Source organism: Heterodontus francisci, chromosome 10 (assembly GCF_036365525.1).
Source record: "Heterodontus francisci isolate sHetFra1 chromosome 10, sHetFra1.hap1, whole genome shotgun sequence".
In the NCBI taxonomy this organism is placed as follows: Eukaryota; Metazoa; Chordata; class Chondrichthyes; order Heterodontiformes; family Heterodontidae; genus Heterodontus; species Heterodontus francisci.
Window position 1 is genome coordinate 86,000,600 of NC_090380.1, and position 144,179 is coordinate 86,144,778.

At 42.8% G+C, this 144,179-nt stretch overlaps 1 long non-coding RNA gene across 1 annotated transcript; it reads right to left on the bottom strand.

Annotated features, from left to right (window-relative positions):
• Nucleotides 1–25,090: 25,090 nt before the first annotated feature.
• On the bottom strand, nt 25,091–97,481 carry LOC137374589 (uncharacterized). The gene is made up of 4 exons (XR_010975851.1): nt 97,054–97,481; nt 93,100–94,040; nt 28,705–28,871; nt 25,091–25,955 (listed from the first exon to the last, which is right to left on the bottom strand). It is a non-coding gene; the product is annotated as an uncharacterized lncRNA (long non-coding RNA).
• Nucleotides 97,482–144,179: the final 46,698 nt, after the last annotated feature.

Below are 144,179 nucleotides of genomic sequence, written 5' to 3' on the forward strand. Positions count from 1 at the left end.
TAAATGTTCTTGCTGTTTTCAGACTGTGTCTTTTTAATGTTCTTGCTGTGTTCAGACTGTGTCTTCTAAATGTTCTTGCTGTTTTCAGACTGTGTCTTTTTAATGTTCTAGCTGTGTTCAGACTGTGTCTTCTAAATGTTCTTGCTTTTTTCACACTGTGTCTTTTTAATGTTCTTGCAGTGTTCAGACTGTGTCTTTTTAATGTTCTTGCTGTTTTCAGACTGTGTCTTCTTAATGTTCTTGCTGTGTTCAGACTGTGTCTTCTAAATGTTCTTGCTTTTTTCAGACTGTGTCTTTTTAATGTTCTTGCTATTTTCAGACTGTGTCTTTTTCATGTTCTTGCTGTTTTCAGACTGTGTCTTCTAAATGTTCTTGCTGTTTTCAGACTGTGTCTTTTTAATGTTCTTGCTGTTTTCAGACTGTCTTCTAAATGTTCTTGCTGTGTTCAGACTGTGTCTTTTTAATGTTCTTGCTGTTTTCAAACTGTGTATTTTTAATGTTCTTGCTGTTTTCAGACTGTGTCTTCTAAATGTTCTTGCTGTGTTCAGACTGTGTCTTTTTAATGTTCTTGCTGTTTTCAGACTGTGTCTTCTAAATGTTCTTGCTGTTTTCAGACTGTGTCTTTTTAATGTTCATGCTGTTTTCAGACTGTGTCTTCTAAATGTTCTTGCTGTTTTCAGACTGTGTCTTTTTAATAATCTTGCTGTTTTCAGACTGTGTCTTTTTAATAATCTTGCTGTTTTCAGACTGTGTCTTATAAATGTTCTTGCTGCTTTCAGACTGAGTCTTCTAAATGTTCTTGCTGTTTTCAGACTGTGTCCTTTTAATGTTCTCGCTGTTTTCAGACTGTGTCTTCTAAATGTTCTTGCTGTTTTCAGACTGTGTCTTCCAAATGTTCTTGCTGCTTTCAGACTGTGTCTTCTAAATGTTCTTGCTGTTTTCAGACTGTGTCCTTTTCATGTTCTTGCTGTTTTCAGACTGTGTCTTCTAAATGTTCTTGCTGTTTTCAGACTGTGTCTTTTTAATGTTCTTGCTGTTTTCAGACTGTGTCTTTTTAATGTTCTTGCTGTTTTCAGACTGTCTTTTTAATAATCTTGCTGTTTTCAGACTGTGTCTTTTTAATAATCTTGCTGTTTTCAGACTGTGTCTTTTTAATGTTCTTCCTGTTTTCAGACTGTATCTTTTTAATGTTCTTGCTGTTTTCAGACTGTGTCTTTTTAATAATCTTGCTATTTTCAGACTTTGTCTTCTAAATGTTCTTGATGTTTTCAGACTGTGTCTCTTTAATGTTCTCGCTGTTTTCAGACTGTGTCTTCTAAATGTTCTTGCTGTTTTCAGACTGTGTCTTCTAAATGTTCTTGCTGTTTTCAGACTGTGCCTTTTTAATGTTATGCTGTTTTCAGACTGTGTCTTTTTAATGTTCTTGCTGTGTTCAGACTGTGTCTTCTAAATGTTCTTGCTTTTTTCAGACTGTGTCTTTTTAATGTTCTTGCTGTTTTCAGACTGTCTTTTTAATAATCTTGCTGTTTTCAGACTGTGTCTTTTTAATGTTCTTGCTGTTTTCAGACTGTGTCTTTATAATGTTCTAGCTGTGTTCAGACTGTGTCTTCTAAATGTTCTTGCTTTTTTCAGACTGTGTCTTTTTAAGGTTCTTGCAGTGTTCAGACTGTGTCTTTTTAATGTTCTTGCTGTTTTCAGACTGTGTCTTTTTAATGTTCTTGCTGTGATCAGACTGTGTCTTTTTAATGTTCTTGCTGTTTTCAGACTGTGTATTTTTAATGTTCTTGCTGTTTTCAGACTGTGTCTTTTTAATGTTCTTGCTGTGTTCAGACTGTGTCTTCTAAATGTTTTTGCTGTGTTCAGACTGTGTCTTCTAAATGTTCTTGCTGTGTTCAGACTGTGTCTTCTAAATGTTCTCGCTTTTTTCAGACTGTGTCTTTTTAATGTTCTTGCAGTGTTCAGACTGTGTCTTTTTAATATTCTTGCTGTTTTCAGACTGTGTCTTTTTAATGTTCTTGCTGTTTTCAGACTGTGTCTTTTTAATGTTCTTGCTGTGTTCAGACTATGTCTTCTAAATGTTCTTGCTGTTTTCAGACTGTGTCTTTTTAATGTTCTTGCTGTGTTCAGACTGTGTCTTCTAAATGTTCTTGCTGTTTTCAGACTGTGTCTTTTTAATGTTCTAGCTGTGTTCAGACTGTGTCTTCTAAATGTTCTTGCTTTTTTCACACTGTGTCTTTTTAATGTTCTTGCTATTTTCAGACTGTGTCTTTTTCATGTTCTTGCTGTTTTCAGACTGTGTCTTCTAAATGTTCTTGCTGTTTTCAGACTGTGTCTTTTTAATGTTCTTGCTGTTTTCAGACTGTCTTCTAAATGTTCTTGCTTTTTTCAGACTGTGTCTTTTTAATGTTCTTGCTGTTTTCAGACTGTGCCTTTTTAATGTTCTTGCTGTTTTCAGACTGTGTCTTTTTAATGTTCTTGCTGTTTTCAGACTGTGTCTTTTTAATGTTCTTGCTGTGATCAGACTGTGTCTTTTTAATGTTCTTGCTGTTTTCAGACTGTGTATTTTTAATGTTCTTGCTGTTTTCAGACCGTGTCTTTTTAATGTTCTTGCTGTGTTCAGACTGTGCCTTCTAAATGTTTTTGCTGTGTTCAGACTGTGTCTTCTAAATGTTCTTGCTGTGTTCAGACTGTGTCTTCTAAATATTCTCGCTTTTTTCAGACTGTGTCTTTTTAATGTTCTTGCAGTGTTCACACTGTGTCTTTTAAATGTTCTTGCTGTTTTCAGACTGTGTCTTTTTAATGTTCTTGCTGTTTTCAGACTGTGTCTTTTTAATGTTCTTGCTGTGTTCAGACTGTGTCTTCTAAATGTTCTTGCTGTTTTCAGACTGTGTCTTTTTAATGTTCTTGCTGTGTTCAGACTGTGTCTTCTAAATGTTCTTGCTGTTTTCAGACTGTTTCTTTTTAATGTTCTAGCTGTGTTCAGACTGTGTCTTCTAAATGTTCTTGCTTTTTTCACACTGTGTCTTTTTAATGTTCTTGCAGTGTTCAGACTGTGTCTTTTTAATGTTCTTGCTGTTTTCAGACTGTGTCTTTTTAATGTTCTTGCTGTGTTCAGACTGTGTCTTCTAAATGTTCTTGCTTTTTTCAGACTGTGTCTTTTTAATGTTCTTGCTATTTTCAGACTGTGTCTTTTTCATGTTCTTGCTGTTTTCAGACTGTGTCTTCTAAATGTTCTTGCTGTTTTCAGACTGTGTCTTTTTAATGTTCTTGCTGTTTTCAGACTGTCTTCTAAATGTTCTTGCTTTTTTCAGACTGTGTCTTTTTAATCTTCTTGCTGTTTTCAGACTGTGCCTTCTAAATGTTCTTGCTGCTTTCAGACTGTGTCTTCTAAATATTCTTGCTGTTTTCAGACTGTGTCCTTTTAATGTTCTTGCTGTTTTCAGACTGTGTCTTTTTAATAATCTTGCTGTTTTCAGACTGTGTCTTTTTAATAATCTTTCTGTTTTCAGACTGTGTCTTCTAAATGTTCTTGCTGTTTTCAGACTGTGCCTTCTAAATGTTCTTGCTGTTTTCAGACTGTGTCTTTTTAATGTTCTTGCTGTGATCAGACTGTGTCTTTTTAATGTTCTTGCTGTTTTCAGACTGTGTATTTTTAATGTTCTTGCTGTTTTCAGACTGTGTCTTTTTAATGTTCTTGCTGTGTTCAGACTGTGTCTTCTAAATGTTCTTGCTGTGTTCAGACTGTGTCTTCTAAATGTTCTCGCTTTTTTCAGACTGTGTCTTTTTAATGTTCTTGCAGTGTTCAGACTGTGTCTTTTAAATGTTCTTGCTGTTTTCAGACTGTGTCTTTTTCATGTTCTTGCTGTTTTCAGACTGTGTCTTTTTAATGTTCTTGCTGTGTTCAGACTGTGTCTTCTAAATGTTCTTGCTGTTTTCAGATTGTGTCTTTTTAATGTTCTTGCTGTGTTCAGACTGTGTCTTCTAAATGTTCTTGCTGTTTTCAGACTGTGTCTTTTTAATGTTCTAGCTGTGTTCAGACTGTGTCTTCTAAATGTTCTTGCTTTTTTCACACTGTGTCTTTTTAATGTTCTTGCAGTGTTCAGACTGTGTCTTTTTAATGTTCTTGCTGTTTTCAGACTGTGTCTTCTTAATGTTCTTGCTGTGTTCAGACTGTGTCTTCTAAATGTTCTTGCTTTTTTCAGACTGTGTCTTTTTAATGTTCTTGCTATTTTCAGACTGTATCTTTTTCATGTTCTTGCTGTTTTCAGACTGTGTCTTCGAAATGTTCTTGCTGTTTTCAGACTGTGTCTTTTTAATGTTCTTGCTGTTTTCAGACTGTCTTCTAAATGTTCTTGCTTTTTTCAGACTGTGTCTTTTTAATGTTCTTGCTGTTTTCAGACTGTGCCTTTTTAATGTTCTTGCTATTTTCAGACTGTGTCTTTTTAATGTTCTTGCTGTTTTCAGACTGTGTCTTTTTAATGTTCTTGCTGTGATCAGACTGTGTCTTCTAAATGTTCTTGATGTTTTCAGACTGTGTCTTTTTAATGTTCTTGCTGTTTTCAGACTGTGTCTTTTTAATGTTCTTGCTGTTTTCTGACTGTGTCTTTTTAATGTTCTGGCTGTTTGCAGACTGTGTCTTTTTAATGTTCTTGCTGTTTTCAGACTGCGTCCTTTTAATGTTCTTGCTGTTTTCAGACTGTGTCTTCTAAATTTTCTTGATGTTTTCAGACTGTGTCTTCTAACTGTTCTTGCTGTTTTCAGACTGTGTCTTTTTAATGTTCTTGCTGTTTTCAGACTGTGTCTTTTTAATAATCTTGCTGTTTTCAGACTGTGTCTTTTTAATAATCTTTCTGTTTTCAGACTGTGTCTTCTAAATGTTCTTGATGTTTTCACACTGTGTCTTTTTAATGTTCTTGCTGTTTTCAGACTGTGTCTTTTGAATCTTCTTGTTGTTTTCAGACTGTGTCTTTTGAATGTTCTTGTTGTTTTCAGACTGTGTCTTTTTAATGTTCTTGCTGTTTTCAGACTGTCTTCTAAATGTTCTTGCTATTTTCAGACTGTGTCTTTTTAATGTTCTCGCTGTTTTGAGACTGTGTCTTTTTAATGTTCTTGCTGTTTTCAGACTGTGTCTTTTTAATGTTCTTGCTGTGTTCAGACTGTGTCTTTTTAATGTTCTCATTGTTTTCAGACTGTGTCTTCTAAATGTTCTTGATGTTTTCAGACTGTGTCTTTTTCATGTTCTTGCTGTTTTCGGACTGTGTCTTCTAAATGTTCTTGCTGTTTTCAGACTGTGTCTTTTTAATGTTCTTGCTGTTTTCAGACTGTGTCTTTTTAATGTTCTTGCTGTGTTCAGACTGTGTCTTTTTAATGTTCTTGCTGTTTTCAAACTGTGTATTTTTAATGTTCTTGCTGTTTTCAGACTGTGTCTTCTAAATGTTCTTGCTGTGTTCAGACTGTGTCTTTTTAATGTTCTTGCTGTTTTCAGACTGTGTCTTCTAAATGTTCTTGCTGTTTTCAGACTGTGTCTTTTTAATGTTCATGCTGTTTTCAGACTGTGTCTTCTAAATGTTCTTGCTGTTTTCAGACTGTGTCTTTTTAATAATCTTGCTGTTTTCAGACTGTGTCTTTTTAATAATCTTGCTGTTTTCAGACTGTGTCTTCTAAATGTTCTTGCTGCTTTCAGACTGAGTCTTCTAAATGTTCTTGCTGTTTTCAGACTGTGTCCTTTTAATGTTCTCGCTGTTTTCAGACTGTGTCTTCTAAATGTTCTTGCTGTTTTCAGACTGTGTCTTCCAAATGTTCTTGCTGCTTTCAGACTGTGTCTTCTAAATGTTCTTGCTGTTTTCAGACTGTGTCCTTTTCATGTTCTTGCTGTTTTCAGACTGTGTCTTCTAAATGTTCTTGCTGTTTTCAGACTGTGTCTTTTTAATGTTCTTGCTGTTTTCAGACTGTGTCTTTTTAATGTTCTTGCTGTTTTCAGACTGTCTTTTTAATAATCTTGCTGTTTTCAGACTGTGTCTTTTTAATAATCTTGCTGTTTTCAGACTGTGTCTTTTGAATGTTCTTGCTGTTTTCAGACTGTATCTTTTTAATGTTCTTGCTGTTTTCAGACTGTGTCTTTTTAATAATCTTGCTATTTTCAGACTTTGTCTTCTAAATGTTCTTGATGTTTTCAGACTGTGTCTCTTTAATGTTCTCGCTGTTTTCAGACTGTGTCTTCTAAATGTTCTTGCTGTTTTCAGACTGTGTCTTCTAAATGTTCTTGCTGTTTTCAGACTGTGTCTTCTAAATGTTCTTGCTGTTTTCAGACTGTGCCTTTTTAATGTTATGCTGTTTTCAGACTGTGTCTTTTTAATGTTCTTGCTGTGTTCAGACTGTGTCTTCTAAATGTTCTTGCTTTTTTCAGACTGTCTTTTTAATAATCTTGCTGTTTTCAGACTGTGTCTTTTTAATGTTCTTGCTGTTTTCAGACTGTGTCTTTATAATGTTCTAGCTGTGTTCAGACTGTGTCTTCTAAATGTTCTTGCTGTTTTCAGACTGTGTCTTTTTAATGTTCTTGCTGTGTTCAGATTGTGTCTTCTAAATGTTCTTGCTTTTTTCAGACTGTGTCTTTTTAAGGTTCTTGCAGTGTTCAGACTGTGTCTTTTTAATGTTCTTGCTGTTTTCAGACTGTGTCTTTTTAATGTTCTTGCTGTGATCAGACTGTGTCTTTTTAATGTTCTTGCTGTTTTCAGACTGTGTATTTTTAATGTTCTTGCTGTTTTCAGACTGTGTCTTTTTAATGTTCTTGCTGTGTTCAGACTGTGTCTTCTAAATGTTTTTGCTGTGTTCAGACTGTGTCTTCTAAATGTTCTTGCTGTGTTCAGACTGTGTCTTCTAAATGTTCTCGCTTTTTTCAGACTGTGTCTTTTTAATGTTCTTGCAGTGTTCAGACTGTGTCTTTTTAATATTCTTGCTGTTTTCAGACTGTGTCTTTTTAATGTTCTTGCTGTTTTCAGACTGTGTCTTTTTAATGTTCTTGCTGTGTTCAGACTGTGTCTTCTAAATGTTCTTGCTTTTTTCACACTGTGTCTTTTTAATGTTCTTGCTATTTTCAGACTGTGTCTTTTTCATGTTCTTGCTGTTTTCAGACTGTGTCTTCTAAATGTTCTTGCTGTTTTCAGACTGTGTCTTTTTAATGTTCTTGCTGTTTTCAGACTGTCTTCTAAATGTTCTTGCTTTTTTCAGACTGTGTCTTTTTAATGTTCTTGCTGTTTTCAGACTGTGCCTTTTTAATGTTCTTGCTGTTTTCAGACTGTGTCTTTTTAATGTTCTTGCTGTTTTCAGACTGTGTCTTTTTAATGTTCTTGCTGTGATCAGACTGTGTCTTTTTAATGTTCTTGCTGTTTTCAGACTGTGTATTTTTAATGTTCTTGCTGTTTTCAGACCGTGTCTTTTTAATGTTCTTGCTGTGTTCAGACTGTGCCTTCTAAATGTTTTTGCTGTGTTCAGACTGTGTCTTCTAAATGTTCTTGCTGTGTTCAGACTGTGTCTTCTAAATGTTCTCGCTTTTTTCAGACTGTGTCTTTTTAATGTTCTTGCAGTGTTCAGACTGTGTCTTTTAAATGTTCTTGCTGTTTTCAGACTGTGTCTTTTTAATGTTCTTGCTGTTTTCAGACTGTGTCTTTTTAATGTTCTTGCTGTGTTCAGACTGTGTCTTCTAAATGTTCTTGCTGTTTTCAGACTGTGTCTTTTTAATGTTCTTGCTGTGTTCAGACTGTGTCTTCTAAATGTTCTTGCTGTTTTCAGACTGTTTCTTTTTAATGTTCTAGCTGTGTTCAGACTGTGTCTTCTAAATGTTCTTGCTTTTTTCACACTGTGTCTTTTTAATGTTCTTGCAGTGTTCAGACTGTGTCTTTTTAATGTTCTTGCTGTTTTCAGACTGTGTCTTTTTAATGCTCTTGCTGTGTTCAGACTGTGTCTTCTAAATGTTCTTGCTTTTTTCACACTGTGTCTTTTTAATGTTCTTGCTATTTTCAGACTGTGTCTTTTTCTTGTTCTTGCTGTTTTCAGACTGTGTCTTCTAAATGTTCTTGCTGTTTTCAGACTGTGTCTTTTTAATGTTCTTGCTGTTTTCAGACTGTCTTCTAAATGTTCTTGCTTTTTTCAGACTGTGTCTTTTTAATGTTCTTGCTGTTTTCAGACTGTGCCTTCTAAATGTTCTTGCTGCTTTCAGACTGTGTCTTCTAAATATTCTTGCTGTTTTCAGACTGTCCTTTTAATGTTCTTGCTGTTTTCAGACTGTGTCTTTTTAATAATCTTGCTGTTTTCAGACTGTGTCTTTTTAATGTTCTTGCTGTGATCAGACTGTGTCTTTTTAATGTTCTTGCTGTTTTCAGACTGTGTATTTTTAATGTTCTTGCTGTTTTCAGACCGTGTCTTTTTAATGTTCTTGCTGTGTTCAGACTGTGCCTTCTAAATGTTTTTGCTGTGTTCAGACTGTGTCTTCTAAATGTTCTTGCTGTGTTCAGACTGTGTCTTCTAAATGTTCTCGCTTTTTTCAGACTGTGTCTTTTTAATGTTCTTGCAGTGTTCAGACTGTGTCTTTTAAATGTTCTTGCTGTTTTCAGACTGTGTCTTTTTAATGTTCTTGCTGTTTTCAGACTGTGTCTTTTTAATGTTCTTGCTGTGTTCAGACTGTGTCTTCTAAATGTTCTTGCTGTTTTCAGACTGTGTCTTTTTAATGTTCATGCTGTTTTCAGACTGTGTCTTCTAAATGTTCTTGCTGTTTTCAGACTGTGTCTTTTTAATAATCTTGCTGTTTTCAGACTGTGTCTTTTTAATAATCTTGCTGTTTTCAGACTGTGTCTTATAAATGTTCTTGCTGCTTTCAGACTGAGTCTTCTAAATGTTCTTGCTGTTTTCAGACTGTGTCCTTTTAATGTTCTCGCTGTTTTCAGACTGTGTCTTCTAAATGTTCTTGCTGTTTTCAGACTGTGTCTTCCAAATGTTCTTGCTGCTTTCAGACTGTGTCTTCTAAATGTTCTTGCTGTTTTCAGACTGTGTCCTTTTCATGTTCTTGCTGTTTTCAGACTGTGTCTTCTAAATGTTCTTGCTGTTTTCAGACTGTGTCTTTTTAATGTTCTTGCTGTTTTCAGACTGTGTCTTTTTAATGTTCTTGCTGTTTTCAGACTGTCTTTTTAATAATCTTGCTGTTTTCAGACTGTGTCTTTTTAATAATCTTGCTGTTTTCAGACTGTGTCTTTTGAATGTTCTTGCTGTTTTCAGACTGTATCTTTTTAATGTTCTTGCTGTTTTCAGACTGTGTCTTTTTAATAATCTTGCTATTTTCAGACTTTGTCTTCTAAATGTTCTTGATGTTTTCAGACTGTGTCTCTTTAATGTTCTCGCTGTTTTCAGACTGTGTCTTCTAAATGTTCTTGCTGTTTTCAGACTGTGTCTTCTAAATGTTCTTGCTGTTTTCAGACTGTGTCTTCTAAATGTTCTTGCTGTTTTCAGACTGTGTCTTCTAAATGTTCTTGCTGTTTTCAGACTGTGCCTTTTTAATGTTATGCTGTTTTCAGACTGTGTCTTTTTAATGTTCTTGCTGTGTTCAGACTGTGTCTTCTAAATGTTCTTGCTTTTTTCAGACTGTGTCTTTTTAATGTTCTTGCTGTTTTCAGACTGTCTTTTTAATAATCTTGCTGTTTTCAGACTGTGTCTTTTTAATGTTCTTGCTGTTTTCAGACTGTGTCTTTATAATGTTCTAGCTGTGTTCAGACTGTGTCTTCTAAATGTTCTTGCTGTTTTCAGACTGTGTCTTTTTAATGTTCTTGCTGTGTTCAGATTGTGTCTTCTAAATGTTCTTGCTTTTTTCAGACTGTGTCTTTTTAAGGTTCTTGCAGTGTTCAGACTGTGTCTTTTTAATGTTCTTGCTGTTTTCAGACTGTGTCTTTTTAATGTTCTTGCTGTGATCAGACTGTGTCTTTTTAATGTTCTTGCTGTTTTCAGACGGTGTATTTTTAATGTTCTTGCTGTTTTCAGACTGTGTCTTTTTAATGTTCTTGCTGTGTTCAGACTGTGTCTTCTAAATGTTTTTGCTGTGTTCAGACTGTGTCTTCTAAATGTTCTTGCTGTGTTCAGACTGTGTCTTCTAAATGTTCTCGCTTTTTTCAGACTGTGTCTTTTTAATGTTCTTGCAGTGTTCAGACTGTGTCTTTTTAATATTCTTGCTGTTTTCAGACTGTGTCTTTTTAATGTTCTTGCTGTTTTCAGACTGTGTCTTTTTAATGTTCTTGCTGTGTTCAGACTGTGTCTTCTAAATGTTCTTGCTTTTTTCACACTGTGTCTTTTTAATGTTCTTGCTATTTTCAGACTGTGTCTTTTTCATGTTCTTGCTGTTTTCAGACTGTGTCTTCTAAATGTTCTTGCTGTTTTCAGACTGTGTCTTTTTAATGTTCTTGCTGTTTTCAGACTGTCTTCTAAATGTTCTTGCTTTTTTCAGACTGTGTCTTTTTAATGTTCTTGCTGTTTTCAGACTGTGCCTTTTTAATGTTCTTGCTGTTTTCAGACTGTGTCTTTTTAATGTTCTTGCTGTTTTCAGACTGTGTCTTTTTAATGTTCTTGCTGTGATCAGACTGTGTCTTTTTAATGTTCTTGCTGTTTTCAGACTGTGTATTTTTAATGTTCTTGCTGTTTTCAGACCGTGTCTTTTTAATGTTCTTGCTGTGTTCAGACTGTGCCTTCTAAATGTTTTTGCTGTGTTCAGACTGTGTCTTCTAAATGTTCTTGCTGTGTTCAGACTGTGTCTTCTAAATGTTCTCGCTTTTTTCAGACTGTGTCTTTTTAATGTTCTTGCAGTGTTCAGACTGTGTCTTTTAAATGTTCTTGCTGTTTTCAGACTGTGTCTTTTTAATGTTCTTGCTGTTTTCAGACTGTGTCTTTTTAATGTTCTTGCTGTGTTCAGACTGTGTCTTCTAAATGTTCTTGCTGTTTTCAGACTGTGTCTTTTTAATGTTCTTGCTGTGTTCAGACTGTGTCTTCTAAATGTTCTTGCTGTTTTCAGACTGTTTCTTTTTAATGTTCTAGCTGTGTTCAGACTGTGTCTTCTAAATGTTCTTGCTTTTTTCACACTGTGTCTTTTTAATGTTCTTGCAGTGTTCAGACTGTGTCTTTTTAATGTTCTTGCTGTTTTCAGACTGTGTCTTTTTAATGTTCTTGCTGTGTTCAGACTGTGTCTTCTAAATGTTCTTGCTTTTTTCAGACTGTGTCTTTTTAATGTTCTTGCTATTTTCAGACTGTGTCTTTTTCTTGTTCTTGCTGTTTTCAGACTGTGTCTTCTAAATGTTCTTGCTGTTTTCAGATTGTGTCTTTTTAATGTTCTTGCTGTTTTCAGACTGTCTTCTAAATGTTCTTGCTTTTTTCAGACTGTGTCTTTTTAATGTTCTTGCTGTTTTCAGACTGTGCCTTATAAATGTTCTTGCTGCTTTCAGACTGTGTCTTCTAAATATTCTTGCTGTTTTCAGACTGTGTCCTTTTAATGTTCTTGCTGTTTTCAGACTGTGTCTTTTTAATAATCTTGCTGTTTTCAGACTGTGTCTTTTTAATGTTCTTGCTGTGATCAGACTGTGTCTTTTTAATGTTCTTGCTGTTTTCAGACTGTGTATTTTTAATGTTCTTGCTGTTTTCAGACCGTGTCTTTTTAATGTTCTTGCTGTGTTCAGACTGTGCCTTCTAAATGTTTTTGCTGTGTTCAGACTGTGTCTTCTAAATGTTCTTGCTGTGTTCAGACTGTGTCTTCTAAATGTTGTCGCTTTTTTCAGACTGTGTCTTTTTAATGTTCTTGCAGTGTTCAGACTGTGTCTTTTAAATGTTCTTGCTGTTTTCAGACTGTGTCTTTTTAATGTTCTTGCTGTTTTCAGACTGTGTCTTTTTAATGTTCTTGCTGTGTTCAGACTGTGTCTTCTAAATGTTCTTGCTGTTTTCAGACTGTGTCTTTTTAATGTTCTTGCTGTGTTCAGACTGTGTCTTCTAAATGTTCTTGCTGTTTTCAGACTGTTTCTTTTTAATGTTCTAGCTGTGTTCAGACTGTGTCTTCTAAATGTTCTTGCTTTTTTCACACTGTGTCTTTTTAATGTTCTTGCAGTGTTCAGACTGTGTCTTTTTAATGTTCTTGCTGTTTTCAGACTGTGTCTTTTTAATGTTCTTGCTATTTTCAGACTGTGTCTTTTTCTTGTTCTTGCTGTTTTCAGACTGTGTCTTCTAAATGTTCTTGCTGTTTTCAGACTGTGTCTTTTTAATGTTCTTGCTGTTTTCAGACTGTCTTCTAAATGTTCTTGCTTTTTTCAGACTGTGTCTTTTTAATGTTCTTGCTGTTTTCAGACTGTGCCTTCTAAATGTTCTTGCTGCTTTCAGACTGTGTCTTCTAAATATTCTTGCTGTTTTCAGACTGTGTCCTTTTAATGTTCTTGCTGTTTTCAGACTGTGTCTTTTTAATAATCTTGCTGTTTTCAGACTGTGTCTTTTTAATAATCTTTCTGTTTTCAGACTGTGTCTTCTAAATGTTCTTGCTGTTTTCAGACTGTGCCTTCTAAATGTTCTTGCTGTTTTCAGACTGTGTCTTTTTAATGTTCTTGCTGTGATCAGACTGTGTCTTTTTAATGTTCTTGCTGTTTTCAGACTGTGTATTTTTAATGTTCTTGCTGTTTTCAGACTGTGTCTTTTTAATGTTCTTGCTGTGTTCAGACTGTGTTTTCTAAATGTTCTTGCTGTGTTCAGACTGTGTCTTCTAAATGTTCTCGCTTTTTTCAGACTGTGTCTTTTTAATGTTCTTGCAGTGTTCAGACTGTGTCTTTTAAATGTTCTTGCTGTTTTCAGACTGTGTCTTTTTCATGTTCTTGCTGTGTTCAGACTGTGTCTTCTAAATGTTCTTGCTGTTTTCAGACTGTGTCTTTTTAATGTTCTTGCTGTGTTCAGACTGTGTCTTCTAAATGTTCTTGCTGTTTTCAGACTGTGTCTTTTTAATGTTCTAGCTGTGTTCAGACTGTGTCTTCTAAATGTTCTTGCTTTTTTCACACTGTGTCTTTTTAATGTTCTTGCAGTGTTCAGACTGTGTCTTTTTAATGTTCTTGCTGTTTTCAGACTGTGTCTTTTTAATGTTCTTGCTGTGTTCAGACTGTGTCTTCTAAATGTTCTTGCTTTTTTCAGACTGTGTCTTTTTAATGTTCTTGCTATTTTCAGACTGTATCTTTTTCATGTTCTTGCTGTTTTCAGACTGTGTCTTCTAAATGTTCTTGCTGTTTTCAGACTGTGTCTTTTTAATGTTCTTGCTGTTTTCAGACTGTCTTCTAAATGTTCTTGCTTATTTCAGACTGTGTCTTTTTAATGTTCTTGCTGTTTTCAGACTGTGCCTTTTTAATGTTCTTGCTGTTTTCAGACTGTGTCTTTTTAATGTTCTTGCTGTTTTCAGACTGTGTCTTTTTAATGTTCTTGCTGTGATCAGACTGTGTCTTTTTAATGTTCTTGCTGTTTTCAGACTGTGTATTTTTAATGTTCTTGCTGTTTTCAGACTGTGTCTTTTTAATGTTCTTGCTGTTTTCTGACTGTGTCTTCTAAATGTTCTTGCTGTGTTCAGACTGTGTCTTCTAAATGTTCTCGCTTTTTTCAGACTGTGTCTTTTTAATGTTCTTGCAGTGTTCAGACTGTGTCTTTTAAATGTTCTTGCTGTTTTCAGACTGTGTCTTTTTAATGTTCTTGCTGTTTTCAGACTGTGTCTTTTTAATGTTCTTGCTGTGTTCAGACTGTGTCTTTTTAATGTTCTTGCTATTTTCAGACTGTGTCTTTTTCATGTTCTTGCTGTTTTCAGACTGTGTCTTCTAAATGTTCTTGCTGTTTTCAGACTGTGTCTTTTTAATGTTCTTGCTGTTTTCAGACTGTCTTCTAAATGTTCTTGCTTTTTTCAGACTGTGTCTTTTTAATGTTCTTGCTGTTTTCAGACTGTGCCTTCTAAATGTTCTTGCTGCTTTCAGAATGTGTCTTCTAAATATTCTTGCTGTTTTCAGACTGTGTCCTTTTAATGTTCTTGCTGTTTTCAGACTGTGTCTTTTTAATAATCTTGCTGTTTTCAGACTGTGTCTTTTTAATAATCATTCTGTTTTCAGACTGTGTCTTCTAAATGTTCTTGCTGTTTTCAGACTGTGCCTTCTAAATGTTCTTGCTGTTTTCAGACTGTGTCTTCTAAATGTTCTTGATGTTTTCAGACTGTGTATTTTTAATGTTCTTGCTGTTTTCAGACTGTGTCTTTTTAATGTTCTTGCTGTGTTCAGACTGTGTCTTCTAAATGTTTTTGCTGTGTTCAGACTGTGTCTTCTAAATGTTCTTGCTGTGTTCAGACTGTGTCTTCTAAATGTTCTCGCTTTTTTCAGACTGTGTCTTTTTAATGTTCTTGCAGTGTTCAGACTGTGTCTTTTAAATGTTCTTGCTGTTTTCAGACTGTGTCTTTTTAATGTTCTTGCTGTTTTCAGACTGTGTCTTTTTAATGTTCTTGCTGTGTTCAGACTGTGTCTTCTAAATGTTCTTGCTGTTTTCAGACTGTGTCTTTTTAATGTTCTAGCTGTGTTCAGACTGTGTCTTCTAAATGTTCTTGCTTTTTTCACACTGTGTCTTTTTAATGTTCTTGCAGTGTTCAGACTCTGTCTTTTTAATGTTCTTGCTGTTTTCAGACTGTGTCTTTTTAATGTTCTTGCTGTGTTCAGACTGTGTCTTCTAAATGTTCTTGCTTTTTTCAGACTGTGTCTTTTTAATGTTCTTGCTATTTTCAGACTGTGTCTTTTTCATGTTCTTGCTGTTTTCAGACTGTGTCTTCTAAATGTTCTTGCTGTTTTCAGACTGTGTCTTTTTAATGTTCTTGCTGTTTTCAGACTGTCTTCTAAATGTTCTTGCTTTTTTCACACTGTGTCTTTTTAATGTTCTTGCTGTTTTCAGACTGTGCCTTCTAAATGTTCTTGCTGCTTTCAGACTGTGTCTTCTAAATATTCTTGCTGTTTTCAGACTGTGTCCTTTTAATGTTCTTGCTGTTTTCAGACTGTGTCTTTTTAATAATCTTGCTGTTTTCAGACTGTGTCTTTTTAATAATCTTTCTGTTTTCAGACTGTGTCTTCTAAATGTTCTTGCTGTTTTCAGACTGTGCCTTCTAAATGTTCTTGCTGTTTTCAGACTGTGTCTTCTAAATGTTCTTGATGTTTTCAGACTGTGTATTTTTAATGTTCTTGCTGTTTTCAGACTGTGTCTTTTTAATGTTCTTGCTGTGTTCAGACTGTGTCTTCTAAATGTTTTTGCTGTGTTCAGACTGTGTCTTCTAAATGTTCTTGCTGTGTTCAGACTGTGTCTTCTAAATGTTCTCGCTTTTTTCAGACTGTGTCTTTTTAATGTTCTTGCAGTGTTCAGACTGTGTCTTTTAAATGTTCTTGCTGTTTTCAGACTTTGTTTTTTTAATGTTCTTGCTGTTTTCAGACTGTGTCTTTTTAATGTTCTTGCTGTGTTCAGACTGTGTCTTCTAAATGTTCTTGCTGTTTTCAGACTGTGTCTTTTTAATGTTCTTGCTGTGTTCAGACTGTGTCTTCTAAATGTTCTTGCTGTTTTCAGACTGTGTCTTTTTAATGTTCTTGCAGTGTTCAGACTGTGTCTTCTAAATGATCTTGCTTTTTTCACACTGTGTCTTTTTAATGTTCTTGCAGTGTTCAGACTGTGTCTTTTTAATGTTCTTGCTGTTTTCAGACTGTGTCTTTTTAATGTTCTTGCTGTGTTCAGACTGTGTCTTTTTAATGTTCTTGCTGTTTTCAGACTGTCTTCTAAATGTTCTTGCTTTTTTCAGACTGTGTCTTTTTAATGTTCTTGCTGTTTTCAGACTGTGCCTTTTTAATGTTCTTGCTGTTTTCAGACTGTGTCTTTTTAATGTTCTTGCTGTTTTCAGACTGTGTCTTTTTAATGTTCTTGCTGTAATCAGACTGTGTCTTTTTAATGTTCTTGCTGTTTTCAGACTGTGTATTTTTAATGTTCTTGCTGTTTTCAGACTGTGTCTTTTTAATGTTCTTGGTGTGTTCAGACTGTGTCTTCTAAATGTTTTTGCTGTGTTCAGACTGTGTCTTCTAAATGTTCTTGCTGTGTTCAGACTGTGTCTTCTAAATGTTCTCGCTTTTTTCAGACTGTGTCTTTTTAATGTTCTTGCAGTGTTCAGACTGTGTCTTTTAAATGTTCTTGCTGTTTTCAGACTGTGTCTTTTTAATGTTCTTGCTGTTTTCAGACTGTGTCTTTTTAATGTTCTTGCTGTGTTCAGACTGTGTCTTCTAAATGTTCTTGCTGTGTTCAGACTGTGTCTTCTAAATGTTCTCGCTTTTTTCAGACTGTGTCTTTTTAATGTTCTTGCAGTGTTCAGACTGTGTCTTTTTAATGTTCTTGCTGTTTTCAGACTGTGTCTTTTTAATGTTCTTGCTGTGTTCAGACTGTGTCTTCTAAATGTTCTTGCTTTTTTCAGACTGTGTCTTTTTAATGTTCTTGCTATTTTCAGACTGTGTCTTTTTCATGTTCTTGCTGTTTTCAGACTGTGTCTTCTAAATGTTCTTGCTGTTTTCAGACTGTGTCTTTTTAATGTTCTTGCTGTTTTCAGACTGTCTTCTAAATGTTCTTGCTTTTTTCAGACTGTGTCTTTTTAATGTTCTTGCTGTTTTCAGACTGTGCCTTCTAAATGTTCTTGCTGCTTTCAGAATGTGTCTTCTAAATATTCTTGCTGTTTTCAGACTGTGTCCTTTTAATGTTCTTGCTGTTTTCAGACTGTGTCTTTTTAATAATCTTGCTGTTTTCAGACTGTGTCTTTTTAATAATCTTTCTGTTTTCAGACTGTGTCTTCTAAATGTTCTTGCTGTTTTCAGACTGTGCCTTCTAAATATTCTTGCTGTTTTCAGACTGTGTCTTCTAAATGTTCTTGATGTTTTCAGACTGTGTATTTTTAATGTTCTTCCTGTTTTCAGACTGTGTCTTTTTAATGTTCTTGCTGTGTTCAGACTGTGTCTTCTAAATGTTTTTGCTGTGTTCAGACTGTGTCTTCTAAATGTTCTTGCTGTGTTCAGACTGTGTCTTCTAAATGTTCTCGCTTTTTTCAGACTGTGTCTTTTTAATGTTCTTGCAGTGTTCAGACTGTGTCTTTTAAATGTTCTTGCTGTTTTCAGACTGTGTCTTTTTAATGTTCTTGCTGTTTTCAGACTGTGTCTTTTTAATGTTCTTGCTGTGTTCAGACTGTGTCTTCTAAATGTTCTTGCTGTTTTCAGACTGTGTCTTTTTAATGTTCTAGCTGTGTTCAGACTGTGTCTTCTAAATGTTCTTGCTTTTTTCACACTGTGTCTTTTTAATGTTCTTGCAGTGTTCAGACTCTGTCTTTTTAATGTTCTTGCTGTTTTCAGACTGTGTCTTTTTAATGTTCTTGCTGTGTTCAGACTGTGTCTTCTAAATGTTCTTGCTTTTTTCAGACTGTGTCTTTTTAATGTTCTTGCTATTTTCAGACTGTGTCTTTTTCATGTTCTTGCTGTTTTCAGACTGTGTCTTCTAAATGTTCTTGCTGTTTTCAGACTGTGTCTTTTTAATGTTCTTGCTGTTTTCAGACTGTGTCTTCTAAATATTCTTGCTGTTTTCAGACTGTGTCCTTTTAATGTTCTTGCTGCTTTCAGACTGTGTCTTCTAAATATTCTTGCTGTTTTCAGACTGTGTCCTTTTAATGTTCTTGCTGTTTTCAGACTGTGTCTTTTTAATAATCTTGCTGTTTTCAGACTGTGTCTTTTTAATAATCTTTCTGTTTTCAGACTGTGTCTTCTAAATGTTCTTGCTGTTTTCAGACTGTGCCTTCTAAATGTTCTTGCTGTTTTCAGACTGTGTCTTCTAAATGTTCTTGATGTTTTCAGACTGTGTATTTTTAATGTTCTTGCTGTTTTCAGACTGTGTCTTTTTAATGTTCTTGCTGTGTTCAGACTGTGTCTTCTAAATGTTTTTGCTGTGTTCAGACTGTGTCTTCTAAATGTTCTTGCTGTGTTCAGACTGTGTCTTCTAAATGTTCTCGCTTTTTTCAGACTGTGTCTTTTTAATGTTCTTGCAGTGTTCAGACTGTGTCTTTTAAATGTTCTTGCTGTTTTCAGACTTTGTTTTTTTAATGTTCTTGCTGTTTTCAGACTGTGTCTTTTTAATGTTCTTGCTGTGTTCAGACTGTGTCTTCTAAATGTTCTTGCTGTTTTCAGACTGTGTCTTTTTAATGTTCTTGCTGTGTTCAGACTGTGTCTTCTAAATGTTCTTGCTGTTTTCAGACTGTGTCTTTTTAATGTTCTAGCTGTGTTCAGACTGTGTCTTCTAAATGATCTTGCTTTTTTCACACTGTGTCTTTTTAATGTTCTTGCAGTGTTCAGACTGTGTCTTTTTAATGTTCTTGCTGTTTTCAGACTGTGTCTTTTTAATGTTCTTGCTGTGTTCAGACTGTGTCTTTTTAATGTTCTTGCTGTTTTCAGACTGTCTTCTAAATGTTCTTGCTTTTTTCAGACTGTGTCTTTTTAATGTTCTTGCTGTTTTCAGACTGTGCCTTTTTAATGTTCTTGCTGTTTTCAGACTGTGTATTTTTAATGTTCTTGCTGTTTTCAGACTGTGTCTTTTTAATGTTCTTGGTGTGTTCAGACTGTGTCTTCTAAATGTTTTTGCTGTGTTCAGACTGTGTCTTCTAAATGTTCTTGCTGTGTTCAGACTGTGTCTTCTAAATGTTCTCGCTTTTTTCAGACTGTGTCTTTTTAATGTTCTTGCAGTGTTCAGACTGTGTCTTTTAAATGTTCTTGCTGTTTTCAGACTGTGTCTTTTTAATGTTCTTGCTGTTTTCAGACTGTGTCTTTTTAATGTTCTTGCTGTGTTCAGACTGTGTCTTCTAAATGTTCTTGCTGTGTTCAGACTGTGTCTTCTAAATGTTCTCGCTTTTTTCAGACTGTGTCTTTTTAATGTTCTTGCAGTGTTCAGACTGTGTCTTCTAAATTTTCTTGCTGTTTTCAGACTGTGTCTTTTTAATGTTCTTGCAGTGTTCAGACTGTGTCTTTTTAATGTTCTTGCTGTTTTCAGACTGTGTCTTTTTAATGTTCTTGCTGTGTTCAGACTGTGTCTTCTAAATGTTCTTGCTTTTTTCAGACTGTGTCTTTTTAATGTTCTTGCTATTTTCAGACTGTGTCTTTTTCATGTTCTTGCTGTTTTCAGACTGTGTCTTCTAAATGTTCTTGCTGTTTTCAGACTGTGTCTTTTTAATGTTCTTGCTGTTTTCAGACTGTCTTCTAAATGTTCTTGCTTTTTTCACACTGTGTCTTTTTAATGTTCTTGCTGTTTTCAGACTGTGCCTTCTAAATGTTCTTGCTGCTTTCAGACTGTGTCTTCTAAATATTCTTGCTGTTTTCAGACTGTGTCTTTTTAATGTTCTTGCTGTTTTCAGACTGTGTCTTTTTAATAATCTTGCTGTTTTCAGACTGTGTCTTTTTAATAATCTTTCTGTTTTCAGACTGTGTCTTCTAAATGTTCTTGCTGTTTTCAGACTGTGCCTTCTAAATGTTCTTGCTGTTTTCAGACTGTGTCTTCTAAATGTTCTTGATGTTTTCAGACTGTGTATTTTTAATGTTCTTGCTGTTTTCAGACTGTGTCTTTTTAATGTTCTTGCTGTGTTCAGACTGTGTCTTCTGAATGTTTTTGCTGTGTTCAGACTGTGTCTTCTAAATGTTCTCGCTTTTTTCAGACTGTGTCTTTTTAATGTTCTTGCAGTGTTCAGACTGTGTCTTTTAAATGTTCTTGCTATTTTCAGACTGTGTTTTTTTAATGTTCTTGCTGTTTTCAGACTGTGTCTTTTTAATGTTCTTGCTGTGTTCAGACTGTGTCTTCTAAATGTTCTTGCTGTTTTCAGACTGTGTCTTTTTAATGTTCTTGCTGTGTTCAGACAGTGTCTTCTAAATGTTCTTGCTGTTTTCAGACTGTGTCTTTTTAATGTTCTAGCTGTGTTCAGACTGTGTCTTCTAAATGTTCTTGCTTTTTTCACACTGTGTCTTTTTAATGTTCTTGCAGTGTTCAGACTGTGTCTTTTTAATGTTCTTGCTGTTTTCAGACTGTGTCTTTTTAATGTTCTTGCTATTTTCAGACTGTGTCTTTTTCATGTTCTTGCTGTTTTCAGACTGTGTCCTTTTAATGTTCTTGCTGTTTTCAGATTGTGTCTTTTTAATAATCTTGCTGTTTTCTGACTGTGTCTTTTTAATAATCTTTCTGTTTTCAGACTGTGTCTTCTAAATGTTCTTGCTGTGTTCAGACTGTGTCTTCTAAATGTTCTCGCTTTTTTCAGACTGTGTCTTTTTAATGTTCTTGCAGTGTTCAGACTGTGTCTTTTAAATGTTCTTGCTGTTTTCAGACTGTGTTTTTTTAATGTTCTTGCTGTTTTCAGACTGTGTCTTTTTAATGTGCTTGCTGTGTTCAGACTGTGTCTTCTAAATGTTCTTGCTGTTTTCAGACTGTGTCTTTTTAATGTTCTTGCTGTGTTCAGACTGTGTCTTCTAAATGTTCTTGCTGTTTTCAGACTGTGTCTTTTTAATGTTCTAGCTGTGTTCAGACTGTGTCTTCTAAATGTTCTTGCTTTTTTCACACTGTGTCTTTTTAATGTTCTTGCAGTGTTCAGACTGTGTCTTTTTAATGTTCTTGCTGTTTTCAGACTGTGTCTTTTTAATGTTCTTGCTATGTTCAGACTGTGTCTTCTAAATGTTCTTGCTTTTTTCAGACTGTGTCTTTTTAATGTTCTTGCTATTTTCAGACTGTGTCTTTTTCATGTTCTTGCTGTTTTCAGACTGTGTCTTCTAAATGTTCTTGCTGTTTTCAGACTGTGTCTTTTTAATGTTCTTGCTGTTTTCAGACTGTCTTCTAAATGTTCTTGCTTTTTTCAGACTGTGTCTTTTTAATGTTCTTGCTGTTTTCAGACTGTGTCTTTTGAATCTTCTTGTTGTTTTCAGACTGTGTCTTTTTAATGTTCTGGCTGTTTGCAGACTGTGTCTTTTTAATGTTCTTGCTGTTTTCAGACTGTGTCCTTTTAATGTTCTTGCTGTTTTCAGACTGTGTCTTCTAAATTTTCTTGATGTTTTCAGACTGTGTCTTCTAACTGTTCTTGCTGTTTTCAGACTGTGTCTTTTTAATGTTCTTGCTGTTTTCAGACTGTGTCTTTTTAATAATCTTGCTGTTTTCAGACTGTGTCTTCTAAATGTTCTTGATGTTTTCACACTGTGTCTTTTTAATGTTCTGGCTGTTTGCAGACTGTGTCTTTTTAATGTTCTTGCTGTTTTCAGACTGTGTCCTTTTAATGTTCTTGCTGTTTTCAGACTGTGTCTTCTAAATTTTCTTGATGTTTTCAGACTGTGTCTTCTAACTGTTCTTGCTGTTTTCAGACTGTGTCTTTTTAATGTTCTTGCTGTTTTCAGACTGTGTCTTTTTAATAATCTTGCTGTTTTCAGACTGTGTCTTTTTAATAATCTTTCTGTTTTCAGACTGTGTCTTCTAAATGTTCTTGATGTTTTCACACTGTGTCTTTTTAATGTTCTTGCTGTTTTCAGACTGTGTCTTTTGAATCTTCTTGTTGTTTTCAGACTGTGTATTTTTAATGTTCTTGCTGTTTTCAGACTGTGTCTTAAATGTTCTTGATGTTTGCTGACTGTGTCTTTTTAATGTTCTTGACTTTTTCAGACTGTGTCTTCTAAATGTTCTTGCTTCTTGCTGGAATGTCTCAGAGAGAATACATGCAGTTTGAAGCGAGCTGTGGTTCTGCCCGTGGCAGCTCTGGTTTGCATGAGATGTAGGGGTGGTGCGGTGGTTAGCACCACAACTTCACAGCTTCAGCAACCCGGGTTCAGTTCTGGGTACTGCCTTTGTGGAGTTTGCAAGTTCTCCTTGTGACCGCCGGGTTTCCACCGGGTGCTCTGGTTTTCTCCCTCAGCCAAAGACTTGCAGGTTGATAGGTAAATTGGCCGTTGTAAATTGCCCCTAGTGTAGTAGATGGCATGAGAATTGTGGGAATGTGGGTTTGATGTAGGATTAGTATAAATGGGTCGTTTTTGGTCAGCACAGACTTGAAGGGCCTGTTTCAATTTTAAATTCAGGCTGGCTGAAAAAGGTGGCTTCTGGGTCCTGTGACTGCACCCTTCTCCATTTTAACATGTGGAACGCAGAAGTGGGAAACAATGCGTCAATGGCACCATCATCTAATGATTTAAAAAGCTACCTGTCCTGCATTCACAAAAGCCCGGCTTAAAGGACTCCCTACCTGAGTGCCCTCTGCTGGCCCAGAACCCCTTCTGCTGCCTTTGCTCCCTGATAAGTAAGGAGCTGCACACGAGCCTGCAGTGACCATGGTTGAAGGAGGATACAAGGTGGCCCCACAGCTTAGCGATGCCTCCCTGCAGGTTTTACTTCAAGCTGCAAGGGAAAGGCAAGTGGTCGTTTTGCCTGGGAACATGATGAGTTGACCTGCCTCCCTAACCAAGCAAGCCTGGATGGATATTGCTGAAATCAGCAACTATGGGGTCACCTGCAGGACATGGATCCAGTGCAGGAAGCAGGCTTGATCTGAGCTGCTAAGGTGAGAACTGCAAACATTTTTGACCCATTGGGCATTGCAGAGGGAGAGGGAGTGTTTAGTTGAAAGGGATTGACCACCCGGTGGAGTAGAGTGCCTTATCTCCATGTCTTGAGCCCAGTGGAGAAGGTGGCCATCGAACTGGCAGGGCAGCAAGGTAGCTACTCCATAGCTGATGGTGAGACAGGAGCACCTACCCAAGAGAGTGAGTGAGCGTCTCCTGAGGCAGAACGGTCCATCTGCTGCAAACGAGCCATGTTGCTCATCTGTTCAGCACTAATCAATGGAGCTGCACAGTATGGGTGGTTGGAATGTTGCGATGGATTGACCTTAACCCTTCAATGTATCTATTCTCTCATGCACATCAAGGTGAACAGCAAATAGCTGGAGAGCTGGGGAACAGCTGGTCACCTCTGAGGAGGAGGAGGAGGGGGCGGGAGCGTCAGAGGGTGCACTGTCACATCATTCCCTGGACCTTCCACCAGCGCAGATACTCTCACGTTGCTGGATGTCTATTTGCAGTTACATTCGGGCACATAACCTGGTGAGCACAATACAGACGCACCCTGATGGAGGCTGTGACAGCGGAGGACACTGGCAGTCGGAGGACTGTGGGAGCTTAGACCCATGCTGGGTCCTAGGCTGATGGCGTGCCTCTGGTGTCACCATAAACACGGGAAATGCTGAGATAAGGCAACATCGGGCAGAGATGCTAGATGTTTTGCACACCCAAGCGTGAACAATGGAGGAGTCTATCCAGGCCTAGGAGCTGCCATACCTCTGACGGGTGTACGTCTGGCTTCCTCCATTGAGAGATTAGCAACTCTCATGGAGAGCCAGATCCAGCAGACTAGTCAGTGGCTGCCAGAGATGTGGGCAGTCCTGCAAACCATCGCACTGTCTACGAGCTCTATGCAGCAGTGGCAAGGCAAAAGGAGGGTGGGCGGGTGGGTGTGGGAGGGGTGTGTGGGGATGAGGCACCTGGAGATTCCACCATGTCCACATCCCTTCCAGGTCAGCTGGGAGGTACAAGTTTGCCTTGTAAAGGCGGGGGGTGTGGAAGAGCAGCTGACTGCCACATCTGGAGGCTCTTCTCAGCGTGCTCCTGGTGTGGACAGTAGCTCCAAAGTCCCTCTGCCAGTGACACCAGCCCCTCTTTGATCCCCGACTATAGAAGTTGTGCAGAAGGCCCTCAGTGTGCCGAAGCCCTCAGGCCACAGGATGCCAGAGGACAGCTGCCAAGATTATCCCACGAGAGGGCACAGCTAGGTCAGCAGCCTGCCTCCAACTCAGCTGACAGTGCAAGGGGAGCAGCATGTAGGAGCACCTGAAAAAGATTGAAAAAGAGCACCTCGATGCACTTTGGAGTTCATGCGTGAATGTACATTCCAGTGCTAAGGGCCGAGGCAGCTGAAGGCACGGCCACAATTGGTGGAGCGATTAACACTCATTTGTTCCACATTTCTGACAAGGCCACTTTTGGCCCAACTGGCAACTTCTGTATCCTCCTTAAATGTGAAAATTGTTTTACATTGCTAGCAAATTTTATAAACTATCATATGGAGTGGGGGGAGAGTGGGGAGAAGGAGAGGGGGAGAGCGGGGGGAAGGAGGGGGGGAGAGCGGGGGGAAGGAGGGGGGAGAGCGGGGAGAGGGGGGTGTGACAGCGGGTGGAAGGAGGGGAGGGAGAGCGGGGCGAGGGGGGGGAGAGCGGGGGGAAGGAGGGGGGGAGAGAGCGGGGGGTGGGGGGGAGAGCGGGGGGAAGGAAGGGGGGAGAGCGGGGGGAAGGAGGGGGGAGAGCGGGGAGAGGGGGGTGTGACAGCGGGTGGAAGGAGGGGAGGGAGAGCGGGGCGAGGGGGGGGGAGAGCGGGGCGAGCGGGGAGAGAGGAGGAGGGAGGAGGGAGGGGGAGAGAGGAGGGGGAGGGAGGGGAGGGAGGAGGGGGAGGGAAGGAGGGAGGAGGGGAGGGAGAGAGCGGGGAGTGGGGGGGAGCAGCGGAGCGTTTTTCTGTGCATGCGCCATAAACACAACAGCAAAAGACTTACCCGCCGGTCCCCGCACCCGGCAACACCAAGGTCTTCGGCCGCTCACTCCCCGCGGCTCTCTCCGGCCTCTCGCTTCCGGCCCTCTCCATCCAGCCGTTCTCTCCAGCTGCGGATCCCCAATACAGTTGCTTTCTCCCTAACTTCTCAACAGTACTTCAGGCATTGCCACTGTCTGGTCCCTGCCTTTTGCATGCTCCCTCTCCCCACTCCTCCCCGCTCTCCTTCTTCACCCACCCCTCCCTCCCCCTCTTCACCCACCCCTCCCTCTACCCCCCTACCTCCACCCCTACCTCTACCCCCCTACCTCCACCCCTCTACCTCCACCCCTCCAGCACAGTTGAATATCTGAAGTGCAGTTGCAAGGTCAGGGAAATAGCATCCAAAACAAAACCTCAACAATTCTGGGTTTAATTATTGAGAAGTTTTATTAAGTTCATTAAGCATCCGAGGAACTGCTGTGCATGGATACATGAGTGTTGTGTTGCCAGCATTCCCGTGAGACAGACAGGCCGAGTCTCTGCTATGCACAGCTAAAGAGATTGTTCCTGGAGAGCCTTGTGGTGAATGAACGCTTGGCTCTCTATTCCACTACTGTATTGTCCATGTGAAGAAGGCAAAGTCACAAGAGTCTGAGCTCAGTCTATTCTTGGTGAATGTTCCCCAAGCGCATCCCAATGTGCACTCCCAATTCATCCATAAATGCAATGTTCCTTTCCACATCGTGACAAGCTCTGCAGCATGATCCAGTTGCCTTCGTTGCTTGAATGCTGTCCTTTAGTCTCAAGGATTGTTTTCTCGACGGCATGTTTTACATGAAAAGAAATAAAGCAAATCAGAGTCAGAGCTTGCCTCCCTCCATCCACTGAAATTACTGTTGTGCACACCTTTTTAAGTTCTGCAGTGAAGGCACCAATTGATAACGTCGCCAATGAAGCACTTATTACCCATGGTAGATGCAGGAATCAGCACATCCTTGCGTCCTCTCCCGCACTGCCTCCTTTGCTTGAATGCCGTCCTTAAGTCTCAAGGATTGTTTTCTCAAGGGCACGTTTTACATGAAAAGAAATAAGGAAAGAACATCAGTGTCAGAGCTTTCCCCCTCCAATGAAATTACTGTTGAGCATGCTTTATGTTCTGCAGTAAAGGCATGTACTGATAACACTGCCAATGAATCACTTCGTACCCACCTCAGCTGTAGGAGTCAGGATGATGTAACTGCCCCTATCTCGTGATGGTTCAATGCTGCTCTCAGGGAAAACATGAATGATGTGAGGGTGCTGGAAAAAGAAGCACATTTCTTTTGGACTATGAACATAAAGCAGGCCATTTAGCCCAGCTGTTCCCTGCTAGTGATTATGCTACTCCTGCGCCTTCCCATCCGCTCCCATTTAATCCTGCCTACTACTATCAGCATCACCTTCCATTTCTTTCACTCTTACCTACCTTTGCCTTAAAGCAACACTGAGGATGGAGAACGGTGTGGCTGCACTCCCACCTCACCAGTTGTGTACACAGCAAGAGCATTCACATTCGTGCTACCACTGGACACGGCATGCTTGTTTCTTTCAGTGCTCAGTCTCTTCTTGCTGAATGTTCCTCAAGTGCTTGACCGCTTTGGATGCCCTCTCTGCTTGACAGGCAGCAGTTGGCAATTGCGGAGTCTCACAAGGCTCTGCATGGTTGTTTCAAGGGCGGATAGGGAAACAGGTGATAGTGTGTCCATGTGCACGGCTCTGATGGGTGCAGGAACAGGTGGCTGTGTGTCCATGTGCACTGCTCTGATGGTTGTAGGAACAGGTGACTGTGTAACTGAACAGCAAGGAGAGGGTACTGTAGGTGGGGGAAGTGGAGCTTTGAACAGGCAGGCGAATGTATGGTCCATCAGATCATTAGGCCAGGGGGTGAAACGCTCAGGATCCATGGATTGTGGCACGCGACTGATGTCCAGCGCGTGGCCACCTCCATCCGAAGGTGCTTCCGGGCAATTGTTGGGCATAGTAAATGACTCCATCTCATCAGCCAGTCCTTGCTGCCAGCGGACAGTCTGTTGCCGCAGCCAGTCCAGTTTCCGCATGAATGATGCCGTTCCACTCTGCAGAACGGCCTGTTGTAGCTGGGACCATTGATCTGAAAGCAAGTGGTATTTTTCATTGTAGCTGAGGGGCCTTGGCTGTTCCTCTGTAATCACAATGGCAGCAGCCATGCCTGTCGTCGTCGGTGTCTGAGATGCACGCCAGCGGCAGTCGGGGCAAGCCTGTCTAAAGACAGACCCAGATGCCTCTGCACAACAATAGCATGTTTGCAGGGCAATAAAGTCTGAATGGAGCAGATGCAGCTGCAGGTAGCCTGGCCATCATGTATCTGCAGTGTGTACTGTTTGGCACCAGAAATCACAGTCACTGTGCCTTCATCCTGCTCCTTGACATGTACTCGCTGAATGTGGCTATGATCCTGATGCATCAGCTTCACAGCATGACCGGTGAATCCCGTGCAAAATGATTGTAGATCTGCTGGTGCCTCAGCGATGCGCTTGAAAGAGGCTCCCTGCAGGAATGTGTAATAGGAGCGCTCCCGATCCAGGACAATATTGTGGAAGATCAGCGCTGAGATGCATTCCTTCATGGATGAGGAGGAGTGGAGCAGGTGCTTTATCTTGCCATTCTCTGACTCAATGCGATTGTTGGTGTTGTTCCCAAACGTTAGGACTTTACCGCGTGAACATGCTGCCCACATCTCCTTCTGTGGAATCCAGTTTGTAAGCAGGTAGTCCTGCAGGGGTGGGTAGAGATGTCCAATCCTTTCTACACAACTTGTGATCTTCTCCTCCAAAGGTGCATGAACCATTTCCTTGCAGATCATAAACAACTGATCCCTCTGTTCACCATTCAGTGGGTAGCTGCTGATCTTCCTCCTCATGCTGTGCATCACATAGAACTGACAGAGGAGAACCGTTGCAGCTGGGAGATGCTTCCTGATCGCATTGATCTCATTGATGTCTTTATCCACAATGGCTGATCTCACGCGGCAGGCGCTGGATCCCATGAAATCGACAAAAACACCCACAATCTCGTCCAGCATCTGAGCCGTCTCATTCCTCACCATGGCATAGAACACAGCCCTGCCCCTAGCAACATTGTCCTGCACCATCACCTGGTACAGAGGGTAGCCGCATTTGTTCACTTTGTACGTTCCATCCATGAACAGCAGTTCAGGAAAGGCCTGCAGGTGGGACTTCATAGCTGGTGTCATGAAGGCAATATAGAGGATGTTGCTTCCCTGCAGGCCAACCCGTACTGCCGCCCCGTCCTGCTGAATCTTCTCCACCGTATCACACAGCGCATCCATGCTGTCATCCCCTGTTTTGAGCCGGGATTTTACATTTCTAATGTCACTAAGGGTCACGGTCTTATTGAATGAACGCTCGATATAATCCTTCAGCTGTTTGTTCCCAGCCTGCAGCTTGACCAACTCTTCTACCTTCTGCCTTTCATCGTGGTTCAGTCGTCGTCTCCTTGCATAGAAGCGTAAACATTCTGGATGCAAAACATGACCAGTATGTACAAGATGGTAGGAGCTGACACACAGTTTGTTCTTGCTCGTATTGAATTTCACACTGATGAAGACCTGACAGCCCAGGGCGAGATACCTGAAAAGTTACACAGACATTCAATGAGCACGCCCCAAGTTCCTCGTGCCCTCACCAAAACGTCAGCCATCCTCAGGTGTGTTGTTGGCAGCAGTTTACATGTGCACCATGACAAAGTCCCAAAATCTGGTGCGCACCTGTTTTGCAGTGCAGAGGAGGTTGCGCAGAGGTGATCGACCAGCCATTGCTCCATCCAGGAAATCACAACAAAGGCAGTCCGTAGACACGGGGGTGGTATGCGCGTGGCTTTGTGGGCACAGGATCTCACTGACGAGATGTATTGATACTGCAAATCTAACCTTGGTTCAATGCACATCAAGGAACATCTTTACAGGACTGACAAGCTACACAAGTGGAAATGTAGTGACCGCAGCACCTACCTCTGATTCGGTCTCACTCCAGTGGAACGGATGCGTGGCTGCCCATAGTGTACACAGCACAGCCTCACCGAGGCATACTTAAAGCGGATGGGAATTTCGACTCGCCGTCTCTTGTTTTCCCTCTCAAGCGTATGGGTGCTCACTTTTTTAAATAGACTCCCTGTTGCCTGTAAGCACAACAGCAAAGCACATTTAAATAGCATTGTTAACATAGTGAAACATAACAAGGCACATCACAGGATGTGCCTGCAGACCATGCTACCTGTTGAAACATCTCAAGTTTACTGCTGAAGTCGTCATAACTCTCGAACTCCTGGGTTGTGAAGGTGGAAAGGAACTGCTCTGTGGAATCTACTGAAGTTGCCATCATCGACGTTTGCAGTTCAGGAAGGCTATTAAGGGACCACACGGGAAACATGAGATGAGATAAGAAATACAGAATGCACTCCATTGAAACGTTACAAAAACGAAAGTGACCGTTTAGATGGAAAGTTGTTCGCTGGACTGCAGCACATGTACTGCCTGCACATAGCCCCAGACAATGGAAATGTTTTCAGAGCAACTTACAACAGGGACTGGAGCATGTGCAGTGCCCCAGACAATGGAAATGTTTTCAGAGCAGCTTGCAACAGGGACTGGAGCACGTGCAGTGCCCCAGACAATGGAAATGTTTTCAGAGCAACTTACAACAGGGACTGGAGCACGTGCAGTGCCCCAGACAATGGAAATGTTTTCAGAGCAGCTTGCAACAGCTTGCAACAACTTTTCCCAGAAGAAAACACACCGACTAGGTTTCTTTAATAAGCAACAAAGTTAACAGTTTATTAGAAAACACGTCTGAACCAGTAATGAAGTAAAGCATACACTCACAGATTGAAATATTACAGTTCTCCTTTACCTTCGCTCCTCACACACATGCATACACACATACAGTTAACAGTAAAAATAAAAAGGATTTTTGTTTAGAGCTCTCTTACAAAAAAAAACACTTGAGCTGAATACTTACACATTCTTGAATAAACAGCAGATGGGATATGTTGTGTTCCAAAACTGGCATACCATCTGGCCTCAGTGGGATCAGATGAGTCACTGGAATCTTTTAGAACAGTTCTTTTTAGGTAGCATTGAGAATTAATTTAGCAGGCTTTTGTTCAAAGACAGGAGACAACATGAGTTGACACAGTGGACTTCTCAGGATCTTTTCGAGAGGTGCTGGAAAGCTGAGCTGGGTTGTGGTCTTCTCTCTTTCCTTGGGAATTTTCTTCTCTTCTTGGAAGTTCTCTTCTTCTTCTGCAAGCTTTTTAAAGAGATGGAATAGGCTGGGCTGAGCTGGGGGTCTGTCCTTCAGTTTTATTTTTTAAAATGCCAACCCCTTTCAAAGAGTTCATTCCCAACTCCAAACAATTCAAAAATGAAGCTGGAAAAAGAAAGTCCACCTTCTGCCTTGTCACTTCTCTACATACACCTTCCCCAATGACCAGGGTTTCTGTTCTATTTTTATCTCGAGTCATGCAACAACCAGTAAATGGTGTTGGGGAAATTGATGGGATTGAAGGCTGATAAATCCCCAGGGCCTGATGGTATGTATCCCAGAGGACTTAAGGAAGTAGCCCTAGAAATGGTGGATGCATTGGCGGTCATCTTCCAAGATTCTATAGACTCTGGAACAGTTCCTACAGATTGGAGGGTAGTTAATGTAACCTCACTATCTAAAAAGGGAGGTAGAGAGAAAGCAGAGAATTATAGACCAGGCAGCACAACGTCGGTCATGGGGAAAATTTTAGAGTCCATTATCAAAGATTTTATATCAGAGCACTTAGAGAACAGTGATAGAATCAGGCAGAGTCAGCATGGATTTACAAAAGGGAAATCATGCTTGACAAATCTACTGGAATTCATCGAGGATGTAACTAGTAGAGTTGATGAGGAGGAGCCAGTGGATATGGTTTATTTGGACTTTCAGAAGGCTTTCGACAAAGTCCCACATAAGAGATTAGCGTGCGAAATTAAAGCCCATGGGATTGGGGGTAGTGTATTGCAATGGATAGAAAATTGGTTGGCGGACAGGAAACAAAGAGTAAGGATAAAAGGGTCTTTTTCCGAATGGCAGGCAGTGACTAGTGGGGTACCGCAGGGATTGGTGCTAGGACCCCAGCTATTCACAATGTACATTAATGATTTAGATGAGGGAACTAAATGTAATATCTCCAAATTTGCAGATGACACAAAACTGGGTGGGAGGGTGAGTTGTGAGGAGGATGCAGAGAGGTTTCAGAGTGATTTGGACAAGTTGAGCAAGTGGGCTAATGCATGGCAGCTGCAGTATAATATGAATAAATGTGAGGTTATCCACTTTGGTAGCAAAAACAGGAAGGCAGATTATTATCTGAATGGCTATAAACTGAGCGAGGGGAATATGCAGCGAGACCTGGGTGTTCTCATACGCCAGTCACTGAAGGTAAGCATGCAGGTGCAACAGGTGGTAAAAAAGGCAAATGGTATGTTGGCCTTCATAGCGAGAAGATTTGAGTACAGAAGCAGGGATATCTTGCTGCAATTATACAGGGCCTTGGTGAGGCTACACCTGGAATATTGTGTGCAGTTTTGGTCTCCTTATCTAAGGATGGATATTCTTGCTATAGAGGGAGTACAGCGAAGGTTTACCAGACTGATTCCTGGGATGGTGGGACTGACGTATGAGGAGAGATTGAGTCAGTTAGGATTATATTCGCTGGAGTTCAGAAGAGTGAGGGGGGATCTTATAGAAACCTATAAATCTAACAGGACTTGACAGGGTAGATGCAGGAAATATGTTCCCGATGGTGGGGCAGTCCAGAAGCAGGGTTCATAGTCTCAGGATACGAGGTAAACCTTTCAGGACTGGGATGAGGAGAAATTTCTCCACCCAGGGAGTGGTGAGCCTGTGGAATTCGCTACCACAGAAAGCAGTTGAGGCCAAAACATTGTATGTTTCCAAAAAGGAGTTAGATATAGCTCTTGGGTCTAAAGGGATCAAAGGATATGCGGCGAAAGTCGGAACAGGCTACTGAGTTGGATGATCAGCCATGATCATAGTGAATGGCAGAGCAGGCTCGAAGGGCCAAATGGCCTACTCCTGCTCCTATTTTCTATATTTCTGTGTTTCTATGTTGTTGTCAAACAAGTCCTTTCAGTGTCCTCTTGATGATCGTCATGAAAAACTGGTCCAAAATTTCTTCAGTTTGACTATGAATTGCTCAACAAATATATTTAACATAAACAGAAGCACTTTAATAACACCTCCACCCTTGGAAGAATGAAATACCATTTTTAACTGTGTTTCATTACAAACTGTAAAATAACAGATGAAAACATTTTAAAACACATTTTCACTCTCATCCCCATTCACTCTTTACCTGTAGTAAATACCCTCTTTTGATTCAGATAGCTCAAAACTAAATCAAGAGAATTGGTGAAGAAAATTATTTGATTGACACCCAAGATTGTCAGAAAAAGAATCGATTATGTCGTATCAATATTTTGGAATAATATCATCTGCAGGAGCAGGATAAGCAAGCAGAGGTATGTCAGATAGTACGGACAGCGAAGGATGAAAGGGATAGTGAGGATGAGGCAGAAGGAGGTCTAGACAATTCTCAAATTGAACCTCCTACTATTCAGTTAGCTAATACTGAATTGTTAGGGAGGTTGGACACTATTCTCTCATATTTAGATGCAGACCAATGAGAAGAATTAGTAAAAAATAGTGCTAGGGAAATTACTGGGGTTGAAGGCTGACAAATACCCAGGGCCTGATAATCTACATCCCAGAGTACTAAAGGAAGTGGCCCTGGAAATAGTGGATGCATTGGTGGTCATCTTCCAAAATTCTATAGACTCTGGAGCAATTCCTACAGATTGGAGGATGGCAAATGTAACCCCACTATTTAAAAAAAGGAGGGAGAGAAAAAACAGGGAACTGCAGACCAGTTAGCCTTTCATCAGTCGTGGGGAAAATGCTAGAGTCTATTATAAAGGATGTGATAGCAGAACACTTGGAAAGCATAAACGGGATTGGACAAAGTCAGCATAGGTTTACGAAAGGGAAATCATGCTTAACAAATCTACTGGAGTTTTTTGAGGATATAACCAGTAGAATAGATAAGGAAGAACCAATGGACGTGGTGTATTTGGATTTTCAGAAGGCTTTTGATTAGGTCCCACATAAGAGGTTCGTGTGCAAAATTAAAGCATATGGGACTGGGGGTAATATACTGGCATGGATTGAAAATTTGTTGACAGACAGGAAACAGAGAGTAGGAATAAATGGGTCTTTTTCCGGGTGGTAGGCAGTGACTAGTGGGGTACCGCAGGGATCAGTGCTTGGGCCCCCCTATTCACAATATATATTAATGACTTGGGTGAGGGAACTAAATGTAACATTTCCAAGTTTGCAGACAACACAAAGCTGGGGGGGAATGTGAGCTGTGGGGAGGCTCCAATGTGGACAAGTTGGGTGAGTGGGCAAATGCATGGCAGACGCAGTATAAAGTGGATAAATGTGAGGTTATCCACTTTGGTTGTAAAAACAGTAAGGCAGATTATTATCTGAATGGTGACAGATTGGGAAAGGGGGAGGTGCAACGAGACCTGGGTGTCCTTGTGTACCAGTCGCTGAAAGTAAGCATGCAGGTGCAGCAAGCAGTTAGGAAGGCGAATGGTATGTTGGCCTTCATTGCAGGAGGATTTGAGTACAGGAGCAAGGATGTCTTTCTGCAGTTATACAGAGCCTTGGTGAGACCACATCTGGAGTATTGTGTGCAGTTTTGGTCTCCTTATCTGAGGAATGATGTTCTTGCCATGGAGGGAGTGCAAATAAGATTTACTAGGCTGATTCCTGGGATGGCAGGATTGATGCATGAGGAGAGATTGAATCGACCAGTCCTATATTCAGCAAACAATTAAGAAGGCTAATGGTGTGTTCGCCTTTGTCGCAAGAGGATTTGAGTACGGGAGTAGTGAAGACATGCTTCAATTGTCTGGAACCTTGGTTAGACTGCACCTGGACTACTGTGTGCAGTTTTGATCCCCTAACCTTCGGAAGAATATTATTGCCATAAAGAGAGTGCAACAAAGGTGCACCAGATTTGTTTCCGGGATAGCAGGACTGTCCTTGGAAGAGATTGGGAAAACTGGGCCTGTATTCTCTAGAGTTTCGAAGAATGAGAGATTATCTCATTGAAACCTACAAAATACTTAAAGGGATAGACAGGGTAGATGCAGGTAAGATGTTTCCCCTGGTTGGGGAGTCTAGAACCAGGGGACACAATTTCAACCTAAGGGGGAAGCCACTTAGGACAGAGATGGGGAGAAATTTCTTTACTCAGAGGGCTGTGGAAGCTCAATCATTGTGTATGTTTAAAGCAGAGATTGACAGATTTCTAAATACCAATAACATAATGGGATATAGGGACAGTTCGAGAAAAAGGCATTGAAGTGGATGATCAGCCATGATCATATTGAATGGTGGAGCAGGCTCGATGGGCTGAATGGCCTACTTCTGCTCCTATGTTCCTCTGTTCCTAAGATTTATTAAACATTTTCATTGGATTATCCAAATCCCCAAAGAAAGTTTCAGATATTCGATTATCTTACGGATTGCCAATTTTACTTCTGACAATGGAACTTGTTTAGCCATTGCTCGGGTTACTAGACATGAAGGAAAAATTCCTGTAACCTTTTCCTGCAGCTGTTCTGTCTCCTTAACTTCACTTGTTTTTTCCGTGACTACTGGAGAAGCTACTACCTTTGCTCTGGCCAAATCATTCCCCAGGAGTAGGGCAACTCCTTCTCATGGCAAACTATGGACAACTCCTACAATTACCGTTCCAGACATTAGGTCACACTCTAGGTGCACTCAATTCAAAGGTACAGGTATATACCCGTATAATACCATTTACTAAAGCCTTGGCATTTAGTGTGCTGTCTTGTGGAAACGTTATTCCTTTCCCCAGCAAAAGAGTTTGGATGGCTCCTGTATCCTTAAGTATAACTATAAGTTTGCCTGCCTCACTTGGGGGATAAGAGTTACTTTCCTTTCGACAAGAATTCCCTGTAACTCTCAGGTATCTCTTTCACAACCCCTACACTCACAGTGGTTTTTGTATTTAGCCTTACAGCTACAGTCAGAGCTACAGCCTGATCTGCTGTACTCTCTATCAGGGCCCCTTTCACTGCAGTGGCTTTTTGCACCCTAATAAGTCTCATGGGTTTACTGCACAGCTTCCAGAATTCTGCACACAGATATTCCACCTTGTGACAATTACAATACTTAGGCTGTCAGTTCTCACTTCCACCCTCAGCATCTTCCTTTCTGGCCTGGCGAGGAGATCCTGGGTCATTTGTTTGTTTTCCCCTCAGTCACAAGACTGTGTGATGGTCTAACCTAGGTTTGACCTCCCAGAATCTGGAATCACCCAGCCTCAAATCAGGGAATGTCTCAAAGCACAAACACAAGCTGTACAGAACCCAGTTTATACATGAATAATAACTATAGTGAATTACTAAGTGCTAGAAGACTGAGACTCAAGGATGATGAATATGTACTGAAATTGACAGGAAGTGACTCGTGGTGTCCTCAGGAACCTGTACCGAATCTGAAGTTTTTCACTATAATTTTAAGTTATTTGAATGAAGGAATACAGAGCCGTACATCTAGGTTTGCTGATGACACAAAGTTTGGTGACACAGTAAATTGTGAAGATGGAGTAGAAAGTTGCAAACAGACTTGGACAGATTTAGTGGACTGGATTTTAAGGAGCTCTTGACATCGGGATCCATGGCAGGGGGGTGCCTGAAGATGGCCCCGGATGAGGCCCGCCACAGACCTCAATATTACCAACGGCGGTGAGGCCTCGTGGTGGCCCCCCCCCCTCACCCCGCCGCTTGGTGGTGGGACGGCAATTTAACTATTTAAATAAATTAAAATAATTGTTTTAGTGAATCTCACATCTTCTCCTGATGTCCCACCACGATCTTTAGCTCGGTGGCCGGCACTGCCGTGACTTTGAATCCCCGTTCGGGGAAACGAGGCAAAACACCTGTGGGGGGCTGATGTAAGTTTATCAGTGCAGGGGGGAGTGAGGTCAATTTAGTGTCGTGAGTGAAGGGATGGTGAGAAGGGTTGAAGTTGAAAGTGCAGTGCGTTTTGGAGGGGGGGGGGGAGGTCAGATGGTAAAGATAAGTGTTTTGGGGGGAAAGGGCACATAATTAATTTAATTGTTTTGAGGGGTGTGGGAGAGGGGAAAAAGAGATGTTTTTACTTATTTCAATTCCATTTCCCTTAACATATTTAAATTTCCCGGTAGGGCTGACAGTCCTTTGAAAATGGCACTAGTGCCTGCGCACAGACAGCTGACGCCATTGCCGGGGACAGACAGCCCGCCTCCTCCACGCATGGCCTGCTCCTACTCCTATTTCTTATGTTCTTATTTCAGAGTGAGTCTAACTAGAGCTCTGTACATCTGTGGCATAACTTTCACCTATATATGGGTGGCACAGTGGCTAACACAGCTCGACAGGACAGTAGATCAGAGCATGCTGCTCTCTCTACAACCAGGACCAAAGGAAGTCGCATGCCCTAAAGAATGGGTACGGCCCCCAAGGACTTTGATCGTAGAAGACACGACCCGGCAGCCAAAGTCAGCGGGGTGAGCATTTCATCTACAGCCTGCAGAATACTCAACTCGCAGGCGTGTGGAGATTTACCTCCGCATGTCCTGACCAAACCTTAGAAAAGAGGGTTAGCATAGTGTTGGGAATTAACCGACTATGAGTAAGGGAACACGAAGGGGATTAGCTTAAGAAGTCCAAGGGGAAGTAATCTCTTTGTTGTTAGTCATATAAGAACGTCAGCCTCGGTTTTGCCATATTGAGATTTTGCCTCAGGGTGGACACACTCAGCCAGCTTCTGGAGCCTGTTTAAAGCGTCTCGAGCAAAGACTTTCTCCAAGATGCTGAGCAGGGAGATTCCACGGTCGTTGCTGCAGTCATCGTGGTCACCCTTGTTCTTATAGAGGGTGATGATATTGGCATCGCGCAAGTCCTGTGGTACTGCTCCCTCGTCCCAGCACAGGCAAAGCAGATCGTAGAGTGCTGAAAGTATAGCAGGCTTGGCACTCTTGATTATTTCAGGGGTAATGCCGTCCTTCCCAGGGGCTTTTCCACTGGCTAGAGAATCAATGGCATCACTGAGTTCCGATTTTGTTGGCTGTATGTCCAGCTCATCCATGACTGGCAGAGACTGGGCTGCATTGAGGGCGGTCTCAGTGACAACATTTTCCCGGGAGTACAGTTCTCGGTAGTGCTCCACCCAGCGGTCCATTTGCTTGCGTTGGTCAGTGATTGTGTCCCCTGATTTAGATTTAAGGGGAGCGATCTTCTTGATGGTTGGCCCAAAAGCTCTCTGAATGCCATCATACTTTCCTCTGACGTTTCCGGTGTCAGAGGCGAGCTGAATATGACTGCTAGGTGTTGCCAGTAGTCATTTGTGCAGCGCCTGACTGTTCTTTGTGCCGCACTTCTGGCTGCTTTAAGGGCTACGGATGTTAACTCACTGGGGGCTTTCTTCTAGTTCAACAGTGCAATGTGCTTAGCGGCTATGACAGGTTCCAGCTCTTCAAAGTGAGATTGAAACCAGTCTGCATTCTGCTTCACACGTTTGCCATAGGCGGTCACGACTGAATCATAGATGACGTCTCTGATTTAGGCCCACATGGTCTCTGCATCCCCTGTAGGAGTGTTTTGAAGGGCTTTTTAAAGTAAATTTAGAAACTTATGTAACAGCTGTGGATAAGAAATTCTGTAAGTGTTGATGCGCGGGCGGCCCTTCTGCTTGGAGTGATGCAGCTTCTTTGGTTTGAGTCTAACTTTGCTGCACACCAGGGAGTGGTCGCTGTCGCAGTCCGCACAGTGGAAAGTGCGTGTGACTTGAAAGCTGTTTAAAGAGGCTCGCCTTGTGACAATGAGGTCTAGCTGGTGACAACGACGTGATCTTGGGTGCCTCCAAGAAACCTGGTGACAGAGTTTAGTATGAAAGAGCGAGTTGGTGATGTAGAGGTTATGATAGGTACACAACTCAAGCAGTCTTTTTTTTTAGAACATTACAGCGCAGTACAGGCCCTTCGGCCCTCGATGTTGCGCCGACCTGTGAAACCATCTGACCTACACTATTCCATTTTCATCCATATATCTATCCAATGACCACTTAAATGCCCTTAAAGTTGGTGAGTCTACTACTGTTGCAGGCAGGGCGTTCCACGCCCCTACTACTCTCTGAGTAAAGAAACTACCTCGAACATCTGTCCTATATCTATCACCCCTCAGCTCAAAGCTATGTCCCCTCGTGTTTGCCATCACCATCCGAGGAAAAAGTCTCTCACTATCCACCCTATCTAACCCTCTGATTATCTTATATGTCTCGATTAAGTCTCCTTTCCTCCTCCTTCTCTCCAACGAAAACAACCTCAAGTCCCTCAGCCTTTCCTCGTAAGACCTTCCCTCCATACCAGGCAACATCCTAGTAAATCTCCTCTGCACCCTTTCCAAAGCTTCCACATCCTTCCTATAATGCGGTGACCAGAACTGCACGCAATACTCCAGGTGCGGTCTCACCAGAGTTTTGTACAGCTGCAGCATGACCTCGTGGCTCCGAAACTCGATCCCCCTACTAATAAAAGCTAACACACCATATGCCTTCTTAACAGCCCTATTAACCTGGGTGGCAACTTTCAGGGATTTATGTACCTGGACACCAAGATCGCTCTGCTCATCTGCACTACCAAGAATCTTCCCATTAGCCCAGTACTCTGCATTCATGTTACTCCTTCCAAAGTGAATCACCTCACACTTTTCCGCATTAAACTCCATTTGCCATCTCTCAGCCCAGCTCTGCAGCCTATCTATGTCCCTCTGTACCCTACAACATCCTTCGGCACTATCCACAACTCCACCGACCTTCGTGTCATCCGCAAATTTACTAACCCACCCTTCTACAGCCTCTTCCAGGTCATTTATAAAAATGACAAACAGCAGTGGCCCCAAAACAGATCCTTGCGGTACACCACTAGTAACTAAACTCCAGGATGAACATTTGCCATCAACCACCACCCTCTGTCTTCTTTCAGCTAGCCAATTTCTGATCCAAAGCTCTAAATCACCTTCAACCCCATACTTCCGTATTTTCTGCAATAGCCTACCGTGGGGAACCTTATCAAATGCCTTACTGAAATCCATATACACCACATCCACTGCTTTACCCTCATCCACCTGTTTGGTCACCTTCTCGAAAAACTCAATAAGGTTTGTGAGGCACGACCTACCCTTCACAAAACCGTGCTGACTATCGCTAATGAACTTATTCTTTTCAAGATGATTATAAATCCTGTCTCTTATAACCTTTTCCAACATTTTACCCACAACCGAAGTAAGGCTCACAGGTCTATAATTACCAGGGCTGTCTCTACTCCCCTTCTTGAACAAGGGGACAACATTTGCTATCCTCCAGTCTTCCGGCACTATTCCTGTCGACAATGATGACATAAAGATCAAGGACAAAGGCTCTGCAATCTCCTCCCTGGCTTCCCAGAGAATCCTAGGATAAATCCCATCTGGCCCAGGGGACTTATCTATTTTCACACTTTCCAAAATTGCTAACACCTCCTCCTTGTGAACCTCAATCCCATCTAGCCTAGTAGTCTGAATCTCAGTATTCTCCTCGACAACATTTGCTTTCTCTACTGTAAATACTGACGGAAAATATTCATTTAACGCTTTCCCTATCTCCTCTGATTCCACACACAACTTCCCGCTACTATCCTTGATTGGCCCTAATCTAACTCTCGTCATTCTTTTATTCCTGCTATACCTATAGAAAGCCTTGGGGTTTTCCCTGATCCTATCCGCCAATGACTTCTCGTGTCCTCTCCTTGCTCTTCTTAGCTCTCCCTTTAGATCCTTCCTGGCTAGCTTGTAACTCTCAAGCGCCCTAACTGAGCCTTCACGTCTCATCCTAACATAAGCCTTCTTCTTCCTCTTGACAAGCGCTTCAACTTCTTTAGTAAACCACGGCTCCCTCGCTCGACAACTTCGTCCCTGCCTGACAGGTACATACTTATCAAGGACACGCAGTAGCTGCTCCTTGAATAAGCTCCACATTTCGATTATTCCCATCCCCTGCAGTTTCCTTCCCCATCCTACGCATCCTAAATCTTGCCTAATCGCATCATAATTTCCTTTCCCCCAGTCTCTGTCCATTCTCATTCATCCTTCCAATGCCATAGCGCCCAAGGCAGGAGGGCCATGAGTCATGGTCGGCCCCAACCCTGGCATTAAAGACCCCCAGCAGGAACAGATGTTCGGTATTGGGGATGCGACTAATGATATTAAGGAGTTCCTTGTAGAACTGGTCTTTAGCTTCAGGTGAGGAGCAGAGTGTTGGAGCATAGATGCTGAGTAGGTGTACTGGACCAGAGGCGGTGAGCAGTCGGATGGACAGTATGCGTTCCGAGCCATTTGAGGGTGGCTCTATCATGCTGAGCAAAGAGTTTCTGATGGCGAAGCCCACTCCATGCTGTCTTGGTTCTTCAGGATCCCTACCCTGCCAGACGAAGGTGTAGTCTTTCTCTCTTAGAGATCCGCTCGCAGTGAGGCGTATCTCCTGAAGTGCTGCAATGTCCACATTGAGTCTACTGAGCTTGTTGTTAATGATGGCGGTCTTCCGAGAATCGTTGATTTGTGTCAGGTCATCCGACAGTCCAGGACACATAGTTCTGACATTCCAGCTTGCAAAATGAAGGGCTGGTAACTTCTTTCCATTTTTTGTCGTGCTGTTTGGTGCGGTGTTGCAGTCCACTTTTCAGGCAATGACCCTGAGCTCCAAGCACCCATTGAAGCAGATGGACTGTGGCGGGACAGAACCTTACTGACCTGGGGCTGCCCGGTTTGAGGCGGGCGGTAGCTGTCCAGTGAGATGCGATGACCTCTCCCACCGACAAAGGCAACCCGTGGCGCCCAATCTCTACGCCAATTGAGCTGAGTTTATAACCCATAACTGCCGCCTTCCGTGTTGTTTTGGTCGCTGTGAGGCGACTATGGAGTGACCTCTCCATGGCGCATGCCTGGGCGGATGTATGGAGGTTATGAGTTGCCCAAGCGTCAAAGCCCCCTCTCGGCCTCCCTGGTGGGGTCCAAAGGAGTGCAGAGCATGACGTTTGGCACTGGTGTGGCTGCAGGAACTGCCGGAAATATGCCAAAGGTGACACATGACCGCCTTCGGGGTACTGCTCTGGATTTTCTGTTTGGGTTTACTCCCTTAGCCTTGGTCTCTCCCGAGACGCCCACAAGGCAGTGGGGTTGTTAGGGCCCTTGCTCAGGGATAGGTGGATGCCAGTGGGAGGAGGTAGGGGGAAGGGGGAAGGGGGGAGGGGGTGCGAGGGGGACGGGTGCAGTGGGAAGGGGTGGAGGGAAGGGGGTGCGAAGGGGAGCTGGGAAGCGGGTTGCAGTGTGGTAGGGGAAGGGGTGCAGGGGAAGATGGTGCGAGGGGGGAGCTGGGAAGGGGGTGCGAGGGGGTGGGGACAAGGGGCTGCGAAAGGGGTGAGGTGGGAGGGGGGCGCGGGCGGGGAACTTGGATGGGGGGGGCGCGAAGGGGGAGGGGGTGTAGGAAGGGGGTGCAGGTAATAAAACATTTCATCAGCTTCCACCATTGTCCTCTAGTGATCTGAATGCTGGTGGGGTACCTTCATTCATTGGTTAGTAGTAATGCACTTAAGAAAGGACCTCATCAGGTAAATCGGGCTCTCGGTGAACCTATTTGCTTCCATCTGCATCGTCTTCGTCAACAAGTGGATCGCGACCCTGGTGAGCAGGCCAGCCCATAGCCTGCATGGCCTCCTCAATATCAGCAAGCCCCAGTATACAGCATTGTAGGAGACCTTGCCTTTGTTGTACCTCACTTCGTTCAGGTACTCTGATGCGGCTCAAAGCGCATCTGCAGTCTGGAGCTTCATCCTCTACATCCTGGGCCGGCAGATCCGGACCAATTATTTGCCTCCGCCACCAACGAGCAAGCTTCCTGCGTCCTCCGGGAGGTGGGCAACAGCTTCGAGCGCCAGTCCCAGCAAGAATTCCCAATCAATTTATATAATCTATAATCACTATGATTGGTCCGTATCCAGCCGGGATGGGCTGAGTAACTGTTTGAAACTGTATAAGTATTGATGATTTTCCTTTGTTTGGTGGAGAGGAATCTGGATTGCCCGGTGACCTACTCTCTGCCGGCATAACCCAATAAACTATTTGACGTTTGGAGCAGACGCGAGTGTCGAATGATTCTTTCAGAATCATTCCCACTAATAATTGGCGTAGTCAGCAGGATTCGGCGGTCGTTTGATACCATCGGAAATACCGGGTGAGTATATTTACTCATAATGCCGGGCCCGGGTGGTGTTCAGTCACCAACGAATTTCAAACCTGTGAGCAGGGTCTGACCAATAGTCAAACGGTGGTAGGTAGTTCGTTAAGATACGTAGAGCGCTGTCGGGAATTGCTTAAAGTGTTTAAGAATTATATCATAAGCTTGCTGTACGAAATACTGACAGACTTGTGACCCGACAGTTAGCCAGGAGACGGTCGACTACAAGTTGCGCTAGATTGAAAGCGGACCTCTGAGAGTAGATTTCTAACAGTTTTAATCCTATCCAAAAATGGCCAGTGAAAAGATAGAAATGATAGAGCTCGAATGGGGGCCAGAAGGGTCCCTTACCCGCCATTTGGCAGAGAAACATAAAAAATTAATAGAGAAAAAGATTAAATCAGGTTGGAAACCCCACGACCCTGCCGCAAAACAAAGGGAGTGGTGACAAAAAGAAGAAAAGCATTCACTAGGTTTATGGCAGAGTGACATAAAAGACTATGTTTAGAGTAAAAACAAGTCTTTGATTCGAATGTGTGAATGTTGGAAGCGTCCACAAATGAATTGAATGTCCCTGGGATGTACAGCTTGTGTTCTGTAGCACTTGTGTTCTGTAGAACTGACTGTCGTTAACTCTTTGTTGTCTGGCTTGAATGTTGAAAGCATGAGTCTATTAAGTTGTTTGGAATTGAATGAGTGTGAAAAGTGATTGTTGAGTGTGTTCTTTTCAATTTAAGATTGTGCACCCTGGAATGGGATATAAACTTGAATTATAGTTTGAGTTAAAGTTTTATTTTTATTTTAAAAGTTGGTTTTGCAACTGTAAAAAGGCAATGAACAATTTTCTAAGAGATAAGCTTCAGCCTCGAAGGTCTGAAGATGTCTGGCAGAAATCCAATTTGAAGTTTAAAACACTGCTTTAATTGGAAACTCTGCTATTGCTTTATTTTGCAGTCCAAACTTGACATATTTTACTCACTGTTTTTAAGTAGCAAATATCAAAAACATTGGATGTTGTTTTAAGGGAGAGAAGGATAAGCAAAGGAGATATGGGGAAGATTAAAGTTTGTGTAAGGAGCTGGTGTTAAGTCTTTTGTTGTAAGAATGTTAAATAACTTTTTCTTTAGCTTTTGGTTTTATTACAGTCATTTGAAAAGGCGCCTGAAGAAAGAAGAAAAATGACGTAATTTACCTATCTTTTTTTAAAAAAGCACGTGCTATTCTGTTCTGTGTGTAGTTAATAAGTATTATAATTTAATAAGTCTGAATTAAATTAATACTATTAAGGTTAACTAACCTGTTAAGTTGAGGAAAACTTTTAAATGCTTATTGACGTGAACCGGAATTTGGAATCATCTTGGTCATATAAAATCCTTGGACTAGAAATCTCTTACAAAAGATGCTAAAAGTTTGGGAACAACTGGAGTTTAATCTAAAATGCTGTCTTTCCTGATGGAGATGGTTTCCTTTGAAGTAATGTTACTAAAAATTTTGTTGTTTTAGAATCCTAAGGATACTAAAAAAACGTTTAAATTGAAGTTTAGTTCTTTTCAATAAGGGAAAAAAGGGTTACGTAAAGCGACGCAGCTGAGAATGCTTTGCTCTGCCCCCTTGAAGACAAGCAAAGAAATTAACCTTGCTGCAGCTATCTTTATCAATGAGACAAAGTGTTTGAGAAGGAGGGATAGTTGTAAGCACTTCTGGCTTTATTGCAAAAAAATGCAATATCACCAAGTCTGGGCATAAGAAATTGGAATTGATAAACAAAATTAAATTGATATGAGTGGTTATTTAAAGCATTCAAAGGGAAATTTACTGTTATTTGAATTTGGAATAATCTGAGATGTCGAAAATCCAGTTTAATTTGGCAAGTTATTTAAGGAATTAAAATGTCATCGAAGATTTAAAAAAACAATATATAGTAATGCCTGGAATCAAATGGAAATGTTTGATTTCTGTTTTAAGGAATTATGAATATTAATTGTAAAGGTTCTCCAGGGCTCAAAATGAAATAGAATTACAATGAATGGGAATTGCCAATCAGATCTGGCTGATGCAAGAATTAATAAAGGAATTCTGGGGATAAACAAATGGTGAAATTAGAATTCAAACAGCTAAATTAAAATAGTGTGAAATTTCCAAGAAGCCTAGAATTTTCCAGTGAAAGTCAGGAAAGTGAAGATACACAGGCAATTGATAGTTTTCTCTTGGAGATATGAGTTTTTAAGAGAGCTACATTTGAAAGTCTGGCCATTTTTGATCTTTTGATAAGATCACCTGAGAGTTGAGAATGTGTGGCATGACATTGGAATAGCAGTGTAAGTGTGCAGATGTGATTTGTTGCATGCAGAGCAACTAACATGCAAAATGCATGGTGAAATGCACTGACGAATGGGTGTCAAACATGTTTACTGACTTGAGAAACAGCATGGCATGAAATGGTTAATGCAGCCAGTACGGTGAGACAACTCACATAGAGAAAATGACTTTATAATAATCTTCTTTTTTCTTCTTTGGCCTTCTTGTCTCGAGAGACAATGGGTAAGTGCCTGGAGGGAACACCTTAATAATAACAGGAAGGGCAATGAGGTTGCCAGGGGATGTCGTAGTAGGTAGTGAGGAATAGGACCCGCAAGAGAAAGGGTTAAAAGATTTTTGAAGGAGTTGTGCAGACAACTGCATGAGTTGAGGCAGGAGGTTCTATAGAAACAGACATGAAAGAGGAACAGACAAAGGTGCCTGCTGTGGGAGACAAAGTTTGTTTTTATTCATTCATGGGATGTGGGCGTCACTGGCTATGCCAGCATTTATTGCCCATCCCTAATTGCCCTTGAGAAGGTGGTGATGAGCTGCCTTCTTGAACTGCTGCAGTCCATGTGGGGTAGGTACACCCACAGGAAGGGAGTTCCAGGATTTTGACCCAGTGACAGTGAAGGAACGGCAATATCCGGTGCCTAGGTCGATGCCGGGTGGTCTGTCCAGTTTCATTCCTTTTTATTGACTTCGTAGCGGTTAGGTACAACTGAGTGGCTTGCTAGGCCATTTCAGAGGGCATGTAAGAGTTAACCACATTGCTGTGAGTCTGGAGTCACATGTAGGCCAGACTAGGTAAGGACAGCAGATTTCCTTCCCTAAAGGACATTAAGTGAACCAGATGGGTTTTTACAACAATCGACAATGGTTTCATGGCCATGAATGGTAAAGGTAATGGTAATGGTAAAGGGAAGGGCCGATTGAAACATTGGTCCCAACTGAAGGTATATGAAGACAACAGCAGATGACAGACCCCGAAATAAACACCACCTGGTACGCAAAGAGATATCGGGAATGGAAGAATACACTTGAGAATGGACTACTTGGGGGGCTGGGAATAATGGTAGTATTGATAGGCATTTGGATTATTATTAGATGGGTTACTAACTGGGCAAGGGTTGTGGGGAACGAAGCCCGAGCACGACGGGACTATATAGATAATTTCGAAAGAGTAGAGATGATAAGACTATAAATTAACACCTGGATTCCCCAGGACGTGTTCGGTCCCCACAGGTAGACATGCATCCCTGATCAGTGGATATTCACAACATGGACAGGAACTAACACCTGGTGATGACCAGGTCATTCTTTTTAAATCCCCAGATTAAACATCCAAAGCAATGAAACAACAGTGGACACTTCAACTCTGGAGACTTGTGATACTGGGAACTTTGAGATGAATACAAGCACAAGAGAATGCTGATGCACCACTGGAGCTACAACAATCACAGGAGGAACGTAACTACATGAACTATGGGGCTTTATATAATTTCACTGATGGCATATGTATCCCAGCAGCCAAGGACTGGAGTAGAGATAAAACTTATTTTAATGCATGGTTACAAGTTCACTTGGGAAAAGATAAAGTATGCACACAGTGCTCTACTGCTGCAGCAAGAGTCAGCTGCATCCGACGAAGAGAAACAAGAAAACCTGATAGGTGCGCGTTCGGAATAATCTGCGCACCACCTGTCGGACCTCAGCCCATGGCTACCTATAGAAAGGGGATGGGGTTATGTGGATACTATGAGGAGGTGGGGGAAGCAGTGTTATCTTTGCATGTATGTCTTCCTCCCCCTCCAAAGCCACGTCCCGTAATAACCACCAACCAATCCAAGGAATTGTCATGCCCCATAATCACTAAAGGACCAAAGAACAGAATTGTACTTTTTAACGAAGGCGAAATATTATATGACAACGTTAAACATGAGATTGTGCCTGTCCTGATCAATATCTTGGGAATACAAATGCCGAAGTATTGTACAGAACAGGTGAGAAATATGTATAGTGTATTAAGTAGGGTTGTAATGCAGCAGGCTGCCGATACCATGGGTGCCACTAGATTTCGAGGCCAGGATCAGCTTTATAGAACAAAAAGGGGAATAGTTAACGATGTTGCTACCGGATTCAATACCGGTACCTCCGTAGTAAACTCACTGGACATACAAGGTCTAAATGAAAAGGTGGAATGACTTAAAGGAGTAATGAAGGAGCTCTTAGAGAGAGCAGAGAAAAATCAGGAGAATCAGGCCAATCTGGGAGAGGAGTCATGGGAATACAGTTAGATGGAATTACGATATTAGAAGCCCATGCCAAAACCATCAATCACCTCATCAACAGAGAAAAGGAAGACGCTGGAAAGCTAAGGCAGGGACAACTCTGTCATGCTTATGGCTTGTGGATGGTGGGACAGACACGACACAACCTCGATCAGATCCAAAGGGGGGAGGTGCCCGATTGGATAGACAGCCCACATCTGGCTCGGCTAGCCGAGAGGAAAGGGACACTGCACAATTGTACTCTGAAGGGACTCACCAGAGTGATCCCAGATAGTGAAATGGGCGAAGCTACCAGAGTGGGAATAGTCCTGATGATCCCTATAGTCACACAGGACTCAGAGCCATTTCCCCACCACCAATTGGAAAATATTGGGGTCGTACGGGGTAACACCTCCCTCTACTACTCGAACCAATGGTTGTGTCATAGAAATCATACCTGCCCTCATATGTTTCACCAGAACAGACTAGGAGGTAAAGGAAAATATTGTGCCTCCACCACAGAAAGTTCCTACCACTATAATGACCTACAATGTCCCACTCCACATCCAAACTTTTGCTTTACGCTTTTACAACCCGTCACTATAGGGCAAGCTCGAATCATTCAGGTTCAGCGCAGAGGTACCAAAATCATTAATGTCACCAATCAACTTCATGAACACCTCCAGGATTATGAGGAGCCAGAACAGGCCCCCATCCCACAATTAGCTGAAGTATTAAAGAATTAAGGCCCAGGGTGGGTCAATCTGTTAAGCTTTACCACCAACTGCAGACAAAAATCAAAAACTGGAGAAAGATACTGATGCAGAATTGCAGAACCAGAGTTGGTGGAAGAAGATTTGGGACGGGGGGATGAATGTGAACATCCACCCCTGGATTCGGATAGTATCACACGTACTGGTAGAGATACAGTTGATCCTGGCCATAGCATGCGGCATACTGGCCTGTCGATCATGCAGGCAATATGTACGATGAAAGGGGATAAAAACCAGGGCGAAAGCAAGAGAGATGATTTGCCTGTCCGGAGGACAGAGTCAGTTGAATCACCTCAATTGATCTAGAATGACCAGAATTCCTGAAATCACGTGACTGGCCAGCACGTCTGAGGCAGGGAATACCGGGCAGTTTAAAAGAAAAGGGGGGGGGGGGTAACAAATAGTGTCAGTTAAGGAGACTAGGACTAGTCTCCTACTGAAAGGGGGGATTTTTGAACTGTACTCCCAGGGCAGAGGCTCCTGCAATAAATATTATGTGAATAACGAATAACATATAATTCTAGCTAGCAATGAAATGTTTGAAAGGCACCATGGGACTCAGCTAACTTGACCACATTCCTTACAAGGGATGATTCACATAAGTTCAGCAGAGTCTAATCAAGTGGCCTCTGGCAGATGCCCGTATGAAATGTCGACAAAGATGGAATGCTGACAAAGATACCAGCCTGTAACAAGGTTAAGATGAGATGTTATGTATACATAAGGCCCAAGGATGGTGAATTAGGGGATCTGGAAGATATCATGTAAGCATGAGTAACCCCTAGCTGTCCAAGAGCATGAGCTGACCATGCAGTCCCCCAATGTCCAGTAACCCATTTCATTGGTTCTACTAATCAATGTATATAATCTATAATCACTATGATTGGACTATGTCCAGCCGGGATGGGCTGAGTAACTGTTTGAAACTGTATAAGTATTGATGATTTTCCTTTGTTCAGCGGAGAGGAATCTGGATTGCCCGGTGACCTACTCCCAGCCGGCATAACCCAATAAACTGTTTGACGTTTGGAGCAGACGCGAGTGTTGAGTGATTCTTTCAGATTCATTCCCACTAACACAATCCATGTGCTGTTGGTTCACCCACAGTGCTGCTTGGTAGAGAGCTCCAGGATTTTGGCTCCACAGCAAAATTCTGGAACTCTCTCCCTAACAGCCCGTCGCTGGTCCCAGCATTGGCCCTGGAATCGGGTGCCATCACCGCATGTCACTTGTGAGGCAAGCGGATTGTGATTACATGGCAGCCAGCCAATTAATATAACTAAGTCACAGGCCCTATCATGAGACGGGGCCGGGCTATGAGGTGCTGATGGTGGTGTCAGACAACCAGACTGCAGGTGCTGGTGCCATTTTTAAAGCAATGCCAGCCTTGCTTGCACTGCTGCCTTTCACTGAAGCAGTGAACCTGGAGTGCTGCTGGACCCCTCTGCAGCTGGTGTAAATCCTGGAACCCCCCACCCCCCACTGCTTCTGATCCTGCTGCTGTAATTCCTGGAACCCCTCTGCTGCTGCTGCTTTAAATTCTGGACCCCTCTCTGTTGCTGCTGGTGTAAATCCTGGACACCCCTCCGCTGCTGCTGCTGTTATATGATTGTTTAAAGAGTGATGCCCCTTTAAGAACTCAGTATGCTAATGAGCTAAGTACCAGGATGTAGTCATGTGACTAGAAGCCATAGTCCCTCTGCAACTGTAACATTCTAACCAAAGGTACTGTATATAGTTTGATCTGCATTGTATATATTAACTTAGCTGTTAATAAACCTTCTAGAGATTTTCAATGAACTGGAATCCATGTACCTCATTATGTTGCTTAAGATAACACAAATGAACTCATGATATGGTGGCAGCAATGGTGAAAAGACAAGATATAAACTTGAAGACCATGGGTAAAATCGCAAACAAAATTTAAGAGCAGTACAGAAAACAGAAGAGAAAATTTGAAATAATAAGTGAAGAAAGGCTGAGAAAAGCTCCATAGAATGGAAGTGTGGCTGAGGGGCAAGCGATTGGGTGAGTCATTGTGCCGACAATCGAGAAATCCCAGTTAAAAAAAAAGCCTTTGAGGAATTTTTTAAAAATTATTTTCTAAAGACTCTGTGTGAACAAGAGAAAAAAAGGGGGAATACCCTGAAAAGCGCACCAACTAAAAAAAAGCAAAATCCAATAGTAAAAAAAAAGCACAGGAATTCACGAACCCTGCACAGCCACCATCAAAGTCAAAGCAGTCAAGCTGAAAAAATCATTAAACCAGTCAAGCGTGAAGAAGATGATCAAACTCTAGCAAAAAAAAAGCAAAGGGGAAAACCCTTGAACTACTTTTTGAATGGCTGCATAAACATATAAGCCAAGTGCTGAAAGAGAAATAAACAGAGAACACTGTCAAACACCTGTTACACTTCATCAAAAGAGCTAGTCAAAAAAAGAGAATTTCTGAAAGGGGGAACAGTGCAGAGTTAATAGAACAAGTTTTAAAACAAGTGTTAAGCCACAGATAGAAAGGTCGGAATAAGTACAGTGCTAAAGGCACACACAGAGCTGAACAAAGTTAAATATAGAGCAAAAGAACAAGTATAAAGATGGTATCAAATTTCCCAGCATGAACTGCAAGGCCATTGATATCCTATGCGAGTTCAAACTTTTCAAACATAGAATGCAGTTATGCTCACAGACCAAACAGTTGCAGAACCAGACAAGTAGGCTGTGAAAATACTGACAGCAGTTGAAACTGAGGAATTATACAGAACCAATACCTCTGACTTATCTGAAGAGGATCAGAGAGATCCCACAAAGATATGGAAAGTGCAAGAAGACCAGCTTCGGGTAAGAGTGAATTTTGGGATTCATCACCTGGAATTGATGTCCTACTTGCAACTGCCACAAGTATCAGTAGATCAATTCATCGGTAAATACCATAGTAAGGACAATGAACGTGATTTTTCAGAAACCGAGCTGTCGCAGCAAATAATGGAGCTGGTGATTATCGCAATACCTATTGAAGCATTTCAAAAAGATGTCTTGGGGAAAAAGAAAGATCACAGCATTGATGCGCTGCTGGAAGATGGCAGGGAATACAAAGACATTGTAGCTGGACAACAGCATCTGCAAGCACTAGGTGCAGCCAACAGTATCAGCATGGTAACCAGCTCACAAAAAGCAAGTATGCTGTGTGGTAAGTGAGGTTTGTCCCACTCACCATGAAGTCATCCTGCATTTCAAGATCTGTGCAAGGCGAGCGATGCAAAAGGACAATGGGCTGCCTATGCAAGAAATCTGGCTCTAAAGACGTAGCCAGAAGTCACAATAGAACACAAGCAAACAGAAGACGGGCGCAGCAACAAGGGAACAGAAGCAAGGAGAGTGACAGAGACCTGCGTAAACGCAAGCCAATGCACCAAATCAACAGCAAAATAGACCCGAGTCAAGGCTAAGAGTGGAACGATTCTCAGCCAGAAGACAAGCAGGCGTTTCACATTGTGAACTTGACACATTGTGTTGATGAAGTCAAACAACTGGAAGCTTTTGCTACTATTAATATCATATGCGCAAAGAAAATTTGCATACACACACTCAGGATTAAGATTGACACAGGAGCTAGTGCAAATAACCTACCAGTCCAAATTCTGAAGGATATGTACCGGGGTCGTTGGAAATTAATGATACAATTGACAACTGCAAAGTTAACTGCATAAAATGGGCTGCCTATTCTTTGCAGTAGCTCACTAACAATGCAATGCAGCTATGGCAAGTCGGCATGGAAACCACAAATATTTTACCTGGTAGACATGAGCGGACCAGCAGTATGTAAGGACCTCAACATTGTGACTATCCATGAGATCACCAAGATACCCATTACCACAAAGTGACCAAGAGTACCTGCATTGAGTCAGTCCACAACCCTGCAACAAATGTACCCAGACAGGTTCAATGCCATAGGAAACCTCAAAGGCGATGCCACACTACACCTCAGACAGGATGCACTCCATGTGTTCAGCCCCCTGATATCTGAGATGGAGGCACAGTTCTTCCAGGATCTCAGTGGTTCTGGTTTGAAGAGTATCCAATTTTCTGTATTTTTCTTGTAGTGTACGAGACTTATCTTTGGAAAGAAAGGGGATGTTAAATGATTGCTTTAAGAGTGATGTCCCTTTAAGAGCACAGCATGCTAGTGAGGTAAGTACCAGGACATAGTCATGTGACTAGAAGGCACAGTCACTTCACAACTGTAACACCCTAGACAAAGGTTCTGGACATAGTTTGCTCTGTATTTTGTATACTAGCTTAGCTGTTAATAAACCTTCTAGAGATCTTCAACAAACTGGAATCTACGTACCTCACTGTGTTGCTTAAGATAACACAAATGAAACTCATGATAGCTGCTGCTGCTGTAAATCCTGGACCCCCTCCCACCCCCAGCCCTGCTGCTACTGCTGCAAATCCTATACCTCACTCTACTGCTGCTGCTGCTGCTGCTGCTGCTGCGAATCCTGAATCCCCAACCACCCCCCCCCCCCACACCCACCCCCACCCCACTGTAAGATGAGTTGTAGAAGATGCAGAGAGTGAGTACATGAATAACAATCATGGATACATGTTTTCTATCAATAGAATCAACCATGAGAAGGTTCCAGTGATTGCTGGGGGTGTTGAAGTGAGCATTATTGTAGACTCAGGCAGTGACTGGAATGTCATCAGCAGAGCACTGTGGGAGGAACTGAAGGCAAAGATAATTAAGTGCACATCTCGAAAGTGTGTCAAAATGCTTTATCCTTACACATCTAAAACCCCAATTCAAACTATTGGATGCTTCACTGTCATGCAGACTCCCACCAGCCAAGAATGAGGCTATTGATTTCGTCATATGAACATTGATTTTAAACTGTTGCTGAAGTGAAGAAATGACTTGCTTGAAGATCACCAGACACAGGGCTGGAAGAACATTTGTATACTAAGAGACGCTGCTTGTGGAGGACTATTTACCTGCTCCAATTAACCCAAATGGATTTTGATCACCAGACATTGATAGTGTAAGGAAGTGCATTCCAGGGCATGCTAAGATGATATAATCCACAAAGCCAGGACTGATTAAACCAGCTAGTCACATGACTAACTGGTCCAGGTTTTTTGAACTAACCACAGAACAATTTGAATTCAGAAGGCAGTTTGAACTGAAAGCTGGAACAAAGAAGCTTCTCTCGCTCTCTCACTGTCTCCCCAAGCCACCAGACCCACAGAAGGCAAGTAAACCTCAAGATAGAAATGACTCCTACATTGGAACAAGTTGAAGCATGAACTGGGCCCCAACAAATTGCAAGACTTACCAGCAACCAAAGACTTCACATTGAACTTAAAGGGCTGTAACTACCAGATATTGCATCAAGCTTTTCCCCTTTATTCCTTCTACTTTTTCTGTCTCTATCTGCATGTGTGTTTATTGCGTATGCATGCTAGTGTGGTCGCGTCGCATATTCATAGTTGTTAGCCGGATTAGAGTACAAGATGAATAAACTTCTACCTTTCTTGTTTAAATCTAAGGAATCCTGTCTGATTTCTTTGCCTAACAATTGGAGCAGTGAACAAGGATTCACTGAGGGGAAGCTAAAAACATGGTGTTTTAAAATTAAATCCTGTTACAGTTAAACCAGGCAAAGGCTAAGAGGGAACCCCGAGACTCCTTCACACCTAGTTGTAACAGAAATTCAATTAGTGTGAGAACTGGAGATCTTAGTATGGAGGCAGGATTCATAGTGCTTGAGGGGAATGGTGAACATCTTCTGAGAAGAGAAACTGGCCAAGCCTTGGGAATGCTACACATTGGGTTGAAAGTGAATTCTGTGAAATCGAATGCGGAGCTTCAAGAGGAGTTTGGACCAGTGTTTTGTTTCAAGGAATTGGGAAGTTGCACAACCGCCAAGTGAGATTAACATTTTATGAAGTTTGATGAAGCCTGTAGCTCAGCCTATACGTAGAACAGCTTTTGGTCTGAGAGGGAAAGTTGAGGCAAAGATCAAGGAACTGGTTGACAAAGACATCATAGAGTCAGTTGAAGTACAAATACACAGATCATCACTCAAGAAGGAAGCTGAATTATTTGTGTGGTTTGTGGCAGTTCATGCCAAACTGAGAACAATGACAACTGGAAGATTGAAAGATAGTCAGACGAAGATCCAGAATTGAATGACATCAGATAGAGAATCCAAGCTGGAAATTGGGAGAATTGCCCATTCAGAGCATATATTGTTATACAAGATGAACTGTGCACAATTGGGAAGTGTGTTCTCAGAGGTAACAGAGTTATAGACCCACAAAAGCTTAGGCCTAGACTGGTGATGCTAGCTCATGAGGGTCAATTGGGAGTGGTTGGTATTAAGCAAAACCTATGAACCAAAGTATGGTGGCCAGGGATGGAGAAAGATGTGGAGCAGTTTATCAAGACACATCATGGATGTCAACTTGTCAGTAGACCGAATCCACCAGAAACAGTACGCAGCACACTGTTACTGGCTGGACCATGGGAGGATGTAGCAGTTGACTTCTTAGGCCTATTTCCAGCAGGAGAGTCCATACTAGTTGTGAATGATTATTACTGCTGTTATTATGAATATGTGGTAATGAAGTCTACAGTGGAGGCGAAAACAGTGTTTGCATTGACTGAAATATTGCAAGGCATGGCCTACCAGTCACACTGTATTCAGACAATGGACCACAATTCATGTCACAGACCTTCGCAGATTACATGCAAGTCACAGGTATTCACCATCACAGAGTAACACCTAAATGGCCACAGGCAAATGGGGAAGTGGAAAGATAAAACCAATCCTTAGAGAAACGGATAAGGATTGCTCAGGCTGAGGGTAAAGACTGGAAGGAGGTGTTGTTGTCATATGTAGCCATGTATAGAGCTACTATACACACAACGATGGGAAAGAGCCCAGCTGAGTTGTTATTTGAACGCAAAATATGCACCAAGATACCAGAGCTGAAGGACATTAGAGTTAATCAGGAGGTTCGAGATCATGATGCTGAGAAAAAGGTTATTGCAAAGTTTTATGTAGACCAGAGAAGGCGAGCTAGACAGTCTGATGTGATGCCAGGTGATGAAGTATTGCTGAGACGGGAGAGTCGAGTAGGATGGATACACCATATTATCCCAAGCCGTACGCTGTTATTGTCAAGAAGGGAAACAGTGTGACTGTGCAGTCACCAGAAGCAGTACTGTATGACAGAAATTCTTCAAGCATTAAAAAGTATCATGGTGACAAATACACAGCAGCAGATGAACCAGATGTAGGAACTGAGGCAAAGTTGACATCCCACAATCCAGATGTCCAAGCCAGTGATTCTGTTGGCAGGCAGACAGCTTGCTATCCAGAGGGGGAAACATCAGTTCCAGAGGGGCCAATGACATTTCCTAATCTTGACATGGTGACCAGAGTTCCTGAGACAACAGGAAGACCACAGTGCAAGAGGAGACCAGCAGAACAGTATGAAGATTATGTGTTGTGATTATGTTCAAAAATCATGGACATGTTTTGGTCTGATAAGGCAGAAATGTTATGAGTGTATGTGTGGGCTTGAGTATGAGAAAATATATGGAACCTGAAAGTAGCTCTGTGCTTTGGGGAAAACACCTGACCTGGATATTATTGCAAGGTCTGATCAGCATATGCTGCAGTCGGGAGAACAGTAAGCAAGAACCCTTTAATAAAACACTTGTTAAATCTTGTTAAAGTTATATCTATGATTTCAAATGTGATTCATTTCAGCCTGAGATGTGACAAACCCCTGGAACTGGGTCCAGTGCCGCAAGAGAGCCAATGATTTCCTTCGCTCTGCCAAGATGAGTCCTCCATAACTATATCCACTTTGGGCTTGCACATGGCTATGTGGGAGGGAGCGCTACATGGGAATGGAGTGACCACAAAGGCACTGGCAAGAAGGTGAGATATTACCACATTCTGTCCGATGCATGGTTGCATTTGGCGACAGGCCCCTTCTTTCATAGCTCGTTCCCATTACATCACCTGAGAGGGAAGGGGGGAGGAGCTGTTCGGGAGACGCCATCAGCAGACGAGAGGCTGCCAATAGCATAAGTGTCCTATTGTTCTTCGTGCAAGGTCTAACAGTATCCTTCTTTCCGCTTGCAGGAGAAATGGGCCCATAACACCAGGGAGACATCGAGAAGTGGCAGTGGGATCTGTGATGTGCAATCGCGGACAGTGAGACTGGAGTATCCACACAAGAGAGTGAGGAGACATCGTATTCATGTGTCCTCCACCAAACTTCTGGAGATCCACATCATGCATGGTTGACATCTGAAAATCCTAAACTATAGATGTTTGTGTTCTCTCATGCAGGTCATGGCACTTTGAAGGCAAGCTCAGTCGCAGGGACAGGGAGTCTGCTGTCGACCTCTGAGGAGGATGAGGAGGAACATAGGAAATAGGAGGAGGAGTAGTCCATTCAGCGTCTTGAGCCTGCTCCGCTATTCAACGAGGTCATGGCTGATCTTCTACCTCAACGCCATTTTCCCGCACTATCCCCATATCCCTTGATGCCTTTCAGATGTAGAAATCTATTGATCTCTGTCTTGAACATACTCAATGACTGAGTCGCCACAGCACTCTGGGATAGAAAATTCCAAAAATTCACCACCCTCTGAGTGAAAAAATTCCTCTTCATCTCAGTCCTAAATGGCCTAGCCCTTATTCCGAGACTGTGTCCCTGGTACTAGACACCCCCAGCCAGGGGAAACATCCTTCTTGCATCTGCCATGTCAAGCCCTGTAAGAGTTTTGCATGTTTCAATGGGATCGCCTATCATTCTTCTAAACCTTAGAGTATACAGGCCCAACCTCCTCAATCTCTCCTCATAGGACAATCCTGCTATCCTAGGAATTAGTCTGGTGAACCTTCGTTGCACTCTTTCTGTGGCGACTATATCCTTCCTTAGGTAAGGAGACCAAAACTGTACACAATACTCCAGGTGCGGTCTCACCAAGGCTCTATTCAATGGCAGCAAGACATCGTTATTTCTGTACTCAAATCCTCTTGCAACAAAGGGCAACATACCATTTTCCTTACTAATTGCTTGCTGCAGCTGCATGTTAGCTTTCATGAACAATGACACCCAAGTCCCTTTGGACATCAACACTTCCCAATCTCTCACCATTTAAGAAATACTCTGCATTTCTGCTTTTCCTACCAACATTGATAACTTCAGTCAGAAGATGCATCGTCACATCATTCCTCTGCATCCTCCACCAGCACAGATATTCTCACGTCAGTAGGTATGCTCATGGGCTTAGATTCAGGGTCACAAGGTGGTGCGAGCACCACACATACACCCAGGCAGCTGGCTGAGGCTGATTCAGCTGAGGCCGCTGACACTTGGAGGACTGTGGGTGGCCAGGCCCATGCTGAGCCCCAGGCTGATGACGAGCCTCTGGTGTCGACAGCACAGAACATGCTGGAGTTGCAGAGAGAGGTAAGGCAACATCTGGCGGAGAGTCAATGCATGAGCAGACAATGGAGGAATGCATCTGTGCCATGAGTGCTGTCATGTCTCAGGCGTGTGACCACATAGCTTCCTCCATCGAGAGGTTGATGATTTTCAGGGAGAGTCAAATTCAACAAATGCACACAGACCTGCAAACCATCACATTGGCCATGTGCTCAACATAGCTGTGGCAAGGTGAGAGAAGGACGAGGCACCTGCGGTCTTCTCCAGATCCTCATCCATCTATGGTCAGCAGGGAGCTGTAAGTGAACCTTGAAAGGGAGGAAGAAAGGCTGAAGTCCACAGCTCGGGGCTCCCCTCAGGGCACTCTGAATGTTGACAGCGGTTCCTCAGCCCCTCTGCCAGTGACCCCAGATCCAGTAGCCATGACAACTGAAGGGGCCCCTGCACCTGTGCAGGAACCCCTCAGCCAGCCGGGGCCTGCTAACTTCATTCCAGGCCACGGGACAGACTGATCAGCTGCTGCCAGATCAAGGGTCACACCACGCAGAATCACACCATAGAAACCAGAGAAAAATTACCGCACAGAAGGAGATCATTCAGCCCGTCGTGTCCGCGCCAGTCGAAAAAACTAGCCGCCCAATCTAATCCTACTTTCCACCACCTGGTCCATAGCCTTGCCAACTACAGCACCTCAGCTGCATGTCCACGTACGTTTTAAAAGAATTGAGGGTTTCTGCCTCCACCACCATTCCTGGCAGTGAATTGCAGACACCCACCACCCTCTATTTGAAAAAGTTTTTCCTCATGTCCGCTCTAATCCTTCTACCAATCACCTTAAATCTGTGCCCCCTGGTAATTTACCTCTCCACTAGGGGAAACAGGTCATTCCTGTCTACTCTATCTAGGCCCTTCATAATTTTGTACACCTCTATTAAGTCACCCCTCAGCCTCCTCTGTTCTAAGGAAAACAACCCTTGCCTATGCAACATTTCCTCATAACTGCAACTTTCGAGCCCTGGCAACATTCTTGTAAATCTCCTCTGTACTCTCTCCAGAGCAATTATGTCCTTTCTGTAATGTGGAGACTAGAACTGTACGCCATACTCCAGTTGTGGCCTAACCAGGGTTTTATACAGTTCCAGCATTACATCCCTGCTTTTGAATTCTATACCTTAGCCAATAAAGGAAAGCATTCCATATGCCTTCTTCACTACTCTGTCTACTTGTCCTGCCACCTTCAGGGACCTGTGGACATGCACTCCAAGGGCTATCACTTCTTCTACCCATCTCAATATCCTCCCGTTTATTGTGTATTTCCTTCACTTTATTTGCCCTTCCTAAATGCATCACCTCACACTTCTCTGGATTGAATTCCATTTGCCATTTTTCCGCCCACTCAACCAAACCATTGATATCATTCTGGAGTCTACGGCTATCCTTTTCGCTATCAACTACACTGTCAATTTTTGTGTCATCAGCAAATTTTCCAATCATGAATCCCACATTTAAGTCCAAATCATTAATATATACCACATACAGCAAGGGACCCAACACTGAGCCCTGTGGAACTCCACTGGAAACAGCTTTCCATCCACAAAAACATCCGACTACTACCCTTTGTTTCCTGGCCCTGAGCCAATTCTGGATCCAACCTGCCACATTCTCCTGTATCCCATGGGCTTTCATTTTACTGACCAGTCTGCCATGTGGGACCTTGTCAAATGCCTTCCTAAAATCCATGTAGACCACATCCACTGCACTTCTCTCATCAATCCTTCTTGTTACTTCTTCAAAAAACTCAATTAAGTTAGCAAGACATGACCTTCCCTTAACAAATCCATGCTGACTATCCCTGATTAATCCGTGCCTTTCTAAGTTGCAGTTTATCCTGTCCCTCAGAATAGATTCTAATAATTTACCCACCATGGAGGTCAGTCTGACCGGCCTATAATTATTTGGTCTATCCCTCACACCCTTTTTAAACAATGGTACAACATTCGCAGACCTCCAATCGTCTGGTATCTCTCCTGGTATCTAGTGAAGATTTGAAGATGATCCTCAGCGCATCCGCTATTTCCTCCCTGACTTCTTTTAACAACCTGGGATGCAATCCATCCGGCCCTGGTGATGTATCCACTTTCAAGGATGTCAGACCCTCTAGTACTTCCTCTCTCATTATGCTTATCGTATCTAATATTTCACATTCCTCCTCTTTAACTACAATATCTACATCAACCCTCTCCTTTGTGAAGACAGAGATAAAAACTCATTAAGAACTCTGCCCACATTTTCTGCATCCATGCACAATTTCCCTTGTACATCTCTGATAGGCCCGACCCTTTCCTTAGTTATCCTCTTGCTCTTAATGTTCTGATAAATCATCTTTGGGTTTTCCCTGATTTTACCTGCCAATAATTTTTCATGTCCTCTCTTTGCTTTTCTAATTTCCTTTTTTACTTCACCTCTGCACTTTCTATGCTCCTCTAGGCTTTCTAAAGTATTAAGATTTTGATGATCGTCATACGCTTTCTTTTTCTGCTTTAACTTACCCTGTAAACTTCCAGGTAACCAGGGGGCTCTAGATTTGGCAGTACCACCCTTTATCTTTGTGGGGACATGCCTACACTGTACCTGTAGTATGTCGCTTTTGAATGCTTCCCACCGGTTTGCCACTGATTTTCCTTCAAGTAGCTGTACCAAGTCTACTTTCAGCAGGTCACCTCTCAGCTTCTTAAAATTTGCCTTCCCCCAATTTAGAACTTTTACTCCAGTTTTATCTTTGTCCTTTTCCATGATTGTGCTAAAACTTACTGTTTTGTGGTCACTATCTCCAAAATGGGCACCCACTGTTACTTCCTCCACTTGCCCAGCTTCATTACTGAAGACTAAATCTAGAATTGCTCTCCCTCTCATTGGGCTTGTTACGTGCTGGATAAAAAAGTTCTCTTGAACATAGTTCAAGAATTTTTTCCCGCACTGTGCCCTTCGCAATGTTTGTATCCCAGTTGATACTGGGGTAGTTGAAATCCCCAACTATTATTGCCCTAAGTTTTTGCACTCATAAATTTGTCTACATATTTGTTCTTCTACCTCCCTCTCACTATTTGGGGATCTGTAGTACACTCCTAGTAGTGTGGCTGCCCCTTTTTTATTTCTGAGCTCCAACCACATGGCATAATTTGATGATTCATTTAGCATATCATCCCTCCTCAAAAATGTTATTGATTCCTTTACTAATCATGCTACACCCCCTCCTTTTTTATCTCCCTCTATCCCGCCTGAAAACTCTATATCCAGTGATGTTGAGATGCCATTCTTGCCCCTCCTTAAGCCAAGTTTCCGTTATAGCAACGATATCGTGTTGCCATGTGTCTATCTGTGCCCTCAGCTCATCGGCTTTATTTACTACACTCCTTGCATTTAAATAAATACCCTTTAACACGGCCAAATTCCTGTGCTGCACACTTTTTAACCTTTGCTTTTTCTGTCTTTCAGAGTCACGCATGCATTTTCTGCCTCCTGTTCCCTGCCCTGAAATTGTCCTATCTAAGGCTGTGCTCAGGTTCCCATCCCCCTGCCAAGCCAGTTTAAACCATCCCAAACAGTACTAGCAAACCTTCCTGCAAGGATATTTGTCCCAGTCCTGTTCAGGTACAGACCGTCCAGCTTGTACAGTTCCCACCTTCCCCAGAACCGATCCCGATGCCCCAGAAATCTGAAGCCCTCCTTCCTGCACCATCTCTCCAGCCACGCATTCATCTGGCGTATTTCCTATTCCTATACTCATGAGCATGTGGCCTTGGGAGTAATCCGGAGATTACCACCCTTGAGGTCCTGCTTGCTAATCTCGTTCCTAACTTCCTAAATTCAGCCTGCAGGACCTCATCCCTCTTTCTTCCTATACCGTTGGTACCAATGTGGACCACGACCTCTGGTTGTGCACCCTTGCCCCCCAGAATGCCCTGTAGCCGTTCAGTGATATCCATGACCCTTGCACCAGGGAGGCAACATACCATCCTGGAATCACGTTTGTGACCACAGAAAAACCTATCTGTTCCCCTAACTATAGAATCCCCTATCGCTATTGAACTCTTGTCCTTTTTCTTCCCTCCCTGCACAGCTGAGCCACCCATGGTGCTCTGGTTATGACTCTTGCTGCACTCTCCAGAGGAACCCTCTCTCCCATTGGCACTCAGAACTGAATGGAAAGTTGGAAAGTGAGATGCCCTTTGGGGACTCCTGAACTACCTGCCTTGACCCTCTTGTCTGTCTGGCAGCCACCCAGTCCCTCTCTGCCTGTGTTCTCTTAAACTCTGGGGTGATTGTCTCCTGAAACATGCTATCCACGTAGTTCCCTGCCTCGCGGATGTGCCACAGTGACTCCAGCCGCTGCTCGAGTTCCAAAACCCGGAGCTCAAGCTTCTGCAACCGGTGACACTTGCTGCAGATGTGTTCGTCAAGGACACATGGTATGTCCATGATTTCTTACATACCACAGGAGGCACATTCCACTTGGCTGAGCTGCTCTGCCATTATTGAGTTTTACAAACTAACTATCGCTAATGTAATAAGTGGAATAATTTACCAGTTACTCGCCAATCAGCTTCTTCCCCTGTACCGTGGAGGCTGAAAAGGCAGAAAAGAATGGAAAGAGACCAAAGAGCACCTCTTTCCCCTTGTCAGTAAAATCGCTCACACACAACTCACAGCCTCACACTGTGTTCAAACAGCACTATTCTAAGTAGTAATTATTAATAAATTACACTGATTAAAACAAAACCTTAGTAGTACTAACCTTATCACTTACAAGGAAGCTATTTGAGGGTTTAAAAAATAAATCTGTTCCCTGATTTTTTAAGCTATTTACAGGCAATAACAGCTTCTACTTACCAACCAATCAGCTTACAGATTTCCCGTTATGTCAATGTAAGGTTTTTTTCCCATTTTTTGAAACCCATCACGCACCGACATAAACAGAGACAGAGAGAGCCTGCCAACTGCTGCTCCAGTCTTCAGGTAGGTGAGGGCCTTGAGCCCTGCTCTTTCTTCATACAGGTCCTGCTCCGGATCCACCTCCTCCCAGGTCTGCCTGCTGACTGCTGCCGCTCTGGTCTTCAGGTAGGTCTACATGAAAGCATATAAAGAAGAGAACCTTCTGGAATTGAAAGCTAGTCTCAGTACTGGTGATGATGAAACCATTGTCAATTGTCGCAAAAACCCATCTGGTTCACTTTTGTCCTTGACAGCAGGAAATCTGCCATCCATACCTGGTCTGGCCTATATGTGACTCCAGACCCTCAGCAATGTGGTTGATTCTTAACTGCTCTCTGAAATGGCCTCGCAAGCCATGCAGTTGTGAAGGGCAACTATGGATGGGCAACAAATAATGTGACAAAATACCATATTAAAGAGGAATAGTGTCACTGTGTTGCTTGCCAGCGATGCCCACAAAGGATAAAAAAAGGATTAAAAAAACCTAGATGCACTTGAGGCTTTACGGGTGTATTAATACTGGCCTTTGCATTGGTTGCTACAATTGTGGCAATAAATAGGACTCAGATTTATTGCTGTAAATAACTCATGCTTCCATTGCTGACTTCTGCAATGCAACCTTCACCTTTGCTCCCTCAATGGGCTGCCCGTGTCAGCACAGGCCATGTTTGGTCAGCATGTCAGATGTGTCAGAGCATGTTGTTACAGCCATATGGTGAGCGGTGTGGGCGATCCCCACTGTTCAAATAACACCAGACTGCAACAAGTGTTTATTGTTATTAAGATTTAACCACTTGGTGTTTTATTTGTCAAATAAACAGACAAAGAACAAAGAACAGTACAGCACAGGAACAGGCCATTCGGCTCTCCAAGCCTGCACCGATCTTGATGCCTGTCTAAACTAAAACCTTCTGCACCTCCGGGGTCCGTATCCCTCTATTCCCATCCTATTCATATATTTGTCAAGATGCCTCTGAAACGTTGCTATCGTATCTGCTTCCACCACCTTCCCCGGCAGCAAGTTCCATGCACTCACCACCTTCTGTGTAAAAAACTTGCCTCATACATCCCCTCTAAACTTTGCCCCTCGCACCTTAAACCTATGTCCCCTAGTAACTGACTCTTCCATCCTGGGAAAAAGCTTCTGACTATCCACTCTGTTCATGCCACTCATAACTTTGTAAACCTCTATCATGTCGCCCCTCCACCTCCGTCGTTCCAGTGAAAACAATCCGAGTTTATCCAACCTCTCCTCATAGCTAATACCCTCCAGACCAGGCAACATCCTGGTAAACCTCTTCTGTACCCTCTCCAAAGCCTCCATGTCCTTCTGGTAGTGTGGAGACTAGAATTGCACGCAATATTCCAAGTGTGGCCTAATTAAGGTTCTGTACAGCTGCAGCATGACTTGCCAATTTTTATACTCTATGCCCCGACTGATGAAGGCAAGCATGCCGTATGCCTTCTTGACTACCTTATCCACCTGCGTTGCCACTTTCAGTGATCTGTGGACCTGTACACCCAGATCTCTCTGCCTGTCAATACTCCTAAGGGTTCTGCCATTTACTGTATACTTCCCACCTGCATTAGATCTTCCAAAATGCATTACCTCACATTTGTCCGGATTAAACTCCATCTGTCATTTCTCCCCCCAAGTCTCCAACCGATCTATAACCTGCTCTGTCCTCTGACAATCCTCATGACTATCCGCAACTCCACCAACCTTTGTGTCGTCCGCAAACTTACTAATCCGACCAGCTACATTTTCCTCCAAATCATTTATATATACTACAAAAAGCAAAGGTCCCAGCGCTGATCCCTGCCAGTCACAGCCCTCCCATTCAGAAAAGCACCCTTCCACTGCTACCCTCTGTCCTCAATGACCGAGCCAGTGCTGTATCCATCTTGCCAGCTCACCTCTGATCTCGTGTGACTTCACATTTTGTACCAGTCTGCCATGAGGGACCTTGTCAAAAGCTTTACTGAAGTCCATGCAGACAACATCCACTGCCCTTCCTTCATCAATCTTCTTTGTCACTTCCTCAAAAAACTCATTCAAGTTAGTGAGACACGACATCCACTTCACAAAACCATGCTGCCTCTCGCTAATAAGTTCATTTGTTTCCAAATGAGAGTAAATCCTGTCCCAAAGAATCCTCTCCAATAATTTCCCTACAACTGACGTAAGGATCACCGGCCTATAATTTCCTGGATTATCCTTGCTACCCTTCTCAAGCAGAGGAACAACATTGGCTATTCTCCAGTCCTCTAGGACCTCACCTGTAGCCAATGAGGATACAAAGATTTCTGTCAAGGCCCCAGCAATTTCCTCCCTTGCCTCGCTCAGTATTCTGGGGTAGATCCCATAATGCCCTGGGGACTTATCTACCTTAATGTTTTTCAAGACGCCTAACACCTCCTCCTTTTGATATCGCCCTGACCCAGGCTATCTACACTCGCTTCCCTAGACTCATCATCCACCAAGTCCTTCTCTTCAGTGAATACTGATGCAAAGTACTCATTTTGTACCTCACCGATTTCCTCTGGCTCCACGCATAGATTCCCTCCTCTGTCCTTGAGTGGGCCAACCTGGTTACCCTCTTGCTCTTTATATACATATAAAAAGCCTTGGGATTTTCCTTAATCCTGTTTGCCAATGATTTTTCAAGACCTCTTTTAGCCTTCCTGACTCCTTGCTTAAGTTCCTTCCTACTTTCTTTATATTCCGCAAAGGCTTCGTATGTTCCCAGCCTTCTAGCCCTTACAAATGCTTCCTTTTTCTTTTTGACTAGGCTCACAATATCCCTTGTTATCCAAAACTTGCCAAACTTATCCTTCTTCCTCACAGGAACATGCCATTCCTGGATTCTAATCAACTGACGTTTGAAAGACTCCCACATGTCAGATGTTGATTTACCCTCAAACAGCCGCCACCAATCTAAATTCTTCAGTTCCTACCTAATATTGTTATAATTAGGTCTGGCAGCATCTGTGGAAAGAGAAGCAGAGTTAACGTTTCGGGTCAGTGACCCTTCTTCGGACCCAGTTCCGAAGAAGGGTCACTGACCCGAAACGTTAACTCTGCTTCTCTTTCCACAGATGCTGCCAGACCTGCTGAGTGAATCCAGCATTTCTTGTTTTTGTTTCAGATTTCCAGCATCTGCAGTATTTTGCTTTTATTATATTGTTATAATTAGCCTTGCCCCAATTTAGCACCTTCACCCGAGGACTACTCTTATCCTTATCCACAAGTACCTTACAACTGATGGAATTATGGTCACTGTTCCCAAAATCCTTCCCTACTGAAACTTCGACCACCTGGTCGGGCTCATTCCCCAATACCAGATCCAGTCCGGCCCCTTCCCTAGTTGGACTATCTACATATTGTTTCAAGAATCCCTCCTGTATGCTCCTTACAAATTCTGCCCCATCCAAGCCCCTGGCACTAAGTGAGTCCCAGTCAATATAGGGGAAGTTAAAATCACCCACCACTACAACCCTGTTGCTTTTACATCTTTCCAAAATCTGTCTACATATCTGCTCCTCTATCTCCCACTGGCTGTTGGGAGGCCTGTAGTAAACCCCCAACATCGTGACTGCACCCTTCCTATTCCTGAGCTCTACCCATATTGCCTCGCTGCATGACCCCCCCGAGGTGTCCTCCCACAGTACAGCTGTGATATTCTCCTTAACCAGTAATGCAACTCCCCCACCCCTTTTACATCCCCCTCTATCCCGCCTGAAGCTTCTAAATCCCGGAACGTTTAGTTGCCAATCCTGTCTTTCCCTCAACCAAGTCTCTGTAATAGCAACAACATCATAGTTCCAAGTACTAATCCAAGCTCTAAGTTCATCTGCCTTACCTGTTATACTTCTCGCATTTAAACAAATGCACTTCAGACCACCAGTCCCGCTGTGCTCCGCAACATCTCCCTGCCTGCTCTTCCTCTAAGTCTTACTGGCCTTGTTTACTAGTTCCCCCTCAGTTATTTCATCTGCTGACCTACTGCTCTGGTTCCCAGCCCCTACCACACTAGTTTAAACCCTCCTGTGTGACACGAGAAAAGCTCGCAGCCAGGATATTTGTGCCCCTCCAGTTTAGATGCAACCCGTCCTTCTTGTACAGGTCCCATCTGTCCCGGAAGAGATCCCAATGATCCAGATATCTGAAACCCTCCCTCCTACACCAGCTGTTTAGCCACGTGTTTAGCTGCACTATCTTCCTATTTCTCGCCTCACTGGCAGGTGGCACAGGGATGGGTTTTCTTATAGGTTAAAAACAGAAGATCAATTATTTATTGAACAATATGGCTTATCCCGAGATGGTCGCAACCGCATCCATTCACTCGTGCACACACACACACACCCACACAAATTGACAGACAGAGAGGAAAAGGGGCAAGTGGTTTTCAGGTGAGGTTGGATTTCGGGGTTCATGGTAAACCTGTTGAATTCTCTCGGAAGTGAAGTTCTTGGTGGTTGCAGGTCTGAGGTGTTTGCAGATTTCTCAATTGAAAGTTCAGTTTGAAAACAGAGGATCACTTCCAACTTCCAATAGGGCGGCACAGTGGCGCAGTGGTTAGCACCGCAGCCTCACAGCTCCAGGGACCTGGGTTCGATTCCGGGTACTGCCTGTGTGGAGTTTGCAAGTTCTCCCTGTGTCTGCGTGGGTTTTCTCCGGGTGCTCCGGTTTCCTCCCACAAGCCAAAAGACTTGCAGGTTGATAGGTAAATTGGCCATTATAAATTGTCACTAGTATAGGTAGGTGGTAGGGAAATATAGGGACAGGTGGGGATGTTTGGTAGGAATATGGGATTAGTGTAGGATTAGTATAAATGGGTGGTTGATGTTCGGCACAGACTCGGTGGGCCAAAGGGCCTGTTTCAGTGCTGTATCTCTAATCTAATCTAATCTTCACTGCTACATAAGTTAAGACTGTAGAATTTTACAGCAGGGCACCTCCCTTATGGCTTGCTGGATCTTCTCCCAGCCCAAACAAGTTGTTTGGTGTTGCTTCTTTCTGGTTGTCTCTCTCTGCATGAGCTGCTTTTTAAAGTTAAAAATGTTGTCACATTATCTTGTGGTAGGAGACGCTTTTGTCCCTCCCTCATGGTGATCACACAATGGCCCAGAATGAGAATAATCTGGTTATGATGTTTTCACTTCATACCTCTTTGTTTCAGCAGAACCCATTCAATTCAGAAAGGTTTCAGGATGTGTTTAGGATGCGTGCAATTGACACCTCTTGGCTTTGAAGGTATATTTTGTTCTAAACCAGCAGTGTGGCAATATTCAAATACATATGCGCCATCTTTTCGAGCACTGTCCATTTTCTTAAAAAGGCAAAGTCAATTTTCATAACTCTTCAGTTTTTGCCCATAATTTTTCATCGTCACACTTCTGTAAGCATGACATCATGATGAAGCTGGGTGAGATCGGAAGGAGGCAGAATACAGTGAGATGAGTCTTTATTGAGTTCACTTTGGAGAAGCCATCATGGTAGCAGGAAGGGGCCATGTATGATATTGTGTTGTGGTTCCCTTGCATGTCTATCAATGGCCCTGACCGCCAGTGCAAAGGAATCATTCTCCAGTGCTGCCTGCACAGTCGCCTCCTCCGCATCCGACTTGTCAGATGAGGACTGACGCTCAATCATGTCCTCTCCATGCAAGACCTCCCTTCTCTGCTGTGCTAGACTGTGCAGAGCACAGCAGACTACCACAAGACACGAGACCCTTGCTTGGGCATACTGCAGGGTTCTACCGGATTAAACGAGGCAGTGGAATCTCATCTTCAACACCCCGATGGCCTGCTTGATAGTCGCCTGGGAGGACCCGTAGCAGGTTTTGTATCTCTCCTCTGCTGCAGTGCAAGGGTTTCTCACAGGTGTCAGTAGCCCTTGTCCCCAAGAATCCATTCCTGAAAGTGAGTGGGGGGGGCGCCTGAAAAGCCGTGGCACCTGGGACTGTCAAAATATCTAGGCATTGTGGCCACTTCCCGGGAAGTGGGCACACACCTGCAGGATATGCTTCCGGTGGTAGCGACCAGTTGTACGTTGATGGAATGGAAGCCCTTCCTGTTGATGAAGGTGGCTGGCTGCTCTGTGGGAGCCTTGATGACCACATGTGTGCAGTCGATGATACCTTGCATCTGGGGGAGACCAATAATGGATCCGGAGCCGATGCCCTCTCTGCCTGACTGTCAGGATCGGTTCGGTACTATACATAGTCACCGGCCCTCTTGAATATGGCATTTGTCACCTCCTTGATGCGGTGGTGGGCTGCTGCCTGGGAAACACCATGCATGTCCCCGGTGGATCCCTGGAAAGATTCAGATATGTAGAAGCTGAGTGTCATGCTGATCTTCAGGGCCACGGGGATTGTGCGTCTAATGAAGCCCATGGGTCGCAGTTCATCCTGCAGCATTGTGCATAAGTCAGTGATGGCCTCCGGAGGGCCGCATTCTTCCCTGATACTGCTGCTCGGATATTTGGAGGTAGTTGAGGCGAGTCTGGTACACTCTGTGGCATGGACAGGCCCTTCTTTGCATGACCAGCTGCTGCCGCTGTCCTATTGGTGATTCAAGGACAGGCCCAGCTGGATCTTGGCCCTCCTTCCCTCTGAGCCATTGCTGTGCGGCACGGATCCACAAAGACGGGGTGCATGAGACCCATACCAGCTGAATTTTACCTCTGCCATGCACTGTCCCCACAGAGACAAACTTGCCTTGGGACCTTCCTTTTGCTACTCCCCTCTGAACTCATGCTAATGCCCTCAGTGCCCACTCGTGCAGAGATCCCAGTATTGCAGATCAACAATGGCCTCTACTCCCCACTCTTCCCATAACCACTGCTCACCATGGCTGCCTTCCCACAGTGTCACTGAGCCCTCACCTCAATGCTGCCACCTTTAAATGGCCAAGGATCTGAAGGCACAAGCAACATTGACTAAATCTGAAGCCCCCTCCCCTTTAAAATTGGCTTCAGTTCAATGCAAATGCATTCTAATTACCTGTTCACCAATTCAAATTGCAGTCCTGCCATGTTGTGGAGGCCACGCTGTCTTGGAGCTTTACCACTGCTGGCAAAATCCAGAACCAACGTCATGATGTCGGCTTCCAGGTGAGCCCATCCACGGCAATTTTTCAGCCAACCCATGCCTCCACTCCTGCTCCTGTTGGCCTGATAAAATCCAGCTTACTGTGTGAGTACCTACACCACATGGACGAGAACGGTTCAAGAAGATAGCTGACCACCATCTTCTCAAGGGCAATTAGGGATGGTCAATAAATCCTGGCCTTGCCAGTAATGCTCACATCTCATGAATGAATAAAACATATAGAGCTGCCGACAGCTCCCTTATGCACAGTGCACAGAGAATTGTGAGATAGGACTGATATCCCCTGAAAGATTCCAGTCGCATAAAAGCTAAACAGTACTGTGACCTTGGCTGTCACAGGCAATGCAGTCCTGGCTGTGCTGCAATGTCTGAGTCTTCATTCCATGAGGCTACAGATTTCTGTAGTGGTCTCCTTGGTAAAGTGCAACCTCCTCATGTACTGATGTTCTGTCATGTGAATGTAGGAATCCTGCTTTCTGAATAAACTGGGTGGATAGGGCCTCCGACTGAGAGCCCTCCTCACCCTTCTCATCCTCCTGCAGCACTTGGTGCTGCTCTGCCTGAACTTATCTCCTCCTCCTCCAATCGTCACGGAGAGCGAGAGGAACCCCTAGCAAGATGCTCATTGTGCTTTCGGCTGGTGACTCCTGTAAGCTGTAAAATGGAGTGCAGCCTCTTTAATGAGCCCTAGCAGGCAATTTAATTATGAATCAGGCCCTCAATAATGCTCCAAGCGGCTGCTGCTAGTGCTGGCTCCAACTCCTTTACCAAGATAATTGGAGTTGCAGCTTAAGAACCCATCTTTCCCATCTCTTTAGCGCCTGAAGTATTCGCACAAAATCACATCCTCTATTTCTCACTCAGAAATCAAGAAGCAGCATCAATTAATTGCCTGGGTTAACAATAACCACAAAATTATTATCATTTGCTGGAAAACCTATGTCATGTTGTCGTGAGTGAAGTAATACGCTGAATGTCTTCACTCAGCTGTGTGAATAAATGGCCAGAAATACACAAATCTGATCAGACACATGAACATTTTTTGTAGAAACTATTGTTGCATCGCTATGTGTTATGTAAACAAATTATTAACATACAAACATACGAATTAAGAGCAGGAGTACGCCATTTGGCCCCTCGACCTTGCTCCGCCATTTGATAAGATCATGACTGATCTGATTGTGGCTTCAACTGTACTTTCCTGTCTGCCCACCATACCCTTTGATTTTCTTGTCAATCAAGAATCTATCTAACGCAGCCTTAAAAATATTCAATGACACTGCCTCCACTGTTCTCTAGGGCTGAGAATTCCATTGACTAATGGCCCTCTGAGAGAAAAAAATGTCTCCTCATCTCTGTCTTAAATGGCTGACCCCTTATTTTTAAACTGTGCCCCCAAGTTCTAGTCTCTTCCATAAGGGGAAACATGTTCTTATTAAGACCGAGGCGGGAGGAATGCACTGTTTATTCCAGTCCCACCTGTCCACAAGTCACAACATTTATTTTTAAATTTTCCACCTTACGAATACAATCATATACTCTATTTTTTCCAGAATAGAACACACTAACCAGGTTACTTTAATGAACAGCAAAATTATCAGTTTATTATAAAACAAGTCTTCAGTAGTAATGAAGTAAATCGTAAACACAGATAGAAAATTTTAAAGTTCCCTTTTTACCTTAGCCCCTCACACGCATACACATACCTACATCGGTTAACGGGAAAAATAAAAGGAATTTTTTAAAATTCAGAGCTCTGTTACAGACAAGAAAGAGCACTTGGGCTGATTACCTGCTCATTTTTGAAGAAAACAGCAGATGAGATATGTTGTTCCAAAACTGGCATACAGTCTAGCTTATGAGTACATGTAGATAGGTCACTAGGATCTTTCAGAAAAGTTCTTTTCAGGCGGAATTGAGAATTATTTGAGCAGTCTTTCTTCAAAGGCAGGAGACGAGATGAATTAACACAATGGCTTTCTCAGGGTCTTTTAGTTATTTGCTGGCAAACAAGCTGGGTTGTGGTCTTCTATCCTTCCTTCATTTCTTCTTCAGGTTAAATTTATCAGCCGCTCACTTCAGGTGGTAAAACACACTCTGACTGCTACAATCAAAAGCTTTTGAGTTTCCTGCCCTCACAGGTGCGCACTGCTGCTGCCTGGGCTTGGTCCAATCGAGGGGTGTGACTGACTTCTCTGCCCACTTTTTCCCCTGTTACCAGGGTTTCTGTTCTATTTTTAACTTGAGTCATGTGATAACCAGTAAACATTGTTGCCAAATTAGTTCTTTCAGTGCCCTCTTGAAAAAAAACTGATCAAACATTTATTCAGTTTGAATATGAATTCTTCAAAAAATATTTGACCAAAAATAAATCACATCCATAACACTTCCACCCTCAGAGGAATGAAACATCATTTTTAAATGTGTTTCATTACAAAATGTGGGAAAAATAGAAGATAAAAAATTTTAAAACACATTTTCACACATACTCATTCACTCTTTGCTCGTAGTTAATACAATTCTTTCATTCAGAGACCTCAAACAAAGTTAGATTCTCAATAAAGCATCTGCAATTACCTTATTTTTGCCCGCAATATGGATAATCTTTAAGTGATAAGGTTGACATAGTAAACTCCATCAAAATAGTCTGCCATTCTGGGTTTTACATTTTTCCACAAAGACTCGGGGGTCATAATCAGTATACACAACTATTTCTCTGTAGTCCTGGTGGACAGAGACCTCAAAATACTTAAGAGCCAATAATAAACATACGGTTTCTTTTTCCACTTTTAAATATCTTTTTTGGTGTCGATTTAGTTTTTTGGAAAAATATCCCACTGGCCTTTCTCTCCCTAATTTATTGTCTTGTAACAGGACTGCACCAACCCCCAGGTCACGAGCATCAATTGGCACCTTGAAGGCCTTAGTGAAATTTGGAGCAGCCAACACTGGCTCATTAATCAAAATGGCTTTCAGCCTCTCAAAGGATGTTTGGCACTCCACTGATCACACGACCTTGGTTTTCGTTTTCTGTAGTAAAATCTGTCAGTGGAGCAGCTGCAGTCCTGAGATTTGGCACAAACTTCCGGTAGAAATCACACATCCCCAAAAACCTCATGATTATTCGCTTAGTTGTAGTGGTAGGGAACTTCACCAATGATTAAACTTTCACGGTTCTTGGGAACACTTGTCCTTGCCTTACTATATGCCTGAAGTATGTCACTCTTGCTTTTGCAACTTCACTTTTGGCAAGGTTTATTATGAAATTAGCTGATTGTAATTTCCTAAACAGAGCTTCCTGTTGTTCCAAGTGGTCCTTCCAAGTGTCAGTGTATACCAGCACATCATCAAGGTAAACTACACAGTCAGCAACACTGGCTAACACTTGGTTCATAAGTCTCTGAAAGGTTGCTGGGGCATTTTTTAGCCCGAATGGCATCACTCGGCATTGGGAAAGACCGTCTGGTGTGACAAAGGCCAATATTTCTTTAGCTTAGGGTGTTAAAGGAATGTGCCAGTATCCCTTTAACAAATCTAATTTTGTAAGAAACATGGCACTGCCCATTCTGTCAACAGTCTTCCAAGCAAGGAATTGGGTAGGAGACTGTCTTTGTTACTGAATTGTTTTTCTGTAGTCTATACAGGGTCTAGTTGAACCGTCAGGTTTAGGCAGTAATACTATTGGTGAACTCCAGCTGCTTTGACTGGGTTCAATTAGGTGCTTCTCCAGCAGGTATTGGATTTCTGCTTTTACCCGGGCCTGTTTGTCTGGACCTAAGCGGTAAGGATGCTGTTTTAAAATAATGGATTCCCCTACATACACATCATGTGTGGCTAAGGTTGTACATTCTGGTTTATCCCTACAGACTCCTTTAAATGCTGTGAGTAGCCTTGTTAGGACTTCTCATTGGTCTGCATCTAAATATGAAAGCATAGTGTCCAATCTCCCAAACGATTCGGTATTAGCTAACTGTATAGTAGGAGGTTCAATCTGAGAATTGTCAAGACCTCCTGTTGCCTCACCCTCACTATCTCTTTCATCTTTCACTGTTCCTACTATATGACTTACCTGTGCTTGCTTATCCTCCCCCCGGTGATGAGATTGTTTTAGCATATTGATATGACACAGCTGATTCTTTTTCTGGTGATCTGGTGTGTCAATCAAATAATATACTTCACCAATTCTCTTGTCTAATTTATATGGACCACTGAACCATGCTTTCAATGGTTCACCCTGTAAAGGCAGTAATGCTAATACTTCATTCCCTGGTTGAAATGTTCGGGTCTTAGCATGCTTGGCTGCCCATTTTTTCACAGTTGTTTGGGAAGCTTTAAGGTGTTCCTGAACAACTTTGCAGGCTCTCATGAGCCGTTCCCAGAACAGGGATAGATTCATTTGGTGAATCCCTAGTGGCAAACAAAAAATTCTAGCCCTTTATCCTAATCATGGGGATATTCATGACAATATGCCCTGATCATTGTTTTGAGGGTCTGATTGTACCGTTCTAATGCTCCTCGTGTCTGTGGGTGCTATGCTGAAGACTTTAATTGTGTTGTACCTAAGTTACCCATAACTTCCTGAAAAATTTTAGACATAAAATTGGAACCTTACTCCAACTGAATCTCAATTGGTAATCCATATCTAGTGAAGAACTGTGTTAACTTCTCTACCACTACATTAGCTGAAATTGTTCTCAAGGGAATGGCTTCTGGGAACTGAGTAGCCATATCCATGATAGTGAGTATATGTTGGTGTCCCGCTTTTGTTTTTGGTGAGGGTCCTACACAGTCTCCCAATATCCTCCTAAATGGTTCCCCAAAAACTCTTATAGGAATTAGAGGTGCTGGTTTTATGGCAGGTTGCAGTTTTCCCACAATCTGGCATGTACAGTACGTTTTACAAAACTGCACCATGTCCTTGGAAAGACCATGCCAGTAAAAATATTGACCTGAGGAATTTTGTGCGCGATCTTTAATAGTTCCCGGCAATATTTTGGAGGACCACTATCTGATGAGCTACTGTCCATTCTTCATGCACAGGTCTGTGAGCAGGTCTCCACTTCCTCATCAGAATCCTATTTTTAATATAATAGTCTTCTGGAACTCCTTTTGTCTCAGCTTCTGTTAGAGCTGATTGTGCCACTTTATTTAATGCTGGCTCAGCTTGCTGAACCATGATCAGAGAAGACTTGCTAAATATTTCCTTTGTATTATCCAAATCTCCAAAGAAAGATTCAGATATTCGGCTATCTGATGGTGGTGCCAATTTTACCTACAACAATGTAACTTGTTTAGCCATTGCTCGGGTTACGACAAATGACAGAAAAATTCCTGGAATCTTTTCCTGTAACTGTTCTGTCTCCTTAACTTCATTTCGTGTTTCCGTGACTGCAGGAGAAGATACTGCTTCCGCTCCGGCCAAAAATCATGCCCCAGGATTAGGTCAACTCCTTCTACTGGCAAACTATGGACAACTCCTACAGTTACCATCCCAGACATTAGGTCACACTCTAGGTGCACCTGATACAAAGGTATGGGTATATGCTCCTCGATAATGCCATTCACTGAAACTTTACTGTTCAGTGCACTTTCTGGTGAAAATGTTAAGCCTTTCCCCAGCAAAAGAGTTTGGGTGGCTCCTTGAGGGATAAGGAGTTAATTTTCCTTTCGACAAGAATTCCCTATAACTCTCAGGTATCTTCAGTGTTTTTTGTACTTGGCCTTACAGCTGCAGTCAGAGCTACAGCCCAATCTGTCATACTCTCAGTCAGGGCCCCTTTCTCTGCATTGGCTTTGAGTACCCTAATAAGTCCCATGGGTTTTCCCCGCAACTTCCAACATTCTGCACAAAGATGTCCCATCTTGTGACAATGGTAACATTTAGGCTTGCGGACCTCACTTGCACCAAGGAGGAGATCTTGGGGCATTCCTAGCTGCCCCTTCTTATACCCAGCTACTTGTCTTCCTTTCACCTTCCCACCTTCTATCCTTCTTTGTGGGAGTGGCAGACAAAGAGTTTGGGCTTATACACAATCTCATAATCATCAGTAGTTTCTGCTGCCTGTCTGGCGGTGACATAATCTCCCAGAATCCCTTTATCTTGACACTTTGTCTATACTGTGCCCTATTTCCTAAGCTTTCCCACATTACCATACTACAGAGAAAGTTTCTAACAAAGCTAAATGTATGTTTATATTAATAAGTCAGTCTTTAGTTATTAACAGCTAGATTTTAACAATTAGTTTCTGGTTAGTAACTTTTACTAGCCTAATAATCTTACAATTCATCCACTTGAGGGAAAGTTTTCCTTATGGACCCCTCGTTGACTATTTTACTATTTTGAGAAAAGCCATGAGCTCTAAGCTTAGTTTCTTGGAATGCACTTGTTGCCTCAAATAGCAAAGCATGCAGAGTCCTACTACTAATACTATGGCCTGCGTTAGTATCATTAACATGGACAGAGTCCAGAGCCATGGGTGTTGTTCTACTTTATGTACAGTCTCCCACCATTGGGGTTCACTAGCCGGTGTATTGCCTGTATTCTACGTCATTGTTCTGCATCATTTTTCATAAGTGTTTTTTTGAGGATCTTGTGGATAATTCTTGCGAAGTATTATTTTCCTAGCACTTCAGCTGTCTCTCTGAACTTTAATTTTACTCCCTCTAACTATTACCAATGTGTTTAATTTATCCAAATTATTGTAAAGTGATTTTCTCTATAGAGTATGTGTCAATGCCTTGATAATTTAAAATGTTGCTGGCTACATTAACCATTTCATGCCAAACTGCTGGTCAAGTTGCCATGCATGCCTGAGACCCATTCTTCAGTGCATATCACCATGTATTTTGCATGTTAGTTGCTTCACATGTAACAAATCACATCTGTACTCTTACACCAGTATCCCAATACCATGCCACTTTTTTTCGACTCTCAGGTGATCTTATCACAAGATCCAAAAAAAAGAAGGGGTGGTGTCTGTCTGAGATCTTTGCTTATCACCACCTGCATGGTCCTGATATCTCGGGTAGTGGCCAGACTATCAAATGTGGTTCTCGTTAAAAGAAATTCATCGGCAAGGATACAAGTATCTCCAAGAGAAAGCTATCAAATTACCAGCCTTGTCTACACTTTCCTGACTTTCGCTGGAATATTCTGGATTCTTGGAAATGCTACACTATATTAATTTAACAGTTTGAATTCTAATTTCACCATTGTTTGTCCCCGGAGTTCCTCTATTAGCTCTTGCATCAGTCAGATCTGACTTCCAATTCCAGTTATTTAAGTCTATTTCATTCATGAGCCCTGGAGAAACTTTACAGCCCAATATTCATAATATCTTCAAAACAGAAATCAATTTTTTCCATTTGATTCCAGGCATTACCATATTTAATTTGTTTGTTCTTTATCTTAGATTTTAGTTTCTTAAATGTAACTTACTAAAGTACACTGGACCTTTTGTATCTCAAAATTATCCCAAATTCAAATAACAGTGACATGTTTTACGAATATATGAATATTTGAATTAGGGGCAGAAGTATGTCATTCGTCCCCTCGAGCCTGCTCCGCCATTCAATAAGATCATAGCTGATCTGTTTGTGTTATTGAATTCCACACTCACATCTAGCCCCGATAACCTTTGATTCCCTTGCCTAACAAGAATATATCTACCACAGCTTTAAAAATATTCAATGACCCCCATCTCCACCACCTTCTGAGGCAGAGAGCTCCAAAGTCGCACAACCTTCTGAGACATAAACATTTCTCTTCATCTCTGTCCTAAAAGGGCTACCCCTAATTTTAAAACAGTGCCCCTTAGTTCTGGATTCACCCACAAGAGGAAACATCCTTTCCACGTCCACCTTGTCAAAACTGTTCAGGATCTTATATACTTCAATCAAGTCTCCCCTCACTCTTGTAAACTCCAGTGAAAACAATCCCAGTCTGTCCAACCTTTCCACATATGACAACCTGCTCATTCCAGGTATCAATATTGTAAACCTCCTCTGAATCGCGTCTAATGCATTTACATCCAAAACTGCACACAGTGTTCAAGATGTGGTCTCACCAATGCCCTGTATAACTGAAGCATAACTCCTTAGTTTTATTTTCAATTCCTATTGTAATAAAGGATAGCATTTCATTAGCCTTTTTTATTACTTGCTGTACCTGCACACTAACTTTTTGTGACTCATGCACTAGAACACCTAGATCCCTCTGTACCTCAGAATTCTGCAGTTTTCCGTCACTCAACCTATCTATATTGGTCTGCAACCTCATGTCCTCTTATGTCCTTTTCACAACATACTTTCTGACCTATCTTTGTGTTTTGTTAATGTTCCATTGATTTCTCTCCCAAAAGAATCTTATTTCTCTATATTCATAGAAACCACCTAGATTTTTAAAAAAAAATTTGATCATACTCTTAAACTTCAAAGCAAAACATCTCCATCAGGGAAGACAACGGCCTGGATTTTAAAAGCCTGCCACCGGAATCGGTGACGGGCGAATAAAATGGTGGCCCACACACATGGACCCGCCGTGATTCCAAATGCGGTGGTTCATCAGCATGCCCAGGGGGCCCCACCTAATGACACAGAGGGGGGCGGGCTGAACGACGCCATAAATGGTGTCAGCTGCCGACTCATCAGGTGCTGGCACCATATTTAAATGGCAGCCAGCCCTGCAGTCAGACAGAATCAATTTAAAAACCTTGGTGCTGGAGCTGAGAAGCATGCACAGGAGCTCTTGAATGACATTGTGAAACCAGGACACCAGCAAGGCACAGGAGATGGCAGGGGAGCGAGGAAGGGTGGCCCCATGGTTCAGCAATGCCTCCCTGCACAGGCAAGGCGCGAGGTCCTTTTCCCCAGAGATGGTAAGAAGAGGCTCTCCTGCCTGACCAAGCAAGCCTAGATGGAGATTGCAGAGGAGGTAAGCTGCCATGGGTTCACCCGCCAAGACTGGGTCCAGTACCGCAAGAGGATGAACGATCTCATTCGCACGGCTAAGGTAAGTGGCACTTCTTTTGGTGCCCCATCTGACCTGGGTTTGGTCACACAAAGTGGCACATGGGTGCCATGACCATGTTAAATACAGGGAGGCTGGGTGGGGAGGATTGATGCCACATGGGTGTCTGCATGTGTGAAAGAATCAACCCTCATTTACAGCACAGAGCATGGGTCCATCTGACACACTGACTGTCCCCCACCACTTGTTGTAGGGCTCCTGTTGTGCAAAGTGTCATGTTGTTGCATGGCAATGTTTTACATCTGCATCCTTGCTCTTCCAGGCAAAGAGTGTGCACAATGCGAGGGAGTCCTCCAGGATTGGCAGAGGGATGCCTGACATCCGACTACTGACCCAGGCTGAGGAGGAGGCCCTCGACCTATGTGGCGGTCAGGGAGGATTCTCCATTTCAGAAGTGCAGCTTGGATTCTGGGGTGAACATACATCTCTTTGACAAATGCAATGATTATTAGAAACATTTCTTTTGTCGACACAATGCTGTCACGTTAGTGATATGTACAGCAGTGAACCTAAAATTGTACTCATCACATTGTATCTTGCAGGGCGATGCTCCGAGGTGTGATTGGAGGCCCCGGAGAGTGCCGGCACCTCTGAGGAAGAGATGCACTCAGAGGAAGCTGTGTCTAATAGCACTCCTGCACCTACCACAAGAGCAAAGACACTCACTTCAGTGGGAATGCGTTCAGATTTAGATTCTGAGTCACAAGCTGGTGAGAGCACCACACATGCACCCGAGCAGCTGGCTGAGGCTGAGACAGTCAGAGGACTGTGGATGGCCAGGCCCATGCTGAGCCCCAGGTTGATGATGACCCTCTGGTGTCGACAGCACAGGGCATGCTGGAATTGCAGGGAGAGGTAAGGCAACATCTGGCGGAGATGTCACAGGCCATGTGCAGCCATGAGCGGACGATGGGGGAGTCAATCTAGTCCATGACAGCTGCTATGTCCCAGGCAAATGAGCACATGGCTTCCTCCATGGAAAGGATGGCGGCTCTCATGGAGAGCCACATTCCACAGCTGTGCGCTGACCTGCAAACCACTGTCTCTGCCCTGAGCTGAATGCAGCAGTGGCTAGGCGAGAGAGCGACCAGGGAGTGGAGAGTGTCTCTGCACCTGGTCCATCTCAGGAGAGCAGCGAGGTTTCCACGAACCTTGACAGGGAGGAGACGAGCCCGCTGTCCATATGTGAGGCGATTCCAATGTGGACACCAGCTCCTCAGCCCCTCCGCCAGTGAGTCCAGCTCCAGCAGCCATGACATCTGAGGAGTGCCCTGCACTGGTTTAGGAAGGCCTCAGGCAGCCGGGGTCCTCCAGGCCTCATGCACTCAGAGGGTGAGCCTGCCTCCAGTCAAGCTGCTGGCGCAGAGGTTGTACAGAGAAAGAGCACCCACTAGTGGCTAAAAAAACAAAAGACACATATGGGTTATCACAGATGCAACAGATATGTATTGTTCATCTCTCATTAAAGGTGTTCATCTAACAGGTGTCTCCTTTTTACTGTGTGAATGATGCATGCCAGTATGTGCCGACTATGCCTTCTCCCAATATATCATTGCCCTGGATCAATGCCAATGTAGGGAACAACATCATTGCCACGCTGATTGGTATGTATGATGATTGCACTGCACGGGTGCAGTCATAAAGGCAATGGTTCAGTCATCTGCAGAAGACTGCCTACCAGATGAAGCACAGTGATATGTGGCATGGGGAGCATATTCTGCACCTCAGGGATAGTGGAAACACTCATCAATAAGGCATTGCCGAGCATCCCTTGCTCTTTGCTCACCCTGTCTGCGATGCCTCGATGATCTTGGTTCTCCCATGTGTGTATGCTGCTGCACCTCCTCTGTTCTCATTGTCCGAGCATGTCTCCTGCTCCTGTCTCTCATCTTCCTGCAAGGCGTTCCCGCTGTGTATTGTAAAGTTGTGTAGAGGACATCACACAGCAATGGTACACGCAACCCTTTCTGGTGAGTACTAAAGCCCCACCCTATCAGTGCAGGCAGCGGAGGCGCATCTTGAGTGTGATGATGGCCTGCTTGATGGTAGCTCATGTAGAGCTCTGGCAGATGTTGTATCTCTCCTCTGCAATGCTGGTGAGGTTTCTCACCTGTATCAGGAGCCATGTCTGCAAGGGATAGCCCTTGTCTCCAAGAAGCCACCCCTGGATCTGAGCCAGTGCAGTGAAGAGCTTTGGCACCTGGGACCGGTGCAGGTTGAATAAGTCATGAAAGCTGCCTGGAAAGTGGTCACACACTTGTATGAAGTGTTTCTGCACTGAGTGCAAAGAAGCGAGTATGCTTAGTGAGTGAATTTTAAGGATTAATCTCTCAAGACGAGTTTTTGTTTTGTTTACATCTAACAATAAAGTGAAATTCCTGTTTCAATTAAGAGGTAAGTTAGGTTTCTTGCAGTTTTAAACAGGAGTATATGAACACTCTGAGAGTATCTGTAGCTGGTTAATTAGGTAGCTAGATTAAACTGGTTTCTGAGCTGTAGCAAATCTCTATCAGAGCTGGCACAGCATTGTTTTTAGGCTGCGTTTGCTGACAACGCCACCACTAGGTGGCAGTGCAGTGGCACATGTGCAAATGCAGCCTGTGCCACTAAAACGTCAAAGTCTGCGACGTAAGCAACTGCCAGGACTAAAGATGATGCTGCTCAAATAATCACATGAAGGCAACCTAAATACATGGCAGCACACAATGGCAGGAGGGAGAGAGCAAGCGAACGAGCAAAAGCGAGCGGGCGGGCCGGAAGCAAGCGAGTGAGTGGGCCAGGGGAGCGAGCAGGCAGGCCGGGGGGGTGTGTTGGCGAGCGGACTGGCTGAGGGGGGGGGGAAGTGGGAGTGAGCGGGCGGGCAGGCGGGCAGGGAGGGTGAGAGCAAGCAGGCGGGGCCAGGGGAGAGCGAGCGGGCGGGCAGGCCAGGGGGGAGCGAGCAGTCAGGCCGGTGGGGAGTGTGCGGGCAGGCCGTTGGGCTAGGGGGGTGGGTGGCGAGTGCGAGCGAGCAGGCGGGCCGGGGGTAGGGGGAGAGGAGGAGAGCGCACGCGCAGCCACCACCAAGGCCTTCGGCAGCGCTCTCCCTGCTTCCCCCACCCCCGCTCTCACCCCGCTTCACCCACTCCTAGCCCGCCCGCTCTCTGCACGCGTTACTCGATGATGTAATCTGTGCATGCGCCAACCAGTCCTGGCAATGCGGAATGCAGCGCATGCGCAGAGAGTACAAGCCAATCTGACGATGTCAGCTGCCTGCTGCGTTGTCGATAATCACTTTGTTGTTTTTAAAGTATAAATTTAGGGGACTCTCAGTGCTGCTTGTCTGCACTGAGTGCTGCTGCAGGGCACAGAGTGTTAAGAAGGGAGTTTGGTAATTGAGGGAGTTTGGGAAGCAGGGGAACATAAATTAAGAAGAAAATAAATTTGCGTGCACAGAATGTACAGTGGGAGTTTGGTGCGTGAGGGAGGGGCTCCTTTCCTTCTTTCTTTCTTCTCCCTTTTTTCAGCGTCCAGTAACTGCCTTTCTCTTTGGCACAGGGGAAGAAGTTGATTGGTCAGTAACTGGTAAGTTATTTTACTTCTCATTGTAATCAAAAAATTTTAAAGTTACATTATGGCAGATCAGCTTGGCCAAGTGGAATGTATGTCCTGTGGTAGTCATGGACGCACAATGTGTCCTAGAAGAACACATCTGCAGGAAGTGTCACTGGATGCAGAAGCTTGAACTCCGGGTTAGAGCGGCAGCTGGAGTCACTGTTGTGCATCCGCGAGGCAGAGGACTACGTGGATAACATAGGGAGGTGGTCACACCGCAGGTTAGGAGCATGCAGGTAGAGATGGAGTGGGTGACCGCCAGGCAGTCTAAGAGAACCAGGCAGGCAGTGCAGGAGTCCCCTGAGTCTATCTTGCTTGCAATTCTGTTTTCCATTTTGATACTGGTGATAGCGATAGTTCCTTGGCAGAGTGCAGCGAGAGCAATGTCCATGGCACCTGTCCAGCTGCACAGGAAGGGGGAAGAAGAGTGGAAGAGCAATAGTTTTTTATTTTTTTTTATTTTAGATATATAGCACTGAAACAGGCCCTTCGGCCCACCGAATCTGTGCCGACCAAGAACCACCCATTTATACTAACCCTACAGTAATCCCATATTCCCTACCACCTACCTGCAAGAGGGGCAATTTACAATGGCCAATTTACCTATCACCTGCAAGTCTTTGGCGGGGGGAGGAAACCAGAGCACCCGGCAAAAACCCACACAGTCACAGGGAGCACCCAGAATTGAACCCGGGTCCCTGGAGTTGTGAGGCTGCGGTGCTAACCACTGCGCCACTGTGCCACCCAAATAGTGACAGGAGATTCGATAGTCAGGGGATCAGACATGCATTTCTGCGGCAGTAAACATGACTCCAGGATGGTGTGTTGCCTCCCTGGTGCCAGGGTCAAGGACATCTTTCTGGGGGAGGTTGAACAGCCAGAGGTCATGGTCCACATTGGTACCAATGGCATAGGTAGGAAGAGAGATGAGGTGCTGAAAGCAGATTTTAGGGAGTTAGGAAGGAAATTAAAAATCAGGACCTCGAAAGCAGTAATCTTAGGATTACTCCCAGTACCATGTGCTAGTGAGCATAGAAATAACAGGACTGATCGATTGAACATGTGGCTGGAGAATTTGTGTAGGAAGGAGGGAATCAGATTTCTGAGGCATTGGGACCGGTTCTGGGGCAGGTGGGACCTGCACAAGATGGAAGGGCTACAACTTAACAGGACCGAAACTAATATCCTCACAGGGAGATTTGCTAGTGCTGTTGGTGAGGGTTTAGACTAGCTTATCAGGGGGTGGGAATCTGAGGGGTAGCTGAAATTGGAAGGAAGTAAAACGGGTAACAGGAGTTAGAAAAGTTGCAAGTGACATTAGAAGGCAGGCAACACAATGGCGAGCATCAACTAGACTTAGAATGCCGAATAATGTCAAGATGACAATGTTAAGGGCACTCTACCTGAATGCACGCAGCATTCACAACAAGGTAGATGATTTAAAGGCCCAAATAGAGATAAATGGCTATGACCTAATTGCCATTACGGAGACGTGGCTGCAGGGTTACCAAGACTGGGGAATGAATATTCAAAGATATTCGACATTTAGGAAAGACAGGCAAAAAGAAAAAGGAGGTGGTGTTGCATTGATAACAAGGGATGGAATCAGTATATTTGTAAGGGAGGATCTCAGATCGGAAGAACAAAATGTGGAATCTGTTTAGGTGGAGCTAAGAAGCAGCAAAGAGCAGCAAACATTGGTAGGAGTTGTTTGTAAGCCACAAAACAGTAGTGGCAGTGTGAGGCATGGTATTAATCAGGAGATTAGAGAAGCATGTGGCATGTATAATACAGTAATCATGGGTGACTTCAATCTGCATATAGACTGTTTAACCCTAATGAGCACTAATGCTGTGGAGGACAGGTTTCTGGAGTGTGTAAGAGATAGTTTTCTAGAGCAGTATGTTGAGGAACCGACTAGAGAGCAGGCTATTTTAGATTTAGTTTTATCTAATGAGAAAGGGCTAATTAATAATCTTGTTGTAAAAGAATCTTTAGGGATGAGTGACCATAATATGATAGAATTTTACATTATGCTTGAAAGTGAGGTAATTCAATTTGAAGCCAAGGTGTTAAATTTGAACAAAGGAAATTATGAAGGTATGAGGGGCAAATTGGCTGAGGTGGATTGGGAAAATACATTAAAAGATATGACAGTACATCAGCAATGGATAGTCTTTGAAGAAATATTACATAGTTTACAGGAACTATACATTCCTTCAAGGCATAAAAATCCCAAAAGTAATGGCAGTCAACCATGGATAACAAAGGAAGATAAGGATTGTATAAAATTAAAAGAAAAGGCCTATAAAGTTGCCAGAAATAGTAACAAGCCTGTGGATTTGGAGGATTTTAGAATACAGCAACAGAGGACAAAGAAACTGATCAAGAAAGGGAAAATAGGAATGTAAGCTAGCAAAAAATATAAAAACGGACTGTAAAAGCTTCCATAGATACATAAAAAGGAAACGTTTGGCTAAGACAAATGTGGGTCCATTACAGGCAGAGTCAGGAGAATTTATAATGGGGAATAGAGAGAAGCTAAATGATTACTTTGTGTCTGTCTTCATTGAGGTTGTATTAGAGAAATTAATGGGGCTGAAGTTTGATAAGTCCCCAGGACCTGATATTCTACATCCCAGAGTGTTGAAAGAGGTAGCTATGGAGCTAGTGGATGCATTGGTAATCATCTTCCAAAATTCTATAGATTCTGGAGCAGTTCCTGCAGATTGGAAGGTCGCAAATGTCACCCCACTATTTAAGAAGGGAGGGAGAGAGAAAACAGGGAATTACAGATCTGTTAGCCTAAATCAGTCGTTGGGAAAAAATGCTAGAATCTATTCTAAAGGATGTGATAAATGGACACTTGGATAATAATAATCTGATTGGGCATAGTCAACATGGATTTATGAATGGGAAATCATGTTTGATGAACCTGTTGGAGTTTTTTGAGGATGCTACTAACAGAATTAATAAAGGGGAGTCGGTGGGCGTGGTATACTTGGATTTTCAGAAGGCTTTTGCTAAAGTCCACCACAGGAGGTTGGTTAGCAACATTAAAGCGCATGGGATAGGAGGTAATATACTGGCATGGATTAAGGATTAGTTAACAGGCAGAAAGCAGAGAGTGGGAATAATTGGGTCATTCTTGCATTGGCAGGCTGTGACTAGTGGGGTACTGCAGGGATCAGTGCTTGGGCCCCAGCTGTTCACAATATATATATCAATAATTTGGATGTGGTGACCAAATGTAATATTTCCAAGTTCGTGGATGACACAAAACTAGATGGGAATGTGTGTTGTGAGGAAGATGTAAAGTGGCTTCAAGGGGATTTGGAGAGATTTAGTGAGTGGACAAGAACGTGGCAGATGGAATATTATGTGGAAAAATGTGAGGTTATCCATTTTGGTAGGAGGACTAGATGTGCAGAGTATTTCTTAAATGGTAAGAGATTAGAAAGTGTAGATGTATAAAGGGACCTGGCTATCCTTGTTAATAAGTCACTGAAAGCTAACATGCAGGTGCAGCAAGCAATTAGGAAGGCTAATGGTATGTTAGCCTTTATCACAAGAGGATTTGAGTACAGCAGTAGTGAAGTCTTGCTTTAATTGTGTAGAACCTTGGTTAGACCGCACTTGGAGTACTGTGTGCAGTTTTGGTTCCCTTACCTTAGGAAGGATATTATTGCCATAGAGGGAGTGTAACAAAGGTTCACCAGACTTGTTCTCAGGATGGCGGGACTGTTCTATGAAGAGAGATTGGGGAAACTGGGCCTGTATTCTCTGGAGATTTGAAGAATGAGAGATGATCTCATTGAAACCTACAAAATACTTAAAGGGATAAACAGGGTAGATGCAGGAAAGATGCTTCCCCTGGCTGGGGAGTCTAGAACCAGGGTATAGAATTTCAAAATAAGGGGGAAGCCACCTCCTACATCGGGAAGATTCCAGTTAATCAGGAAGCATAAATCTGCAAGGACTTTACTGTTATTTCTATTGTTAGATATTGGTTTATCTTAGTAGTGTTTATGATTTTGTTTTAGCTTTTCTAATAAGCAGTTAATTTGTTAATATCTAAAGATACCTGGTTTGGTTCACCTCATTCGGGGGTTACTGGATTGTTCAGTTTGGCGGCTGCTTTCTTTGATTTGGAAAGCTTAAAGATATATGTTATCTGACCTGTGGGGCAGCGGGACTGAATTGACAGTGCGTTGCTCCCACCACAATCAGCATCATATATTTTGATTGGGGGCTTTGTCTTGAGCATTCGTGCCATAACAGCAGAGATTGACAGATTTCTAAATACAAATGACATAAGGGGATATGAGGATAGTGCGGGAAAAAGGCATTGAAGTAGATGATCAGCCATGATCATATTGAATGATGGAGCAAGCTCAATGGGCTGAATGACCTACTCCTGCTCCTATGTTCCTGTGTTTCCTGAGGTCACAGACGAGCTGCAGTTTGAGCGAGTAGAAGCCCTTTCTATTCAGTTATGCGGCTGCTGATCCAACTGGATTCTTGATGTCCACATGCGTGCAGTCAATGACCCCTTGCACTTGAGGGACTCCACGATAGCCCCAAATCTGACAGTCCTTTGGGCCTGCCTCTCAGTGTCTGTCCCGAAGCACACATATCCAGTGGCCCTCCTGTACAAGGCATCGGTGACACAACAGTGCACTGCTGACTGTGAAACACTACACAGGTCACCGGTGGGTCCCTGGAATGATGTAGAAGGTAAGAGCTGCAGTGACTTTGAGGGCCACAGGTATTGGGTGTCCAGCAAACCCCATCGGCTGCAGGTCATCATTTAGCAGTGCACAGAGAGGCGTCACCGCCTCTTTGGACATGCGCAGTTGCCTCTGGCACTGGTGCTCCGACATCTGCAGAGTATGTTATGTGGGGCCTGCAGACCCGCTGTCTTCTCAGGCATCAAATGTACCTTGGTGGCTGCTGCTGCTCACATCCATGTGCTTCCACGTGGGCTGTGCCTGCCTCTTGGTTTCACCTCTGATGGATATGGCTCCTCACAGCCCTTGGATCAAGAAAGACAGGATGGACCAGCCCCACCTGTATGCTGCAGGTGAACTTGGTGCCTTCAGTGGAGCAATGGCAACTAGCAGGGCATACAGTGATGTACATTGGTGCTTCAGCTGCGTTCCATCATCAACTATATTGCATGGCATGACATTGCCCATCTTAGCTTTGCATAAAAACAGGGCAGCAAGAGCACGGTCACGTTACAGACGTTGTGTGGATGCAGCCATCAGCCACATGACCTTCGACCCCACACCATTTTTGGCCCATACCCCACACAAAGGGGTCATTGTGCCCCCAAACGACGTTGGCCAATTGCAAGGTCAGCCCCCTTCACGCCTCCCCCCCAAGGTTAACATGCGCAGAGTGTGCCCCTTTACTTCAAAGGACACATGACCTTCGACCCCTTCTAAGAGTAGAAGGGCATGGGGTACCTCCCTTCTTTTTTGCAGAGTTATGTCCTGGACAGTGCAGCCCCGCACCCACCTTCATGTACTCTGAGGACTTGACGCTTCAGTGCCGCCAGCTTTTCACAGGCGTGAAAGTGAAGGCATGTGAGTGCACACGTCCGAATGAAAATCGCAACCTGCTGCCTGAATCACTATGGCCTGCATTTTAATGAATGTTAAGTACCCATCTACATAATCTACATATTGTAATGTGGGTCCCATTATCGAGCAGCAAGGGGAGGGGGGGTGGCGCCATGAAGCCTCGCCGCTGCCAAGTTCGGGACGGGCCCTGCCAGCGTCAGGGTTGGTGGCAGGCCTCATCTGTAGCGATCTTCATGCCACCCCCACCCCGAGCATCTGAGAGCTTATGAAAAGCAGTCCAGCATTTTAAATTAAACTGCAACTGTTTCCAAACTTAACATCTTTTGTAAGAGGTTTCTAACCCAAGGATTTTTTTTTTACAACCAGGATGACTCCGAAGTCCAATTCACAGCAATCATTTACAATTCAAAAATGCCAATCTTATATGAGTGAGTCTTATATCTTGAATTAAAGACTCCCTCATACCATGCCATGATAAAATGGAAATACATCATGGTCACTGATGAAATTCCAGTTTTCCCAACTTAACAGGTCAGTTAACTTTAATAGTTTAAACTTAATTCAAACCAATGCTTATTAACTGCACACAAACAGAATAGCACTTTTTTTTTCCAAAGAAAAGGTAAATTGTGTCATTTTTCTTTCTTCAGGCCCCTTTTCAAATGACTGTAATAAAACCAAAAACTAAAGAAAAGGTTATTTAACATTCTTACAACAAAAGACTTCCCACCAGCCACTTAAACAAACTTTAACATCTTCCCATATCTCCTTTATATATCCTTTCTCTCCCTTAAACCAATTTCCAATTCCTGACGTTTTCTACTTAAAAAGTCAGTAAGGCATGTCTTTAATTTAAACTGCAAAAAGACAATAGCAGATTTTAAACAAAAGTGTTTTAAAATTTCAAAGTGGATTTCTACCAGGCTGAAGCTTATCCCTTACAAAATTATTCACTGCCTTTTCAGTTTCAAAACCAACTTTAAAAATAAGAACAAAACATTGCATCAGCAACTTTAATTTAAAATATAATTCAGTTTTTATACCTCATTTCAGGATGCACAATTGTGAATTGAAATGAACACACTCAACAATCACATTCACACTTTTTTAAATTCCAAACAACTTAGAAATATTGATTCCTGTAATAGGTTAAGAATTTAAAGTCCCGAAAATCTGCATTAAATTCCCAGACCCAAGCCCAAGGAACACACAGGTTCAGCTAGTTCACAACCAAAACATGACTCAATGTTCCCACAGAAATACACACATGCAAAAATGGAACAAGTAACAGACTCAACGTTAATGTCAGAACACAAAGGGTTAATGACAGTTAGCTCTACAGAACACAAGCTACACAGATAAGGGCATTCATTCTTGGTAACTTCCAACATTCATATAGACTCAAAGAAATGACACAGTACTTACTTTAAATTTCACTAAAATCTTCTTCCCTCAACCTGATACCTCTCACTTTTTAAAATTCCAAACAACTTAGAAGAGCACTCCGGCTCTCACCCTTCTAACACTTGTAATCTGTCTCTTTTCCTGGAGCCTCGACCCTATGCACAAAGCTCTTCACCATTGGGAACACCATGACCACTCCATTGGTCGGGGTGCCTAAACACAATTCAGGAGGCTCTTCACCTCAGAGGAGAACCTGCTAAGCCTTCCCCCTCCAGTCAGTCCATCAGCTGTCACCGATCTAGATACAACATTGTTTTTGTTTTAGTTTTAGAGATACAGCACTGAAACAGGCCCTTCGGCCCACCAAGTCTGTGCCGACCATCAACCATCCATTTATACTAATCCTACACTAATTCCATATTCCTACCACATCCCCACCTGTCCCTATATTTCCCTACCACCTACCTATACTAGGGGCAATTGCTAATGGCCAATTTACCTATCAACCTGCAAGTCTTTTGGCATGTGGGGGGAAACCGGAGCACCCAGAGGAAACCCACGCAGACACGGGGAGAACTTGTAAACTCCACACAGGCAGTACCCAGAATTGAACCCGGGTCGCTGGAGCTGTGAGGCTGCGGTGCTAACCACTGCGCCACTGTGCCGCGTCCTTTTTTTTCTTATTCAGTCACTCCGACTCTGTTCAAATGTTTGTGATCCCTGAGGTCCCGAGGCGACCCCAGCGGTCAGTCAGACCTCACTAAACATGGGGTGGTATTAAATAAAATGCACTCACCCTCTGGTGTCTGCTGTCCGCGGGGACTGTCCTTTAGTCAGGACCATCAGTAAATCCTGCGACTACACCAAGTTGTTGTGAAACAAAAACCACTTCAGAATCAGGAGTGAGCTGAACTGAGAAAAATCTTTATTACAAGCAAGATGCCAAAGTCTCTCGAAAAATAAGTGTTACAGCAGAAATTTTTATACAATAACTTTATGTGAAATTAATACAGCTGGTTCCTCATATGTCCATATTTGGTTATCTCAGTATTTCTTATACACTTCGTTTGAACACTTTACAATGCCAGCTTTTCTTTGCAATTTTGCCCTCCCTAATTTTTATCTTTTACAACAGATACACAGACCTCATGATGGAAACGGTTCAGTAAAAGAAAAAGCTGTGAGAACCTTAATAACCCTATTCACCCTTCCTTTCCACATAAGTTGGCAACACTTAAAATGGATAAGTCACCTGGTCCAGATGAGATGTATGTTTGGATGCTCTTGGAAGTAAGTGTAGAAATTGTAAAAAAGATTCTGGCCTCAATCTTCCAATCTCCTGAGATACAGGGGTTCTGCCAGAGGACTGGATGGTTGCAAATGTTACAGCCTTGTTCAAACAAGAGGAAAAGGATAAACCTGGTAATTACAGGCCAATGAATTTAACATTAGTGTTGGGGAAGCTTTAAGAAATGATAACGATAAAAAGCAAGAACATTAACAGGCAGGTCAGGAAGCATCTCTGTAGAGACAAAGAGAGTTAACATTTTAGGTTGATGACCTTTCATTATAACTGCAAAAAGGTTAGAGATGTAGCAGGTTTTAAGCAAGAACAGAGGAAGGGAAAGTGGGGAGGGGAGGAAAGAACAAAAGGGAAGGTCTGTGATAGGGTGGAAGGCAGGAGAGGTTAAATGACAAAAAGGATGATGGTTCAAGGCAGAAGGAGATGTTATTGGGACAAGTAAAAAAATACAATATGCATCTAAAAGAGATGTGAATGGGATTTGCAGAATCATTACCAACATATGACATTGAAGAAAAACAGATGCAGGTGCAGTATTCTTTAGCAGGGCCTTCCGAGGTTACAAAACCCAGAGGTCATCAGCTTAGTGCATCTCAGCAGTCAGAGCAGTGATCTAAACATCCTGTCTCTGCCTTTGCCCAAGCCACAGGTGTTACACCACATAGGAGCTGTAGGAAAAGGAAGTGTTCAGCTTTGTAGTTGCACATGTGTGCATGAGAAAAGGCTCTGTTGTTAAGTTTCTGTTCTTTAGGTAGGTCACATAAATATTATTCTTTTGAACTACTTCCCCATCTTGCCCATTCTTGCCTTTTAACTTGTTTAATGATAAATGTGAAGACATATGGAGAACTGTAGAGATCTACAAGTGGTGGTTGTTTATTTGCAGGACTGCTTTGTGTCAGTGGCATTGCGGGGGATATAGGAGTAGAGGAAAGGTGACCACTGTATGTGGTTCTGACATTGGTCCACTGGTGTAATCTAAGTGAACCTTACATTAGTAAGCAAATCCCTGGTATCCTGAGCAGCAATGTTTTCTGCATTGTCTCCATCATCATCCTCCTTCTCCTCCTCAGAATCGTTCACAGACAATGTACGCTCTTCGCCTTGTTCTTCCTGCAGGTCCAAACCTCACTGCTATGCAATGTTGTAGAGGGTGCACTACACCAGGACCATTTTGAAACCCTGGCTGTTGCATACTGAAAGGCATCTCCAGGTCTGTCTAGGTACCAGATTTCAGCAGTTAGGGAGAAAGTTAAAAATTAGGACCTCGAAGGCAGTAATGCCTGGATTACTCCCACTGCCATGCTAGCGAGAGTAGAAATATGAATATAGGGAGGATCAATGCATGGCTTGAGGCAGGGTGCAGGAGAGAGGGCTACAGATTCTTGAGACATTGGGACCAGGGGTTCTGCAGTAGGAGGCACCTATTCAAAAGGATGGGTTGCACCTCAAGTGGACTGGGCCGAGTGTCCTTACGGGGAGGTTCACTAGTGTGATTGGGGAGGGTTTAAACTAAATTGGCAGGGGGATGGGCACCAGTATATAGAAGTAGAAAAGAGGAATAAGGTGCATTAAAGGAGTGAGATTGTTGGACAGTACTGGAGAAGGAAGTAGTTCCATATTCGATAGGAGCATACGAAGAAGGGCTATGAGGAATGCAAAGACAGGTTTACAATGCATGTATGTAAACGCACAAAGTGTGCTGAATAAGGTTAGTGACCTACAAGCATAAATAGACATGTGGGAATATGATATAGTGGCAATAACGGAAATGTGGCTTAAAAATGGTGAGGACTGAGCGCTTAATATACAAGGACACAAAATGTTCAGAAGAGTTGAGGAAGGACAAATGGGAGATGGGGTGACACTGCTGATTAAGGAAGACATTGTAGTGTTGGAAAGAGAGGATGAACTTGAGGGGGCAAAGACAGAATCCATTTGGTTAGAGTTGAGAAGCAAAGAGATGATCATACTACTGAGATATTTTATAGGCCTCCAAATAGTGAGAGAGAGATAGAGGAGCAAATATGCAGGGAAATCACAGAGATGTGAATGAACTAAAGAGTGATGATATTGGGGGGACTTTAATTACCCAAATATCAATTGGGATTTTGTTAGAGACAAGGGATAGAGGGGGGTGAATTTCTGAAATGTGTTCAGGAGAGCTTCCTTGATCAGTATGTTCTTGGTCCAACTAGCAAGGAGGCATTGTTGGATCTGGTGCTGGGAAATGAAGTGGGCCAAGTGTCAGTGGGGGACCACGTAGGTAAGTGTTGTTGTATTATGTTGCTTTAAGGGAATGTACAGAGAGTGGGTGTGATCAATGTAAAAGAAACTGATGCCACGTAGCATGTGACTGTGCAATTGTAGTTTGTGGATCCTGAGGCTCGACATGCCTCATGGGCTCTCCTGTAACATATATGTTTAGTTTAGAGATACAGCACTGAAACAGGCCCTTCGGCCCACCGAGTCTGTGCCGACCATCAACCACCCATTTATACTAATCCTACACTAATCCATATTCCTACCACATCCCCACCTGTCCCTATATTTCCCTACCACCTACCTATACTAGGGGCAATTTATAATGGCCAATTAACCTATCAACCTGCAAGTCTTTGGCATGTGGGAGGAAACCGGAGCACCCGGAGAAAACCCATGCACACACAGGGAGAACTTGCAAACTCCACACAGGCAGTACCCAGAATTGGACCCGGGTCGCTGGAGCTGTGAGGCTGCGGTGCTAACCACTGCGCCACTGTGCCACCCAATTTAACAGTTCTAATCTTCAAGTAAAAGAAGCTAGCTTGTTCATATGAGTTGTCTCAGTGTGGTTGGTAGATTTGTGTACAGCAAGTAAGGGAACATAATATGGTGGCAGCAGTGTGCGTTTGAAGACGGGATAATGTTGCAGACTCATAAAAGTTTAAATTTAAGAAGTGGAACAGAGAATTGGGTTTGTGGTGCTCTACTTCAGCACAAGAGCAATGATAGCAGCCTGTTCAGGGTGACAGAAAGCCACAGTAGAAGTGTGGGACCACACGGGCTGCAAGAGCACAAAAAGGCAAATATCTTCAAAATATTTAAGCAGCATAGTGAGTACCTTATTTTACAATTGTTGAACTGGGACTTCAGCAGAAGGAGCAGACTGGTCCAGCATCACTCTGTCCAAGTCACTGCAGGTTGGTCCAGGGTGCAGGGGCATTCTAACCCAGCTGGAGATAAAAAGATCTCGTCCCAGTGGACTGCTTCGTGGACAGGGGCCGAACACAAGCGTGGGAACTGGTAAACAGCACCACTGGGTGGTAAAATCTGGTATTGCAGGCTCAGGGAGCGTTTTGAGATACAGTGCTCCTGAACACTGTCTTCGGTGTTCCGAAGAAGGGTCACTGACCCGAAACGTTAACTCTGCTTCTCTTTCCACAGATGCTGCCAGACCTGCTGAGTGATTCCAGCATTTCTTGTTTTTGCTCCTGAACACTTCCTGGGAAACAGCACCACTAGGTGGCAAACACTGGAACTGCAGGCTGAAAAAGATCCTGAAACCTTTCAAGGTAATTGAGTCCAAATCCTTTTTAAGGTGGAAGAGCTGTGGGAGATATAGACCATCAGAAACATGACCACCAAGTTCCCCAACATGGCAGCAGACATCATGTCGAAATTTAAGCTTTCCCAACAGATGGTGGAGCTATGCTTCTTAGACTTAGCTGTTGCAGGCGCTGTCAAGCAGGCGGTTAAGATTAAGATTGTTGTTGGTAAGCAGGGGCTGCATAGAATTAACACATTAGGGCTATCCGAGAAAGATGAGAAGGATCCTGCCAAACTTTGGAGCACACTTGAGGATCAGCTTCACGTAAAGATGAACTTCCGAATCCACCTGTTGGAGCTAATGACTTACAGACAGCAGCCGGAAGAGTTGATCGATCAGTTCATTGGCAGGAGCCATGACAAGGGTAGAGACTGAGACTTCTCCGAGGCTGAGCTGTCTGAGAGGATTATGGAACTGCACATAGCTTCAACAATGATAGAAGCTTTCCGAAGGATCTTTTGAAGAAGAAGACAGGTAATAGCATTAACACATTGCTGAATGAAGGCAGAAAATACAAAGCCATCGTGCCTGGACGTCATCATCTGCAGGCACTAAGTGTGAGTACAAGTATTAGCGCAGTGGCCAAGGTACAAAAACCAAGCAAACCATGTGGGAAAGGCAGTATCCTGTACCCACCGCAAAGTTGTCCTGCATTCCAAGACCTTTACAAGATGTGCAGCTTAAAAGGACATTGCATGCACCAGTGCAGGAACAGTGCAGTTCTGATAACACAACCAGAGGGTATAGCAAGCCACGAGCCAGTAAGTATGTGCAGCATGCAGGGACCAAAAAGGGATGCACCAGAACGCAACAGAAGAACAAGCACACACATGAAGTCAGCGGTAAGACAGACCAGGGCAAAGAGTCAAACAGGGGAAATTTTCAACTTGAAAGTGAACAGGCTCTCCATATTGTTAATGTGACACAAAGTGTGGATGCTGTCACGCAAACAGAGGCATTTAATACAATTAGTATCATATGCCTAAAGAAAAGCAGCAAACATAAACTCACTGCCAAGATTGACAATGAGGTGTGTGCAAGCATCATGCCAGTTTGAATTTTAAAGGACGTGAATATCAGCTGTTGGGAGTTGATGGTGCAACCCACAATGGCCAGATCAACAGCCTACAACAGATCACCCATCTATTGCATTGACACAATAACACTGAGGTGCAACTACAGCAGATCTGCATGGTCCTCACAGGTTTTCTACCTAGTGGACACGAGTGGACCAGTGGTAGCAGGGTTACCAGTGTGCAGGAAACTGAACATTGTAACCATTCAGAGGATCTCCAATGCATCAATTTGAAGTTTTCCACTTTGATCGGACAGACCGAAATGCAGAGTATTTCTTAAATGATGAGAGGTTGTGAAGTATCAATGTCCAAAGGGACCAGAGTGCTCATGTTCATAAGTCACTGAAAGCTAACATGCAGGTGTATCCAACAATCAGGAATGCAAATGTTATATTGACATTTATTTGAGTGCAGGAGTAAAGAAGTCTAGCTGCAATTGTTTAAAGTCTTAGTGTGACCACACCTGAGGTATTGGGTACAGTTTTGGTCCCCTTGCCTAAGGAAAGATATACGTGCTATCGAGGGAGAGCAATAGAGGTTCACCAGACTAATCCCTGGGATGGCAGGATTGTCCTATGAGGATAGATTGAGGAGTCGGGGCCTTTACTTAGGAAGAGGGTAACCTAAAATGGCTGGTCAGGGAAGTTTCTGAAGCAAGCTGGGAAAGAGAATGACCAAGCAAAGCGAACCCAAAAGTCTGAAAAAAGTCTGAATTTGTTCCGGTGTAAATCAATCAGTGGATAACTGCAGACGCCTAATATGGGCGATTTACATCATGTCTGCAGCCAAAAGATACCAAACTCAGCCGTTCAGTGACAGACGAGAGGTACTAAAACAATGGAGGTGGTAAACAGTTTATCCTGTTTTGCACAGAACTGATATCTTCTGAAAACACAGCATTAAATTGTTTAAAGAAAGACAGATAAGTGACAAAGAACAGTTAATGAGCCCCACAGATGACCTCATAACTAGAGGGGGCTCATTTGAATGTTTTGGATACTGAAGGAAACCATATAAAAGTGGAGGTTTGGAGCCTCTCTTCAGTGACAACTGTCCAGACCAACCATCGGACAAGAACTACAGACCTCGAGCCAAGGGATCGAAGGGGGATCGAAGGAGGATCGCCCGTCGGATATCGTGCCTGGCCAGCCATTCCGGTTACGGGTAATATTTCAGCTTTTAGTTCGAATCGCTTAAGTGGCAAGCCAGGGACTTGCATCAGCTAATCCAAGAGGCTAGCATTTCGAGTACTTAAATGAAGTGTGTTTAATGTGGATTGAAAGTGAAGTTTCGTACACGTGCAAAATCGATTTAACTATCTCATGAGAGCATCCAAATTGAATAAAAATAAAATTGCACTAAACTCTGGTGTGGTCATTGTGTGAAACCAAGTCAACATTTGGCGTCCCTGGGTGGTCGGGACTTGAAGTGAGTTTGTTAAAACCACAGTCTCGTTTGTGCCCGAAGACGTGGTTGGACACAATGGCAGCGTCAGGAAATAATAATTGGTATGGAGTATTAACAAAATACCTGCATAAAAAGGGGTCAGACTGCGTGAAATTCTTAGAAGCTCCCCTAGAGTATGGTCAGGAACCAGCAGGGGAACAATTATGGCAACAGGTTAGTGGGAAACTAGGCAAGAGGGTCAGTAAGATTAAGAAACATCTGCCTATTGCCTGCTCCCTCCACTTACTGCGAGAGGTAGAGAAGCAAAATGAGATTTTACAGGGGGAAAAGGACACCCTAGTGCGGCGAGTAATGGAATTAGAGAGACAACTACAACAGGAACAACAAAAAAATGAACTTAATCTGATACACGAGTCAATTTCAGAAGGAATGTGACAAACAATATCAGGAAAAGGAAACAGCTAAAAGGTCTGCAAAGGTAGCAGAAGCAAATATCAGTTTCCTGACTAAAGAAAACACAGATCTGAAGACAGCAGTCAGAGTATTAGATCAGAGTAATGAAGACCATAAGGCAAGGGCCGGCGATCATACGGAATGTAAAAGGGAAATTGATAGATTAAGGTCCCAGTTATCGATGCGGCAAGGCATGATCCATGCTCTAAGGGAAGAAACTGAAAATGACGAGCCAGATTGGGATAATTTAGAGGAAGAGGCTGCAGCATACGGTCATAAAGCCGAATGGCCCGGAACGGGACCCCTGCCGCCGGATCCGCGTCCACCTGACGGACCCTCGGCTCCGCCAGGAGAGCCGGAGGACGGGAGGATGTGTCCGGTTGTGACGATCCGCACTCAAGCTACGGATAACAACAATCAAATGAGATATGAAAGCCCAGTGGGAATTACCCCGTTGAAAGATATTTTAAAAGATATAAAACCCTTTTAGGCTGGGGAGGATCCAGAAGAATATATACAACAGTGTACTCACTTGAGACAGCTGCACGGGTTGAATGACAATGAGGAAGTTAAATTACTGATGGCAGGGCTCAGTTTGGTAATCCGTCAGCTCTCCTGGAGACGCAAAGTTCTGGAGGGGGTGCTCTGGCAGACGTATGTAATGCTATCAAGGCAGCAGGAGAGTTCGATAATGGATGTCCAGTAGAAGCACTAACTAAGTGTAGACAAAGGAAAGGCAAACATCCGACCCCGTTTGCAAACCAATTGTGGATCCATTTTAAAAATGTTTTTCATCCTCAAAATGAGCGAGGGGCCCTAGAGGCAGCCGATAGTTCTAAATGGTGCAACGCTCTGGTTATTCATGCCACCGCCGCGGGCAGACAGAATTGCGACAACTTTGACCCAAGCGATAACGACCGAAGTCTGGGTCCTGAGGCAATTGACAAAAGCATAGGAATGGGAAAGTAGGGAAATGGATCAGGTTAAACAAAAAAAGGGAAAGATAACTCCAGGGCATGAGCGAGGGTCTGAGATAATGTGGAAGAATGAGGGAGGAGAGGGAAGGAGACAGGGATTGGGAAAGTAACATCCCCAAAGAAGGGAGCCTCCTCCAGCATATACAAGAGGAAACGGGAACAGTGAAGATAGACAAAGGGAATGTTAAAACTGTGGGAAAATGGGACATTTTTCCAGGTCTGTGATATGACGTTTATCCCCACGCAAGGGCAGAGACCGATTAACTCAGCACCCCTACAATTGGAGGGACCACAGAGAAGAGGGGGGTAGTAACACATATCCAGTAAATGCAGTATTCCACCAGGGAACGTATGTGGGTCTCAATGTAGACGCCGCAGAAGGCAGGGAAAATTGGGAGGAAGGCTCCCACCAGCATGATTGACGGTGTAAGGCCTCCTCGGAATGGGTGTGTGGAGTGAATTGGGATGGTGTGGGAAGACCGACTGTTACCGGTGGGGTTGGAGGCCACCCTACTACATTTTTATGGGACAACAGCGCATCCCGCACTCCCCTCAAAACATCCATGATGCTTAATTTTGATTGGAGACCTCACAGCAAAATTGTTTTAAGCGTCTTTATTGGTCACTCTCAAGAGGGAGTGGTTACAGAACCATTAATTTTTGAATTGGGACCTTTCCGTTGTGAACACCTGGTTGTATTAACTAAACTACCAAAGAGGCCCGAAGAAGGGTCACTAACCCGAAACGTTAACTCTGCTTCTCTTTCCACAGATGCTGCCAGACCTGCTGAGTGATTCCAGCATTTCTTGTTTTTGTACTATTTCAGCTGTTTTGTCATAGGAAAAACATACCAGATTAACGCCTATTGCTTATGCCTCTAGGCAACTCACCCCGGTGGAACAGATGTTCTCCGTCTGTGAACACCATCTACTGGCTGTCTTTTGGGCTGTCCAATATTTCAGCTATATCATTGGTTTAAATCCCTTACCCATTTTAACTGAACATACCCCAATCCAATTACTACTTGACGGCTGTGTGAAAGACGGCTCAGTTAGTCAAAATAGAATCGCTGGATGGACTCTGTTGCTCCAGGGCAGAGACAGATCAGTTAAACATACAAAATCCAAATCTATGCTAGCTGACAATATTATTTATCAAGGAGAACCTCATGAATGCTCTCCTTTGGCATAAATATTCCCAAGGGACCATTTCAGTCAAAACAACCAGGGGGAGACAGAGACAGAATCATTGCTACAGGATCAGAGGAATTAAAAATCTTCCTAGATGGATCGTCGCAGGTAGAAAATGGAGAGAGGAAAACAGGATGTGGCATATATGTGGGTGCCCAAACAGCAGAACTAGCTGCGATAGCTTATGTAGTCAGTTACCCAAAGCATGCTCCCACCCCAGCCACCATATATTCAGATAGTATGTATGTGCGTACCATCTTACAGATTTTCTACCACTCTGGGCAAATAGAGGTTTTGTATCAGCAGACGGAAAACCACTACCCTCAGCCCCACTATTAAAGATAATTCTAAACAAGGCAGGAGGGAAGCAATATGGGATCAGTAAAGTAAAAGCACACCGAAAAGAAACTCCCTTTGGGAACATAAGAGCAGATGAATTGGCAGAAGAAGGAGCCTGAGAAGGAGTCTTTGGGGAACTCCCAACAAAAGGAGTGGAATGGAACACACAAGCTATATGTGCTATTACAGTCAAGTCAGATACAGATAGACAATCTAGTAGAGGCACAAAAGGAAGATGAGGACTTGAAACAGTTAAAACGGGGAATAATACTGCCCTCCTATAGCAAATGGAAGGGCAAGCTACAGGAAAAGGATGGTGTTATTTTAAAGGAAGGAAAATATGTCATTCCAAAGAACGACAGAAATCAGATCATATATCAGTGCCATGATTTACATGGACACCAGGAACAGAGGCAACCGTAGTAAGGTTGAAAGAAATATGCTGGTGGACCGATGTGAGTAAAGAACTGAAACACTACGTAGACAATTGTCTCGTATGTGCCCAGAACAACCCAGACCGATATGCCAATAAGGGTGAGTTAAGACACACTCGTCTGTGGAGAGCCCTTGGTCAAATATCCAGGTAAATTATGTTGGGCCACTGCCTCCTTGCAAAGGGCGGTATAAGTATATCTTGGTGATAATCAACACCTTTAGTAAGTGGGTAGAAGCATTCCCCACTACTACCAATACAGCTAAAAGAACCGTAATCATTCTTATCCAGCATGTCTTTACCCGATGGGGATTGCCTAGGAGTACAGAATCAGATCAAGGACTGCACTTTACCGCACAGGTAATGCAGGATGTTATAGAACATAGAAAAATACAGCACAGAACAGGCCCTTCGGCCCACGATGTTGTGCCGATCCTTTGTCCTCTGTCAAGGACAATTTAATCTATACCCCATCATTCTCCTATGACTCTATTGGGCATAAATCAAAGATTCCACATCGCGTATCACCCTCAATCTAGTGGCGTAGTAGAACGTATGAACAGAACTCTGAAAACCATGATAAGGAAAACGGTCCATTGGAATAACTCCACCTGGCACATGGTACTCCCATATGTGCTAATGGTCATGAGGAACACCGTGTTCAGTTCGACCGGGTATACGCCACACATGCTAATGACAGGACGGCCAATGAGTGGGATAGAGCCCTTGTTAGGTTTGGACTTGTCTGAACCTGAAGTACAGGCTGTATCTCATGAAAAAACAGTCCAGCAGTTACTAGTGAAGGTGCAAACTGCTAAATTGACCGCTGCCATCAAAATGGGGAAAAGGAAACAAATTAGCAAGGCCTATTTTGATGGGAAAGTGACCCCTACTGAATTTGAAGTAGGACAAAGGGTCATGGTTGGAATTTATAAGCCAGGAACCTTCCTGGCACCTAAGTACATGGGACCCTACCCAATTATGGACAAAGTTAGTCCATAGGTATACTGTATTCTGCTTGAAAATGGTAAAGCTGGGTGGGAGCACATCAATCAATTGAAAGCATTCGGAGGGAAGCAGCACAATCACTCCCATCACGTGATGCTGGATGCTTTCTCTGAGCTTGACACCCTGAATTTGGCTAACCCACCATCAGCACCCCCGCAGCCACAGCAGCCGCCCATGGTCCATGTACCAGTTTCACTGTCTCCATCCCCAGGGCTTCGCCAAAGACCAAGATTAAGGATAAAAGCCCCAAATCGATGCAGTCCTGAAGTCTGGTATAAGGCAAGACGTTGTATTAAAGGGCGCAGATATTGGAGCTAAAACTGTACATAACAGCAGGTACTATCCTGGTTGCAGGAAAGACCCGGAGTGATTGAAATGAGGTGGACCATGTGCCTCTCAATCGTCGGAGTAGCGGCGATAAAAGTGACCCACAGTGGGTCGTCAGGTTGTGGGAGCCTGACAGGAACAAGTCCTCGACAACGGAGTGCAGCCTGGGATGAGAAGTGGTCTGACCTCACATGCGCTGACTTCTGCAAAAATGAAAATAAGACTCAGAATTTCACGGTAGATCTTGAAGCTTCGGTGTCTGAAAGCATGAAACAGTGTCCGATGGGGAAACTTCAACAAAAGTTAATAGAATGTGAGCACTGCAATAAGACAGGGATTCATGTGACAAAGGGTCGGTGGAAGTGTCCCGAGACAACCCCGGGACCAGGGAGTGGTATTCTGTTAAGATCAACAGGACAAATTTTATTTGTACATCATAATGTACATCATGAGTTAGTGCGGTAGTTTTAAATATCACTGATATCCAGTTGCCAGAATGGTGCCCGAAAACTCAGAGACGATTATCTAGAAAGTTAACCCAAGTGTTGCTTGGGCAAGAGATTGGGAAAGATGAAAAATCAAAGAAGCGTAAGAAAAGAGGATTGCTTGAGACGGGACTCTTGGTGTACGGAGCTGGCGTGTCTTCGGTAAACACCCTAGACATGGTGGCTCTGGACCAGAAAGTGCGGACATTGACAGGACAAGTAAAGCAAGTCCTCAAAGATTTGGTGAAAACACAAAAGCTGGCCGTCCAAGGAGCTGGTCAACTTACCGACACCTCTAGAGGAATAGTTAAGGTTCTCGAGATGCAGGCAAGGACCATGAACCAAATTATACTCCAACAAAGAGTTGTAAGTGATAAAAAGCAAATCTGGATTCTCTGTAGCACTTATGGCAACTGAATGTTAGATCAATTAAGAGAAAATTTAGAACAGGTAGTTTCGGGGAGAGTTGCAGTCTGGATAATTGATGAACAACTCGCAAATTTAACCATAAGACCTCAGAACCCCAAAATAACCAAATGTAATATTAGCAAATTAACCAAAGTTTGATTCAGTGAGGAGTGCAAAGGGAATACTGGAAATGCTGTAGGCATGGTGTTGGGAATACCGATAATACTCCATGATGCCGCGGGAATGAAAGTATTCCCAGTCGATAACATTGGAGTAGTTAAACAGGGAATGTTTTTACAGCAAAGGAACATCCAACCTTATGCTGCCAGTTATAATGACTCCCTAATTGGAACTGCTCTTCTGAAATGTAAACAGACTGACCACATAGTGGTATGCCATTACCCTATTTATCCAGAACCAAAAGCAATGGGCGATTGAAGAACAGCATCATGCCTATAAGTTGCACACTGAAAGTTAGTGAAGGGGAATCAGATTTGGAAAAAGTAGGGTACATGGGGGATGGTACTTACTGTTAACCTCATACCATTATGAAAGGCTAATCTGCCCAATTGATCGGACATCGTTTTGTTTTACCCCAGAAGTGGCAGCCCGCGTAGGCACTGTAGAGCTAATAGATATATATAACAGATCAACAGTTACGTTTAATATTATAGAAGAAATTAAAGCAAGGCTGAACGATTACAAGGAAAATTATTTAACGGAGATAGAGCTGTTGCCTGAACAGCTCGACAACTTAGATAAGAAGTTGAAGAGGATACATCAAACATTTGTGCGGGTACAACAACAAGCAAAAGGGCCAGGTCAACAGACAGATATTTTAAAAGGGACAACGTGGTGGGCGATATCTGGGACTGGGGTTCAAACATAAATATATCTCCATGGATTTGTATATCATCACTTGCGGTTGTTATTGCAATTGTTTGTCTTACTATTTACTCAACTGTTACTGTTTACTATATACGCAGAACAAAGCGTGAGTTAAAAAATAATTTAGTGCTTAATCACTGTGTAGCTTTGCAACTAAGATAATAGATAATCAGATTTGAAGGAGCATTAGATTGTGATCCCATATTATATTAATGGGATCAAAGGGGGGAATGTAACCTAAAATGGCTGGTCAGGGAAGTTTCTGAAGCATGCTGGGAAGGAGAACGTCCAAGCAAAGCGAACCCAACAGTCTGAAACAAGTCTGAACTTGTTCCGGTGTAAATCAATCAGTGGATAACTGTAGATGCCTAATATGGGTGATTTACATCCTGTCTGTAGCCAAAGGATACCAAACTCAGCCATTCAGGGACAGACGAGAGGTACTAAAACAATGGAGGTGGTAAACAGTTTATCCTGTTTTGCACAGAACTGATATCTTCTGAAAACACAGCATTAAATTGTTTAAAAAAAGACAGATAAGTGACAAAGAACAGTTAATGAGCCCCACAGATGACCTCATTACTAGAGGGGCACATTTGAACATTTTGGATACTGAAGGAAACCATATAAAAGTGGAGGTTCGGAGCCTCTCTTCAGCGACAACTGGACAGACCAACCATCGCACAAGAACTACAGACTTCGAGCCAAAGGATCGAAGGAGGATCGCCTGTCGGATATCGTGCCTGGCCAGCCATTCTGGTTACGGATAATATTTGAGCTTTTAGTTAGAATTGCTTCTGTGACCAGTCAGGGACTTGCATCAGCTACGCCAAGAGGCTAGCATATAGAGTACTCAAGTGAAGTGTGTTGAATGTGGATTGAAAGTGAAGTTTTGTACATGTGCAAAATCAATTTAACTATCTCACGAAAGCATCCAAATTGTATAAAAATAGAATTGCACTAAACTCCGGTGTGGTCATTGTGTGAAACCAAGTCAACAAGAGGATGCTGACAAAATATTGGTAGAAGTGGAGATGGTGGATGGGGTGAAATTGATAGGTTGGATGTACTGGAAAGGCTGCCTATGTTTAGAGTGGATAATTTGCCAGGTCCAGATGGCTTGCATCCCTGTTTGCTAAAGAAAGTGGGAGTCGAGATAATGGAAGGGCTTGCCATAATCTTCCAATCCTCCCTAAATACAGGAGGAGGTCCCAGAATATTGGAGAATGGTGAATGTGACACCCTGATTCAAGAAGGGGTGTAAGTATATTCCCAGTAATTTCAGGCCAGTCAGTGTAGCATTAGTCGTGGGTAAGGTTTTAGAAAAAATTATCAGGGAAAAAATCAACAGGGACGTGGATGGGTTTGAGTTAATTAGGGAGAGCCAGCATGGGTTTGTAAAAGGCAGATCTAATCTAATTGCATTTTTTGATGAAGTAACAGAGAAGGTTGCTGAAGAGAATGTGCTGGATGTTGTCTCTATGGATTTTAAGAAAGCCTTTGACAAAGTACCACATAAAAAGTTTGTTAACAAAACTGAGGCTCATGGAATAGGAGGAACACTGTCAGCTTGAATAAAATATTGGTTTAAGAATGGTAGACAGTGGTGTTTCCCCAAGGGTCATTGCTGGGAACATTGCTTTTTAATATAGATAAAAATGACTTGGATATTTGAATACACAGTAAAATTTCAAAATTTATCGATGATACCAATCTTTGAAGTGTGGCAGACAATGAGAATGATAACAATCAACTGCAAGAGGACATAGATAGGTTAGCAGAATGGGTAGACAAGTGGCAGATGAAATTTAATATGGAGAAATGTGAGGTGATGCATTTTGGCAGAAGGAATAGGGAAAGGCAATATAGACTAAATGGTGCAGTTCGAAACAGTGTACAATGACAGCGGGACCTGGAGGCTCATGTACATAGATCTTTGAAGATAGCAGGACATATTGAGAGAATAGTTAGCAGAGCATATGGGATCTTGGGCTTCATAAATAGAGGCATTGAGTGCAAAAGCAGGGAAGTTATACTAAATGTTTATAAAGCTCCGGTTAGGTCACAACTCGAGTATTGCATCCAGTTCTGGCACCACACTTTAGACAGGATGTGAGGGTCTTTGAGAGGGTGCAGAGGAGAATTACCAGAATGGTTCCATGGATGAGGGATTTTAGCTACAAGGTTGTGTTGGAGAAGTTGAGGCTGTTCTCCTTGCGTCAAAGGAGATTGAGGGGAGATTGGATAGAGGTGTATACGATTATGACAGGTTTGGAAGAGTAGACAAAGAAATGCTGTTCCCATTAGTTGATGTTACAAGGACCAAGGGACACAGATTGAAGGTTTTGGGGAAGAGTTGGAGGGGGGTTGTGAGGAAGAACATTTTTACTCAGTGAGTGTTAATAACCTGGATCTCACTGCCTATGAGGTGGTGGAGCCAGAGATAATCAATGATTTCAAAAGGGAATTGGATGGATACTTGAGGGTGTTCTGTTTTGTTAAAAATATTTTTTTTAAAGGAATTTATAGTTAAGCTAAATAAATGTTTTTTAATCAAGAGGACAGTGAGGGAGCTGTTGGCAACAGAGCTGCTATTTGTCACATGGCTCAGGTTAAAGATGAGCAGAAACCCTGGCAACAGGGGCAGAAAATTGCCAAGTGCTCCTTTGATTAGATAAGCTCAGTTGCAACAGAACACCTGGGATGAGTGGAAAAACTGGAAGGAGACAAAAGTCAAGTTTGCTGAAGAAGAAGGAGAGAATTCCAAGGAAGAACAGAAAACCAGAACTCTCGGAATTCCCCAAAAGACTCTGTGAAGCTCAGTATGTCAATTCCTCCTGTTTCCTGTATTTGAAGAAAGCCTGCTAAATTACCTTTCAATGCCACCTGGAGAGAACTAATTCTGGCAGATTCTAAAGATCCTGCCTTGCAGATGGTGGACAGCCTTTGGGAAGTCAAGAGCTGAGTTACTCGGCACAGGATTCCTAGCCTCTGACATGCTGTTGTAGCCACGGTATTTATTTGGCAACTCCTGTTCAGTTTCAGGTCAATGGTAACTTCCAGGTTGTTGTCAGTGGAGGATTCAGTGATTATAATGCCATTGAATGTCAAGGGGAGATGGTTAGATTCTCTCTTGTTGGAGATGGTCATTACCCGGCACTTGTGTGGCGCAAATGTTACTTGCCACTTATCAGCCCAAACCTGGATATTGTCCAGGTCTTGCTGCATTTCTACACAGACTGCTTCAGTATCTGAGGAGTTGCAAATAGTGCTGAACATTGTGTAATCATCAGTGAACATCCCCGCTTCTGACCTTATGATTGAAGGAAGGTAATGAAGCAGCTGAAGATGGTTGGGCCTAGGACACTAACCTGAGGATAGAATATGTGCATGACTTGGGACCAGTTCTGCATTCCGGACCCACAGGGTTCAGAGGTGAGTCTGGAGACCAAAACCTCCGGGAAGTGGCCAATTACGTTGCCGCCTCCATGTTTGTCATCCAACTAATGACGGTAGACGTGATCTGGGGGCTGGAAATGATTTGAGGCAGTGAATTTAAAGTTGACCAGCCAGTCTGCAATGTGACTGGAGGAAGTTTAAATCTGCTGACTGGGAGGAATGGTCAAGATGAGCATAATGGACAGTGGTCAGCAATGTGTCCGTACATGGACACCTGTGTCCGTGGTAAACAATTTTGGGGTCTGTGACTGGTAATTTCAGAGATGAGAAATTTCCTATTGGTTTCTATGGACTGGCTTTAAAAGAAAATCACAGGTTCACAGTTTCACAGCTGATAGGTACTGAAGCAGAACAACACTTCCAAACTCTGAACAGATTCAGGGTTTTCCGGCAAGTTCTGATTTTCTTTTTTAAAAGTCCACTGGAAAAGCACGAAGCAGTCTGGAGTTCAGAAGCATGGTTTACGCTCCAGAAATGGTCAGAGAGAAGGTGAGAGGGGGAGGGAGAGAGAGAGAGAGTGGGGAGAGAGTGAGAGCGAAGGGGGGGGGGGGGAGAAAGAGAGAGTGGGGAAAGAGAGAGGGGGGACAGTGAAAGAGAGTGTGGGGGGACAGAGAGAGCGTGTGGAAGGACAGGGAGAAGGAGACGTGGGGAAAGAGAAAGGGGGGACAGAGAGCGAGGGGTAGAGAGAACAGGGGTGAGACAGGGCAATGTGACAGAGGGGGGAAAGACACAGAGAGGGGAGGGAGCAACACACAGAAGGTACGGACAACACAGAGGTTGGAACAACACAGGGGGGGGTGGCGGTTGGGAGAGGGGAAGAGACAGACAGACAAACAGATAGAGACAGAGGAGGGACAGAGAGCAATCAAGATAACTTATGACAGATAGACATCTATCTGAAATACTCTGCATTGCAATGAATTTTGCAGGCAGACATTGACTACTTGTGCAAGCAAAATTGCCAGTTATCTTACTATGCCAGTGTCCAACATAGTGACAAGAAAGTAAGTCAATAAATTAGTATTCTAATTTGAACATTCTTTACAAAAATTTGCATTTGTTGTTGTTTTGATTAATAATAAGATATATTTTAATGCTTTTATTTTTCCAAAATTTTCTCTATGTAAGACAAAGATTGTAAAGTGGCCCCCCTGCTCTGAGCCTTTACCCTTATATTTTAAAATAACTTATCAGCTAGATTGTTTTAAAATGCAAGTTTAAAGGGTTGTGTTATGTAAACTCATTTTAAAATGGAAAAAGTTGCTTAGGAAATGTCTCCATTTTTATGCTCTGGCACATATTACTTTCACTTGGGACACAAGCTCAGTGACATGTTGAAAGTTACTGGATTTTTACTTCTCTATAAATGTCACAATTCCACTGCTATCCGTTTGGAATCATATTGTTCTGTATCTTGTATAAAGGGGAAAACAGGCAAAATAATCCAAGGAATCTCCATAATTCAGCACTTTGGTGTTCCCCATGAATACAGGAGGGGTTGAGTGATATAGATCACCACAGGATGTTGCTGACCCATATACAATAGTTTGAAAATACAATGTGTTATGGCACGACCGCTCAAGACAAAGCCCCCAATCAAAATATATGATTCTAATTGCGATGGGAGCAACACACTTTCAATTCAGTCCCGCCACCCCACAAGTTGCATAATATATATCATTAAGCTTTCCAAATCAAAGAAAGCCACAGCTGAATTAAACAATTTAGTAACCCCCAAAGGAGGTGAACCAAACCAGGTATCTTTAGATTTTAACAAATTAACTGTTCGTTAGAAAAACTAAAAAAACTTCAACACTACTAAGATAAACTAATACCTAAAAAAGAGAAATAACAGTAAAGTCCTTGTAGCTTCTTGATGAACAGTTCTCTGATTCAAGGTCCACGTGCAATCTTCCAGGGTCCGATGAGGAAAGGAAAACAGTTCTTCATCGATAAGCCATTCAGTAATTCAGTTCAATATCTGAAGCTTCAAACTCTTCTTCTTTCCAACGATAACCACAGCAGATCAACAATTCACAACCACTTTCAAAAGATTCAATCTGGCTTAAATTTTAGAATTTTAAAAGGTAAAAAATAAACAGTCTAAATTTGCTTTTGACTGACAGATCGCTCCTTCAGTACAGTTAGTTTCAAAGTTAAACGGCAACATTGTATGTTCTGTTCTCTGTCTCTGAATGGTTATATCCAGGGCAACCAAGATGCACTTTCTGGTAACTCCTGAAGTTGGCTTGTTTTCCCTCTCTGTATGGTTGTATCCAGGGCAACCATGATGCACTTTCACATGGTAACTTCTGAAACTGGCTACCTTAAAGAAGTACTAATCTTTTGCTGCCTTAAAGGTGCACTACATTATTTCCCCCAAAAATAACAACAGGATCATGAACCTCCACCCCTGGCGAAATGAAATGCAATTCCCGAAATGCATTTCATTACAATGTAAAAAATAGAAATTGAAAAAAACACTAACATTTTTTTCCTATATACAGATATACAATTTTCTAAAATGGTAAGACTACAGCAACAAGTTCCATCGGAACATTTTCGGCTTTAAAGTTTCAGAAGGTTGTCCCAATTGACCCATTTCAAATTTCCAAGCATAGTCTTCTAGCTGTTTTGTGTTTTCCTTCCAAGTGTCCCTATTGTCCATCAACGCAGCCAGGTGAACTACACAGCCAGGAACACTGACCACTACTGGGTTCACTATTCCCTGAGAAGTTTCTCGAGTACCCCTTAACCTATGTGGCATCACTTGACACTGGAAACTCCTGTTCAGTGTAACAGAAGATGACTTTCCCTTATCTTGGGGTGTCAAAAGAATTTGACAGTACCCCTCAATACAGATCTCTGGGGAACACTACTTGTCAAAATGTTCTCTTAATCCCTACTCTTTTCTGTTTCTTAGCTCCCACACAATTGCCAACCCATGCCCCAAAGTAACCTCCCGTTCTGTGCACTTTTGTATTTGCTAATAATCTGTTGTGTAGGACCTTTTCAATTCTATATCGAAAATATTGATAGACACTCTTATCCACCATGTTAATGACCTCCTCAAAAAGTTCAACTTGTTAGTCTGACATGACCTACCAATCAATAATCGATGATGACGTCCCCTGATCAGTGCCGACTTGTCCAAGTGTTCTATCATTCTGTCCCTGCATTTCTCTGGTCATTAATATTTGGGTTAAAGATATTTTGATGCTGTGTATAATCATACATTAGCCATTCTGACCAGAATAATTTGCCCATTTGTTATGGGTGCACTCAGAAAAGGCATTTTTCACTGCCTTGGAGAACTTATTTTTACAAATATTCAGTGCACAAGCAGTAAATCATGTTATAAGATGTAGTAGTTGAAATTTGTAGGATATTGTGCAACAACCAAAAACATATCCAGGGGGCGGTGCAGTGGTTAGCACTGCAGCCTTACAACTCCAGCGACCCAGGTTCGGTTCTGGGTACTGCCTGTGTGGAGTTTGCACGTTCTCCCTGTGACCGCATGGGTTTCCGTCGGGTGCTCTGGTTTCCTCCCACAGCCAAAGGCTTGCAGGTTGATAGGTAAATTGGCCATTGTAAATTGCCCCTAGTGTAGGCAGGTGGTAGGAGAATGGTGGGAATGTGGTAGGGAATATGGGGTTAATGTAGGATTAGTATAAACTGGTGGTTGTTGGTTGGCACAGACTTGGTGGACGGAAGGGCCTGTTTCAGTGCTGTATCTCTCTATGACCCTCTAACACATCTGTCTCTTTAGACACATGGTGTTGTCCATGCAGTCCTCTAAATGAAAATTTGGTAAGAGTCTGCCTTCTTTACTGCAGTTATTTTTCTAGGGTCTATCTAAGTTTGAGCTGACCCACCAGGTTTAGGCATCAAGACCATCTGTGAATTCCAGCTGTCCTGACTAGGTCACAACTAAACTGCCCTTCAGCATGCATTAAATCTTTGCTTCCACTTGGGCCTGTCTGTCTGGACCTAAGTGACAAGGATGTTGGTTTAAAGGTATGGTTCCCCCATACGCACATCATCTATGGCTAAGGTTGTACATCCCAGCTTATCCCTACAAACTCTGAAACATTGTGAAAAGCCTGTTTAGGTCTTCACACTGTTTTGCCTCTAAGTGCAAAAGCATATTGCCTAATTTTCCTAGTCATTCTGTATTTGCTAATCTGGTAGTTGGAGGTTCATTCTGAGAATTTCATAGGCCTGCTTCTGCCTCCTACTCACTATCCTTTTCCTTCTCAACAGTCCCGATTGCCTGATCTACCTGTACTGGCTTATCCTCCTCCCTGCGATAATATTGCTATAGCATATTGATGTGACACAACCGGTTCTTCTTCCAGCGATCAGGGGTGTCAATCAAATAATCTACCTTACCCACTCTTTTGATCATTCTGTATGGGCCACTGAACCGTACTTTTAATGGTTTTCCCTGTAATGGTAACAACACTAATATTTCATCCCTGGTTGAAAATCATGGGCTTTTGCATTCTTGTCTGCCCATTTTTTCATATTGGCTTTGGATACTTTAAGGTGCTCCTGAGCCACACCGCAAGCTTTTGTGAGCCTTTCCCGGAACACAGATACATAGTCCAGTATCGAAGATTCATTCTTTTGTTCCAAGAATCTGTCCTTTATAAGTTTTAGAGGACCTCTTAATTCATGTCCATAAACCAATTCGAAAGGACTGAAGCCTGTAGACTCATTCAGTGAGCCTCTGGTGGGAAATAAAAGAAAGTCTAGTCCTTTATCCCAGTCATGTGGATATTCCTGACAGTATGTTCCAACCATTGTTTTGAGACTCTGGTGAAATCTTTCTAAAGCTCCCTGTGACTGTGGGTGATATGCTGAAGATTTCAACTGTCTAATCCCCAAAATGCCTATAACTTCTTGAAATATTCTAGACATAAAATTAGAACCTTGATCTGATTGAACTTCAGGTGGCAACCCATATCTCGTAAAGAATTGGGCTAACTTTTCTACCACCATTCTAGCAGTAACTATCCTCAAAGGAATGGCCTCTGGAAATTGAGTAGCCATATCCATGATAATAAATATGTATCGATGCCCTGCTTTTGTTTTTGACAAGGGTCCTACACAGTCTACTAATACCCTGCTAAATGGTTCCTCGATCACTGGTAAGGGAACTAGTGGTGCTGATTCTATGGTAGGTTGTGGTTTTCTCACCATTTGATAGGTATGGCATGTCTTACAAAATTATCTCACATACTTTGTAAGACCTGGCCAGTAATAATGTTGGCTTATGTGTGATTTGGTCTTCTGAATTCACCTATGTCCTGCAAAAGGAATGTCATGTGCTAACCTTAATAATCCTTGTTGATATTTAGGTGGTACCACTATCTGTTTAACAACTGTCCAGTCTTCATCAGCAGGTCTATAAGGCAGTCTCCATTTCCTCCTCAAAACCCCATTTGCCATTATAATAGCTTTCCGGAACTCCTTTCACCTCAGCTTCTGACATATCAATCTGTGCTATTCGGTATATCTCTGGGTCAGCTTGCTGTGCTGCAATGATAGATGATTTGTGAAACATCTCATTTGGATTATCTAAATCCCCAAGTAAGGTTTCAGATACTTGGCTATCTGTTTGTTTTGCCTCTTTTACATCCGACAATGGATCCTGTTTAGCCAATGCTCGGGTATCTACACACACAGGAGATGTTCCTGGAACTTGTTCCTGTAATTGCTCCATTTCCTTAATGTCACTTTGTTCCTCTGTAATTATAGGAGAAACTAATACTTTTGATCCAGCCAAATCATTTCCTAGGAGTAGATCAATTCCCATTACTGGCAAACTGTGGACAAATCCTACAAGTTATTATCCCAGATATAAAGTCACTCTTTAGGCGTACTTTAGATAAATGTACAGGTATATACTCCCCGTCAATTCCATTAACTAAAAGTTAAGCGTTCAAGGCGCTTTCTGGTGGAAACCTTATATCCTTCCCCAGCAAGAGTGTTTGGGTTGCTCCTGTGTCCCGGAGTATAATGATAGGTTTTCCTGCCTCACTTACAGGTAGTGGAATTACTCTCCCCTTTGACAAAAATTCATTATAACTCTCACGTATTTTATTCTTAACATCTCCCCTCCTTTTAGTTTTGGTATCTGGTTTTACAGCTGTCGTTAAAGTTATAGCCTAGTCTGCTATACTCTCAGACAGAGTCTTTTCCTCTGCACCAGCTTTGCGTACCCTAACAAGTCCTATGGATTTACCTCACAATTTCCAGCACTCTGAATGAAGGTGATCCATTTTGTGGCAATGATAACACTTTGGCTTGTGAACTTTACTTTTACCCTCAGCACCTTCCTTTCTGACCTGAGGATGTGATCCTGGGACATTCCCAGCTGTTACTTCTTGTCTCCGGCTACTTAACTTCCTTTTACTCCCCTACTTTCTATCCTTCTTGGGTTTATAGGGTGACAGACAAAATTGGTTGGCTTATTCATAAGCTCAAAATCATCAGCAATTTCCGCTGCTTACCTAGTTTTCAAAACTTTCAGGTTACCTACATGAGTTCTCACTACTGAAGGAATGGAGTTTTTAAACTCTTCCAGGAAAATCAATTTTCGAAGGTTCTCATATGTGTTTTCTATCTTTCATGCCCATATTCAACAGTCAAAAGTAATTGCTTCATCCTCTCAAATTCTACATTTGTCTGCCCAGCTAATCTCCATAAGTTCCGAAACTTCTGACGGTAAGCTTCAGTGACTAACTCATACACAGCGAGAGTAGCCTTTTTTGCCATCTCAAAATCTGCAGACGCCTCTTCTGGAAGCATGGCATAAACTTCATGAGCTCTGCCTACCAGCCTGTTTTGCATAAACAGTGTCCAGCTTTCTTTCAGCCATTTCATCTGTTTGGCATTTTTTTCAAATGATATGAAAAATGCCTCTACGTCCCTTTCCTCGAACTTAGGAAGAGCTTGAATAAATTTAATCAGCTTTTCACTGGGTCCTGAGCTAAATTCAGATTCTTCCTGACCTAAATTTTCCCAGGATTTAAGACTATCCCTTTGTCTTAGTTCCATCCCTTATAGCCTAATTTCCCTTTCTTCTCTTTCATATTCTCTCTGAAATGCTCTCTCTTTGTCCTTTTCTTCTTTTTCCAATTCAAGTTTCCTTAATTCCTTTTCAGCCTCAAGCTTTTTTTTTCTAACTGAATCCTAGCTAATACCACTGCATCACTCTCTGACCTATTATTTTCTTGTTCCTCATATTCCTCTTCTTCTTCTTCTTCTAATTCCAGATGTTGGGCTATTATGTCAATTGTCACTGCTTTTTTGGCACCTGATTTTAATTCTAAGCCCAATTTTGCCACCAATTCTTTTAATTTGTTCTTAGTTAAAGGTATTAAGTCACTCAGGTAAACACTCTTCTTTCCCAAAAAGTCTGCTTCACCGCTAATGCCATTACTATGGTATAGACAGTACCTTATTATACAAGAGACCTGGTTCTTTTTATTTCTTTGTAATTGGTGTTTGATTTAGATCCTAACAATTGAGTTTCCAATTGATATGATCCAAGACACGAGAGAAATGAATATGATGCCAGACACAAGACCCCAATTTAAATATGTTATCCCAGAAACGAGTAATTAATATGATTCTAAACGCGAGCCCTTTAGTTAGTCTGATTCTCATCCCAGATGCAAGCCGTTTAATTAAAATATGATTCTGTTGCGAGTGAGCCCCCAATTAATACGTTATGGCACGACCGCTCAAGGCAAAGCCCCCAATCAAAATATATGATTCTGATTGCGGTGGGAGTAACGCACTGTCAATTCAGATCCACCACCCCACAGGTCACATAACACATACCTTTAAGCTTTCCAAATCAAAGAAAGTCACAGCCGAATTAAATAAGCTAGTAACTGAATGAGGCAAACCAAACCAAGTATCTTTAGATATTAACAAATTAACTGTTTATTAGAAAAACTGAAAAAAATCTTAAACACTACTAAGATAAACTCATATTTAAAAATTAAAAATAACAGTAAAGTCCTTGCTTCCTGACGAACAGGCCTCTGATTCAAAGTTCGCTTGCAATCTTCCAGGATCCAATGAGGAAAGGAAAACAGTTCTTCATCGATAAGCCATTCAGTAATTCAGTTCAACATTTGAAGCTTCAAACTCTTCGCCTTTCCAATGATGACCACAGCAGATCTACAATATGCAAAAGAATCAATCTGGCTTAATGTTTAGTATCTTGAGAGGTAAAAAATAAACAGTCTAAATTCGTTTCCTTCAGTTTAAATTGACTGAGAGATCACTCCTTCAGTACAGGCTGGCAGAGCTGTGTCTGTCATAACAGTCTGTCTCTCAACTGCCTCTGCAAAGCCAGTTATTTCCAGCTAGTTTCAAAGTTAAACGGCAATATTGCATGTTCTGTTCTCTGTCTCTGAATGGTTGTATCCAGGGCAACCAAGATGCACTTTCAGGTAACTCCTGAAGCTGGCTTGTTCTCCCTCTCTGTATGGTTGTATCCAGGGCAATCAAGGTGCACTTTCACTTGGTAACTTCTGAAACTGGCTGCATTAAAGAAGTACTGATCTTTTGCTGCCTTAAAGGCATACCACATTATTTCCTGGAAAAAAATACAACAGGATCATGAAAAATGTAACGCATAGCTTTAATAATCCTTAATCTACGACAAAGTGTCCATGATTCCTTAACAAAATCCATGCTACATTTGCAGTTTAAAAATCTGTTGTGGAAGACATAGTAAAAATGTATAATGTTTCAATGACTATGTTAGAAATAGTTATTAAATGATTTTTTTGTTGTGGACTGGATCTAAGTACAAGTTTTACAAATATGTCAAAGATCAGTAATTGCAACAAAAGTAATTCACATTGGTATTGCATACTATTTTGCTTGCTAGCTAACTAATACAGTTGTGCTGCTCTCCATTGATGTTTGTACATTTAGCTACATTATTTATAGGGAGAAATGTGTTTTAAATTGGACTGTGATATGATGGCATTGGATTAGCTATATAGTTTATATTCAGATTAATTGCCCCATTTCTGTGGATGAGACAATAATTTTGTCAAATGTCCAATAGAGCAACATGTGGGTGCCTATCCCTAGTTGTTATGATGCCAATATGGCTCATCCAATGAGTGAGAGATGCCAGCAAGGCCACTTGTTGGTCACCTAACTGTTGGAAATTGTTCTGCTGCTGTCAGGAGTTGTTGAGTAATTCTTCCTTATTCTTTGAACAGATTCATAAAGCTAAAGACTATAATTTTTCTGAAAGTCCCAGCAGCAGAGCTTAGCCAATTAGGGTCAATTAAGCACGCACTTAGGGCCAAGGTGCAGACACCATCTAGATTCACCCGCCGTCAGACTGCCCCGACCCCCTGCTGAGTCAGGAAGCCGGCAGCAATTGGGAGGTAGCCTCCTGGCAGGCATCATCCCCTCTTCTCCCTAGCCTCATTATTAAGTCACAGAAGTGTGAAGAACGAAGCCTGGGTCATGACCAATCCTGTGGAAGAGTCACCCCTCTACACTGATAGCACTAAGAGTTGTCGCCCTTCTGTATTTTCAAATCTTAGCCAGGCTTCCAAGCACACCTACATTTTGTGGCGCCTGCATGCTCCCCTCCTTGCCTCTTCAGCATACACCTCCGCCTGTAGGGCTGCCGTCTGTCAAGTGCTTCGGACCCTCTTATTGGGCTTCCCGCTCCAGGAACCCACCTGCTGTCCTTAATTAGATGTTGAATGTGGAGGTGACCTCTTAATTGGCCTCCTCCTGAAAGATGTCCCCTGTCAGTGCACCTCCGACCCTCATGGGGTCGGCAACTGAAAATGATCCCAACATCTGAAATATTTCAAAGTGCAGAAGATTCGTCCTTTTAGTGCAGGAAGCATCAAGGAGAAAATGGTGGCAATGAATTTTCCAAACTTAATCATGTGCCTGCTCTTGTTGGCAAAGCAAAAGTTTCCACAGAGCCAAATACTGTCCCACTTTTTAAACCATATTTTGCTTCCTACTGGAAGCAACATCAATGGGAATTTTATAACTCCAGATCTTTGAGCAGATAGCTAGAAGGAGATGAAAGGCCTCATGGCCCTTCATACCATACTGTTACTTTCTATCATTGCTTTCTTGAGCCATAGCTTTAGAATCAGAATCACAGAATTATTTCAGCACAGAAGGAGGCCATTTGGCCCATCGTGTCTGCATCATCTCTCCAAATGAGCAATTCACCTAGTGTCATTCCCCTGCCTTCTCCCCGTAACCCCCTACATTCTTCCTTTTTAGATAAGTCTAGTTCCCTTTTGAATTCCTCGATTGAACCCGTCTGCGCCATACTCTCAGGCAGTGCGTTGCAGACCTTAACCACTTGCTGCATGAAAAACATTTTCCTCATGTCACTTTTGCTTCTTTTGCCAATTACTTTAAATCTGTGCACTCTCATTCTCGATCCTTTCCTGACTGTGAACAGTTTCTCTCTATCTACTCTGTTACACAAACCCCCTGATCTATGTTCTATCACAACTTATTGATTTGCGTATTGCAACAATCTCTTTTCCACTCCACCACCTCCACCATCATCCACCCCTCTTACACACCAAACCCCTGCTGTGATCAAAAGTCAATATTTTAAAGCCTGTGAGGATGTTTCCCTGTGGATACTTTCGGCACTAAAAAGTGCCTGAGGTGGCCAAGATGGGGTTTTAAGCTGAAACGCCAGTTTAACCCACATTCAGCACAAGACGCCATCTGGTAAAGGAGTTGAAGTTTGCACTGGGAACGGCTGTTTGGAGGATCATTCAGCAGCTAATTGCCACCTAAATTACCTGCAGCACTCATTAAGGAGACTACATGGCATCTTGGTGGTTAGCACTTGAGCTAACACCCTCTTCTAATAGCAACCAGCTGATTGGGAGGAAACTTGTTGCGGAGGATTTTGAGTGCTACTTAAAGGTATAATCACCTTTTACTGTTTATTGTTACTTGTTGGAAATTTGAAGAGGACTTTCTAAACACATGGGGAGACTTTTTGGGACACTTTGTCAAGAACTCACCAACTCTGGATTGTTACTCTGGATACTTTCTGAGGTTGTCACTTAAAAAGAGTAAATGCTGTGCTACTCTACAGTCTTGAACACCTTATAGGAGTCACCAGGAGAAATGAGTGCTTATTCATTGGCATCTTGCTAGGCATCCTCCTTGGTTTGCAGTAGGAACAGGGGAAGGACATGAGGCCAAGTAGAGCACACCAGCTGCTGTAGGGTTCAGGGACAGGAGACAGTGGGTGGTAGTGATGAGGTGAACTCCTTCCCTTCCTTTGGTCCTCCTCCACCAGGACCTTAAATGCAGTGTTTGGGAAACTATGTGCCCTCTCACTTGGTTCTGAGCCTAAAATATTCCGTGTGTATCAGCAAGTGTACTCTACACCATATGTGGAAGTGGATGACTGGAGGCCACATACATTGCTCCATTAAAATAGTGCATAATCAGCACTCAACCTGCAAGTGGTTCTATTTTAGCACCTCCATGCAAATTCAAATTATGGTCATCAGCAATTAGGCCCAAAATCTTTGAGGATTTGGACTGGAGTCATTGGAGATCAATGATACAACTGACAACTGCCAAGTTATCTGCATATAATGGGTCACCCATCCCATGCAGTGGCACATTAACAATGCAATGCATCTATGGGTAAGGGGTTGGAACTCTGCATCCATGATCCGTGAGGGGGGCACATGGTGAAGGGATGGGAACGTGGCATCCATGTTCTGTGAAGGTGGGGGGAGGAAGGGTTGGAACTTTGAATCCATGCTGCATGAAGTGGGGGTGGTGGGAAAGGAGTTGGAACTCTGCATCCATGCTCCATGAAGGACTGTAGTGAGGGGGGGGACCCTGCATTGTTGTTTCATGAAGGGGCCATTCTGCATTTGTTCATGGATGGAGGTGGGGTGGAAAGGGACTACTCTACATTTGGGCACCAATGTTGGGGGGAAGGGGGCAAGTCTACATTTGGGCGCCAATGTTGAAGGGTTGGGAGGCGGCAACACTGGAAGTGGATAAACTGTTTTTGTGGGTGGGGGACACACAACTGGGAAAGTGTATACATTCCTGTTGCCGGTGGTCCAGTGCAGGCAACTCAAATGATATAACGGTGGTCAGGCTGGCTCACACTTATTTAAAGATTGTGTGGGCAACATCATGCCATTCTATGCAGCTCATGCTGGGACACTGCTGAAGTAGGAAATAACACAACTATCTGCCCAGATAGGTGTCATTGACTATAGGGGCAGACTGGCCTATGGGGATGATGGGGTACTTGGCATAAAACCGCGGCCCCTGAAGCTTGAGAAAAGCTTGTCTGTGAGACACAGAAAATCACATGAAGAGGTAGATGAGGTCAGGGGGAAGACACAGGGAATCACTTGAATAACCTAATCAAGAGGTTGACGAGGTGAATAATATGATCAAGGAAGGATGATCATGGAAAGATGAGATCAGGGAAGAGAGTAAGATGGGAAGATGATGTAATTAAAGAAACAGCTTGTCAAGTAAACCTCCCGTAACTGTATAAATTGACTGCTCAAACATTGTACTAGTAGAATCCCTACGATCATTTGTGAGAGTAGGACTTCTCCTTGCATGCTCGTAATAAAGATCACTCATTTGGACAAGACATCTGACTCGCGAGGTGTTTTTGGGTACCGGGCAAGCCCTCACCCTCACATTTGGCGTAGTCAGCAGGATACATCACAGTGAGGAGTCCGATCAAGGGGTAAGTACCTGTTATTTTGCCACCTGGAGTTAGGAACGGTCTACCTCACAGTCAAGGGACTGGTACTTTAAGTGCATATCAAAGAACCAACACTTGGAGACTTGAGTGCCAAGCAATCAAAGCGCATGCCAGGGTAGTAGGTTGCAAGTTGAGAGAACCAGGAAGAGAGCCACGCTGAGAAAGCCTTAATGCAGAACCACATAATAGGTGAAGCCACGCAGGGGATTTATAGGTATCCCGCAGGCCGTTACCACGCAGGAGACCGTGCTGAGAGACCGCAAAGCAGACCATCACAGGAGGTCGAGCTGAGCAGGGGATTTAAAGGGTATCCCATAGGTCAATACTGCTCAGGCAGACCACACTCTGACAGAATAACCAATAGAGCAGAAGGCCTAGATTGGGGACTAGGTGGGGGTCCCTTACCAGGTTTATAGCAGATGAAGATGAAAATTTGATCAGTAAAATGAAAAAAGGTGGGTGGAAATCTAATGACCCCCCGAGAAGCTCAAACAGCATGGTGGACGGACCAAAAGAAAGTTCGGAAGGATAAGGTAATTAGGATCAGAATCAATTCTTATACGGGACTCTGCTGACGAGTCCACAAATATTCTCAAAAGCAGAAACAAATTAACAGTGAGTCCAGAAACAAGTCCAGAGATAGAAACAAGTTTCAGGAAACGATAGGTAGAAATTACATTGGAAGTACCACAGTAGTCTAAAATGCTGTTGAAAGGACAAAAGAAGGAAAACATGTACCCGTGTGTATGTTTATGTCTATGTTGCTATTTGGTCTCTTTGTGTGTTCGGTAGTTGTTGAATGGTAAATATGAATGTTTGTGAAGTGTCTCTGAGTGAAGTTGTATGAAATTGGTGTAAGTTAAAAGAAGAAGCTAGAAGAAGCTATGATAAAGATGAGGGTTTAAGTTATTAGAAAGCATTGCTTTCTAACTTGCTTTGTTTGGCGGTATGAAATTTATAGGGTAGGTCCGGGTTGTACAAATTTCGGACAACCCTGTTGGTGAGGCAGAACAGTAGCTGCAGGTGTCCACATGTAAAGACAGACAAATGAAAGCAATCTAGCTGTTGGCTTATCAGACTAAGTGTAAGCAGCAGGAGGAAAAGTGTAGACAGTCGGAGTTAGAATTGAGTAAATTAAGGAAAGAGAAGGAAGATAGGTGTTCTGTAGTTGAAGGACAAAGAGTCAATTACAAAAAGAAAGGGATAAACGAGGGGAGGAACTACTCAGACATATAGAAAAGACAGCTCGGTGGGCCGGGTAAGTGGAGTTCCTGAAGGCACATTGTGCAGATATATCAAGGGAAAGGGAAAAGAGGGAGGCAGATGAGAGATTGTTGAAGCAGAGGTGTAGTGAATCTGAACAGGAGCGAGACGATGTTAAGGCTGCCTACTGGGTTTTGCAGTCAGAGTGTGAGACCAGGATAGACCATGCATTAAGTTCAGGGATTTACTCAGCCCTACCAGAGGAAGGGAATGGCACGAGTAACCTGGGACGATATGAAGATTTGGGTAACTAGGTATGGGCCTCAGAAAAGGGGATGCATATCAGCTGATTCAGAATATTCATCAAATAATGACTGTGAAAGGCTGCTGCATAACTTCTTGGAGTTTGTCTGCTTTGTAAAAGTTTATCTTTTTCCATTAGTATCTAATTACTTGTTGTAAGTGTCATGAAGACCCCCCCCCCCCCCACCTGCCAAGGCATATTAACTTCATCATGAATATTAATTTTAAACTGTTGCTGGAGTGAATAAATTACTTGTTTTACAAGAAATCACCAGACAGTTGGCTGGAATAACATGTACATAATACGAGACAGTGTTTGGAGCGACAAAAGAATTGCTCACTGATTCAATTAACAGAGACTGGTCTGGGCAATGGTGATCCCTATCTTGTCATGGTGGGAGACAGCACCACCCACCTCCCAAACCTCCAGACCCACTGAAATCACGTAATCCTCAAGAGAGAAAAGACTCCTACATTGAAACAAGTTAAAGCGTGCATTTGGCCTCAAAAAACAGCAAGACTTACCGGCAACCAAAGACTCCACATCGAACTCAAAGGACAGTAAATATAAACCCAGCTATGGCCTCAAACATTTCCCCTTTATTCTTTCTACTTTTTCTGTCACTATCTGCATGTGTGTTTATTGCGTGGTTGCGAAGCGTATTCGTAGTTGTTAACCGAATTAGTGTTTAAGATTAATAAACTTTCACCTTTCTTGTTTAAATCTAAGAAAACCTGTCTGATTTGATTTCTTTGCCTTACAATTGGAAAGAGGTGAACAAGGATTCACTGAGGAGGAGTTAAACATGGTGTTTTTAAAATTAAACCCTGTTATGGTTAGACCAGGCAAAGGCTGAGAGGGAACCTCTAGACCCCTATCTCACCTGGTCATAACAGAAATTTGGGGGCTAGCATCCTGGATTTGACCCATGACAAATGAGACATTGGAAGTGGGAAGCAAAATTGATCCCAATCAAAAAGACAAAAGATTTCAATTCAGGTTTCCTTGTGGTTGTGTGTGCCAGAATACTAACATGTCTGCGACTGAAGCTAATAATTCCCCAAGCCAAGGTGAAGTAACTTGGGATAAGTTAAAAGCACTGTCTATGGAGGAGTTGAGGAAAATAGCTGAGCAGTGTGGGATCACTGTACGTGGCGAGGCTAGGAAGTCTGAACTCCAAAGACTAGTGGCCAACCATTTTTCCCTTGAATCTGAAGAAGCAGAAACAGTGTTAGAAGTAGAACCCGAAAGGGTATTGGTAGCAAAGATGCAATTGGAACAGAGGAAACTTGAATTAGAAGACACGGAAAAAGAAAGAGAAAGAGAGAGACAGGAAAGAGAAAGAGAAAGAACCTTCTTGAAAGAATACGAAGAAAGAGAGCTAAGGTGACTTGAGTTAACTAGAGGGCGACAGAGTAATGCCAGTGAAAGCATGGCCAATATGGAGCAGCATAATTCAGGGCTGGGTACAGAAATATTCAAAACTCTCCGAACTGATCCCAAAATTCGATGAGGGAAATGTGGAAGCATTCTTTGTGTCTTTTGAAAAACTGGAAAGGCAGTTAAAGTGACCAACTGAAGCTTGGACTGTGCTGATACAAAGCAAGTTAGTAGGAAAAGCCCATGAGGTTTATTTCATGTTGCCAGATGAGAGTTCATTCAGTTATGAACAGACAAAAAATGCTATCCTCAAGGCATATGAGTTAGTACTGAAAGTCTATTGCCAAAAGTTTAGAACCCTCAAGAAGCAAGCTGATCAAACTTACCTGGAGTCTGAGATAAGTAAACAGCTGGTTTTTGACCAGTGGCTGAGGGCTCTTAAACTACAGCTCAGCTATGAGAATCACAGAGAAGTAATTTTGCTAGAGGAATTTAAAAACTCTCTCCAATACTCCATAAAGACACATGTAGAGGAACAGAAGGCTCATAGATATAAATACTATGGATGCTGGAAATCTGAAATAAAAACATGAAATGCTGGAAATACTCAGCAGGTCTGGCAGCATCTGTGGAGAGTGAAACAGAGTTAACGTTTCAGGTCAGTGACCCTTCTTCAGAACTAGCAGATATTAGAAATGTGAAAGGTTTTACAAGGAACAAAGAACAGTACAGCACAGGAATAGGCCATTCGACCCTCCAAGCCTGCGCCGATCTTGATTTAAGCAAGTAAAGCGGGAGTGGGGCAAGAAATAACAAAGGAGAAGGTGTAGATAGGACAATGTCACAGAGAATAATCGACCAGAAGGTCATGGAGCAAAGGCAAACAATATGTTAATGGTGTGTTCAAAGACAAAGCATTAGTACAGATAAGGTGTTAATGGACTGAAAACTGAACAACCACAAACACAAACATAAAAACAAAACCACTGGGTAGGCAAACTGAACAAACTAAGATAAAACAAAACAAAATAAACACAAAAAATATAAAAAGAAAGAAGAATTATTTTAAAAAAGTAAAATGGGGGGCCTGTCATGCTCTGAAATTATTGAACTCAAAGTACAGTCCGAGAGGCTGTAGTGTGCCTAATCGGTAAATGAGATGCTGTTCCTCGAGCTTGCGTTGATGTTCGCTGGAACACTGAAACAATCCCAGGACAGAGATGTGAGCATGAGAGCAGGGGGAGTGTTGAAATGGCAAGCAGCCGGAAGCTCAGGGTGATGCTTTCGGACTGAGCGGATAGAGCCCGCAAGCCGCAGTGTTGGCTGATGAGTTTGCTCTCATTTATAAGTCAGTTTCCCAGCGGAAAACCTTTCCTAATCACCCCCACAAATCTGAAAAGGATAAAGGGTGGGAAGGTGATAGAAGCCCATGTAGTCCTGGGAGGGAAAGAAAAGCAGGAGACTCAGGGGACCCTCCTCCAGCCAATACGGAAGGTGCTGTAAGTAGGAGTGAGACCCAGAGACCTGTGTGCTTCCATTGTAATAAAGCAGGGCATTTAAGAGCTGACTGCTGGAAACTAAGGGAAAACCTGTAGGGTTAATCAGGGCACACCCGCTCAATGACGGAGAAGGGACCATGTTGGAAAGCACAACAGAACAAGCTGTGGCTTCAACTGCAGTAAGAGTGAGACCCAGGAAGCTTTCATCTGCAAGTTCAGGAACATTTAATTGAATTCCTGAAGGTTATCAGGGTCTTGTGTCTGAAAGGAGAGTAACCCCATACCTCTCGAGTGGTGCAACAAGCCCATAGTAATTCTCAGGAACACAGGGGCCATAGATCCTTTTTACTGGGAAAAAAACCTGACCATTCCTCCAGCGAGTGCAGTAAACACCAGAATGATGGTGAATAGTATTGAAGGGCAGTGTATGCCTGTACCTATACACTGGGTGCACTTGGAGTGTAACCAAGTTTTGGGACTGGTGACCGTAGAGATTGTCCCTAGTTTGCCTGTGGATGGGGTTGACTTGCTCCTAGGTAATGATCTGGTGGGGGCGAAGGTGGTAGCTTCCCCAGTACTGAAAGAGAGATCGCAAGAGGTCAGAAAGACAGCACATGGCAGGAGACAGTCCCCTGCAGTTATGAACTGACAAAAAATGCTATCCCCGAGGCATATGAGTTAGTACCGAAAGCCTATCGCCAAATAGTGAATCAGGCCATCATCAAACCAGCTCCCCCAGAGGAGACTGAATTGGCACTGCAGACAGATGACTGTGAGGTCTGTCTGTCCAAGACTTTCTTTGGAAAGTTAGAAGACCCAGAGAATGAGTTAAATGGATCTTCCTTAGCTGAGGCTCAGTGAGCTGAGCCAGTATTGAGAGAGATAGCACAGGCTGCCCAGTCTGAAATTGAAGCAGAGAGAGCAGAGGGCGGCACAGTGGCGCAGTGGTTAGCACCGCAGCCTCACAGCTCCAGTGACCCGGGTTCAATTCTGGGTACTGCCTGTGTGGAGTTTACAAGTTCTCCCCGTGTCTGCGTGGGTTTCCTCCGGGGGCTCCGGTTTCCCCCCACATGCCAAAAGACTTGCAGGTTGATAGGTAAATTGGCCATTAGCAATTGCCCCTAGTATAGGTAGGTGGTAGGGAAATATAGGGACAGGTGGGGATGTGGTAGGAATATGGAATTAGTGTAGGATTAGTATAAATGGATGGTTGATGGTCGGCACAGACTTGGTGGGCCGAAGGGCCTGTTTCAGTGCTGTATCTCTAAAAAAAAAGAGTCCCTGCTTACCACTATTTAAAGAATGAGGAAATGAATTTCCCCTCACAGACCTGAGAGCAAGGAACGGAAAGTGGTTCACCAGTTGTGGTGCCGCAGAGGTACCAGAGGGAAATATTAAGAATGGCCCATGAGATTGCAGTGGCTGTACATGTTGATATACGAGAAACCAAAGCCCGCATAAGACAGCAGTTTGGCTGGCCAAAACTCCACAAAGATGTGGTGGAGTACTGTAGGAGTTGCCACATGTGCCAGGTTGCGTGGAAACATCAACCTACAGTGAAATCTGCACCCCTAAGTCCTGTATCAGTGTTGGAGGACCCTCCAGCAGAGGGCTGGTGAACTGTAAGGGTCCCTTGCCGAGAACAAAAGGAGGCAGGCAGGCACAAGTCTGGCAACAGGGTAGAAATGAATGGGGGAAAAGGGACCAAGAGGGCAGGTAAAAGGAAGTCCAGGAGGAATCCCAAATGGACGCCCCTACTGTCCGGTCAGCCAACCCTGAAATATTTGAAAGGTTAGACTCCACATCCTCCTATGTGCATGCAGACACTAGAAGCACCCCACCAGAGTTGTTAACAGCATTGACAGGGACCTGCAGAGACAAAGAAAGTCCTCAAGAGGGAAGAGGAACTGCGAGGGTGATGCCTCACCTAGTTGAAGTGCCACAGGGGCGTGCAATAGAATCTGGACAAATACCTGCAAGCAGGAGTGTCTCAGGGGACAAAAGGAAGATTAGCAAGGAATTCCCCCACCACAGTCAGGAGAAAAGAGAACCAACCATCCTCTGATGTGAAAAGTCGTTGCATGACTCATCAAAGCACTGAAAGAGAGTTCAGAATAGAACCACCCATTGCCACCACCCCTGAGCAGAATTCCAACCTAGGACTAATTAACTCTAACCCTCACCCTGCAGATCTCAACAAGAACAAAGACAAACAAGAAGAAGAAAGGCAACAAAAACAAGAAATGCTGGATTCACTCAGCAGGTCTGGCAGCATCTGTGGAAAGAGAAGCAGAGTTAACGTTTCGGGTCAGTGACCCTTCTTCGGAACTGACAAATATTAGAAAAGTCACAGATTATAAACAAGTGAGGTGGGGGTTGGGCAAGAGATAACAAAGGAGAAGGTGCAGATTGGACCAGGCCACATAGCTGACCAAAAGGTCACGGAGCAAAGGCAAACAATATGTTAATGGTGTGTTGAAAGACAAAGCATTAGTACAGATTAGGTGTGAATATACTGAATATTGAACATCAGCAAGTGCAAACCTGAAGAAAAACAACCTGAAAAAAACAGTGGGTAAGCAAACTGAACAAACTAAGATGAAATGAAATAAATGCAAAAAAAGATTGTAAAAAATGTAAAAAGGAATACAAAAAAAAGGAAGAAAAAATAACTAAAAATGACTAAAAATGAAAGTAAAGTGGGGGGCTGTCATACTCTCAAATTATTGAACTCAATGTTCAGTCCGGCAGGCTGTAGTGTGCCTAATCGGTAGATGAGATGCTGTTCCTCGAGCTTGCGTTGATGTTCACTGGAACACTGCAGCAATCCCAGGACAGAGATGTGAGCATGAGAGCAGGGGGGAGTGTTGAAATGGCAAGCAACCGGAAGCTCAGGGTCCTGCTTGCGGACTGAGCGGAGATGTTCCGCAAAGCGGTCACCCAGTCTGCGCTTGGTCTCCCCAATGTAGAGGAGACCACACTGTGAGCAGCGAATACAGTATACTACATTGAAAGAAGTACAAGTAAATCGCTGCTTCACCTGAAAGGAGTGTTTGGGGCCTGGGATAGTGAGGAGAGAGGAGGCAATCGCAGGAGGTGTAATACCTGCCCATTTACCTCCTCTCTCCTCACTATCCCAGGCCCCAAACACTCCTTTCAGGTGAAGCAGCGATTTACTTGTACTTCTTTCAATGTAGTATACTGTATTCGCTACTCACAGTGTGGCCTCCTCTACATTGGGGAGACCAAGCGCAGACTGGGTGACCGCTTTGCGGAACATCTCCGCTCAGTCCGCAAGCAGGACCCTGAGCTTCTGGTTGCTTGCCATTTCAACACTCCCCCCTGCTCTCATGCTCACATCTCTGTCCTGGGATTGCTGCAGTGTTCCAGTGAACATCAACGCAAGCTCGAGGAACAGCATCTCATCTACCGATTAGGCACACTACAGCCTGCCGGACTGAACATTGAGTTCAATAATTTCAGAACATGACAGCCCCCCACTTTACTTTCATTTTTAGTCATTTTTAGTTATTTTTTCTTCCTTTTTTTTGCATTCCTTTTTACATTTTTTACAATCTTTTTTTGCATTTATTTCATTTCATCTTAGTTTGTTCAGTTTGCTTACCCACTGTTTTTTTCAGGTTGTTTTTCTTCAGGTTTGCACTTGCTGATGTTCAATATTCAGTATATTCACACCTAATCTGTACTAATGCTTTGTCTTTCAACACACCATTAACATATTGTTTGCCTTTGCTCCGTGACCTTTTGGTCAGCTATGTGGCCTGGTCCAATCTGCACCTTCTCCTTTGTTATCTCTTGCCCAACCCCCACCTCACTTGTTTATAATCTGTGACTTTTCTAATATTTGTCAGTTCCGAAGAAGGGTCACTGACCCGAAACGTTAACTCTGCTTCTCTTTTCACAGATGCTGCCAGACCTGCTGAGTGAATCCAGCATTTCTTGTTTTTGTTTCAGATTTCCAGCATCCGCAGTATTTTGCTTTTATATAAGAAGAAAGGCAGTCGTGGAAATGTGCAAACTGAAAAATGTCCCCAAAAACCACATGTTTATTGGGTTGCCAGAAAGGGCAGGTTAAAGTATCACCACTGCCAAGAAAAGATAGGCTGTAACAACTGTTCGGATTTCTGAATGAATGAGGGAGATGCGTGTATGTTTTCCTGTACTTATCTTCTTTCTAGTCCCTTTTAATGAAATGTTCTTTCTAAAAATTGTATTTCATTCTGCTGCGTGTGGAGGTGTCATGAAGACCTGCCAAGAATAAGGCATGTTAATTTTGTCATGAACATTCATTTTAAACAGTTGCTGGAGTGAAGAAATTACTTGTTTTACAAGAGATCACCAGACACTTGGCTGGAAGAATATTTGCATACTAAGACATAGGGTTTGGAGAGACAAAAGAATTGCTCACTGATTCAATTAACAGAGATTGGTCTTGGCAATGGTGATCCATATCTTGTCGTGGTGGGAGACAGCACCACCCACCTCCCCACCCCCCCACCCCCACTTAGAGCTTTGAAATCGACAAAAGACACAGGAGAATTTGTTGAGAAAATTTAGTCACATGACTAACCTGCTGGCCAATTTGGAGTTTTGAATTGTGCTCACAGGATAGTTTGGTCAGACTGCAGATTTGCCACTGAAGCTGGAACAAGAAAGCCTCTTTCCTGGCTGGCTCTCTCTCGCTTTCTCCCAAACCTCCAGACCCACTGAAATCGCGTCACCCTCAAGAGAGAAAAGACTCCTACATTGAAATAAGTTAAAGCGTGCACTGGGCCCCAATGAATAGCAAGACTTACCGGCAACCAAAGACTCCACATCGAACTCAAAGGACAGTAAATTGAAACGCAGTTATTGCCTCAACCTTTTCCCTTTATTCTTTTTACTTTTCCTGTCTCTATCAGCGTGTGAGTTTATCATGTATGCATGCTAGGATGGTCGCATCGCATATTAGTAGTCGTTAACCGAATTAGAGTTTAAGATGAATAAACTTCCACCTTTCTTGCTTAAACCTAAGAAAACCTGTCTGATTAGATTTCTGTGCCTTACAATTGGAAAGAGGGGAACAAGAATTCACTGAGGGGGAGCTAAAACACAGAGTTTTTAAAATTAAACCCTGTTACGGTTAGACCAGGCAAAAACTGAGAGGGAACCCCTAGACCCTTATCTCACTAATAGTAACACAAGACATTTGAAGAAAGGAGAATTGGGATCAATGACGTAATTGATTTATTTCTGTTTCCCTTCCTGTAAACACACGTGGCACTCTTTTCTGTGGGTGTGTGTGTGTGGGTGTGTGTATTTATTTATTTTATTTGGGCGCATGATGTTTGTGTGCTTGAATTTGTGATTTTCAGTGCCATTTTAAAACTAAGACATACTGGCACAAACAACTGGCGACTGGGGATGAAGCTCCAGTTTGTTGTCCAAATATAAACATGCAATCAAATGTGGTTAAGTAGGGAACATCAGAACTTGGAAGTTATTCTGAAGGACAGGGAAAGTTGCTAGGAGTCGGGGATCAGGTGATTGTTCGGGTCCTACTTGCAAAACTAGGCTTAGCACCTCACTGGCAAGGCCCTTACGAGGTCCCGATGACCAGCAACACTTGTATGTGTGGATATGGAAGGGAAAGGCCGGTGGAAACATTGGACACAGATCAAAGAGAATGGAAACGTGAAGAATAATAAGGACTAACCGGTGACGACCGGCGTCCACTATGTTCTCTCTTTACAGGACCGTGAAAATCGCAGTACTGCTGATATGTGGGCAACCACAATCGCAGAAGGAACAAAGTCAATTGACTGGGGGACCCAACAAGGCCTGTTCTATAAGAAATACAAACAAGAAATGCTGGAAATACTCAGCAGGTCTGGTAGCATCTGTGGAGAGAGAAGCAGAGTTAATGTTTCAGGTCAGTGACCCTTCTTCAGAACCCTTCTGAAGAAGGGTCACTGACCTGAAACATTAACTCTGCTTCTCTCTCCACAAATGCTGCCAGACCTGCTGAGTATTTCCAGCATTTCTCGTTTTTATTTCAGATTTACAGCAGCCGCAGTACGCAGTATTTTGCTTTTATTTTACTGTTCTATAAGAACTCAAGTGATGCCAATTGCGATCGGGTGCGTGAAACATTAAATGTCATGGTTAACAAACTAGTATGTCGAAGGAGTAGCTCAGGGCAGTTGGTGTTAGGGTCTGAAGTTCTGTTAATAGATGATAAATGCCCTGCAGTTCACAATAATAGGGTGAACAGGTGTTGGGTGTTAATTAGTTAATTGTATTCAAGTGTGCCTTTTTAATGAAGAGCCAGCTCACAATGGCTGGTGTTGTTTGTAGAGCAGAAGTAAGTTCTGTGGCAAGCAATAAACAATCTCCACCAAAGCATCCTAGTCCCAGTGTCTTCTTTACAAACAGGCTTGGAAATTTCCCTAACATTGGTAGCAGAGAATGGTTGACTGAAAGTGAAGATTGGAGACTAAGATTTGTTTTCAGACAGAAGATTAGAATTGGAGATTTTTTCTGAGAAAGCTGTATTTGGAGATTTTTTTTTGAAGAAAGATGACTGAAACCAAGTGTAAGGTGTCGGGATTTGATTTTCCACTGCTGTTTTGTGAAGCTGAGCCTAATGATCAATAGAAGAATGAAGTTGATATATGGACATGGGTTACGTCTTTACCAAAGAGAAAGCAAGGAGTAAACCCTTGCACTTTCACTTCCCGCCAGAAGCAAGATCGAGGTAAAGTGTTCTCAGAGCTAGAGGCTCATCATTCGGACGATGAGGAAGATTTGGACAAACTCTTGAAATTTATGGATAAAATTTATATGAAAGATGACTTATTGAGTGTCAATGAGGTGTGGTCGGACTTTGATAAATTTAGAAAAATGGATGGTTCTTCCATAGAAGAATATATTATGGAGTTTAACTGACTATATGCAAGGTTGCAGCAATTCTGCTTGGAAATTCCTCCTTACCTTCACATTGTTGGATTGTGCTAGAATATTGAACATGGATAAGCTGTTGGTATTAACTGGAGATACATTCAATGAAAAAGATACACTGTTTGATCAGATGTCTGACGCCCTAAAAAAAATTTTGGGAAAACATTCCTTTATGGCCACTTCATTGGCGCAGATGGGCTCTTTAGCGGTGACACCGAAGGTGGAGGATACAATGCTAGTAGCATTTCAAGGCTGTTCAAGTATGGGGCACAAGCGTCAGTATGAAAGGAGAAACACACACAAAACAAATGAGGATTGAGACCCTTTTGGCAACTATAACAGACGGCAGGAATTGGGCAATTATGGCAGAAGGATGAATCCCAGGAATAACCAAGGGTTGGTCAACAGGTCTTTCCGATGTGACTCCAAGTATCACTATGCGTTGCATTGTCCAAAAAGGAATAACAGGGTTTTGAAATGACACATGATGTGGAAGGTTTAGAAGGTGAGGATCATGTGACTGATCAATCAGAAGGAATTGTACTGGTCATGAGAAGCTTCAGTACAGTAATGAGTGTCCTAGTCGCAGATTTGTTCAATTGTGCAGTACTGGACAGTGGGTGCATGTCCACACTATGTGGAGTGGACTGTTTAAGATGTTGCATGGATTCTTTAAGTAAGGAAGACCGAAATAAGGTGAAAGAATATGACAGTTCTACCTGTTTCAGGTTTGGGGATGACAGCACGTTGAAATCACAAAAAGAGTGGTAATTCCGTGTAAAATAGCAGGGGTAAACCATTTTATTAGTACAGATGTAGTATCCAGTGATATACCTTTGCTGTTAAGTAAACCGTTTATGAAAAAGGCTCGGATGAAATTGGATATAGAACGTGATCAGGCAATTGTCTTTGGGAAATCTGTAGCTTTGCAGTTTACACAGTTGAAACATTACTCCTTTAGTGAGATGTAACATCTCTAAGCAGGATGTTAAAGAAGTATTAATGGGATCCGGGGTAGAGATTTAAAGAGAAAAGGCAAATTATTTCAAAACTACATCGACAGTTTGCACATCCATTTTGTCATAGGTTGAAAATTCTGTTAAATGATGCAGAGGTGATAGATGATTACATTAAACTTATCGAAGATATCAGTGGAAAATGTAATATCTGTAAAATATACAGGAGGGTGCCATCGTGACCCATAGTGAGTCTCCCATTAACAAGGGACTTCAATGAAACAGTAGTGACTTGAAGGTATGGGATAAAGAGAAAAACATTTTTATTCTACACTTTATAGACGTAGCGACTAGATTCAGCCTGTTGATGGTAATTTATAGTTAAGGAAAAGAGTAGTAGTGGACAAGATAATGCAAAGGTGGATAGGAACAGGACTGGGAGCACTGGCTAGGTTTCTAACTGACAATGCAGGAGAATTTGCCAATGATGAGTTCAGGAGTATGTGTGAAAATATTAATATTGTAGCAATGCACACGTCAGCAGAAAGTCCTTTTAGTATTGGGATTTGTGTGAGAAATCATGCCGTTATTGACAAAATGTTCTGAAGAATTTTATCCGACCAGCCAAACAGTAAATTGACTACTGCTCTGGCGTGGGCAGTACATGCGAAAAACATGCTTCAAATGGTTGGGGACTACAGCCCATATCAATTAGTTTATGGCAGGAATCCAAAAATATCTTCCGTTATGTGGGATCATCCCCCTCTCTTTAGAAGGGACTACAATTAGATAAATTTTTGCAGAACATTTGAATGCCATGCATGCAGGGAGAAGAGCTTTTATTAAGGCAGAAGTTTCAGAAAAAATCAAGAGAGGTTTGAGGTATCAGATCAGGTCATCAGAAAGGAATTTTGATACCGGGAATGTGGTGTATTCCAAAAGAGAAGGACAGAAAGAATGGAGAGGCCCAGGAAAAGTTATAGGCACTGATGGCAAAATGGTGATCTTGCAACGTGGTAACCAAACCATTAGAGTACATTCCTCACGGCTTATTGGCACTGATTATACATTGAGAGAATCTGAACAAAAGATGGACGCTGATGATGCACCATGTACTTTGCATGCACATATGCAGATAATGGGCTGAATAAGAGTGGACCAAGTGATAGTGAAGATCCATATAGGGCCATTTATCCCAAAGGTCAGCTACTGAAAGTTGGGACTAGAGTGACATATATGCCAGAAGGGACTAGTGAATGGAGGGAAGCCACGATTATAGGAAAGGCCACAGGGAAATACAAACATTGGCTGAATGTGCAAGACAAGGGACAGGATATCAGCCCTATAAATTGGCAGAAGGAAGTGAAAACCTGGAAGGCCAGAAAATTTAGTAAAACTTCAGACAGTGGGCCTGAAGATGATCATAGTCCAAGGAAAAGGTCACAGACTTGTGAAACAGTGAAACATAGAAAATAAGAGCAGGAGTAGGCCATTCGGCCCTTCGAGCCTGCTCCACCATTCATTATGATCATGGCTGATCATCCAACTCAGTAACCTGTTCCTGCTTTTGCGCCATATCCTCTGATCCCTTTAAACCCAAGAACTATATCTAACTCCTTCTTGAAAACATACAATGTTTTGGCCTCAACTGCTTTCTGTGGTAGCGAATTCCACAGGCTCACCACTCTCTGGGTGAAGAAATTTCTCCTCATCTCAGTCCTGACAGGTTTACCCCGTATCCTTAGACTATAACCCCTGGTTCTGGACTCTCCCACCATCGGGAAAATCTTTCCTGCATCTACCCTGTCAAGTCCTGTTAGACTTTTATAGGTTTCTATGAGATTCCCCCCCTCAATCTTCGGAACTCCAGCGAATATAATCCTAACCGACTCAATCTCTCCTCATATGTCAGTCCCGCCATCCCAGGAATCAGTCTGGTAAACCTTCGCTGCATTCCCTCAATAGCAAGAACATCCTTCCTCCGATAAGGAGACCAAAACTGCACACAATATTCCAGGTGTGGCCTCACCAAGGCCCTGTATAATTGCAGCAAGACATCCCTGCTCCTGTACTCGAATCCTCTTGCTATGAAGTCCAACATACCATTTGCCTTTTTTACCACCCGTTGCACCTGCATGCTTACCTTCAGCGACTGGTGTACAAGAACACCCAGGTCTCACTGCATATTCCCATCTCTCAGTTTATAGCTGTTCAGATAATAATCTGCATTCCTGTTTTTGCTACCAAAGTGGATAACCTCACATTTATCCACATTATACTGCATCTGCCATGCATTTGCCCACTCACTTAACTTATCCAAATCACCCTGAAGCCTCTCTGCATCCTCCTCACAACTCACCCTCCCACCCAGTTTTGTGTCATCTGCAAATTGGAGATATTACATTTAGTTCCCTCATCTAATTCATTAATATATATTGTGAACAGCTGGGGTCCTAGCCCTGTGGTGCCCCACTAGTCACTGCCTGACATTCGGAAAAAGACCCATTTATCCCTACTTTTTGTTTCCTGTCTGCCAACCAATTTTCTATCCATCGCAATACATTACCCCCAATCCCATGCGCTTTAATCTCTTATGTGAGACTTTGTCGAAAGCCTTCTGAAAGTCCAAATAAACCACATCCACTCACTCCCCCTCATCAACTCTACTAGTTACATCCTCGAAGAATTCTAGTAGATTTGTCAAGCATGATTTCCCTTTGTAAATCCATGCTGACTCTGCCCGATTCTACCACTGTTCTCCAAGTGCTCTGCTATAAAATCTTTGATAATGGACTCTAGAATTTTCCCCACTACCGATGTCAAGAAGTGAAAGGAAATCTGGTTGTAGAAGGGACATGTTGAGTAGCAGTCGTCCAGAAAGGGATAGGAACTCTAGTAGGGGACATAGTTTCACTAGAGTAAGGACCAGAGAGTGACGAGGCGCGCCACAAGAAATAGAAACCCTTACAATAAAGAAGCTCTGAAATAAAAACAAGAAATGCTGGAACCACTCAGCAGGTCTGGCAGTATCTGTGGAAAGAGAAGCAAAGTTAATGTTTCGGGTGAGTGACCCTTCTTCGGAAGGGAAGCTCTCGTAGCTACTAACAAGCTAGCGGGTAAATTAATAAAGGATGCCAAACAAAAAGAGCTTGACAGTTGGAGAAAGTTTGGCATAGACACGGAGGTGCCAGATAGAGGACAACAGCATTGTCCCGTAGATGGATCTGTACAGATCCGCAAAGGAAAACTGACCCGAGCCCAAATGCCAGACCCGGAAGTGCGACCCGACCAGACTCGAACCCGACACATGTCGTTGGATTGTCGGGGTCGGGTCGGTTAGCAGGCCTTTACTTCCCGATGATATCTATAAAGCGAAGGTCGGACTTGTAGCTTGGGATTTGAGGAACGACTAGGTAACCAGGAAGTTAGAATGGACTCCCCAACAGCAGTGTTGGAGAAAATCCAGATTATGCCCAATTATTCAACAAATTCTCCGGACGCAGACGTTGAGAAACACTTTATTCATGATATCATGGGGTGCACACCTTACCTAAAAGCGGTCCAGTGCCACTCCCCAGAACAAAGGGGATCCACAACGCATATATAGTTACTCAGCCCGTGCCGGCTGGACACAATCCAATCAGAATGGTTATTGATTACATACATTACACATAGTACCAATTAGATTACTCATTAGGCATCATGTGGCTACGTGATCAGCTCATGCAAGCCCTGATCACCAATTGATGAGCTCAGGCCCGATCAATTATCCTTGAGTCTTCCAACTGTCACTTTTAATTGGGCCTGCATTCCTGAGTGCTTCGCGCAGTCTGCAGTTGCACTGATAAGGGGGGCCCTCTCGTTGTCTGTGTTATGCTGTACCAAGCTCCAACTGTGAGCTAACTAATCTGTCCCACAATGCCTCGGTCAAAAACTCCATTTTGTACCAATATGTAGCTATACTTTCAACTCATATATGAAAGAATATATGTATATGTATTCACTAGGATTATATTAATCTACTTACTCAAATAACAGTTATAGAAGCAAAAGCTCAGCAAACTTCTCCCACAAGCAGGAAAAGCAAGTTTGAGGATTTTCCTAGCCCTTTTAGCAATACACTCATGGGAATGTAAATCTATTGACATCAAAGCAACATTTTTGCAAGGGGAGAAATTTCAAAGGGAGTATTTTTAAAGCCACCAAAAGAAGCTGGAGATATAGAAGGGAAATTATGGATGACAAAAGAGATAGAGATTAAGATAAAGAAGAAAAAGTGTGCTTATGACAGATGGCAGGTAGAAATTACCATTGAGAACCAGGCTGAATATAAAAGGTCCAGAGGGGAAATGAAAAAGCAAATAAGAGAAGCAAAGAGACAGCATGAAAACAGACTGGCAGCTAACATTAAAGGAAATCCCAAAGTTTTCTATAAGCATATAAATAGTAAAAAGGTGGTAAAAGGAGGAGTGAGGCCGATGGCATAGCTGAGGAATTAAATGAATACTTTGCATTTGCCTTTACCAAGGAAGCAAATGCAACACAGGCAATGGTGAAGGAGAAGGTAAATCAGACACTAGCGGGGCTTAAAATTGCTAAAGAAGAAGTATTAGATAGTCTTTCAGTAATTAAAATGGATAAAGCACCAGGGCTGGATGAGATGCATCCAAGTGTACTGAGGGAAGTGAGGGTGGAAATCGCAGAGGCATTGGCTGGATATGAAATTGGCCGAGTGACAGGAGACAAACAGTACTGGTTAATGAATGTTTTTGGGGCTGGAGGAAGGTTTGAAGTGGAGTTCCCCAGGAATCAGTGTTGGGACCCTTGTTTTTCTGGATATATATTAATGACCTAAACCTTGATGTACAGGGCAAAATTTTAAAGTATGCAGATGATATGAAACTTGGAAGCATTGTGAATGGTGAGGAGGATAGTGTAGAATTTCAAAAGGGCATAGACAAGTTGGTGGAATGGGCAGACAGGTGGCAGATGAAGTTCAATGCAGAGAAATGTGAAGTGATTCATTTTGGTAGGAAGAACATGGAGAGAAAATATAGAATAAAGGGTACAATTCTAAAGGGGGTGCAGGTGTATATGTGCATAAATCATTGAAGGTGGCAGGACAGGTTGAGAGAGCAGTTAATAAAGCATACAGTAACTTGTATAAGACACTAGTTTGGCCTCAGCTGGAGTATTGGATCTAATTCTAGGCCCCACACTTGAGGAAAGACGTGAGGGCATTGGAGAGGGTAAAGAAAAGATTCACAAGAATGGTTCCAGGGATGAGGAATTTCAGTTATGACGATAGATTGGAGAAGTTAGGTTTGTTTTCCTTGGAGAAGAGAAGGCTGAGAGATGATTTGTTCGTTATTCAAAATCATGAGGGGTCTGGACAGAGTAGATTGTGAGAAACTATTCCCACTCATGAAAGGAGCGAGAATGAGAGGGCATGGATTTATAGCATTTGGCAGAGAACCAAAAATGACATGAGGAAAAAGTTTTTCACACAGCGAATGCTTAAGGTCTGGAATGCTCTGCCTGAGAACGTGATGGAGGCAGGTTACGCATTCAAAATGGAATTGCACAGTTATATGAAAAAGAAGAATGTGCAGGGTTATGGGGAGAAGGCAGGGAATGGAAAGGAGGAAGTTGCTCTTTCAGAGAGCTGGTGTGGACACAATGGGCAAGTGGCCTCCTTATGCCCTGCAACAATTCTGTGATTCTAAACAAGTGTGTTTATGGGCTAAATCCAGGGTATGGTATTTTTCAGTTAGGTCTGTCCTACTAAAAGCTGGTTGTATTCAACTAAAGGTGGATCCGCCAATGTTTTATTGGTACAATGAAGAAAAGCTAGCAGGCATTTTCTTGATGCAGGTGGATGATTTTTTGTGGGGAGGTTCTGAGGCACTTGAGAAATTTGTGGTTGATAAAGTTCTGCAGGAATTTAAAATTGGAAGTCAGGCTTCCGGAGGTTTTAAATATCTAGGGTTGAATATTAGGCCTGAGTTGGGGGTAACCCTAAATCACCAGTCTTACCTAGATAATGTTAATAGGAGCCCAATAAATCAGGCCAGATCCTCACAAAGGAAAGACTCGGCAACCAAGGAAGAAGTAGACAGTTAAGGAGCTTAATCAGGCAGTTGAACTGGTTGTGCATGACAAACTAGGCAGGATACTTGCTCTGATGTATTAGAATTGATGAAACATGCTACTGTTGGGGAAGTGCTGAAAGCAAATAAGACATTGAAGAGATTGAGTTTTGACAAATATACACTCAAGTTCCAGCATTGGGTGACCCAGAAGAGATGAAATTGATCATTTTTAGTGACGCCTCACACGCTAATCTTCCCGATGGTTATACGAGCGCAGCAGGGATCATTATATTTTTGGTGGGAAGAAATTATAAATATTGTCCATTAGTCTGGGAATCGAAGAAAATAAAGATAGTTAAAAGTACTTTAGCTGCTGAGTCTCTTGTACTGATAGAAGCAATAGATTTGGGTATGTATTCATCGAGTATTTTAAAGGAACTCTTGTATATGGGACAATCGTTTTCCTATAGAATGCTATATAGATAATAATTCTCTCTGGGACAATGTCCATTCGACAAAAAGTGTCACAGAAAAGAGGTTGAGGATTGGTCTCGCAAGTATAAAAGAAACAATGGAAAGAAAATAAATTTCCAAAATAAAATGGGTTGACGCAAGTCATCAGTTGTCGGATTGTTTTACTGAGAGAGGTGCTTGTTGGAAAAAATTATTGGATGTCCTCGAAGAGGGCCATCTTGTGTTATGATAAGTTAGGAAAATGTAGACATTTATTTTCAGATAAGATCGCTTTTTCAAAGGGGGGAATATGCAGCATGTTAATGGCTGTTGCTGTTGAAAATTAATGGTAAATAATGTAAAGAAAAATGTGTCATTATTTTGGTTTTTATTTTTCTTATATATATGTATTTAATTTAAAGAATAAAGGTGGAATCTGTTCGGGTCTGAAGTTCTGCTAATGGATGATAAGTATCTGGTAGTTCAAGATAATAGAGTGAACAGGTGTTGGGTGTTAATTAGTTAATTGTATTCAAGTGAGTATATATAAAGAAGAGCCAGCCAGCACTGACTGGTGGTGTTGTTTGAAGAGCAGAAGTAAGCTCTGTGGCAAGCAATAAACAATCTCCACCAAAGCATCCTAGTCTCAGTGTCTTTGTCACAAACAGGCTTGGAAATTTCTCCAGGAGTTGGGAATGGGGAACAGCAGTGCCTGAATTTGTGAAGCATGGTTATGAAGGTTCCCTGTATACTTAAAGCAGTCATGCATAAATCTAGCATCAGTATCATCCACTGTAATGCTAACTTTATACCCGTATTCTGTCTATATACAGTTACTTGTTGGATTAAGTTCTATTCAAGTTATTTGTTATTAAATTGTTTAACCAATGTGAATGTTAACTGCAGGCTCCCATTTTGGGTAATCTGTTCATTACTTGTATCCTGAACGAGAGAGGTTGTTATACTCCATTAAGTGTATATGAACACATTGGCTAGCTTTGTGGCTGAACTGCACATCCAGATCCACTGATTTAACTGCAACTCTAAATTGCAAAAAAATTGAATTTCGAGAATAATTGTATAGAGCCAGTCAGTATTTATTAATAAATTACAGCTGTTAGCTATAATGAGCTTACTGACTTCCAAATCATATTAAGCAAAGCAATTTTAAATAGAATTTTAAGTTAGGTTTGAATTGAACCAACATGCTAGCAGAACACTAAAGAACCAGGGGCACCCAAACCCTTCTGGGGTAGAGAATACAGGGATAATGCGAGATAGCAATTGGCCAAAGTACTACCTCGTACCCAAATACACGACCCAGAGAGATTCCCTCCTACAGGACTCTCTGGCTTGTTTTAGGGAATAATGTAGTCTGTCCCATAGGGATAGGAATGAGAGCTGCACAGATTTTAACACCACCCTAAACTGTACCCTTGAAATTTCCAGCACCCACCATGAACTGACGCAGGTGGCATACTGTGGAGAAGGAGAATACTGCGTGACCACCAGCGAGCCTCAACACCAGTATGGTGATATCCACTGCCCAGTGATCAGCTTGAGTTTCTGCTTCCACCCCCAGGCCCCAATGATGAGCAGACATTCGGCAATAACTCACATCTGGCTCCCCATAGGGAGTTAATGAACATAACCGATGATCTAATGGAGGACGTGTTGGGATACCTGCTTCCCGAGGGGAAGTGAATCCCTAAACTGCTGGAACATGGACAGAAGGTGAGGGAAGTGGCCCGGACAGCAATGAAGCAGTAACACCGAATCCAACAGGAGGTCAAACAACTGGCAGAGATTATGGAAGCCGAACTGGAGGATGCATCGTGGTGGGAGACAGTTTGGGACTGGGGTATTAGGGTGGATGTTCACTCCTGGATTAGAATTGCTTCCTATGTACTGGTGGTGGTGCAGTTGCGAATTGCTATCGGACTTATGGTTGATTGTTGTACCCTGGCACCTAAATTGAGATGTTTGACATAATTTAGAAAATGTAACCATGCAAATCTAACTGGCTGTCTGGCCAACAGTGATGGAGCAAGGAGCACTTAGCATTAGTTGGCCATCTTGCTTGTAGTCAAGGGCCAAAAGGTGGGACTGAAGTGGTGAACCCTGGGAGTACTGCAGTTTGACTAGAATTGCTGTAATTTATGGAGCATAATACAAAGTATCAATCCCATACTAAACCTGGTCACGAGGACACAGGTGAGATCATAAGAGGATGCTAGGGAAGGATCCGAAGCTCATCGAAACTGGTAGGATCCCCGGATTATTTGATGGGCAGAGGATTCTAGGGTAATGGCTACCTTGGGCCAGGAGCTGGCCACGGGCCAAAAGAGGGGTGTGTAAGGGAGACTGGCCTATAGAGATCATGCAATACTTTGCATAAAAAGTAGGCCCCTGAAGCTTGAGAAAAGCTTGTCTGTGAGACACAGAAAATCACATGAATAATCTAATCAAGAGGTTGACGAGGTGAATAATATGATCAAGGAAAGATGAGATCAGGGAAGAGTGTAAGATGGGAAGCTGATGTAATTAAAGAAACAGCTTGTCAAGTAAACCTCCCGTAACTGTATAAATTGACTACACAAACATTGTACTGGTAGAATCCCTACGATCATTCGTGAGAGTAGGACTTCTTGCATGTTGATAATAAAGATTGCTCATTTGGTCAAGACATCCGACTCTCAGTACGTTTTTGGGTACCGGGGCAAGCCCTCACCCTTACATTGACCTTGTTGTTGTGACCAAGATGGGCAGAGTGCACTGTCTTTTCTAATTCCACTTCTCCACAGGTCACAATCTATATTTAAATATTTACCCAGTTACCAATACAATCAATCATATACTCTACTCTTTATTCCTGAATAAAATACACCAGCTAGGTTTCTTTAATAAACAACAAAATTATCATTTTATTATCAAACAAGATTTATCCAGTAATGAAACAAAGCATTAAAACACAGATTGAAATATGAAAGTTCCCTTTTTATCTTAACCCCTCACAGATACACACAAACACACTGGTTAACTGAAAAATAACAAGACTTTCCCTACAAAGCTCTTTTACAAATGAGAAAGAAAAAAGAATACTTTGGCCAAATACTTGTTAATTCTTGAAGAAAAAGGATGAGTTATGTTGTGTCCCCAAATGGTATACAGTTTAGCACCTGAGTACATGTAGACAGGTCACTGGATCTTTTCTGTAGCTGTTCATTTCAGGCAACATTGAGAATTAATATGGCAGGCCTTTCAGGAGTGTCTCACACACTGGATTCACAGGTTTTTCAAAGAGCTAAGAGAAAGATGAGCTGGTGTCTTATCTCTCAGCAGGCTGACCTCCAACTGCCTTGAACACAGACCACACCCTAAACCAACCAAAACAATATCCCAAATGCCAAATCTCCTGACCATCATAAATTGTGACATATCACTTCTCTGTAAACATCTTCCTCAAGTCACCAAGGTTTCTGTTTATTGAGCTTAAGGCATGTGATATTCTTATGATCCTATTATTTTTATTTCTTTTCCAGGAAGTATGCGGTGTGTCTTTAAGGCTGTAACAGGATCAGTGCTACTTTAAGGCAACAAGCTCCAGGGACTGAATGCATTCTTGTTGCCATTGGATACAGCCACTCAGGACCAAAGACACGAGATACATTGTTGCCGATTGATGTTTGAAACTAGTTGAAAAACAAGATTTTGAGACAGTTATGTTGACACTTTTTCTCTGTAGGGTATCAACTGATGTGACAGACAAAGATACACGAAAACCAAAGTCTCGTATAACTTCACTTTATTAGTACTAAAATCACTTAAAGCACACAAATGCTTACAACAGTTTTATTTAATCACCAAATAAGTACAAGTCTCACTTCTTGTACAAGATACTACCCGTCAATGCAGAGGTGATCAGTCTCTTGTCACAGTTGATCACTGAGCCTCCAGACTCAGGGTTCTGCCTTTGAGAGTTGTTCCCGGGTTCTCGTCGAGAATACCCTCCAGTGTTAACCCTTATATATTTTTTGAAGGCTCCTTGCTCAACCCATGACTCACATAATCTTGTTTTGCACAAATCTTCAAGCATTATCTCATCTTTGACGAGCATTAGCCATTTAGCCAGACTTGTATACAATAACCACCGTTTGTTCCTCTTTTATCTATTCATGTTCAACAGTCTAGTCTAATGGTCACATATCCCTAACCACAAGCTTCGACATGTCTGTTAGCTGACTTCAAGTTCTGCGCTTATCTTTAGCTGCCTTAGAGCATGCTGGGTATAAAGTGTTACTTGACCAACTTTTCAGGGCCTACAGTCCCCTCTTTGATCCTTATAAATTTTCTAATTTATGATGGATCACATTACTCATTCTTCTAAATCGCATCCTTATACAGTCATAATTTCATTTCTAAAGGGAAAGCATGCATAACGCAATGTTAAAGAAAGCACAATTTCAGCATCACCATCACTATCACCTAAACAATCACTTGTGCCAACATAATACAGTCACAATTTTGTTTTAGAGTACATTGATCATTTATTAATTCATTTTAAGTATCCACTCATAGGTTATACAATTATGCTTGTATTACATAATTAATTGTCTATCTTTTTATAGAGCAAGTTCGAATACTGATTGCCTTTAAGGTAGCTGTCCAACATGTGTTCATACATCCTCTCACATTCCTTAATTGATTTCTTTAAGTTTCCAAATTAAGTGTGTCACATATCACACCAGGATACCCAAAACCACTATCAGGACATGGGGGATAATTTTAAACCAGGGGTGTAGCTGCACATTTGACCCCCAGTTCCATAAGTCCTCCCAGAAAGTAGAATTATTTATCTCATCAATCTCATCCTGTAGCTTCTTCGACTGTTGTTCCAGATTGTAGTACACTACACCAATGGCTTTTAGCTGCTGTCTCGCTTTATCCAAATGTGTGGGCAATGGCTGAATAATATATTGGTATTCCCAGAGGTAATTTATCAAGTCCTCCTTAATACGTTCTGTCACAGTTATCGTTTCTGTCTTCCATTTATGTATGTCTACCAACTCCATCTTCTCTACTTTAGTTGGTATTTGTGGGTTGAAACAAAACGTACTGTTGCTCACTGGGCAAGTTTGGTCATGTCTGTAATAGTATTTCTTCGCCGTGGTGGTTAAGCAATATATGGCCCTTTCCCATATAAGCCACATGGGTTAGCCCTGACAATGCTTTCCTAGTCTCCATGGTGCAATTTACAGTGGCATTAAATCCATATTTTGACTCTGCTGTTTTATATATAGGATGAGGACATATGACCACTTGGTATTCCAGACTAGACTTAGACAATGTTGTCCCAATTATCTCTCTTTCAATTTCCACAACATAGGGTAATATATCATAGTATTTTATGTAATTGCTTCCCCTTATATTTCTACTTCGTATAATTGCATCCCTAACTTATCTCTTGGAATTACAGGTATTCTCAATACTCCTTCAATACTCATAGATCCTGTATTTACACACTCCTGAACTTTCCATACCTGAACAAGTTTTCTGAGTTGGCACCTGGTAATTTTATCATTTGTGTGACTAGCCAGATCCTTCAACTGAGTATTGTTTATCCAAATCGGCACCTGTCTTGCATCAATTTGCCTCAAAGCTTCCCAAGTTTGTTCTAACATCCATGAGCCATATGTACTACAAACACTTTCATTATTTGCAATGTCATGGACCTCCTTTGCCTTTCTGATTATATGATTAATGGTATGAGCATGACCTTCCAGTACTCTCACCAGTCTTGTCACTGTGTTTGTCCGACCCTTTCCTACCTTAGCCATACCAATCTGTTCCTTTCGTTCCTTCTTCAAAATATCCTTCACTAACTAACTGACTGAGAGTTCTAACCTTCTGGTCTACATTTGCCAAATCTATAGTATTGACAATTAAAGTTCCCGTATTAAAGACTTGTGGCTGCGTCATTCACTAAACTACGTTTACGTCTCTTTCTCTTTATTATTTCCTCATCACCGATTCCTGTCCCAACATTTGTTGTAGTAATACCTTATACAACCCTTGTGTCTTCTCAGGGCGCCAGTCAGGTAGCTGGATATCTGAGATATTCAATATTACTGGTATCAACTCATGCTGTATGTTATCATATACAATTTTATTAGTTTTTATGATTGCAAGTCCATTTTCCGGTCCTGCAGTTAGGCAGGCAAGGGAGATCAGTCGCTTGTTGTTAGTGGGTTGGTAATTCGGATGTGGGGTAACTGTGGTGTTTGATGCTTCTTGCCTGTCTAATCTCACGACCTGGAATAGGAAGTGTCTTTTTTTATTTTCCCCAACACAACAGAGCCAATATCCCCAACGCTGTGTGGTTTTACACATATTGATCGGTTTCTACAATCTTTACCATCACACTGCCATATGGGGAACTCGGGGCCCCCATCTTTGCCAACTCATCAGCCCTCCTATCTCCTTCAGGGATGT